Genomic DNA, 114,881 nt, shown 5'->3' with positions numbered 1-114,881 from the left:
TGATGAGATTAATTTGTTGGCTCCCTACTTATCACCTGCAGGCTGAGGCTGCGTACGTTATGAGCTCATTTCCTGATGCATGCACAACGTGCTATTTCAGCCTGGCTCCAGCCAAACATGACAATTTACTGTGGCCAGAAGGGGCCAGAATTACAACTCTATCACGTTATTAAAATACTCTTATAGTTTGTTAAGCCATTTGACCCCCAAGCATTAGCTCTAGCATGGACTTCTGCATGTGAAGGTCTCTTTTTCTTTGGTCTATCTTATGCCTATCTCTTTGGTCCCTTTGACACATTTAATATGAGAAATTCTCAAGTCCTGGTGCAAGATTATCTTGTTTGCACTTATCTGTGTGCTGGGATCTGCTTGACCATATTATGCTCTTCATGAGATCTTAGTGCAATGCACAGTTTGCCTGTGAGAAATAGCTATTATCCAGCACTACATAGTCTCCTCCACATAGGGTCTCCCCTACAGAAAAGCAGCGCAACAAAGACCAGAGCTAGGATGCTCAGCATGGCACAATGGCCACATCCCACAATTTGCTCAATTATTTTCTTGATGATGTGTGAGCTGGACCATGCCAGTGGTTTTAACAGGTATTGTCTATAAAATGCCACCAAAGAATCAAAGCATGCACAGTTTGGAAGTTTCCCTGCTTGACTGTTGGAAATGAAATCTTGTCTGGTATCTACAGTCCTTCCAGTTGCTCTTAAGGCAGGTGCAAAATGGCAATATCTAATTGCAAAGTAAGCTGAACAGCTTATATGCAGTGAGCTACTTAGCATCTGGCTATGTGCTGTGAATATGAGATATTGCTGTAATGACATTTGAGTCAGTGACAAAGCTTGTATTGGCTTCACTATCTGACAGCAGTATTCTCCCACTATCACAAGGGCTTGTTTCTGCGCATTTCTCTGTTCCTGAAACATTCCTCCTTGATATGCATTTAAAATCTAATGGTAAATGGTCTTATCATGAAATCAATAATGAAACTCTCTACAACCAAAATTAACTAAGGATGATTGTACCCTAGGCTTGTGTGAGTGTGTTTTCATTTTACATTACCAAAATAGCTGACCAGCCTGGAAAGCAAGATAAGATCTGAGGCTGTGAACTGTAGGAAGGGCAACACAGGTGACTGACAGCAGCAAGCCCCTGAGACTGATTGAGGCCACTTTAATTTACCCATATAGCGTCCACTTGGAAGGGTCCCCACCTCCTGTCTGGGGGATGATAAATGGCAAGCTGTGGACAGTTATTAATTAGCTGACCAGGCATGGCAGTGCAGGCGCCGCGGAGGGGTGCCCGGCGTGCCCTCTGCCCTATCATGAGAATGAGGCCCCTGTGCCATTCTCTGGCACTCCAGAGGCCAGACCAAAGCATCCACTGTCCTGTGCCGACCAGCTCCCTAGGAACCGGCTGACCGCCAGCCCCATGCACTGCAGCCCTCGCTGGCATGAGCAGCTGTAATTAAGCTGCAGCATTCCTCCGAGGGAAAGGCTGCTCCCGTGCTGTTCCCACCAGTGGCACCACAGCAGCAGTTGCAGCCCTGAGAACTATTAACTGATTATAAAAGGATTTTCTCAACCTGCTTCAACTGCAGATCAAAGACGAAGGTGCCTTTTCCCTGTGAGCTATTAGAATTTAAGGGACAAGACACCAAGCGCACCCAGGATGCACAGCTTTGGTCACCCTGCCAAAACAGACCTGGGCAGTGCACTTGCACCCCAGTTTGGCATCTCTCATCTGATTTGCCTGTATCCCAGCTACTTTTCTCATAAAAAGAAAAGATAATTACCCCACATTTGCCATGTGTTTATCCTGTCTTACTTTATTTTCTTTGTTTCATAGCTATGTTTGTTATATATGTGCTACTTGGAGCATTTTGCATATACTGCTTGATTACTCAGCTTTCTTTTTAGAATGCATTTTGAATTTTAAGGCTTCATTAGGCAAGTCAGATGTTGGCTAATTGGGTGCATATTAGCCTTTATGCTGTATGGGAATGGTCTGCTGAGCTGCCTCAGTTGGCTGCTACAGATTGTGCTGATTTTTGCCTGCATTCCCTGCACATGAGTAGCGAGCACATGATCAGAGCTCTAAGTGCTGGTTAGCCATTATTACTATTAAAATGGATGGACCAGGAACATCCCTCTGAGCTTTATATGTTATTGATTTTGGAGCATCAGAGAAAGCAAGGCAGGGACCTGGGCTCGTCTTGCAACAACACCATTGATTTTAGCCATGGGAGCTGAAGGAAGCACTTTGCATTACCCAAGCTTGCATTTGCGGTGCACAGGTGCCAGCTAGCAGCTGACTTTCAGCCTGGTGCTCATGGAAGCTTGGGGGCCAGTGCCACCAGTGCAGCCACCAGCTTTGATCCTGCATGGCCGCAGGCAGCGCCAGCTTTGCACAGTCCCTGGGAAAGGTTGTCCCTTAGCCAATTTTGATGCTTGAAACATTCTAAAATGGAAGTTTATACACTTAGAATTATTACATAATTCACATAAATAAATCCCTTAGCCAATTTTGATGCTTGAAACATTCTAAAATGGAAGTTTATACACTTAGAATTATTACATAATTCACTTTAGGTTTTCAGAGAACTATGCATTGAACTCAAAACTAACACATATATGCCCTTTTCTCTTATTTTGAAGAACCTATATATAGAATCACAGAATCAAAGAATTAGTAGCTGAAGTCCTTTCCCTAATTCATTAGTTTTACAGAGCATAAAATCTAAAGCTTCTTGGGGTATTACTTAAACTTATTTTTATGTTTGAAAGTATGTTGTCAACCGTTTACTTGTTTATAAGGCCTGACCTTGCTACCACGAATAGCAACCTATGTGAGGAGGGCTCACTGCAAAATGTTGTGATTAGCAGTTTTCATTATGTGAGCCTTGGGGAAGTAAAAAATTTGATAGAAATAAAAGAAAGAAAGAATGGAGAGGTCTGTTCTGAAGGTTCAGTAAAGGAGCTTTTTTTGTTTGCATTTAGCTAGAACACCTCTTTCAAATGCTCTGACAGTAGCACAGACCGAAAACCTCCTCTCTATGGTGTGGCTGCAGTTTCTGGCCTGCATGCGCAGCCACCGCACACTGGTCCTGGGTGGCATGTTGCTCTTAGGCACACTTTCAACAGTGGACCGGGATTTCCAAATACTTATGGCTTCCTTTCCGCTCTTCCTGTGTATTTCCATATAATGTAATTAGGGTACAGGGCAGTATTTACTACAGAGACCTATTTCTAGCATTTGCTAATATTGTAAAAAGTTCATGTCAGCACACCTTTGAGGATATTTGTGCATATGAATGAAGAGGAACCCAACTGTGATGTCAATTTTTTAACCTTTAAAGCCGATAGACTTATTTTGATGTCATTTTACAGATATACTGATGAAAGTACTCTAGCTTTTCCTTGGTGAAATAAAGAAGGGAATCTGGTCCAGGATGCCTAACAGAAAACTTTAAGCAATGATGTAGCTGCAGCAGGTGCATGCCAGCAGAGCAGGTGGCAGCAGCCAGGATAGCGCCCGCTGCAGCACTGCAGCTTGGTACTTGGCCCATTCTTGCTTTCCCTGGTTATGCAGATCATGCTTTTTTGCAATCAGGCACTGTTTTTCCAAATTAACTTTAGTAGATGTGTAAACTTTTTTTTTCCACAAACATATAGCACATATGAGATAAACCACATGCATCCATGCAGTCCGAGTCAGCTGCCAGGAAACACAGGAGGAGCTGTTTGCGGCAAAGCCATGGCAGCTGCCAAGAGGTTTGTGACTGAGCACTTTCAAAGAGTAGCAGTGAGTTCACACCTCAAAATATGCATTTTTAATAAGAAAAGCACAATGTCTGAATAGGAAAGCCTGGGATCAGTCACTACATGAAAAAATAAAATGACATCTATGGCAGATAATGCACAAAAATGTGTGGTGGTGCAGAGACAAGAATGAGAAGAAAGTAGCATCTAAATAATTATTTTCCCAACAGCAGCCTTTCCTAACTTGCCAGGGCACTTTCCCAAGGGAAGAGGGACACAGAAGTACTATTGGCTCTTTAGAAATACACATACGGCTTTACATAATTTTCATTGTTTCTGAAAACATTTTCCAATATTTTTAAAGGCAAAAAAAATAGAAAACAAAAATGTAATAGAAAAAAAAGCAAACCCCCTCTCACTTAATAGAATAGCAAGCAAAAAAATTGATGTTCTTGGAGGGGAGAAAAAAAAGTAGCTGCTCACTGTGTTTTCTCTCCTTCCAGTGATAGTTTTCTGACTCATAACTCACTCTGCAATTAAATCCTGTAAAGCCCTCCAGCTGCTGGTGGCATGAAATGTCCTCGATAAGGGCACTATGTGCCTTTCACAGCCTGAGGCTCTGGTTTTCTTGGAAATGCCAGAATGTTTGACCTGCTTTTCTTTTGTTATTTTATTCAGTTGTTATTTTATTTTTATACTGCACAACTCTAGCTGCCTTCACTGAGCTGAGTGAAGTTCTTAGCCCTATACAAGAAGAACTTGCAGCCTGAAAGTTTTAAAATGTGCCTGCAGACTGTACTGACCGTGTTTTGTGTATCGTATAACTTCCGCATGCAGGATAACTACACAGAAGTGACTGACTTACATAGCTGTTATTTTTCGCAGATGAGTGCTCTGACCTCCATGATTAATAATCCTTAAAATGTCCCAACTAGCTTTAGATCTTTCATATTTGTCTATCTGCCCAGATTTAAAATGAACTTTTAATGGTGGCAACATCTTGATGTCTGTGGCAGAATGAGAAATGAATGCTTTTTTAATATACAGGTAAACCTTACTGCTGTCTTATTCAGTTATTAGAACACATTTATTCCCACACACTCCCATAGGACAATAACAGATTGTGCAGCTTTTGAGTCAAGGCATGACCAGAAAACTCTGCTTTAGAAACAGTCAAGTAAGCCAGGCCAGAAAGGTTGAATTTTTTAAAAATAATTATTTTACTTTTTTGCAGTTAGAAAACTCAGCTCTGTTTTGTGGTTGTTCCTGAACATTTTGACATCCCCACATTCTGTGATTCTTAGTAACAGGCCCAAGAACGTGCTATCAGTTTGTTCCTGCCTTCCCAATCAGAAAAATGTATCTGACATTGGCTGCACTTTTTTTTCCACCAAACAAGACACAAAACACTGCATGTGTGATGGGAGAGAGCTATATTTATTAATTGATAAGACTGAACAAACAAATCTTGCCTGCTACCTGTGTAGCAATATCAGAGTAAATGTATTTCTGGACCATATTGCTGCTTTCTGACACCTCTACAAGTGTAGCCCAAGGGATACGCTTTTCAGGTGCAGTTGGCCTTACCTTCAACCACATCCCAAAACCACACTGGAAATGAACCCAGAGGAGGTCTCCATGTGACGCGAGCAGGGTATGGGCCCCCTGCTGCAGCATGAGATGCCTGTGCAGCAGAGCAGGAGGTGCAGAGGGGCCAAGCAGCCACCTCTTCTCTTCCCAAAATTGTGCCTGGGGTCTGACCTCCTAGTCTAGTGGCCCATTCCAGTCCCCTTTCACAGCCCTGGGGGAAGGAGGCCTTACATGGAAAGTGTCCAGAAAAGATGGTCAGGATTTAAGGACACAGAACTGAAAATGTGATTCCCTACTCCAATTCTGTGTGGAAGGGAGCCCCAGTGTGGCGCTGGGGACACAGAGAGAGTCCTCGCTTTGATCACAGTGCAGTAACTGCCTAGCGAGTTCCCCACTGCTGGAACACTTTGCAAGAATTTTTTAATTTTTGCTTTGAGCTCATCAAAGTGATATTGAAGGGATTTTGATGCTGAAGGGACTCAGAAGATGTTTTTTCCAAACCTTTTCAATTTGCAGACACCTAGAAGTCTCCAGTGGAGGTGCACACTCCTGGGTCGTGAAGGTGGTTAGCATGAGCTTGTTTTCTTCCAGTAGCATTTGCGGAGCCCTAGCAGAGCCCCTGGAGTCCCAGATCTGGTAGCACAAGTGCTCAGGAAATGCTTTACAACTTTCTCCTGCCAGGTGGATTTCTGGAATGTTGGATCATTTTGACGCCTGCAGTTAGTGGTGTCCCCCTAGGGGTCAGTAGTGGGTCCAGTCCTGTTTAACTTATTTATCAGTGACCTAGATGAAGGGACAGAGTGCTTCCTCAGCAAGTTTGCTGACAGTACCAAACTGAGTGGCTGATATATCAGAGGACTGTGTTGCCATTCAGAGAGATCTGGACAGACTGGAGAATTGGGTGGAGAGGACCCTCATGAAGTTCAACAACCCTCCCTGCGCCTAGAAAGAAATAACTCAATGTACCAGTACAAGCTGGGGGGGAGGGGGCTGGTCTACTGGAAAGCAGCTCTGTGGAGAAGGACCTGGGAGTCCTGTTGGACAACAACTTAAGCATGTGCCAGCAATGTGCCCTTGTGGCCAAGAAGGCCAATGGTATCCTGGGGTGCATTAGGAAGAGTGTTGCCAGCGGGTCTAGAGAGATGATCCTGTCCCTCGACTCAGCCCTGGTGAGGCCACATTTGGAGTACCGTGTCCAGTTCTGGGCTCTCCAATACAAGAGAGATGAGGAGCTACTGGAGAGAGTCCAGTGTAGGGCTACAAAGACGATTAGGGGACTGGAACACCTCTCTAATGAGAAAAGGCTGAGAGAACTGGGACTCTTTAGCCTGGAGAAGAGAAGACTGAGAGGGGATCTTATCACGGTCTACAAATACCTTAAGGGAGGATGTTGAGAGAATGGGGGCCGGACTCCTTTCAGTTGTGCCAAGTGACAGGACAAGAGGCAGCAGGCACAAACTGAAACACAGCAAGTTTCTGAACTTCTGAACTGAAACATATCTGAATAAAAGGAAAAACTTTTTTCCTGTGAGAGTGACAGAACACTGGAACAGGTTGCCCAGAGAGGTTGTGCAGTCTCCTTCTCTGGAGATACTCAAAACCCACCTGGATGCAATCCTGTGCAACATGCTCTAGGTGACCCTGCTTGAGCAGGAAAGCTGGACTAGATGATCCCCAGAGGTCTAACCTCAGCTATTCTGTGATTCTGTGTGAATTGTGAGGTGCTGCAGAATCACTCCATTATTCCTCTGGTAGATGTGTTTCTCTTTGCTTATTAGTATGGCTTTTTTGGTCTTTCATATACAGAAAGATTTTTTTTTTAACTGCATAAATGTAGTCTGGGCAATGGTCACTTAGTACAGTCTTAGGATCCAGGTGCCAAAAATCAGTACAGCTGCACCGAAGCCTATGTTGGTGGCAGTTTTCTCTTGGACACTATTTTCTTTCAGCCCTAGGTTGGAGGTTTATAATGCACAGGCTTAGGCATACATCATTCCCACCACTCTCAGGACATCTCTGTGCACAGCAGTCTATATACAGTCAGTGCTTTATTTTCATTACTGTTTGCAGAGATAAACAAGCAAATTCAACATCACTGGGTATAACAGCTGTTTGTAACATATACTTAAAAATGATAATGGTGTATTCCAGTAAATACAGGGTGACCATATTGCTAATCAAGACAGAATTGCATGTTTAAGAGATGCATCACTTAAAAGTAAGCCAAACTGGCTAGACATGGACTGAGTTTATTACTCATACATAGACCATCAACTCAGAACATGCTACAAGTCAGTTGCCAACACAGTCAATGGCCACGCTGAGGTCCTAAGCATCCCAAAATCCCAGAAAACTAACTAAAATCCTGAAATTCTATATATACAACTTTCCAGCTAGAAGAAAGGGGCATGTTTGGGGAAATAAGGAAATTCATCTCAAGTGTTGAAATTACAACAGACTTTGCAGTAAGGATTGTTCTTGCCCTGTTCACTAACTCTAGGAGGATCTCCAATAGCTATGATTTAAGGATGAATTTATTCAAACGACCATATTAACTGATGAGTAGACTGAAATTGTACATGCATTTCCTCAATTCACTGGAAGTCTCTGTGTGATAACTTTCCCCCCTAAAAATAATTTTGCTTTTCTTTCTAGCACCCAGAAATTCATGAGTGAAAAGCTTCTGGTTCTGAGCACCACGCTCCCTCTGAAGAACAATTTTAGATTTAAACTGACACTTTTAGAAATAACTTCTGCTGCTAATTTGACAAGGGGAAAAAAAAGGCTCTGCAAATAGCAAACCCCTCCAAATGGGAGAGTAATTACCTTAAATTAAGCTTTATTTCTGGTTAAAAAAAATACCCACCCAATTCTAAAAGCGTGTTGTGCAGACTGGAAGCATTAGAGTTAAATACTGGCCATTTTATAGTGAAAGGGAAGGAAATAGACAGGAGGAAGGAAGGAAGAAGAGATTAGAGAATCTGACAGATGTAAATAGTCTCAGAGGAGCCACTCTGTCCCAAGGCTGCTCCTAAGGGAAGTTTTTAACACCAAAGAATCTGGTAGCCTGAATGAAGAATGACATCACTTATTTATTTAGCCTGAGCTGAGCTGTTTTCTTAAGACATAGAAATAACCTCATGCCACAAGCATTAAATTGTTGGCAAAGTGATAAAGATGTCTATTTAATTTAGGGGCTTGATAACCACTAAGTGCATACGCTTTTATTCCTTGGTTTGAGCGTACATCTTAAATTGCATGGAAGAGCATGAATAAGCTTGAATATGAAAGTTAATCCTACAAACCCAGTGTGATGTGGGAGTCTTCAATGGAGGCATACACACCTTGGGATTTGAAACTGAGTCAAGAAGCTGGGGCTGCTTTGCTTTGAGATGAAGATGATTATGTTACACCTATGGGCACCAAACACAGACTAACGTTCCCATCACCCAGATGCTGCATAAATTCATAAGAAAGGGATACTTTCAATCTAGAGTGCTCAGAGTCTGTGTCATGACAGCCCCAGCTAGACCAGTTAAAATCCCAGGAACCAATAAAAAGTCTTTCACATCACAGACAGCCTCACCTGGGGTGGCTAAAGCCACGGCCTTGGCGCCAGGGTGAACCATGCAGCCCCCATTAACAGCAGGGCTGGGATGGACTGCAGACCTAGACATTAAAGTGTCCAAAATGCAGTAAATTTAAATAAAGGTAATGTAAGATGCTTTTCTCATTCCAGAGCTGTAGATTTCTCTACTTCATCTGCAGTTCCCTAGACAGATTACCTCATCCCACCTATCAGGAGCAAATAAAGGACATTTTCTCTTAAAATGATCAAAACTGTCAAAAGTCACTGGAGCGTTTAGATCCTTCCATTCAAGGACACTTGTATCAGGATACCAACAAGTTTCATGCACTCTGTGCACCCAAGTTGATGGAAACTCATAACTCATCCCAGTTTGACCCAGTCGTTGATAAATCAGGGGAAGAACGGTTAGAGTCACAGCTGGAATAGTAAGGACTTGCAAAGCCCTGATGTGATTGTCAGGAAAAGGCAGCACTGTAGCCTATCATCCTCTGCAGTGTTTCCCTAAGTGGGAGTGTGGTCTGGTAATCTGAGTATGGTACAGTGGAGCAGAAGTAATCTCATAAGCCATCTCTGGCAGCAAGACCATTTGTGACCTTAAGCAGCTCGTTTAACTATTACAATTTTTCCTGTCTGTAAACCCCAAATACTAATTGTAACCTAATTCCTGGAGAGACAGTAGAGAATAATTACTTGTAATGTGCTTTTGTTGTGAGAAATGCTGCAAACATGCTGCATAGTATTGTTCTTCCAAATTAAGCCTTTTTATCCTTCAGCTTCTTATTGTCCTCTCAAATCACTGCAGCACCATAAGAATGAACTTTATGAACAAATTAAAAACAGCTATGCCCTTTCCTAAGGGTATTAGAGTGCATTCTAGACAAATATGGTGATGTGGCAGAGGCAAAATAACATTTTGGGGATTGTCTTTATACTTAAATTTTTATTTCAGAATTAGCAGGGTTTGTGCTGTTGGGCTTCAGATACAGCATGCTTACTATGTTCTAGTGAGACTAAAATTCAATTTGGCATCAAAAAATGCAGAAGAGCAGCAGATTTCCTGTTCAGTGAAAAGACAGAAGAGTGCCATGAGCTGTGTCTGTGTGATACTGTGGCTCTTACATCTCTCCAGCATTCAACCTATAAACCATTCCTATGGGTCCGTGAACAAGACAGGATTGCCCATCATTTTGTGTGTAACTGGAAAGTATACCCTGTACAGGGCAGTTGTCCTATTTTGTGCACCTGGGTAATAACGGATGCATTTGTTGCAAGTTCAGCAACTTGCACAAGCCTTATTTTAAACTGTGGGCTCCATTACTTGCTTATTAACGTGAGTTTCGGTTTATTCAAATTTCAGGTTGCAGTTGCACGGTATGTTCAATCCAAACTCAAGCTACATATAAATATTTTGTATGTTAATTTAAGACTTTTCAGTCTGTTTACTATAGAAAAAATGTTCTGGGCACCCATATACTGCACTAATTTCAGTGCAGCAAGCTAATTATAAGTTGATGTCATATGGCTAAAAAAAATACATGTTTATTCCTTTCTATATTTTGACTTTTTCGGCCACATTTACAGCACTCACACACAATGTATTTGCAGGACTAGAGCCTGACTGGATAAAAGTTATGTTCTTAATTGTGCAATTTGTAATTAAAAAGCTGGATCTCATGCAAGACGTTTGGGATTTTGAGGATATCAGCAGGATATTTGTGCTGCCTATAAGTTTATCTTTCACTGAACAATATAGTCATCAGCAGAGTTGTATTTTTACAAGATAAAGAAATAAAGTAGGCACAGTGACAGTTTACTGTAAGTCAGTATGTGATTGAAAAAGCATCATGGTTCATTGTTTACATGAGCTGGAAAAAAGGGTGTGTGGGGGAATGACAAATAACAGTTCAAAGCTCTTGCAGAAATACACTGAACGCTGTTTGCAAATGCAACTCATTTTTTTTTCTTTTTTCTTCTGTACTGATGATTATGGCAACTGTCCCCTCCAGCCAAATAATGGTAGATTTGTGATATGTTACTGTTTATAGTTCAGTAGCACCTAACGTACCATTGTGCTATTTTATTGCAAAAATGCTGATAGAGAAATTTACTCTTTTCTGAGGAGTCCATAGTTCTGAAGAAAGATTATTTGATGCTCACATAAAAGGAGAGTGCAAGAAGTCTGTACTCCTTACACAGCCCCTCTGGAGCACATGCTACTTGGAAGAACCTGTCCCATGAGTCGGTTATGTTTCCAGTAATATTTCACTTGCTGTAAGGACAAACTAGAAAGGTGCTCTATTTCTAGTTATTTTTTCCTGTGGACATTATCAACCTTTTTCCTTTGGAAATAACTGGAAATGTATAGATTTGGTGTGAAAGACAAACAGAAACATTCTGTAGACTTTGCCAGGAGCAAAGCCACAGTCAGAGATGATGTCTCTTCTGCACACCACATTCCTTAACCCATAAAACAGTACTTTCATCAAACACTGACACAGTTTATTGGCTTAATAAGGCTCCCTAAATTTCTGCCTTGTTCTGGAGCCCTACTGACAGCTATAAGTAATATATACTAATCTGAGGCTAAAATCATACACACCTTGTTATTAAAGAGTAAAAAAATAAAAATAAAATCCCAGATGGTCTGTATGAACAGACCCCATCTGGGGGGGGGAGGGGTCTTCGTCTGGGACTGGGGGTCATTGGAAGGTGTATCAGTCCATCACTGTAAAACTCCTCACATTTAGATTTTTCCAGCTGCTTGCAGAAAAGTTCTATTTCCTTGATAATATAAATTGCAAAAGATGCGGTTGGAGAGGGCTGTGTCAAGTACATGACTGAAGCCAAAGCTACCTGCAAACTGCTTACCTCTACCGCTTTTACCCTGTGGTAAGAAAGCAGTGAGAAGCAGCTGTGAACAGGATGGGAATTGAGAGAAATATAGTCTAAGTGCCTGAGGACACCTTGTCCATTGACTTTCTTGTTAAAGCTTTTATACATGCAAAGAACCAATCATTAAACTGTAAGTCAGTCAACTGCAAGTTGCTGGATAACAGAAAACTTGTGCACTTTTAGTGAGAGATTTGTGTGGGAGTTTTTTTTTTTTTTTTTTTTTTTTTTTTTTTTTTGAAAGAGCAGATCTTTAAGGTGAAAAAATTGGGAGAAATTAATGGCTCACCTGCAGTAAACCCTATGCTTTTAAACTGCCTGGGATCCATCTTAACCAGACAAAGTGGAGTAAGTCTCTTTCTACTGGCTTATCACAGTCAACATTAAAAAAAAAAAAAAAAAAAAAAAAATCTAGTAACTTCAGGTGCCAGTGAGATTGTGGACCAGCTTTTCAGAGGAATTGAACCTCTGCTTTTCTTACTGACTTAAGAAGCCCCTGCAGGTGCTCATCTTGACCTCTGAAAATTAAGTCCCAAATGCCAACTACATAAAATCAAAGATAAGTCTGGAAAAACGCTGTCCCAGGTAGCTGACAAAAGCTTGTATTAGGTTTGTCTATGAGGCTTCAAAGAACAGTAGTGAAAGGACCCTTATCTGCTGACTGCCTTAGAAAAGCTGTTCATCTTTACAGCATTATTTACAGACCTGCACATGACATGCATTCTAGTCTCAGTTTTCCCTGACCTAATGGGAGAATGTCTATGTTTCTTAAAGAAAAGAAGTCTTAGTAGTTCCTGCAAAGGAGGTTCTTTTTTTTTTGGTCTGTTTTGTTTTTTTGTTTTGTTTTTTTTTTCAGTGAGAGAAGATCTGAAGCAATTTGACTGAAAGCTTATGGGTACTTTGATGGTGTTATCAGGCTGTGAACATCTTAATCAGGAAGTGTCACTGGGAGGAGGAGGGAACTAAAATCTGCTGAGTTTTTCTTTCCCAGGGGAAGGAGAAATGAGAATATTGAAATAGCTCTGAGTTCTGCAGCTGCCAAGGATGACTTATTGTGAGAAATCTCATGCACTGGAATGAGCAGTCCGAGGACAGAGTTTCTTTAGAGATGTGTAGGTTATTGATTAAGGTTTAAGGACCGTGATATTCTCTAGCACAGAAATGTAGTTTCCTGGCCAGAGTCAAGCCCCAGACTGTTTTGTGATTCACAGGCTTTTCAGCAAACCAGCTTTATACTTTAGCTGAAAATTAGCGAGTCTTCCTACAATTAATCAATGTTGCTACTTTATTAACAATATAGTTAACATTCAAAGCAACAGACTAATATTTTTAAAGCAGTGCTAATTCTCATCCTCTACAAGGAAAAATATTGCATAAATAATTTCTGAGAAAAAAATAAATACATAATTAATTCTTTAAAACAATAGCTTCTTTCTCTAGACTCTGGTCCCACATAAAATAATTGCAAAATCTATCAACAATGGAAATTTCCACAGTTTACATGATTTTAACATAAATTCTACATAGAAAATAAGAAGAGTGAGGAACCATCTTCATCCCAAATTGTATTTATCTGGTACTAGGCTTAGCATTTCTATAGGATACATACAGCATGTGAATATTTGCTTTCCAATAATATTCTTTTATGTAAAAACATGAACACTAGTCTGAATGTTGAGAAGCTAAGTAAAAGAAAGTTACTGTCAAACTAAATGGTGCATACCAAAGACTTTTCAAGAGGAATTCATGGCTTTCAAATTTGCAGAGGCTCACTTTAATGCAGAACCAGCACTTTACTCCCAGAACTTGGCTTGCTCTGTCTTGGCACTAAAAAGTGTATGGCCAGATGATCCAAACTCTACAGTATGGAAAATGTAAATTGAGATGTCTAAGTTGATGCTAAAGTCAAACTTGTTTGAGGGAATAAAGTTCAATTGGTATCTTTTATGTAAAAATTAATTATGTACATTATTAGCTGTTTACAGATCACATCAATATGGCTATCTGGTTTAAGAGGAGCATCCACTTCATAAATCTGCTCCACTGAGTAGAATTGTCCCTAAAATAAATCTGTTGTTTTAGATGTCAAATGTCAGCCCTGAATCTGCTGATCCTGCAGTATTCTAACTGAAGATATGAAATAGATTTATCACACTTCTGCTTTGAAAACTCAAGAGTCATATTTTTTTGTGTGTTTTTCCTCATTAGAGGAATCAATTGGAGCGTGAGGACATCTGATAGGATGCTAATTTCCCAACAATTTGACTTTATTCACCATTACTCTTCAAATCCCTGCTATCACTAACTTTATTCAACTCATTCAGAGTAGTAACTCTCCTGATGGTTCCCTAATCTCATGCTTGTCCTGCATTGTGGTGCCTAGAAAAGTTGGAAAGGGACATTGGTGTTCCTGTCATGTGAAGTAAGTAAAATTACTTCTAACAAAGCGTTATAATAATTACCATAACACTTCCTCTTTCCTCTGCCTTCCTCAAAGTACAAGCCACATGACCTCATGCAGATCTCCAAGGTGTACCTCTCCTCTCAGACTGAATTTAGGTGTTGCTACCACCAGCTCAGTTTATCTCATTCTCGTATCAGACCACAATGGTTATAATCTGATACATTTTGGACTATGTGAGCCTTTGACCCATCTTAGCAGAAGGAATTGGAACTTCCTGCAGCCAGAAACCCATTCTGCGGCCTGTGAGTGCCATTTGATATCTTGTAAAATATCCAGAGCTGCTGGGCTGTATCACTCAGAGCAACTGTCTAATAAGCATTTTCTAGCTCAGGCTGGTTGGATTTGCTGCTCCTAGTTCTGGAGAGGCGGGGCTTCTTGTTCTTCTGAGGCCTGACAGTTTCCTTGCCAAAGTCCTTGAGCTCAGACTGGTTGTGGTAGCGAGTGTAGCGCTTGCATTTGCAGGCGGTGACAGCTCGGAATTTGTAAGTCCGAGTGTCTTGCTCAGGACATGTCATCTGGATGCGCTGCATGCGAGTGTGAGCAGGAATGCAGCGGTAATCCAGGGCATTCTGACGCCACCATTTCCCTCTTCCAATAGAGTTGGGGAGGAGATGTGAGGGGACACACTGGCCAGAGCAGACCAGTTCCTTGACAGGCTTGACACTGCGGCAAGGCCCCTCAGTGACATAGCGGGTGGTTCGCATTTCTCTGCAGCTAAAGTCAGAAGCATCTGCAAATGAGAAACAAATTAATTACTACTTTCTTTACCATCCTTGCAAAAGCAATTTTTATTTCTGTTGCAGATATCTAGCTCTGAGCTTGAATTACATATTTTGGAAGGAGTATCTGCAAAGACCCATTTTTGTAGCCTCTGAGCTTCTGGCCATTCTAGTTATGCCTTGAATTGCCATGTAGAGAACGGTGAATGAAATCTGTCTCTTGCCACTAGGTAAACCCTGTTTCTGAATGGCTTATGTCAGTGGGCAGTGGAGCTTCTGAATAATAGCCCCAGCACTGGCAGGTGCTTTGAGGGAATTCAGATGTGGTTCTGCTGGCTTCATCTACCTATGAGCAAAGGGTTTTTCCATTTGCTCTGTTTGAATTTTATCACTTTCAGAGATTGACTCCAGATTTACATCCTTTAGCAACAAGGAAAGTGTCCCTTAAGTGATTTATATCTAGCATAAACTGTGTTCCAGGTTAGGGATATTAGTAGACTACAAGAGTGCTAAGGAATTCCCATTCTTCGGGCATTAGGTTTTCCAAGCTTTCTGCTCTCTGAGATAGTCCCACAAGTTCCACGTCTACTTTTTAGACAACTAGAGGCATCTTTTGCCTGATTAGAAACCTTATTGTATTTTCCTCCCTCTTTTTCTTAACAGATAGCAATAGGCTAAACCCTAAATTCTGACCCTGAGTCGTTATCAATAGAACTATATTCATACATGCTTTTTCATTTTTTATTTTTTTTTCTGTGAAGTGTGGAATCATGATTTTTAGTAGTTGAATTTATAAATATCTAAGTACAGCTTTCAGGACATCATGTTTTAAGTTTTATGGACTGCATTAACCAAATCAGCTGAGCTTTGTCACAGTGTTGTGATGAAAATCCTGGCAAGTGAACCCTGTGTAGGCTTAGTCTGATCCTCCCAAACTACCTAAGCATTAGGAAAATTACTTCTTTCTGGGTTGAAAAATAAAAGTCTAAATCAGTGTATTATACCATCACAGTACTTAAGCAGATATGGGTGGATATATGGACCTCAGCCACGTAGATTTCTTTTCTGCACACACATGTCCTGTCCTGTATGTGTGTAGGTTCCACATACTGCAAAATTATTCATGGTCTTGGGCAACCTCATGCATGCCAGGAACATCTGGCAGCTTTTGCACTGTAGTTTTGATTCTTTGTGTTAAAGATGTGAAAACAAGTATGTGAGACCATTGTGTATCTTGAATAACTGTCTAATCCCCTTTTTTCTTGCTCACTTTCTTAAATAAATAAATCCTTTCCATCTCCAAAAATATGCACATTTCAATGGGACAGATTCACCCCCATTACCCCACCCCAAATGATGCCAGAGTAGTTAGAGGCTAGAAAATCAAGGTATTCGGATGTAGTTACAAAATCAGCCTGCTTTGATCTGGTGATTGATGGAGATGCCTGTGAGAAGAAGAGAGATCACGCTTTTACATATTTAAGAACCTCATGATACGGCACACAAAAATATGGCTTCATTTTTTAATTTATTTTAAAATACTGTTAATGCTATGGCTTTTTAAACCCCTAACTGACAGCTGTGGCAGAAGGACACTATTCCCTTCCATTGGTCCACAGGAAAGGAAGTCTAGCTCAGATCTGCAATGCATAGTAGTGGAAACTGTTTGACTTGTTGCTTTGTGCATTTGGCAGGCAAACACATCAGTCTGAAACACTGAGTTTGGCCTATTTGCCAGCAGAACTCCTCCTTTCTTGGTGCTAACCCCCCAGCTCCCAGCTCTCCTCACAAGTTCTTCTGCATTGTAGCTGATGTCAGACATTTGGCTAAATACAGTGATATCATACCAGGAAGTATGTCAGTAGTGTCAAAGTAGTCAAACTGTTCCCATGATCTCTGCAGAACTGTGAGATTCCCAATTCCAACTCATTCACCTCAGAAGTGCTTTAAATGTTCATAACAGCTTTTTCTGGCTACTCAAATGTGGCTGAAGAGTAGGTTACTGTTGGCAAAAGACAGTGACCAGCACACTGCTCTGGTCTAGCTCAGTGTAACCTCCACGTGACTTTTCCGTTGTGTGATCTTAAAGACACCACTAGTACAACTCTTTCTAAATATTTAAGAATTCTTATTAGCTCTACTCTCAAGTCTTCGCCCCATTCTAATCTCAAAGAGGGAAAGAGGACCTATGATATCCAGTACAATGCTCGCAAGCACATTACACAGGGAAATTTAAATCACGGATTACTGCTGCTTGTATTGTATGCTTCAAAGCCAGGTTTTTCCACAGGTTTTATGTCCTGGAGCTGTGTCTGCAGATAGCACCTGGGCAAGACAGGAATGCATATTGTAGCACATAAGGATTGTTCAATATCTAAATCACATCTTTTATCAATCAATCAGCTCTGGCATATCCCTTCTGATGTTTACATGGATAATTCTTCAATAGTAGATGTAATTCCCTATCACTTACAGCATTAGTTCCACATCAAAAGGTTTTAATAAATATCCGTAGATGATAATAAGTATCCTCTCATAAACTACCTATTTGCATTTAAAACAGGAATATAATATAATTTTTCTTACCATTAGGGTCTGGAGAGTGTTGTATGTGTCTTCCCCCATGCTTTGCCTGGTTCATTGTATTGTTGTTGTCGCTGTAAGTCTGTTCCATCGGTGCTTCAGTATTTTCAGTGATCTCAGGAATGATTTCTGTAGCATCATTTTTAAACATTTGCCACCCTTCCACTGATTGAAATGCAATTTGAATGAAGACACAGACAGAGCACACAGCCCAAGAGATCTGCATGGTGGCAGCCCGCAGATTAGCTTTTCAGCACCCTCACAGGCTCGGATCCCAGGCAAAGGCAAATTATTGTCCTTTTTAAAATCCTTTTTAGAACCAAGCCAGCCAATGACTATACAAAGTGGGAAGGGCCAGACAACAACTCATTCATCTAAGCTTTTGTCAGTATGGGTCAGAAATTAAATGAATATGTGGGGGTGGTTTAGCAAAAAAAAAATATTCTATGCGCTTAAAAATTTCTCATATGCTTCATTTTTCTGTCTGGCAACAGTAGTGATTGACAAGACTAGCATCAGCAGCAGCCTGACAAGTCTTTCTGTAAATTTTTGTAACAATGTTATAATTAAAATCTGCTTCTACCTCCATATTTGAAACTTTGATTATTGTCCTTTTCAAGGGCTTTCAGACTCATCTATGGATACTATTTTTCCTATTTTTACTGCTTTTTTTTTCCAAGTATAAGTACAATGTTAGAAACTGTTGCTCAGCAGTTATCCATTTCAGTTTCTGCAGATAAATTATTGTAATTTCATATTATTCTTTCCTTTTCTTTACCAAACAAGGATCTCTGCATTTTGTTTCATAAATGGACTAGAAGAAACAGGAAACAGCTTCTTTTCAAAATGAGAACATACTTTACTTGGTTTCCCTTAAAAATAATAGGAAGCATATTAGTAAAGATTCGGAGCATATTAGTAAAGATTAGCCAGAATGTTGCACATCATGCTTTCTGATGTGCACTTCCACCCTTCCCACCTTGGAGAAGTAAGATAATAGTGGGGACAGTTGCATAAGTTCTGTACCTCAAGACCATAGACATTTCCACACTATTGGCAAATAATGTCAGGTTAAACACACTAATCAGAAAGCATGTCACCTTTTATTTAGAAACTACATTAGTAAAAGATTAGAAACTACAATGAGCACATGATAGCTACTGAAAGCAAAATATTTGCTTAAAGGAGTAAAGCGAAAGCTGTGTGTGTGGCTGCAATGTTTGTCACATACAGTTCATCCCTGAATGTGAAAATATTTTGTGTAGAACAGTAGATGCTAAGTGAATCACTGAGCTGCAGCATTTTTTAACAATTAGCTGGAATGTCAATAACAGCCTCTGTGCTCTGCCTTCTGGTCTACCTGTATGAATACTGCAAGTGAATACCGCTGCAGGACTCATCACCTAAGGCTTGCATTCCATTCTAACAATTGCCCTGACCTGGCATGGAAAACAGGTGTCACCAAATTTAAAGTGAGGGGCACATTCACCCTTGGTATGTATGACACAGATGAAAAATAATATATTCAAACAATGGCAATGATGATTTGAGGATATTCCACCTCTTCTGCCTTCCATGCACAGAGATACACATAGCAGATGCAGCAGTGACAAAGAATTAGATGAGCGTTAGCCTACCTGTTCTGCACAATGGTGCATTCCTAAAATAATAGCATGTGAAATATATTGTGACATGCTTTCTCTCCTACCCTTTCTTTCTTCTCAAAATTACAGAAATTAGCACGTTTCAGAGGGGCCTTTCTTTCCAAATAGTCCAAAGAAGCTCTAAGAGCAAGTGTGTATTATGTTGCATACAACTGTTTGCATGTCTCTCTCCCTCTTCCTGCTTCCCCCCAGCCCACATCTTCCTCATCCTACCATCACAGGAGTTAACTCTGTTTCAATGGAAGAATATAGCACACTATTTTCTTTATACATGACACTTTTTTGTGCAGAATCTGTCAGGAGATCATTCTTTAATAAAGAATGCTGCCACATAATTTACCTGAGGGGTGTTTTTTTCCTTTCTCCTTATAAACAGTAGCACTGATTATCTTTCAATAGTAACTTCCCCTTAAAAGCAAAAGCAATTAATGCTGGTCTGACAAATACAGCAAGCCCAATACTCAACCCTTGCAAAGGTTTCTCCAAGCACAATTTTTCTCACTTATGAATAAATCTATTTTCCATTCAAGATATAGCCCACTAAATAAAAATAAGAGAGATATCAGCTTCAAAAACTGAGGATTCATCTTCCTTGGAGGAATCTTTTTGTAAGAACAAGTTAGATTATCATGATCAGGTTATATTTTCAATTGTATATGATGATCTCTTAAACTTTGCTTTCAGCCCTTAAAATATAGCTATTATTCTTTTCTTCAGAAACAGTGCAATGTGAAGTTCTAATGACCCACAAGGAGAAGTAGTGCATTTTTTTTCTTCAATTTTATCTGAAAAAGTGGGGAAGGATGGCCATGCACTAAGCAAGGATCTTAACGCAGTATTTTCTTTATGTCAGGGCAAGAATACCAGTATTACAGTGACCTTTTCCAAAGCAACCTCGTCTTGAAGAGCTGATAGATCAAATTTCATGGCAGAATGGAGTGCAGATGAAAAGCAGAACAGGAGAGTAGAATAATGTTGAGTACTGGTAATCTCTGAGGGATTGCCACTTATTCATTCCCATATTTAAATGTCTTCAGAATTGTGTATCTCTACTTAACAAAGCTCAGTTTCTGTTCATTTCTTTTCACATCTTGTCTGCAGAGAGATTATATCTAGGTTCATGATATCATTGTCAATGTTAGGCGTACTACAAAGAATCACACTTACAGCTACTATTTTTAGATGAAGCTTAAATTTTTCTTCCATGCAGTTTCACCGTAAGTTTTTAAACAATCCCCACTTTTATCTGTACTAACACTTATCTGTATCAACAACTGGGTGAAATCATGCAAAAATCTAGGCAATCCAAAATTGGAAGCTATATTTAGCCCCTGGTGTAAAACCTCTTGACCACAGTCTAGGAGAGCAGCCTTAGTAGAGGCCAGAAGAAAAGCCAACTACCATTAGACACTCAGTTTCCTTAACTACAAAAACACTCCTTCACTTGCTGTAGTTGGCTGCATAGTCACTCTACTTCTGCAACAAGCAAAGTAGTACTCTGGGCTGCAGCCCCCATGAACAATTCATTCTACACTGTTAATGAAGCACAGGAAAAAAACAAAACCCCATTTGTGATTTATAACATCAAGGATACTTTTGTAATTACTCCCCTTCTTCCCCTTGCCCAGGAAGTTGGAACTGAGTTTGAACCCACTATCCTCAGAACTGGGATGCTATTTTCTGAGCTGAAAGAACCCCATTAGTCCAGCTAAGAAAACATCAGATATACTGGTGGGAGTGGGTACAAGTAGTAAACTGGCATCATATACTTATCTGGAATCCCCTGCTGTTGCTGTCTGGACTCAAACATGTGTCCTACTGAGCTTAAACTGTAACACTGTACTATGAAGGCACACACATGTAAAATGGTTTCTAAAATCAGTTCTGTCATATGTAACTGCTAGTGCTAAATGTACCCCCACAATACCTGGGGCAAGGGTTGTTCTGTTAGATATCCGGGCACTAAGATACATGTACACAGTTTAAAATTTTTGAGGAATTTTTATGATTTTGGAGGGATTTATGAATCATAATTTATACACTGCCTGGGAATTCAGTTTTTGACAAAGATCAGGAAGAGCTTCCCTGCTTCTCAAATCTTTTCCTGAGATACTGCTAAGCCAGCCTTGCCCAAGTGACTTTTATCTGTCTCACAAGAATTCTGCTGAGCCACGTACTGCCTTCTGAATGTATCAGGCTGAATGCTGTGTTGTGAACTCCTCTAAGAAGCCAAAAAGAAATGGAAGCTCAGTTTTCTTCCACCAGAGATGAGCAAATGCACTGATAACACTTTCTGGTGACTTACCTTTTGTGATGATAACAAGAAAATACATTAGAATCATACAACAGCATCATTCAGAGATTAAATTATTACTATCTAGTGAAGAATAATAAGCATACAGCTCCATCTGGTGGGAGTCAGCTAGCTGGCTCCCTTAAGATATCAGAGTTAAAATACAAAGCCGTAATTCAACTACTTATGCAATCTGAGTTTGTAGGGTTTATTTCCAAAACAGAACAAAGGAACAGGTTGTCCAAAGGGTAAGAACTGGAGTCAGTCATTGTCCAATCAAAAATTATAAGCAGAAATTCTTGATTTAGTCACAGATAGAGTTGTATTTAAACTCAAGATAGCCAAATCACATTACTTGCTGTATTTGACAAAGACTCTATCATTTTTCTATTGTGATTCTTACAGCAAAATATACTATCTCCAAAAGGGGGCTGCTCGGACATTAGCTTAACTTTCGGTGCAATTGCAGAAGATTTTAGCATATACATCCCGTATTGTGTTACTGCTGTGTATCAGATATCTAAGCTGATGAAGGATTAATAATGGTGAGATTTTTATTTAGCTAATATTTATGTTAAAGAAATTAGTTCTAAAATAGTGGATGAAATTATTAACTCCATGATCAACTTGGTTCATGAATCTATCTGCAGATATAACCCAAAATATGGTACTATGCACATCTAGTCAAATCCACTAATTACTGGAAAAATGATTTGAGAAGCTGGCAAAATATAAGGAAGGTCTGAAGTTATTAGATGCCACAAACAACATGAGTCAGCAACAACAGCTCTTATTTCCACAAAAAAATACATAATTTTACTGTGAAGAAATTACAGTAACATATACTATGATTAACATATAATAACATTTAAATGTTTGTAAACTGGTTAACAAAAGCAAGTGTTAATTCTTCAGTGTAACAGTTAAAGCCCAATACACAGTAACTTCAGTCACTGGTTTCACTATCAACATAGAATAAATTTTCCATATGCATAGTCAGGTTATTTGTACTTTATGTACCAAGAACATTTGAGCGGCACTGAATTGGTACATCTGAATTTTTTAAATAAAGCAGTACCAGGAGAAAAAATGAGAAAATTAGCTATTTAACACCATGCTAACATTCCTACTAAGATTTTTTTTTCTTTGTTGCTGCATATATTTTTTTCTGATTTCGTATCTACCAGGAGGAGTACTTTGCAATCAAAAGCAGACGTTCAGCTCCAGGTATACCAGAAGTATACATCAGAAAAAGAAGAGGGGTTGTGAAAGGCCTGTGGAACTATCAGTAACTGTGAATGATAAGAAAAATTAAAATTTCTGTAGAGTTAGTACAGACTGGTTTTATCTCTAAGGCCAAATAATTTGATCATTACATAACTCAAGGATTTTAATAATATTTTCAGTAGGGTATTACAGACTTCCAACTCCGATTTTTCCTAAAAAATTACCCCAAACAAAATCAAAAGTCTGGTTCACAATTGCTCATCTGAATTCAGAGCTGCAATGCCATACACAGCATGAGTTATCTAACACAGAATAAGGATACAAAGTCTCAGCTTTGGAAGCTACCTCTGAGGCCTGTCCTATATTCAGTTTACTCATTGGCAGAGTCCAGAAAGTAATTCTAGAAGAAAACGCTATGCTATGCAAAGAGGGAGTCCACTAGATATTCCGTCTATGCTAAGACTATTCTAATAAACCAGCAAAATGGTTTAAAAAGAAGGGGAAAAATATCCTGCTTCCAATTCCAGTATCAGAGATTTAAATATTTCTGGTCAAGAAAAGACATCTAAATGAAAATATTTAAATTATGAAAATAAATATTGCAAATATCAAATCTACTGCTACGGTTCTTTTTTTCAGCATGAGGAACATATATGTGACACAAGCTTGTCTTTTAAGTTAAAGAACATGCAGTGTTATTATACACCATGCTTTTCATTTGTTATTATACACTATGCTTTTCATTTCCAAGGCCTTTTATGAAGTTTGATTAATTCTCACAATACCAAGAGAGATAAGACATGTATACTGATGTTGTCGGAGAAAAATGTGTCCAATATTGACAGAAGCTCAACATCCAAAAATGGAATTGCAATACCATATATACTGGCTGCTAGTTTCACATTCATATGCTGTAAGTCTAATTTTGAAATAGCTTTGCAAAATGCTCACTTGTCAGCAGTGACCTATTGCAACATCCTTCTGTGAAGTATTATCTGGCAGTACCTTTGGTTCCGAGTAGCATGCTAGATGTAACACTTGTTGTCAACAGTATAGTCTTAGCTGCATGGTGAAAGGATGAGGACAGAAAGCACTCAGAAAATGTTATTTTTGCTTTAAGTCTTAAGATAGAAACTCTTCCCCTGTTATCATATAATGGGTGAAATTTGGTTCAGCGTGAGGTACAAGGTCAATTTATTTTTATAAATATAATCATTTTAGAAGGATTATTATCTAACCAGACTTTCTTCTTTGTTCCTGGTTATAAAATGCTAATAGCTCCTCCCCCACATCTTTCCTCTTCCTCCGTGGATTTGACAGGCTGGATATCCTTGTTCTGTGACAGGTGCATTTTCTACAGAGACCTCATCCCTTCTCCAAAGCTCTATCTACACAAAATGTATCATGCTGCTGTTCATGATAAACCTATTAATATAAGTCCAGACTACACCATTTTAGCTATAATACAAAGGTTTAAACACCAAATGTAATGTTTCTACTTGCCCATTTATTTTTAAAAATATCTTACCTAACTAGCATGCTTGTAAGGAACACCTCATCGCAACAGCAGCTACATGGTAATTTCAGAACAAAAAGGCATACTACTTCTGATATTCTGCCAATGTCATATTTTAATGCTAAAAGGTCTCACTGCTCTTTTTATACAATCTTGCCTTCCACAGTCAGAAAGAGACACTAGCATATAATTATAGATTAGAAGAATATAAGCTCTTCTTGGTTCACTAAAATAGGCAGAATAATTAGCAACATTCTAGTACTTAAATAGAAAAAGAGGCTGTGTACAATCCATTAATGGAGCAGTGGTGTGACATCCTAACTATTTTTAGCCTGTTCTAAAGGCAAAGCTAGAAATGGCTTAATTAAAGTCACCTATCAGTAACTCCAATTAGGATATGCTATCTCAGAGCTCGGTTTAATTAATTTATGAGTGTCTTACTTATTCCTCTGCCCCTCACATTAAAACACATTTGTTAATTAAATTTTGTTGTTTTGAGACAAATTGGCCACAGCATCACTGAAGTTACCACTAGAGTGGAGCAGTGTCCTATGAATTAAAAGAACACCTTGAACACATGAACATATACTTATGTTTCTTGATTTGTCTGTATTTTTAGACAGTTCATTGTGGATCACTAGAACTATACAAAAGCTTCACCATTTAAAAATATTTTATCACATTCTAACAAACCATTTATTTTTTAATCTGACAACTACTAGCATTTTTATACTCTTTGAGACAGTAACAAAAATCTAATACCAAATAGTTTGTTTAGTCATTTATTGGACTGGAATTTTTGAGTTCTAAGTGACAAATCATAAATCAAAGCTAAGTGCATGCATGTGCATCTCTGCTTGACCTTTTTATTTGTTTGTTTTTTCATGTACTGTGGATAAGTCTTATGAATACATAGTGTGGGTAGAGACAAAAAAAAATCTATGCCCATATTAAAAATTTTAAGTGTGATTTGTAATTAGGATTGCCATATGAAAAAGGCAGTATTGTAGAAAAGAGAAGGCCAGTATTCCTATTCCCTAGATGGCATAATACGAAAGAAGTAACCTGGAATTTTGAAAAAAGCCATTCATTTAGATCTGATAAAATGGGAGACACTGAACAGGTGTGCAATCATCCTAAGACACTCTCTACTGCCAGGTGCTACTGAATTCTACTTTAGAGCAAGCACTAAATATTGACTGACTCTAGGGAGGTGAAGGGAAACACCTGCTACACAATGTTCCCCAACTGTCCCTTTAGAGGCCACAAAAGACAATGCACTATATGTTAGCAATTCCCATCCTATGCAAGGAAACTGAAATAAACCTTGTCTTCAGGGGGAGAACTGGAGAGGTGCCTTAGGACTGGAAGAAAGCCAATGTCACTCCAGTCTTCAAAAAGGGCAGGAAAGAGGACCCAGGCAACTCAGCCTCACCTCCACTCCTGGAAAAGTGATGGAACAGCTCATTCTGGATGTCATCTCCAGACATATGGAGGAAAAGAAGGTGATCAGGAGTAGCTAGCATGGATTCACCAAGGAGAAATCATACTTAACCAATCTCGTAGCTTCCTACGATGGAATGACTGGCTGGGTAGATGAGGGGAGAGCAGTGGACATTGCGTACCTTGACTTCAGCAAGGCTTTCGACACTGTCTCCCTTGACATCCTCCTAGATAAGCTCAGGAAGTGTGGGTTAGACGAGTGGACAGTGAGGTGGATTGAGAACTGGCTGAAAGGCAGAGCTCAGAGGATCGTCATCAGTGGCATGGATTCCAGTTGGAGGCCTGTGGCTAGTGGAGTTCTCCAGGGCTTGGTATTGGGTCCCATCCTATTCAACCTATTCATCAACGACCTTCTTGAAGGGACAGAGTGTCTCCTCAGCAAGTTTACTGATGATACCAAGCTGGGAGGAGCGGCTGATACACCTGAGGGCTGTGCTGCCATTCGGAGAGACCTGAACAGGCTGGAGAGCTGGGCACAGAGGAACTCATGAGGTTCAACAAGGGCAAGTGTACAGTCCTGCACCTAGGGAAAAATAACCCTAGGCACCAGTACAAGCTGGGGGCTGACCTGCTGGAGAGCAGCTCTGCAGGGAAGGACCTGGGAGTGCTGGTGGATGACAAATTGACCATGAGCAAGAAATGTGACCTTGTGGAAGGCCAATGGTATCCTTGGGTGCATTAGGAAGAGTGTTGCCAGCAGGTTGAGGGAGGTGATCCTGCCCCTCTACTAAGCCCTGGGGAGGCCTCATCTCGAGTCCTGTGTCCAGTTCTGGGCTCCGCAGTACAAGAGAGACATGGAGCCGCTGGAGAGAGTCCAGCGTAGGGCTATGAAGATTATCAGAGGGCTGGAGCATCTGCCCTATGAGGAATGGCTGTGAGAGCTGGGTCTTTTAGCCTGGAGAAGAGAGGACTGAGGGGGGATCTTATCAATAAGTACCTGAAAGGAGAGTGTCAAAGGGACAGGGGGGGTTGAACTCTTTTCAGTTGTCCTGTGTGAAAGGACAAGAGGCAATGGGCACAAACTGAACCACAGGAAGTTCCGCCTGTATGTGAGGAGGAATTTCTTTGCTGTGAGAGTGGCAGAGCACTGGAACAGGTTGCCCAGAGAGGTTGTGGAGTCTCCTTCTCTGGAGATATTCCAAGCCTGCCTGGATGCAACCCTGTCTAACATGCTCTAGGTGACCCTGCTGAGCAGGGGAGGGTTGGACTAGATAATCTCCAGAGGTCCCTTCCAACCTTACTGATTCGGTGATTCTGTGATTCTGTGATTCAACCAGAATACGTCTGGAGTTTAATTTCAAGAAAGTTATCTGATTAAACTGAAAAAAAACAAGTGGAAGTAAAATAACCTATGTCCTCTGTGATTTGTGGAACTGGGGTTATATGCATTACTAATACAAAAGTGCTCCTTGTTAAATAGTGTTAGATTTTAAATCTGTATCTACATTAAAACACACATAAAAACTGAGCATAAACATCTCAGAGTTCTATTAGTTTAACCAACAGCTCTGAGTTTTCTGTGGGAGACCCTTTGTATTAGTACAGCACTATCCTAACTCAGTCACACATTTCCACACTAAGTCAGGCATACCATAAACAAAGCCTCCTCTCCCAACAATGCAATGACTCATTTCATCTGCAGGTCAGACAGAACCACAACTTAATTTATTTTATTAGAAAGGAAATGTTTGATAGTCCATGTGATACTTAACAGTTCTCACTTCTATTTAATGGAACCATGCAAGCAATTCAACAAGTCAGAGTGTACTTCTACAAACTGCTTTTCAAGCACCTGTGTGCTGCCCTACTGGAAGCAATCTATATATGTACTGGTTCAGATCAAGCTTTCAAGTTTAAAAAACAGTGAAGGGAAGCACTATAATTCAATACAAACCTCAGGAGCCATTCTCTTCTGCTATTTAGGACTTTATCCTACACCTGATACAAGCATTACTCCATACAGATATTCTTTCTTCCCTGCTAAAGTTTTTTCTTCAACATTTGCTCTTCACAATTTTTTCTAGTATGATTTTAAAATAAAAATAAAACAATTAATATCAGATTATTTCAACCACAACAGCAAAAGATACAAATATTCCTGGAAATACAGTGTATATTAAGACAAGGCTCTGAATGTCTTTATTACCACTCTTGAATCCTCTGTGTGTATTGCACATACCCACACTAAATACAAAGTTGTATACACTTCACTTTACATGAGAGTGCATCTGTGCATTTGCATATATACTTCTACATTCCAAGAAGCTCCTGCACTCAGATTTTAGGCACCTGTGTGTGTGTGGAAGAGAAACTTTAGAAGATACAGTACTTCAATTAAGAGTGAGTGGAGAGAGATGTGTTGGGGCTCTCAGAAAATGGTGTTCTGGTGGGATACAAGACAAAGCTTAAATAAATCACCCTCGAGGTCAATGCAAAGCACATACATGTGAAAACAGCTGTTATCATCAGAGTTAACCCTCTAAAGACACTTCCTCATTGCAACAGCTCTGAGAAGTGACAGAATTTTGCGCCATTTTAAAAGACCAGAATTTGCAAAAGATACTTTTACTAGACAAGAGCAGGAATTCTGTCTCCCTCATATTACATGATCTAGCTTAGTAGTTGGAGTTTGGGTATCTAAACCACCTAACACATATTCTTTGACAGTTTGAGAAACTTCCCAAAATACTACAGTGCTCTGTTTTAGGGCTTCAGTTTCCCCTCCCTCACTAACTGCTCATTGAGCTGGCAAAGCTGCCTTAGAAAGCCATCATTGGGGCCAATCTCTCGCTTCTGACGGACAGTACTCAATGCAGATTTGACATCCATGTTCTGGCGAAGCATGAGGTAGGCGATGACCAATGTAGGAGAACGGCTGTAGCCCTCGCGGCAATGCACAAACACTTGGCCTGCAGGGAAGACAGGTCATAACTTGGGTTATGAGCTTATCTAGGACAGAAGATAAGCGTGAATTAGCTAGGATCTAAAAGATAGTATTAGTCCTCTAGCAACTTGGAACTCTAAATTCTGAATGCTACAGAAGACTTAGAGAACCTGGAAGATAGATGCTACTGCTCTCTTAGTAGCAACACAATCTGTCACCAAGAAAAATGCAGAAAAAAGTGGTTGTATATCACAGACAATCACACTGCGATGTATTTGCTGCTACATTGCAAAAATTCAAGCTGTGCCTAATTTACTACACTTCTCCACTCTCTGTGTTTTGGAATAAGCCTTGCCTCTCAGGATGTCCAGTACTGGCAATCAAAAATAAATGGCGCACAGTTTAAAATACACTAAACTATAGACAGAGGGTACAGAGAAATGTGCTATCTGTAATGTACTACACCTCTTAAAAGATACTTAGCCTTTACTGCATTGCTGTATGCTAACCCTATGCCGGATGACACCTGGCTACTTCCCTGGCCATTTATGAAGTCACATAAACACTTAAGTAAATGAAATTTTCTGACTATTCAGCAACAAGAACAGGAAGCATCTAATCACACTCATGCCAGCACCAACAACATGCTTCCAGCTAACTGACTGGGGAAATCATTCCACATATTTGTTGGGGCATTCAACAATAATAAAACAGGCCACTTATCCCTGTGAGAAATCTGACTTAATTTGATTCCTTCTCAGCTGCTTCCTCTTTGACCTGCTTTTCCAAACATAAAAATGTTCCTCTCCTCAAAGGCAGGGAGAGATGTGGCCCCAGACTAGTCTCCAGAGTAAATTTTTTTTCTGAGACAAGAGAACAAATGAACCATATGCATATATTTTCATGATCTCCAGATTGCTCTGAACTACACCAACAGAAAGCCCAGTACCGCATTTGCCTTAAAATGAAGTCTTGACTAAGACTTCATTAAGTCTTAATGACTTAGTTGCAAGTTAAACAACAAAACAAAAACCAATTCATTCTTAACATTTCCTGAGACCCCATAGCCATAACTTTACAAAATCTAAATATTCATAAGTAGATATGTGGAAGAGAATTCACTTCCCCTCTGCAAATGTTCTAAAACAAAAGGGTTTCTAGCCTTCCTCCATGAGAAGCAGTGAGCTTTATAGCTGCCTTTAGTAAACCAAATCTGCCTTCATTTACCTGCCTTCCAGAACTTCATGCAATTACAATGATAAAATGAAACTGCAGAAGAAGATACTGCTGCACTCCTCTTAATTGTCCTTACTCAGCCTTCAGTAGTTAACAAAGACTGTAAAATTTCAGTAGTGCACTAATCTGAGAACTGGCTCCAACCTGACAAGCTCTTTGTCTGCCATGGTAAGAGAACAATGGCAGGCCTGGTGGACAGCTACTAAGACTGAAAGAATCCTACCAAACAGAATTGTTACTGCAAATTCAGAGTAATTCTGTGACTGCTCGGATTACTATGAGGTATTATTAGTCACACTCAGTTGGGAGAGTCACAGCACAGCTAGCACTGTTAAACTCTTCCTCCTACCATAACCTGTTTTAGTGGGCCACAAAGCTAACTGGAAGAGCTGCATTTTAATTTTTAGACTTTTTCACACTGTACCAAATTTAAGCTGTAATTTCTTTCCATTATGAAAAGCAAACTACAGCTTTAGTCCATCTTTTTGCCCATTTCAGAGAAAGAACTTCTAAAATTATGGGAGTTCCTCCTCTTTGATGTTCCATCATGAAGTGAGAAAGAAATTAAACATAAGCAGAAACAAATGGCATACTGTCTGTCAAACAACAAGAAGCACTGTCTGGCCCACTGCACTATGCCCTAGGATTTCTGCTCTGAGGAAATATATTGTAGAGAAATGTGGCAATCAGCAACACTGCAAATATGATCTCCTGCCTTCCTGTAATCCTAAGGAATAGTGAAGTAATTGTCATAAAAAACCTTAACAACTTAATGCAATAAGAATTACAGGGCCACAGTCTCTAAACTTTTTGTACACTTGGAGACACTTAGAAAAAAAACATAGCAGGTTGTATGAGTATTCTTCAGCTATGCAGTACCTATATCAATCCTTCCTCTAATTTATACTTTCTAGCGTCCCAAAACAACTTTTAGACCCTACATTTATTTTTTTGATTTTTCATATGATTCGCTACATCTCTAAAGAAAAGTAAGAACACATCCGCCTAGAAAGGATATAATAGCTGTTTCACTTTCCAAAGTAATTCTTGCAATGATAGACTTCCATTTGTCATATACTGGAGACTCACATTTATAGACAGCAGATTAAGACACTTTATTGTGTATTCAGGCACCTTTGATCCTGAGTCTTGATCTGAATTCCTGACTTGGTTGTTCAGCCAAAAATCTGAACAAAGAACCATTTTAAACAGTGAAATAAATGACCACGAAATGTATACAATGCACTGAAAAAAGTCAGAAAGTTATTTCAGTTTGCCTTACCATCCTTCTGGGAAAGTGCTTTCTCAATAAAATCAGCTGCCTCCTCAAAATAGCGACTGAGGTTAAATTCTTGCGTATCGTTAGCTTTAATGCCATGGTATCTGATGCCTGTGCCTTCATAGAACTCTGCATTAGTGTTCACATGCATGAATGACTTCCCCTCTGCTGCATTCAGAACATGGGTTATTCCCAGACGCTGCAGCCTTGTAATGTTCTTGGCTATGAACCTGCATGATAAAAAGTGTCAAGAAAACAATTAGGACTCAGTGAATTCTGTCGGTATTTATGAAGTCCCCAGAAGCTATTGATAACTAAAACCTTTGATTTTCCTGTAAACAGATGCCAAATATATTTTGCTCAGAACTAAATTAACTACATATTACATACTCTCAGAAATATTTAGAGCCATGATGGTGTATGAAAATGCCACTTTCTTAGGTGACAACTGAGCAGAGAACACTTGAAACTTCATGGCTAGGAAAGCAGTACTTGCTACTCTAGTAAAAAGTCCAAACAGAAAGACTTTTATCTGAACTTAGGCTTTCCTCACAGCATCCAAGACTGACAGTTGGATAGCCCTGTCCCTCCTCCAAAAAACTGCATATGGAGGGAAACTGAAAACAAGGTGAAACAATAGGGGTTCCTTCTCACAGAAACATAGAATGTAATCAAAAGTAACTGTTCCTGTATCTTCAAAGGTCTCATCTGAGGACTCCTGCGAGGTTTAGTCCTCTGTCCCTATGGTATTCAGCATCCTTGAAGCCATGGACAGATCTGGCAAGACTATCCAAAGGCCAGGAGTATAGAGATATAACTCAGTCTTTGCCATTCAGTGTTCTCATTAAAAGTGTTCCTTCAATGTTTAGTGTTCCAGTTGAAATCAATCTCTGAATGGAGAAGAATCCAGTTGAGTGATGTTTAGCATGAAAGAACTGCATACTTTTAAGTAGCTAAATCCTTTGCAACTCCTTAGTTCTATCAAATACCTAAATAATTGTAGCAAAAAAACCCTCTGCTTCCATCTTTAAGAGGCTAAGACAGTGCCCTATCCTGTCAGTAAAGAATTTGGCAGGATGACATATAACAATGACGGCTTTCAGGCTAGATGATAACAATTAGATCCAGAAATAACGCCTGATAAGAGCTGATAAGAGCTCCAGTAGGTACAATGGCAAACAATTAATCTACTTAGTAACACAACTGACTATGAATAAATCTCTACTTCTGCACTGGAACACAATCTGCAAGGACCATTAACTCATTGTGGTAAACCACTACTTTTCATCCTGAGTTTGAATACTCCCTTTTATGTCAGTCCCAACATTAGCCTCACTTTCTTAGAGAGAGAGAGAAAATATATATATATATATATATATATATATATATTTAATTATGCCTTGTGTCTCCCCCCCAGAATCTAAGATCACGAATCAACATTAGTAGTGTGCGATGGAAGACATTAGTCTGAAAGATAATTCAGTTCCTGCACATTTTGTGAAAAGAGGCAGCCTAAAAAACATTTTTTGTTTTGTTTTTAAAGGCAGCTTTCACTATGTGTCTAACTGAATGTGGAAACAGAAATCTTTTAGAAAATCTCCTTAAGGCTCCAGCCCTAAATTGCAAATACAAGGAGTCTTAACATTAAGCAGAGCTCCAGACGAGCATCTGTGTAGTATCCTTTTAGATAAGTTTATAAGAGATTGCAAGCTACCTAAGAGTTTTGGCTGTACACTTAGCTACTCTAAAGAAAAAATAAAATAAATATCTGAATTAGTTAGGTTATATCTACACGCATCTCTGAGTCCTGTTCATTGACTCACCATTTTCATGTAATTCAAGGTTATATGAACATCTACAGCATTCATTTTCTCCTAATGACAGTTCACTCTAAATTGTACTGTAAGCAGATGAATTCTTATGTAGGAGTGAAGCTTCTGCATTTTCTGCTGCTTGTGCCCAGCAACTACGGCACTGAGACAAATATTTGTAAAGATTTCATTAGCCAAACAAATGTTGACACATTTTCCATCTGGCAGGACATCATCTGTGCCAGCGGACAAGCACCAGTGCCAGGGGAATTCTGCTTGCAATAAAAAAGTAAATCCTGCAGAATGAGGGCAAAACAAAAAGTATTAATTCAGCAGCAAGTTTCCATGCTTAGTGTGGTGAGTATATGGTATAAGTAACAGAACACACAGCTGATATTGGTTGGAATCGATAGGAACTTCTGTGCTGGAATCACGGCTGCATCTGACAACACAAACTAGCTCAGCTGGAGGCAAACTCCCTCTCAGTAAAAGATTTCCACAGATTTATAGCTAATTTTCTCCACTCAGCTACAGCTGAAAAATCTATATACCATTTTCTCCCATTCCAAACAGTCCTAGGATCCCTCCTGTCCTTGACATTTCAGTCCAACTGCATCATGTTCAAATGCTAGCTCCTCTGAATAGTGAAGAGAAGCTACCATCAGCTTCTATTTCCCTAAGAAAATTCATGGGATCTTGTCAGTTCTGAATATGGAGATTTCCTGGCCCTGGTCCTGTAATCTGAGTATAGCAGTAAGAAGTTTATCTTTTCAGCATGGACTTACTAGCCACAAAATACTCATGTCTTAGAGATCCATGTATCAGGTAATTAAAGGTACATGAGGCTACACAGGATTGCCATATGGCATTATTCATGCACCTGGCCGCCTCAGCAAATAAACCGAGGCCTTAATGTGGAGCAAGAAAATGTCAATGACTAGGTAACTCTGTCTCAGTCTTGTAACACATTTAATTGTTATAATTGTTATGTCTATAGTTATGTTCATGCCAAACTGTTTCCTCATCACTTCTTCCTTTATAGATCTTGAATTTAATGTTAATTTCAGAAGAACACCTTTCATATTTATCATATGAACTTCTAGCACGTTAAGAACAAAGAATTGCTTCATAGGTTACATACACATATTCAAGCAGCCACAAAATTCAGACTGGGCATTCATAACTAGAACCCTTTTAGTAAATACAGTCCTGGACATGTGGCTTGAATTGTTACAGGCATCCAATAGTCTGTGAAAAAACAACATAATTCCTTATCAAGCAGTTCACAAAGCTAAGATGTTCATAAATGAAGATATGCTTGCTTCCTGGCAAAACACTGATTTTGACAGTACATGGTCCCTCTGAATAACAACCCTACCCTCCAGTACGTTGACTGCTTTCCCAATTTTTGTTTTATCTGCAACCTTTATGAAGATGCATTCTGTTCCACTGTCCTGGTCATTAAGATGTTTTATTCAAGCACCTATTCAATTGTACATTGAATACATTGAATTGTACTTCGTGTATTCTGAATTGCTTTAATGTGTTATTGCCTGAAAAATACATAATCATGCTAAGCTGTCATGTATATAATAATTCCTGTTTTGACTCTTGTCTTCAGGAACATGGTACTCTTTGAGAGGTTATAATTCTCTACTGTAGCACACAAAAACATTCATTTCAAAATATTTTGTTTTATCTTTATACCTTTGTGTTTTCATTAGTTATTCTCTTCATGTATTGCATGGAAGATCTACTTTGGCTCTGTCTATTACTTGAAGTTATCCAACAGATTAATTGTTATCCTACGCTATGTCACAATTTAATCTCATCCACCTGTATGCCTCAGCATGCTTATTTTTACCTAAAGATGAATCATTCATAAGGGAGAAGCAACCTTATGCAAAATACTCAAAGGATTTCAAACAGAAGTTCCTGAATTGTACTCAGATGTTTTCATTTCTTTCTGCACTAGCCTGTTCAAATCCCACTACTCTTATGTCAGGTATTGGGATTCCAAGCTCTCCATGTTAAAACTCTATACAGATAATACTCTATATTACTCTGTAATACTCTATACAGAAGACTACTCTATGAAGTCTTACTGTTTTAAAATTACTGCCACTTGTAGTCTTCATATTAGTAAATATAGCTCTACATTGCAGGAAAGGTTTGACGTATCCAAGACATAGCAGCGATCTGAATGCCAGAGCAAATATCAGATCACTTTGTTTTCCTGCTATACTGCTCTCCAAGACTTCCTTGTAGCTCAGTGCAAAGTGCTTCTGATAAGTCCTCAGAGATTCAGAGAGATCTGTGCAACAAAGGGCAAAGCCAAAATATGCATGTCTCAAGCCACCTGTTCATATAGTCTATCTGTGAATCACAATTTTAGCTAGATTTCTTTGTAATTCAGCACAAATGAAGATTCAAGTTTTTCTGCTGTGTTACGAGTTAGGAATCTCACTTCAGTATGCATTCTTAGAACAATAGCTGGGTAATAGAACATTTTACAGGAGATATTTTGTGAGAACTACTGTGATTAACTTTCTAGTCTAATGTCTCTTGAATTTACTTTGTAGCAAGATTTTATCATATTAATTGGATACTTGACCTTTCATTTTCACAATCAGAATAAGTAACTGCTTAGAATTTGTGGCATTCAAACACATCTGACATTCCATACCAACACAAAATGGTAATATAAAAATCATGCTGTATGTGTTTCTGCAAAAAAAAACATGCATACAATTATAACAGCATTATCCTCTGTAGTCAAAGTCCAACAGGGACAGAAGAGATGTCTGGAGATTCTTAACTGCAAAAGAATGTTTTGCTTGCAAAGCGTCTGTGGATGAAGAACAATATCCACTTTGTGAGTGGACAGGGAAGAGGGTGTCACTATGCTAAAGTTGTGACATCACTACAGATCGCTGGAAGGTATCACTGAACCTCATACACAGTACTGCAGGTTTTTAAACAAAAAGCCCTGTTTAGATGGGGAATAGTTTCAGATCTTAACCTTTCTTATGACAAGCTATGCTGTCCAGAGTTCAAACTGTGTATTTCTACTCAAAGCACATTCCTACTAGGAAGAGCAACACGCTTTACAATATAACCTAAAGAATAATTAAATATATTAAAAAATGAAAGTGATTTTTAACAAATGACAGATGTACCAGGTGGAGTATCATCTGCTGGAGTGGGTCTGTTCATTTAATATCCATGCAGCTGTTCTCTCTTCACAGTCACTTGGGGAGGTGAATGCTAGTCAGACACATACTGTACCAAGACAGCTTCAAATATACTCCAGGTTCTATGTGAATGCTTGAGCAGAACAAGACAGGCTAATGAACTGCAAATACAGGGCCCAAACAAGCCTATGTTTATTCTTGCACACAGTAGTAAAATGTATTGTACACTGTTGGACCTATATCTGCACAAAGGCCTGGAGGCTGTGCGTGAAAAAGTTTCACTCCTCCAGGAGTTCATAGTGGAAGGAGTCAAGCGGGAGATCAAGATCTTCTCTCTTAAGCCTTAACTTAATGTGAGCAGAGTACAAAAAGGAGGAAAAAAAAGAGAGTACACAAGAGAACTGATGCAAGAGATACAGAAGGGGAAACTGAATTAATAAGAGATAACAGGAATTGAATGCATAACTGAAATCATAATCTTCGTGCAACAAATAAACAAAATAGTTGAGTTTGGGAGGGACCTCTGGAGATCATCTGGTCCAACCCTGCTGCTCAAGTAGGGTCAGCTAGAGGGGGTTGCCCAGGATGGTGTTCAGTTGGGTTTTGAAAATCTCAAAAAATGGAGACTCCACAACCTCTCTGAGCAGCCTGTTCCAGAGTTCAACCATCCTCACAGTGAAAAAAGTGTTTTCTTACGTCCAAACAAAACATACCTGAGGAAGAAAAAAAGAGATACTGCTGAATCTTAACTTTCTTTCCTACTTCTAAAGGCTTTTATCACAGCCATATTTGTATCCCTCTGGCTCCCATCATGTGCATGACTATTAGGATGAAGTTTTGCAGAGCACAGAATGCACAAAGATTCATTTGACAATCACAGAGAGAGGGAAATGATTCCTATTAAAGTCTTGCTTCCTGTAAGTACTTTTGCCCATGGTCTAATATCCCTGTTGCTACTATACCCTTCTTGCTCGTCTCCAACTCTTCTGACATGTGCTTATTGCACAAGTGGTGCAATGTGACTTCAGCAGACGATCCTGTACATATACCTCACGGTATCTTGTCTTTACTTCCCTTCTGTACAGACAACCAATGCTGATGACCACTGCTAATTAGCAAGACTACAAAATACTATGGAGGGAAAAAGAAAAGCCTAGTGCTAACACAATACAGATCTATTTCATGCTGAGTTTTGGGAGCGGGTTAGCTTGTTTTTATCTTATTTCAGTCCTGTTTTCAGTTAGATTTGAGACTTCAGGAGGCTGGCAAACTTTTTGCAGGTGTTGTTGATGAGCTGCGCTCGGTTCGGTGAGACGCCGGCCGCCAGGAGGAGCCTCCAGCGCCTCTTCCCAGGCAGACAGCCCCGTGCCCTGGCGGCCCGGCCACGCAGCTCGGCCGCCCAGGGCCGCACGGGTCTGGCAGGCCTGGCCTCCCGCCCCGCCGCCGCGCCTCCCGGCTCAACGCCCTTGCAGGAAGCTGCTCAGTCAGCCTCCCGGGTCCTGAGTCCCAGGCGGCCCCGCACTCCACCTGCTCCGAGCAGCCGGGCACGGGGCTGGAGATGCGCCCCCGCCGCCCGGCCCAGCCCGCCGCCGCGGGCACTCACGCGTTCCCCACGTGGATGCGCGGCACCACCTCGTTGCTGTGCGCGCTCGGCAGGCTGTAGCAACCACTGCCGTTAGCCAGCAGGTCGTTCAGCTCCTCCACGGAGATGCGGTAGTCGGACATGGCCAGGCCCGCTCCCTGCCGGCCAGGCACAGCACCCCACGGCTCCGCAACTGGGGCTGGCGCCGGGGCTGGGGCCAGGCCCGCTCCCGTCCCGCCCCACCGGGCACTGGGCACCTCCCAGGAGGCGGAGTCGCCTCAGCTGGTTCCGGCGGCAGCGGCCGACTGGCTGCGACAGTTTCCTCGCGGTGCTGGGGGCTACGTGGTGTCCTTCGGCTGCGGGCTGGGCAGACTCGGCCCCGGGCCCGGCGGGGCATGGACGCAGCGACCCTCACCCTGAAACTGCTCCTGATCGGGGACAGCGCTGTGGGGAAGTCCAGGTGCGGCAGCGCGGGCGGCGCGGGCGGGGCGCGCTGCGCACCAGGCTGAGGGCTGCTATCTTCTCCCACAGCCTCCTACTGAGGTTCACCGAGGGCGCCTTTGAGCCGTGCCAGAAGCCCACTATCGGTAAGTGCAGCCGCGCGGTCCCGAACTGGGGGCTTCGGCTTGCTCTTGCTTGGGTCCCGTAGGCGAGAGAGCAGCGGAGCGGGGAGCCGGGGTCGGTCCAGTGCTTGGCAAGAGCAGGCCGTGAGGGGAGCGGCGGGCAGGCGAGCAGTGAGGGGATCGGCGGATGTCAAGGCAATCCCTTGGCGTGCTCGTTGTGATACTTCTTCCCTTCTTCTCGTGTCATAGGTGTTGATTTTAAAGTGAAGAAAATGGTGGTAGATGGCCACACAGTACAGCTTGCAATATGGGTAGGTTTAGTTCTGTAGAGAGAGTTTGGGGGAGGACTGGGACTAGGAAAATTCCTTTAATTCTCCCAAATGAAAGGAAAGAGACTGAACCTCAGAAGGAAGAGTTTTTATGCATGTGGCCCTCGGTATCTGAGAAAGAACACAGTATTCTGAAGTCAGTAATTAGATTATTAGAAAGAATGCACAAATGTGTCTTAGGCTGATATTAATGCAAGCAACATAAATGCCAAAACTTGTATTATTTTCTTGTTTCTCATCTGACATGTACAGAATGCAGAGCAAGGATGATAAAGTCACAGTTGCTGTAGTTAACATACATATTGCTTGTATTCTGAACAAACTGCATGCAAAGCAGAAGCTCTGCAAAGAGTAATGAACAAATTTTTGGTCTAATAATCATACAGGGTGTGTCTCCTTGCTATGAAATCAAAAGCAAGACCAGAACCTGCACAAGTTGAATAGCTGGAAAAGGCACTTCTGCTGTTGTCTCTAACAGCTTCAGGAGATAGTGCTAATTAGGATTTAAAAAACTAATATAATTGCACTATGTGAAATAAAAACTTAAATGCATATACAGAGTGTCAAGGTGAAAGAGAGGCTTCTACTTATTATTCTAGTGTGTCTGTGTGTACCTAAGAGTACAGTCTGTTTAGTAAGAATTACATGAATTAAATATGTGTATTTCTAATTCTATTTTTTTTAAACAAAGATAGAGGGAATAAATGATAACATAGCTGTTAGTCTCTCTATTGTAATCTGTGCCTGTATTTAAATAAAGAGAGGTTTTTTTGTAACAATGATCTTTGCGTAATTCCTTTGTCTCTTTCTTGTTCAATCTGGGGGATTTTGAATTTCACATTGTACTCTAGGAGCTATTTGGAAGCTTCATGAGAGTGAATATGACATTGCAGTAATAATTGAACAAAATTACTGATTTTAAATTTCTCATCTTCTTGGCATCTCAGCAGCCTTGAAATACTTCTTACTAACTAGAGTCTCTTTTCCTGCTGTGGATGAGTAATGGTAGATTTTAGAACCACTGTCTCTCTCCTTTCTTGCAGTGTCTGTCATTGGGAAAACCCTGGTTCCTCACCTTTTTCGGTTCGTCTGACTGCTAACTCACTAAATGCAGTTGCTTGGCTTTCAGCAAGCGTTTTTTTTTTTTTTTTTTTTTTTTTTTTTTTTTTTTTTTTTTCCCTGAGTCCTTTTGACTTAGGTTTCTTACTCCTGGTACAGAAGTCTGTGCCTATTGCTTTATTGCTTTATCTTCTAATGAAGTTCTCTACATGCTTTTCTGCCCCTTTTATCCATTTTCTGTTGTGCTGCTGCTAATGTTTTGTGGCTGCTTCCCTCACTCTGTCTTATGCTTTTACAAGTCCTTACTAATGAGAAAAATGTTGGTTTTTTAGCTTATGTCATGTAATTTAAAATACCTTTTTTGTTCTAAGTGTCTTTGGTTTTTTCTCTGTAGGACACAGCAGGACAAGAGCGCTTTAGAACACTGACTCCCAGTTATTACCGAGGAGCTCAAGGGGTTGTTTTAGGTAGGAGGTATATAGAAGAGAAACATGGTTACAAAAACCGTGAAGTCTTTATTACTAAGTAAATATAAATCTCCTCTCAAAAGAGATTGAGAAAATCAGAGGAACAATTACTATGTTTTTTACAACGCTTCTTCATCATTAGCTCAAGCATTAATTGTACAGAATTTATTGGCAGGACATAGTGTGTCTTCAAAATATTTTAAATTTAAAAATATGTGGATGTCACACTGCAAACCATTGAATAGAAGAATTATTGGCTTTATTCTAATTACTTTGGCAAGATTCTGGTAGTAAGCCAAACTGATCTTCAGATTTGTTTCCCCCGCCGCCCCATTTTTACTTTTCAGAAACAATATTGATGCAGTTCCTATGAAACATCAGGTTTGTAGCACAAATAATGGATGGCTAGTCCCATTCTGTGCAATAGCATCAATCAGTCAAAAAAAAAAAGGGATTCTTATTCTCAGGGCATGGTAAAGGCCAAATAATCTGCTAGACAAAGTATTCTTTCTGACCATGATGCAGCCGGTAGCTTTATTTAACCTTAGTGATTATGTGAATGCAGTTATGAAGTTACTAGTGACAAAAAGTCACTTTTTACTGATATTAGGAATCCCTGTTTTTTAACAGTAGTGCATACATGTATTTATGCTTTAAATGAGATTGATTAAATGAGTAGTTTCAAAACACTTTGTGGCCCTATCCATATCTAGTGGTACAGATAAGATCTCAGCTGTTAAGTTGGTTTTCCCATCACAGGTGCTCATGTTCTGTAATCCCTAATGACTTCATGTGAGTGCAGCTGATGTGTTCCAACTCTGGAAAGACCATATAGTTGATGCAACTATCTATTGTTCCCTAATACTGCTTTTCATTTGAGGCAATACTTAAAGTAGTAGGAACTAAGTTCTGCCATAATGAAGTAAATGTTGATCAAGACTTCACAGCTGTTAAGCTGCTTTTCTTTTGTCACCAGTGTATGATGTTACAAGAAAAGACACTTTCACAGGACTAGAGAGCTGGCTGAATGAGCTGGAAATGTACACCACCAGAAGCAACATTGTGAAGATGTTAGTTGGCAATAAGACTGATAAGGTCAGTTTGGAAATGCATTATCTTACATGCTTCCACTGAATACTCAGTGATGACAGAGTATAAACGTGAGATAAGCTCTGGAAGTTACACATCTGTTATATAGGGAGATGATATGTTCTGTAACTGAGGAAGCCAGGTGGAGCAGTTTCATCTTTTTCATTTACTACCTCACTTTAGAAGCAGATCTTGTTAAGAATTTCATAAAAACTATCCTAGAAAGATGCAATTAATGAGAAAGAAATTGTCTTAAAATAAGATAGCAAAATGTTCTGTCTAAGCTGCTGATGAGAAATGCCAGTGAAGTTAACTGCAGTGCAACAGCATAACTTCTATCTTTTTCAACAGACAGGGGAAGGGGGAGAAGATTTCTGCTCTTGCCTTAAGATGGCTATTAGTGTGTGTCTGTATGGATGCTAAATACATTGTTCTCTGAGTGTTTCTGGGATGGCTTGAAGCATTCGATATGCCTGTTTATGGTGAGATGTATTTCATTCTTGGTTGACTACAAGAGGCTTCCAGCATGGCTGTCCCAAACCAGCTGAATTGGTGTTTACCTGCAGCACATACATATCAAGTAATTGGTACTACTTTTGTCTTGAGATTTTGGTAGTATTTTCCTTTTCTGTCCTTTTTCAAATATGTCACTTCTCAGACATCTTTAATGTACATCTTGAGCCATCTGACTATGGCAGCCTCCTTCTTGGCATGCACCTTGCTCCCCTCCAGTTGGTTTAGAAGGCAGCAGTGCATTCCTGGTGCTTCAGTGTTGCTACTGTTCACTTTGATTCTCTCCACTGGTTCCAACACCAACAACTGACTATAGTGCACAAAGCAAAAATCCTGTCAGTGACTGACTACCACATGGTTTGATAGATTTTTCTTTTTATTTATTTTTTTTCCTTGTTTTCCCCACCCTCTCCTCCCTCCCCCACTTCCCCCTGCAAAACTTCAGGTTTGCAGTGCTGCTTTTCCAGGGAGTTTCCAACTGGCAAGTATAGCTTATTTTAGTGATGTTCTTCATTCATCCTTGCAGCCTGATCGTGAAGTAGACAGAAGAGAAGGACTTCAGTTTGCTAGGAAACGCTCACTGCTTTTCATAGGTATGTTACTGTTTGCCAAAAATGTGTATATTTATATATTTATTTTGGTATTTCTGAGCATGAAGTAATTGCATTTCTTTCTTTTCCCCCCCTCCTTTTTTTCTTTTCCCCCCCTCCTTTTTTTCTTTTCCCCCCCTCCTTTTTTTCTTTTCCCCCCCTCCTTTTTTTCTTTTCCCCCCCTCCTTTTTTTCTTTTCCCCCCCTCCTTTTTTTCTTTTCCCCCCCTCCTTTTTTTCTTTTCCCCCCCTCCTTTTTTTCTTTTCCCCCCCTCCTTTTTTTCTTTTCCCCCCCTCCTTTTTTTCTTTTCCCCCCCTCCTTTTTTTCTTTTCCCCCCCTCCTTTTTTTCTTTCCCCCCCCTCCTTTTTTCTTTCCCCCCCCCCTTTTTTCTTTTCCCCCCCCCTTTTTTCTTTCCCCCCCCCCTTTTTTCTTTCCCCCCCCCTTTTTTTCTTTCCCCCCCCCTTTTTTTCTTTCCCCCCCCCCTTTTTTCTTTCCCCCCCCCCTTTTTTTCTTTCCCCCCCCCTTTTTTTCTTTCCCCCCCCCTTTTTTTCTTTTCCCCCCCCCTTTTTTTCTTTTCCCCCCCCCTTTTTTTCTTTTCCCCCCCCCTTTTTTTCTTTTCCCCCCCCCTTTTTTCTTTTCCCCCCCCCCTTTTTTCTTTTCCCCCCCCCCTTTTTTCTTTTCCCCCCCCCCCCTTTTTTTCTTTTCCCCCCCCCCCTTTTTTCTTTTCCCCCCCCCCTTTTTTTCTTTTCCCCCCCCCCTTTTTTTCTTTTCCCCCCCCCCTTTTTTCTTTTCCCCCCCCCCTTTTTTCTTTTCCCCCCCCCCTTTTTTTCTTTCCCCCCCCCCTTTTTTTCTTTCCCCCCCCCCTTTTTTTCTTTCCCCCCCCCCCTTTTTTTCTTTCCCCCCCCCCTTTTTTCTTTTCCCCCCCCCCTTTTTTTCTTTTCCCCCCCCCCTTTTTTTCTTTTCCCCCCCCCCCTTTTTTTCTTTTCCCCCCCCCCTTTTTTTCTTTTCCCCCCCCCCTTTTTTTCTTTTCCCCCCCCCCCTTTTTTTCTTTCCCCCCCCCCCTTTTTTTCTTTCCCCCCCCCCCTTTTTTTCTTTCCCCCCCCCCCTTTTTTTCTTTCCCCCCCCCCCTTTTTTTCTTTTCCCCCCCCCCTTTTTTTCTTTTCCCCCCCCCCTTTTTTCTTTTCCCCCCCCCCTTTTTTTCTTTTCCCCCCCCCTTTTTTTCTTTTCCCCCCCCCTTTTTTTCTTTTCCCCCCCCCCTTTTTTTCTTTTCCCCCCCCCCTTTTTTTCTTTTCCCCCCCCCCTTTTTTTCTTTTCCCCCCCCCCTTTTTTTCTTTTCCCCCCCCCCTTTTTTTCTTTTCCCCCCCCCCCTTTTTTTCTTTTCCCCCCCCCCCTTTTTTTCTTTTCCCCCCCCCCCTTTTTTTCTTTTCCCCCCCCCTTTTTTTCTTTTCCCCCCCCCCCTTTTTTTCTTTCCCCCCCCCCTTTTTTTCTTTCCCCCCCCCCCCTTTTTTTCTTTTCCCCCCCCCCTTTTTTTCTTTTCCCCCCCCCTTTTTTTCTTTCCCCCCCCCCCCTTTTTTTCTTTCCCCCCCCCCCTTTTTTTCTTTCCCCCCCCCCTTTTTTTCTTTCCCCCCCCCCCTTTTTTTCTTTCCCCCCCCCCCTTTTTTTCTTTCCCCCCCCCCCTTTTTTTCTTTCCCCCCCCCCCCTTTTTTTCTTTCCCCCCCCCCCCTTTTTTTCTTTCCCCCCCCCCCTTTTTTTCTTTCCCCCCCCCCCCTTTTTTTCTTTTCCCCCCCCCCCTTTTTTTCTTTTCCCCCCCCCCCTTTTTTTCTTTTCCCCCCCCCCCTTTTTTTCTTTTCCCCCCCCCCCTTTTTTTCTTTTCCCCCCCCCCCTTTTTTTCTTTTCCCCCCCCTCCTTTTTTTCTTTTCCCCCCCCTCCTTTTTTTCTTTTCCCCCCCCTCCTTTTTTTCTTTTCCCCCCCCTCCTTTTTTTCTTTTCCCCCCCCTCCTTTTTTTCTTTTCCCCCCCCTCCTTTTTTTCTTTTCCCCCCCCTCCTTTTTTTCTTTTCCCCCCCCTCCTTTTTTTCTTTTCCCCCCCCTCCTTTTTTTCTTTTCCCCCCCCTCCTTTTTTTCTTTTCCCCCCCCTCCTTTTTTTCTTTTCCCCCCCCTCCTTTTTTTCTTTTCCCCCCCCTCCTTTTTTTCTTTTCCCCCCCCTCCTTTTTTTCTTTTCCCCCCCCTCCTTTTTTTCTTTTCCCCCCCCTCCTTTTTTTCTTTTCCCCCCCCTCCTTTTTTTCTTTTCCCCCCCCTCCTTTTTTTCTTTTCCCCCCCCTCCTTTTTTTCTTTTCCCCCCCCTCCTTTTTTTCTTTTCCCCCCCCTCCTTTTTTTCTTTTCCCCCCCCTCCTTTTTTTCTTTTCCCCCCCCTCCTTTTTTTCTTTTCCCCCCCCTCCTTTTTTTCTTTTCCCCCCCCTCCTTTTTTTCTTTTCCCCCCCCTCCTTTTTTTCTTTTCCCCCCCCTCCTTTTTTTCTTTTCCCCCCCCTCCTTTTTTTCTTTTCCCCCCCCTCCTTTTTTTCTTTTCCCCCCCCTCCTTTTTTTCTTTTCCCCCCCCTCCTTTTTTTCTTTTCCCCCCCCTCCTTTTTTTCTTTTCCCCCCCCTCCTTTTTTTCTTTTCCCCCCCCTCCTTTTTTTCTTTTCCCCCCCCTCCTTTTTTTCTTTTCCCCCCCCTCCTTTTTTTCTTTTCCCCCCCCTCCTTTTTTTCTTTTCCCCCCCCTCCTTTTTTTCTTTTCCCCCCCCTCCTTTTTTTCTTTTCCCCCCCCTCCTTTTTTTCTTTTCCCCCCCCTCCTTTTTTTCTTTTCCCCCCCCTCCTTTTTTTCTTTTCCCCCCCCTCCTTTTTTTCTTTTCCCCCCCCTCCTTTTTTTTTCTTTTGAACATGGATTCCTGTTGCTACATCAGTTCCATATGCATGGACACAGATCTTAATTTTTTTTCAAATATACTGTGCACTGACTGCAATTGGGAATACTTTTTTTCTGAAAGTGAGATTTATTGCATGTACTGTATAGGCATGGATTTTTTTTTTGACATTATGAGTCTTGCTAGGGCTTTTTTAATTCAGAGCACTGAGGAGTAGAATCTTCCTCCTGATTGATATCAGTGAGGACTTTGGGTAATCTTTTTCCCTCCTGGGTTTCTGTTGCAGCTACATTTAAAAAAAAAATTATGTATACATAATGATACGTACAATGATAAAATGTACAATGTGAAGACAAAGCCAACAAAGATGGAAAAAAACGTGTTAAAAATAAGAGTACCTCTAAGTGAAGCCTCTTGATGAGATTTGGAGAAGGAACTGGAATGAACACATATATTCTACATTCTTTGTTTTCTGACTTATTTGTGGAGTAATTATCTTGTAAATTTGTTATCACAACCTGAGAAAAATTTATTTACTACTCTAGAGAGAAAAGGGGACAGTAGAATTTTTCTAGATGGAAAAAGGAGATACTTCAGACTGATGGGAAGTGTTTGTTAGTTATTGCAATTAACTTAGACGGGCCTCTAAGGGAGAAAGGAAATGAGGTATAATTGTTTATATGTTACAGTATCTTCCATCTGTTTCCCAAAATGGCTTGTTACGAAGAGGAATACTCTCTGCAAGTAAAACAAAACATAGACTTTTCGTTCCTCTCCTCTCTGTAGAAACTAGTGCCAAGACACAGGATGGAGTCCAACATGCCTTTGAGGAGCTTGTCATAAAGATTCTGCAGACACCTGGTCTTTGGGATAAAAGCGCAGAGAAGCGAGTACAGCTGATGGAGTCTTCAACACAACAGGAGAAAAAGTTATGTGGTGCATACTGTCCACTTGCTTAAACCTACAGTTGCCTGTTCTGTCTGAATGGCATGGACTTCTAAAAACATACCAACAGATTCAAGGCTGAAACACAGTTTTGGTTTTGGATCTACACAATTTGTCAAAAACATTCATCAACAATACATTTTTCATTCATTAACAAAATGCAGTTTATCCTTCCCTTGTGCAAAACTGGTATCTTCAGATATCAGTATAATGATTTTCTGGTAACTATCAAATTTTTTCCAAGAAAGCACTATGATTTAGAGTGAGAGTTAATGCTTTTGCTGTTTGACGTTTAACATACGCTTGTTCTGAAATTCCCACCTTAGCACAGAATAAGGCCATGTTCCACTCTGGAACTTTATTGAAAAGTTTCTCTTTCCCAGAATGGCATGGGAGGCTCCTAGGCAGCCAAGTTTTTGTGAATATAATTGTCAGGAATTGTGAGCAATGATGCTCTTTCCCCATTTCAGATGCTTTTAAGCAGTGAAAATTGCTATTTGTCCCCAGAGACAGAGAGAGTTACTACATAATTTCAGAGTTCTAGTGAATATACCTATTATTCTTACATTCTGCAGGGGAAAAAACAGACTTGCCAGTGAAGGATGTAGATTTATCCCTTGCTCCTCTTAAATAACTCTACTGAGGATTGTTGATGATTTGGAGTAATCACTTTAGGACAGTTTACAGTGTGGGTCCTTGCTGCCATTAACAGAGCTCTCCAAACTCATGTTCCTGCCCTCATTCAGCAATTGCAAGACTAAAACCAGGGTTAAATAAAGCAAACTGGTGATGGAAGATTTTTCCACAAGAGATTCTTAATTGCCTATTTGATTATGAAGTTTTGATAACTAGCTGTCTCTCTTTCCTTTTTTTCCCACTAAACTCTGCCTTTTCTTGAAAATAGACTTTGAGTCATGGAAAATGCTATCCTAGAGTGAGATCTAGGCAATAATGCTTCTAGAAGACTTCTGATTGGCTGCTTGTAATACTATAAAAATATCTGAATTTTGGGAACAATGTTTAAAAACAAACTCAAGTGCTTATAAACAAGGAACAGATGCAAAGACACTCTGTCATTACAGGGCATAGACTAATTTCTTTGTTATGACTTGCTGATGATTCATAGCTATTAAAATAATTTAAACTAGTATTAAGAGTGCTTTTCTGAATAACACCAGTGACTTGTCGTGAATGCTGCCACAAAACAGAAAGTCTAAAACAAGAGTATAAACTCTTACCTCATTTTGGAGGTATTCTGGCTTGTTTTCCATAAATGTGTTCTTTTTGGATCTGCTTTCATCAGTGAAGTGTGTTCTTTAGCAGCTGCCATGGAAACTTACCTACCTACAGTCTACAGAAAGACTCTCCTTACACTCCATCTTGGATTCAGTATATAAAGTGTCCCTTTGGAGTAATATTAACTCATATAGCTTATCAGAGAATAAACAAGAAAGTAGTTTCTGCTGGTATGACCTGCAACAGCTGGATAGGCACACTGCATACAGCTCACAGAGGGTATGGAGTTTTAAGCTACTGAGCATTCATATGCAAAATGTAAGCATGTCATAATACAAGATTGTCTGGAGTCTCCAGGTATAAATGTGAAAAATAGAGAGCCTGGTCTCCAGGCTGGAGGCTGGATTCCGGGTAAATAAAACTAGGAAGTCAAATTTGGAAGCTGGTAAGCTGGTAATTTGGACCATGGTCTTGGTGCATTCTCTGCTCTTTGCTTGTACTTTGTTCTCATGACATATGTGACTTCTGCACCGATATTGTCACTAAGGCAGTGATCTCTCTGTGCGTCTGCTGCAGATAAGGAGGAGACTGAAAAGACGACTGCGTGTTCTGTTGTCTGTTTAATGTGGGCAAAACTGGTCTTTACTGCAGCAGGTAGTTCCCTGCCTTAGGAGGGCAGTATGGCCTCATTTTTAAGAGTGGCTTTTTTTTTGAATATTGAACAGTTGGCTGCCCCTTTAAAAGGAACATCATTTTCCTTCATATTGTGCTTCAGTTTGCTGTGAATGCACCTCTACTAAATGGATGCTCCCTCTGATTGTATTTGTGGAAAAAAAACCACAAAAATTAGTTTATGGATTTGTTTTGTTTCTAGTGATGAACATAATGATTTCTGAGGGGAAACAAGCTAAGTCAATGGGTCTTTCATTCAGTTCTGAACACGGCCAGGTCTGAAAGTAGTAAAGTAATACATTCACAATCATTCCTGTTAGTAACTACAAGAAACACTTTTAGAGTTCCAGATTTACAAAATAGAATGTGAAACTGAGCATTTCTATTCCTGTTGAAGGATACTTTTATGCAATGGAAAAGGTACCTTCTGATGGTCTAATTTTGCCAGAGCAGTCTGTTCGTGCTCACAGGACTTTCTCTGTGGCCTTCTGATGTCATAGCAGTGGTATCTGTGGTAACTTTCAGTGATCTTGGCAGTCAGATTTATAATAGGGCTCATCTTCCTTAACAGTGGAGGTTAGAAAGGCAAAGATGGGCTGTGTGCAATAGATATTCTATCCTATCATAGTTGCCAGTTGCGAGCTGTGTGCTGCTATTTACCTCACAAGTTTGAATTTATGTTTTTTTAATTATATCACTCCTACATTTCAGTTAACAGAGGTTTTTTAAACATCAAGCTCACATTTTTTTACTGAAAAACTACTAGATGAGCATATTTGTAAATTAAACAAAAGTAGAAAAAGAGGAGCTGAAATCATAATGAAACATTTGTAGACATCCTGCTGGGAAATACAAATCCTCCTCACAATTAGATGAAGACCATATGCTAATTAATGTCAGTAAGCAGACTTGTGGAATGCTGTACATTTTCAAATGAATTTGACTTCTTGATGAAGTATGAGCCAAAACTGATACAGGAGGTGAAGGGAAGATTTTGGTTCAGGTCTGTGCTTTTGTGGACAGAAAACCCTTAAACCACACTGCAGTTCACTTATGGTCAGTTTAGGCATAGTATGACTTGGTTGGCATGTAAATAAGAAAATGTTACTGAAAAGTAGGATCCTCTTCTGTAGTGTTGAAATAAGTACTCACCTTACTGTCACTGCATGCCTGAAACATTGTTTCTGTTTCCACTGCATCCAGGAAGCAATGCAGACCTGTAGTGCTTTTCCTCAGCAAAAGCTGTTTCATGGTATGTGGGGGATGCTGACAAAGGAAAAGCTGGGTGAAGGGATGTGGGATGTGGGGCTCAATAACTTCATACAACCTTTTCCACATAAGGCCCCCCCCCCCTTTTTTTTTCTTTAAGCAAGATCTCGTGTGGATACTAAGCCTCTGCATGCACAGATGCACCAACATTTTAACTTGAGCAAGATTCAGGTATTCGATAACTTTTAACTGTGCGGTATTCTCCCACCCTTGCCCCTAATAATATGCCTCAAGTAGCAGGAGTGTTTTCAAGTAAATGTAGTGTGCGTGTGTGTGGGGAGCTTTCTTGAACCTTTGAGAATCAGAAAATGAACAAGAAAGGCTAAGGACAGAAAGTTTTTTTTTTTTTTTTTTTTTTGAATGCAATCCTGCTGTCATATCTTTAGTTTGTTTATGTACCTAGATAAATGGAGAGCAGTGGGAGAAGAAAAACAAAACAGTGATAAAACAAGAACAGAATGATTTTGGATACGGTTGAGAGTGGAAGTAATGGGATTTTAAAAATTTTTATATAAATATACATAGGCAGTGAATATGGGCAGCAATGCAGCTGTGAGGGCCAGCCCTGTACAGATTTTCATGAGGAAAAATACAAAGCACATCATTACAAAATTGTTCTCTCTGGCACAGGAGCATCAAAAGCGAATTGGCCAAATTGAAAGAGATAATAAGAAGCTCTTGGAGAGGCTAGCTGAGATACACCGAGGGACAGGGAAAGTGGACTGCTGGAATGAGCACTTTCGGAAGAGGTAGCTGGTGCTACCATTTGTTCCAGGAACATGCAGTGCTGCAGTACTTGTGCGTGTGTGCATCTACGTAGGAAGGGTACTGTGCAATTTTAGAGGAGGGACTCACAGCTTACAAAAAGCAGAACTACAGCTGCCAGCCTTTAATTTCCCCTCTTAATTGTTCTTCAAGGCTGCACTGCCCCAAAAATTATACTCCCAGAAGAGCCCCTGGAGAAGGTGAAATATTTTTGCTTGAAATTGAGTTATTTATAACAGGGAAGCTAAATTACCACTTATCAGTTGGTAGTACCTTCCTACTCCATCTGCTCAAGAGTTAAATCCCTTTTAAGTGAGTGTGTCTACTCTCTGCTGTTACTTTGAAATCCAATTGCATTTTCATCCTCAAGCTCTCTGTAGCCCTGTGCGCCACAGGATCCTACAGAGTTCTGCCCTTAGTCTGTTCTTTTGTACAAAGGTGACCGTTTGGTCTGTCTGTCCATCTCACACACACATACCTCCATGCAACGCACACTCAGTGAACCACAAAATGCCTCTGCTAAGATGCTTTTGTGTTGCACTCTTCTTCACAAGCTTCCTCCTGCCACTGTCATTTTTCACAAATTCATGTTTCCCATATTCCTGTACTATCCAGACACAGTACCATTCCTTGGTAGGGATTTCACTAGCTTTCCTTCTCTTTTTCTGCCAGCCTCACTTTTCCTAGCTTTTCCAAACTGAATGCATGGATTGCAGCCAAACGTCATCATTGCAGTTCCTTCCCATGTGCACACTCAATACATTTCTACAACAGCCATCTAGGGCAAATCAGTGAGGCTGTTTCTGCTTTCTATCTGTGTACATGGACATATACTTGCACTGAAGGAATCTGCACATATGGTACATATTCTAAATAGTAAAGTATTATCGTTGTCTTCATTTGCCTGTTCCTAGCAACTGTTCTGTTGCTGCTTTCTTGCCACATAGAGCTATTCTTTTAGATCTTTGTGAGATTACTTTACCTATTCGGAGATGCCTGCAGTTTTGAATGCTGTAATACAGTAACTGAAATTATGCAGATTTAAGTCTGGATTAAGAGAGAACTGTGCAGGGACAGGGTATGACAATGAGCCCCAATAAAAATTCAGTCGTTATCCTATTCTTACAGAAATGTTGACCAAAGCCAACCTCTGCAAGATTCACTGAAAAGCACTGTTTTGGGTATGGGGGGTGTTGCTAGGAGGGGAGGAGTAAGTTTGTTGCACTTGTGTATATGCCTTACAAATGTCATTGCATTAACAAGAAAGTACTGAAAATTGATTTTTCTCCTGAAGAAAAATTATTTTCATTCTTTTTGTTTTTAGCTCAAATAGAGACAAGCAGAACAGGGAAATAGTGAAAATCACAGTGGAAAACCAAGGTATTCTGAAGAGGCTTGTTGACCGTAAGCCAACTTACAATCATAAGAAGTCCAAGACTGGTTGGCAGGCATGTACATTAATTTTTGTTTAGTATATTATTCCTTTTTCTCTTCAAACCAAGCAAAATGTATGGGAAGAGTTTAATACTATGGAGATGTTCTGAAAACAGCAGCTACTTAGCTATCTCTATTACTGAACTAGAAAGAAATTGCACCTTAATAAATCAGAAAATAATCAGAAAATTTAGGTAATTAGAAAAGGGAGCATTCTCTAGAACAAAATTATGTTAGCAGTCTGGGTTGAAGGGCTGCCTATTTATAAAAAGTATAGGTCATCTTAGTGATAATGGTTGCCTTGCTGAAGCTGAATTTTATTCTGATATTCTCAATAAATATTGCCAATATTTTAATAGAAAGAAAAATGTGCTCGTCTATTACATTCAAACCTTAATTTTCATGTTGCCTACTCAGATGCATAAGCAAAAATATTAATTTCAGTTACAGCAGATAATAAATGCAAGGTTTTGTCTGTTCATAAAAAGATCATCAAAAGGAGAGACTTGCTTTCACTTTACAGAAATAGAACCTAATTTCTATAATAACTTTATTCAAATATTACTGAAAGTTTGTGAAGCCACTGAAATCTAGGCAGGTTTCTTATTATGCTTCTTCAGCTTGCTAATTAAGCATATGAGCAGCTCACAGATTTTAGTATTTGTAATCTTTTTTCCTGTGAGACAATTTACACTGGGTTCTGCTCAATTAGCAATGACAACTTTAAGGCAAAGCATCTTTAGAGCTACGTACCATATTTCCCACATTCTTCCTCAGGTTCTCTGCAATGAGTTTTTCTATCTTATCTGAAGAAGTTAAACAAATAATTACTATTTTACTGCATTTTTAATACCTAAAATGTGATGTGTCTTGGATAACTTGTTTTAAAAAGCAGCTGAAGATGGGCATTATTTTAACTTAAATATTTCATGTCCCATTCTAGATGAAAACTAACCTGGTTTCAGTGGAAGAAAACTCACACAGTTAATCTTTAATTGTTATAAAAAGTCATGATACCTAAGAACTAAAATATTATGTATCAATAATCTGTATCAATATGATAATCCAGGGCACATTTTCAGGCAGCAGGCAGAAGAACAGCATACAGTTCATGTTAATGAATAGCCTTGTATTTCTCATTCATGCTTCTCTGAAAGTGTATGCTAGTTTTCTATTCTGAAAAGATAACTTTCCTGTAAATAGAACTAAACTCCTCTCACTCACTCTTCAGTTTTAAGTTACAGCTTTACTCTTGCAAGAACAAGCACAGCATCTCAGAAGCAAAAATGCTGAAGACATGCTACTGATTTTTACACAGTAACTATAACTTAGGTTTTTTTTATTTTAAACTTAATTTCTGAGCCTATTTTGGATGATTCAATTACTGGATTTTTTTTTTTTTTTTTTTTTTGGACTGTCAGTGGCTTTATTTGACCTTAGCTGAAGAAGCTGATGTGAACCCTGATGATCAAATGCCTTCAGTGCCTCACACTTCTGTCCTGTGAAGTTTAAATGATTCCACTGGAGTCCAGGATTTGTTCATTTCCCCTAACTACCATAACAGCATTTCAGAATGCCATGAACCTGTGCAGTAGGTTGGGATACTTTTTAAACATTACTTCCTCTGGTTGCTCTGTGGCAGTGACCATGGCCATGCTTGTTCTGTAAGCTATATCATGCTCCAAGTAAGCTTAGGAAAAAAAAAATTAGTTAACTCTGATCACAGTTGATGGCCATAGACTAATCACATTAGCTTGGTGACAAGTTTTAGGCAGGCACAATCTTATTTAAAGGGTAAAGATAGCACTATACTACTAACTCATTCTGCTAGTATATTGGGACTTGGAATCTCTGACAATTAGGATGAAGACACTGTAGCTCACAGTCACAGAAACTGAAATTCCTAAAGCCTATGGCCAACTTGGCACTGCATAATGACTGACTGCTGAATTGAGTAAGTAATCTACTGGAAATTTGACTAAGAACGCTAATCAATCATCGGCATACAAAAAGAAGAGGATACGCAAGAGAAGGCAAAAAAAAGGATGAAAATTAGACAATGTACTTCTATTAATTAGAGTCATAATAGTTTTCTGGTAATGCCTAATTACCATTAAAGACAAAATCCATGGCAATTTTTTCTTTTTTTATGGCAGAACACCAGGCACTTCATACGGAATACGACACGATACCTCATTGCCTCACAAGAGAATTAAGTATGCTGTTTTACCTCAGAAAGTTTAATTTTATAAAGCAATGCACAGGTCATATAAGCTGTTTGAGATATCAGGGATCTAATTTGTACATATCAGACATATGCAAGGTTATCATCTTAATTCTATTGCAACTTTGGCTGGAAAAAATCATTTTTCAAGATCATCTGAATGTATGTTTGGTCTCACTGACTGAAATGCTCCTTGGCTGTACTGTACACACCTTACATTTCAAAAGGAAACAATTTCAGATATGGTCAGTATATAGACAGAAGACTGCGTGAAAAATTTCAGACAGTGTAACTAAGATTCATCCTTAGACACTACCAGTCACAGATAGAAATAGGGAAAACTACATTAATCTGTAAGTGTGAGCAAGGGAGGGAAAGGGGTAAGGGAGAAGAGGTTCAGTTTGCTTAAGTACTATGACGTAGCGCTCTTGAGACTGCTCACAAAGCAGGGCTTTGAATTAGGAGAACATTTGCATTCTGTTTTCCTTTCTCTTCTCACTTTTTTTTCTCCCTCTAATTGCAGGAGAATACACCAACCATGGCTAACACAGCAGGGACTCAAAATCTTGTCAAAATCAGAGTCTTGTTCCGGTAATGTTAGCTATCTGCTGCATAGTCTTTTGCTAGGATTTTAGAATAAATAGGAGCATTGAATGTGTGTTTTTTTTTCTTCCCTACAAGTAATGCTCATCTTAGCTCATCATAAACTTTAGCATTTACCTACCTATCCTCTCACCATTCTTTTCTTTGAACTTAGGAAAAATGCTGCATCTAGAAACAAGACAAACATTTCTGACAGTGCCACAACTTAATACCAAGGTGAATGTACATCCATACACAATTTGCTGCCTGCACACAATTTAGAATATTATTTAACCTGTACTATTCCAGTTCAGTTTTAACAGCAATATTACATGTTAACATCTTAAGTTTTCAGTTACTGTAACTTCAGTTATACCTGTATACTTCATTTGCATTGCTCAATGGTTCCCTTATTAGACTACATCAGATCATAAAACACACAAACTATTTATTTATTGCTAATCCTTTGGAATTTTTTTTAACTGATTGGATAGTAAGCTTGCTTTGAGTGAATTCTGACCCTTAGATAGTATTTTATCTATATCTCCTACAAATGCTTGTGTCTTGCAGACTGTAAAAAGCTGTTTGTAATCTGTAATAGATATCTATGACAATATCAATCAACTTATACAAAGGCATCTCTGTCTATTGGATATTTTCATAAGAACATTTCAAATAAGTAGCCTTAACTTGAAGCAGTTTTTAAAGTATTATTCCCAATTGTACCTTTATCCTATGAACATCTGTCACAAAATTCATTTGGCCAGTGAGTCTCTTTTATAAGCCACGTTACCTTTGATGGCTATGCTGGGCCAAGATAGGAGAGATGTGAAAGCAGAGCAGATAGGCAACCAGCATTTGAAGGAATCCTTGTACGCTTGCTGAGAGGCCACTGGTCTTGCAGTGCATCTGCTCTGAAAAGCCAGAGCAGATCTGTCTGCTTGTGAAAGGTGCTATGGGCACCTCAACACCAATAGTCAGGAAGACATATGAAAGTTGCCAGGGTAGAGCTGTTTGGTGAAGACAGATATGTGTGACTGTCCTACACAACTTTTGGGGCTGATAAGACTTAGTGTAGAGTTAATGACACTGGCATATAACAAATACGCTTTTTTAAATACATAGTGTTGTTAGTTTTGCTGAATGTGCTAGAACAGAAATTACGCTGTATTGTTAAGATGCAAAGAATGGTATTGGTGCATTAGAAGATGTTGAAGGGCATAGTACGTGTGAAAGATTGCAACCCCATAGGCAAAGGAAAACAGCAACTAGTTTTATCTAACATATACCCGTACAATACTCATAAATCTATCAGATAATGAATTTAAAAGCATAGGTACTTTTAGAACTGTATCTCTGCATTTTCTTATTTATACCTACCTAAAAAATCCTGTATATTCAGGTCTCCTGAAATATCAGCAAAATCCTGTAACTGTTAAGATTTCTGCTTCAGAAATTGATGTGGCTTCAGGACTTGATGTACCACACACTCTGGAACCCTTCACCAGAGTTGAAAGAAAGGCATCCATAACCGCTGGAAGGATGAAGATTTGGTGCTGTAGATCAGATACATAGTATGTCAGCCTCCTCATTTTAGTGCCCTCTTTAGAGCTGCTTTGTTGATGTCCATGTAGCATCCTATCAGCTGGCATTTCCAAAGGTGCCTTGTGGATAAGAAGCTTCTTGAAGGCCTATCTCTAATCATATAGAGTAATTTTCATGTAGACAAAAGAATGTCTCCAGTTTATTATGAGATTGATAGTCACACAGGTGTGTTCACATGTTGCTTAATGTTTGGCCAGTGTCAGCAGAAAAAGACCGGGGAAAGTGGCTATAAGCTATGGATGAGCAGACTACTTGTGCAAGACAGCCAGAAGCGCTGGGACATGTGGAATGAAAAAACTGAAAAACAAGCAAACAAACGAAACAAAACAAAACAAAACAAAACAAAAAAAAAAAAAAACAACCCTCTCTAAGCTGCTAAAATATATACAACTCGCATAGCTGACCTAGTTTGGTTCCTAATTGGAAAGTATTTGCAACTAATCATTCTGAGTGAAGGGAAACATGTCTTGCTGACCTGTCAGCCAGCTGAATTTCTAAACAGTTGAGACGGTGTAAGCACTCTCCAAAGGATATACCTCCTACCTAGTTTAAGTAGCTTGTTTTGTAGGCAGATTGGTCCCTGAAAAGTATCCAGTTTGGGAAGCCTTAACTCCAGCCACACAATATTTGGCCAAAGGCTGAGAATTCCAGCCTGTTAATGTTCAGGCACTGCTTAAATGCTTTGAAAGTGTGGGACCTATGAAATTTTACCTTGCAAAATGCAGCATTTACAGTCTAAAAATTGCTCCAATCTTCTACTGATCTCTTTAGACTGAGTGTTCAGCTTTGAATGACAGCTATCACTAAAAATTCTGATTCAGGAAGGCAGTGCCTGCTTCTGATTTGCTTTTTTTAGTTCTTCTGATGCAGTTTTTGTATGCTATTTTCTAGTTAGAATGGCAGCTTTGAAGTGAATTTGACATGTTTCCCTTTTATAATTCACATATTTACAAGACATTGTTATACAGTCCTTCCTTTAATCAGACGATAACTGTCTATGAATAACTGTCTATGACCTAACCCAGTTGACTGGCACCCAAAATGAATCCTTGTTTAGTTTCTCTAGCACAGTTTTCAGCTGATTGCAAGCACTTTGGAGATCTTCTTTTACCAGTATAGTGTCAATTAAATGGCCATACTGCTCTTCAATGAATGCTGCTGAATTAATAATTTCCTGCTGTTCTTCATCCTGCTGAAGACAGGATGAAGACACATGAGAAGACAATACTAAATTTGCAGTACATCTTTTTAATTACTAACTAGCATTTTTGAGTATTATCCTAGCACCCTAAATCACTACTTTGAAAAGAAATGAAACAAAAGCTGCTACCACTGGGAAAGGGTAGTTAAGATCTTACCATTAAGATTAATGAGCTGTATGCTACAGAGGGAAATTGGTGGGTTGTTTGAAGAATAGAAAAGCAGTTAGGAGGCAGAAAAATATTCCAAAAGGGAAATATGATCATGACACCACATTTTATGAAGTCAGATGTCACCTAACATAACATCTGGAAATCATACTCTTCAAAAGTAGAAAAGTAATGTTGGACCTAGTGTCCCCAAGTTCAGTAACGTTTAAGGACTCAAGTGAAAACTTAATAGGAGAACAAAGTTTTGTACGTATAAATTCAAAGTTTAAGTTACCCAAAATAAGGACATTATGCACTCTCAGTATTTCAGTTTACATTTACACATTACCAAATTCCATCTGGCTTAGTTTTGGTCCTTGGAGGATGTGCACATGCTAGTTTTGTATTATCTATTGCATCACAGCTTAAAAACCTGGAGGAGTATCACTATGCAGGCATCAGGAACAGGTGGCTGCCTTGGCTGTTTGATGGAGCTGCTTTTTGCTTATCAACAAAATAAAATGATTATTACTTTATCTGAGTTCATTAGCAGCTTCCTCTGCTGTGCCCTTGAGTGATGCATACAGCTCTACAGGGAAGATGTGCAGCCTAGCTCATGTTACTTATGCAGCTAAGTTTAAGGGGAGTCAATAATCTCATTCTGAAGTTCCAACTGAAAAGCTGGAGGTCCACCCTTACTACCTCACTGTCATGTAAGATTAGCTCTTCCATATGATAGCAATAATATCCCAAGTACTTCTTTCACATCTGAAGAATAGAGATTAAGGTTATGATACTTACAAGGGGGGTTGAGAGTTCTTCTGACACAGGAGATTTTAGAGGATGCTTTTTCTTCTCTGGAATGAGAGGCTTCACAAATATAACATAAGGCTTAAACTCAGGAGTCCTCAGGTGCTTCATTGCCTGTGAACAGATGGGTTTTTTTTGTCATGCCTTGCTTTGTAAATCACTGCATGGAATGTGCCATGATGTGTACAAGCTGGGTTCAACAGTTTCACTTGTGAATGCTCCAGCATGAAGTCCTGTGTACCATATAATACATCTGAGCACAGTAACCTTTTGCTCTTCAAAAGAAAGATTAGTATCAGTTTCCTGACTATTTTACAAGAGTAAAATGAGCTTCCTGGACCACGGTCTAACTGCAACACATCTTGCTTTGCATTGCAATCCTAGGATCAGAGACATGGCAAAGAGCCTGATAAAAGGATAAAGATGTGCCTTGCTAGGCAAGTTACTGTTTGCTCCTCATAAGAGGGCAAACACACAAAAATGCAAACCTGTAATGCATTTTAGGTAGTATTAAAAGTCTTTATGTATCCCATTCACCATATCCAAGTAAAGATTTCAAGATAAATTTATAGTATGGAGGAGGTGAGAGCAAGCATACTGGCACTAGGTACAACTCTAATATTAAACAGTTTTGAAGTGCCAAGAAGAAAAAGGAATGGAAATCCCATCCACATTGTAAACATTCCCTCTGTGCCTTCAGCAGGCCAGGATGGTTATGCACATTTCTCCTACAGCAATGTATAACCCCCTCAGTGACAACGTGTCTTCTCAGGCATCTAGGAATTGTGTACACTGCATTGCTTTTTGGGGAGTCCTATTCTGCTTAGTCAGCAGTGAGGCCACCTATTAGGAAGACATGTTCTGACAGCATCATTGCTCTTGGCAGAGTAAGTACCCACAAATGGTGAACAATATTAGTTATCTAGGCTGAGAGCCCCATAAGCAATATTTGCTTGCCTTAAAATAAGCTACAAAACATTAGAACTTACTTCAGGTACCACATCCACCAAACAAACCTTCTTTTTGGCTATCACGGACCGGATTGCCTCAAGACTTGTGCCATACAGGTTTTCTTTGTATTCTCCATGTTCCACAAATCTAAAATGTTAATACATTCTTAAATACAGTCTACAAAGAAAATTGAACTTGCAACACTTCCCCAAGCCACACTAGTCAAACACAGGGGACAGGAAGGAGGGGAGGGGGAAAGTAAGGAAAGAAACTGTTTCTTTTTCTGATTATTAATTTTTTCTTTCTGCTTCCTTAGTAACAACAGTCTTCTTCATATTATCACTAATAAGTAATCAATACTATTGACAAATAGGGGAAGAAGCTGCATTAATTAAGTTGACTGATGTCCAAACCTAATAGAAGAAAGAGAATGTTTTTCACAGAGAGTAGAACAAAGTTAGCAAGGAAACAGAGTTTGATTCTTCTAGATTGTGGAAGACTAGATTCAACTGAAAAAATCCATACTTTTAGAAAACACATTATATTTTACAGAAAGTCCTTTATATCCCTGGATTCAGTCCACAAGGCACCTTAAGTTGGACTTATGAATTAAACTTTTTAATGTTTCCCATAATATTAGACTGAGAATAAGCTGGCCCAAATAAATCTCTCTTATTTTTGCTAGATTCAATTCTGACAAGTCATACTAGTTACGATATGCAGGGTTGAATTCTAACTTTTCCTCCTCCTATCAGTCCTATGTGGTTTCTAAATTGCTTACTAAATTTCTCAGTTTGCACTAACAGTCCTGGCTGAGTAAAGAGGTTTAATTAGGAAAATTGAATCCTTCTCATATAACTTGTCCAACTTTATGTTTGATTTTGGTATCCATATGATGTAAAATTTAACAAGCAATATTTTTGAAATGCAGTCAATTATGGAGTATTTTAGAATTAACTCACTTGTTTTGTTGCACATCTGTCTCAAATGATTGCTTAGACACAAAATTGTATTCTACTCCTTCTTTCTCATGACTTTTCTTTGACCTGGTTGTATCTAGAAGAGATAGAAGAGATTAGAAGCAACACATGGGAGAAAATCAGCCTTTGAAAACAGCTATATTTTCCCTGTTTAAATCCAGTCACATTTGTCCCCAAACAAAGTAATCACAGAAGTAAATTCAAACCAGCATAAAATATAAATGAAACCTCAAAAGTATTCCCACATTCCTGAGAAACTTACCTAATTATAGCACATTTACCTTTGATGTTGTCATTTCTTTTAGTATTTGTTATCACTGTACCTGAGGCTTTGGTGATTGTTATACAAATCTATCCTTGCCCATAAAAATGTCTGCTCTTTTGTGTGCCTGTTTAAATCCAACTGGAAATTATCCATACAAGTTCTACTGCCAATAGACTGATCTTCTACCTAACAGCCTTTTGTCAAAAGTCTTAAATAACATATCAACAATGCCCTGGTGTTATTTTTTGGATTGCAAAAGTGGCTTGTTGGAGGATACAAATATCAATGGATTTTTATGACTTTAATCATATTTTTAGAAAATAACCCAGCAAAACATTCAATAATTATGACACTAGCTACAAATCCACACAACAGAACCATTAATTTCTGCATCACCGTGACTGGCAGGTAAGAAGATAACACCTATGCTAATAAACAATTCAGAATCTTGTAGAAATTTTGTTTTGATTTATTGCTGCCTGGGTTTTTTTTTTTTTTTTTTTTTTTTTTTTTTTTTTTTTTTTTACTTTAACCAATGTGATATTCTGAAGACAAATAATCCCTTTCAAAATAAATATAATGAAAACTGCATTATTTTGTCTAAATCCTATGATACTTCTTTTTCACACCGGGTTACTCCGAAACTTACAGTCAAATTTTTTTTCTATATTCAGTTTCTCATTTTTTATGGATACTGACAAAATGCAACCTGTTCATTTTGGGAAATGTAATGCAAAAAAATCAATTACATTAATAAAACACTAGATGCATGTGTGTCAAGTTACTTAATCTACTCAACTTTTTAAAGAGGCAAGCACAGTATGTGACAATAAGAAAATAATTTGAACTACTTGTGAAATATGCATATAATCAACAGTGGAAACCCAAACAAATAACTGTTCACCGATGTAGCGAGGACTATACTACGAAACAGATTTTGTGGAATAAAATGGTGATACACAAATGTCAATAAATTTTACTTACGTGGAACTGCAACGCCATACTCCTGTGGATTCTCTGAGACAACCTTCTGCTTGAGCTCATTTAATTTGGCCCCCAAACAACCTAATAAAACAGAATTGACTGACAGGTTTCTGTGGGGACAGAAATACTGTAAACAGAATGAATAAATTAAACTTCACATAAACAATTTATGATATGGGAGTAAGCTTGTAGAAACCTATACAGAGAGACCTCATGGCCTGCCTCATTCCAATTTGAAAAACATCATTAGGAGGAAACTGAATCTAGTTGTTGGACAAACATGTATCAGGCACGATGTCAGAAAATCTGTAATCTTAGCAGTTAATTTTCTGGGACACCCTTAATTTCTGAGGCATCTTGGGAAATGGGCTAAACACAAAGTTGCTAAGCTCACAGAACTAAAACTGCAGAGAGTAATTCTATCTTATATCTACTTTTTCATCTGCTGTTCTTACAGCATAAGTATGCTCATCATTAAGTGAGAACTGAACATCAGTAGAAAATAATTCCGAGAAGTTACAAATGGTCCTGCATCATAATCTTTGGAAAGTTTTTTTTTTTTTTTTTTTTTTTTTTTTTTTTAAGTTTATCAATTAAAAGAAAAGAACAAATGCTGAGCAAAAAAAGAAACATCTTTTTTAAAAACCAGTCAAAGTAAGCCTTGTTGGGTGTGGGTAAGAAAGGGAACAGGGAGATGTGTTACAAATTTCAAAAAAATTCTGTATCTTACCGATCAAAACAACCAGTCTCTGCTGTTCACCACGCTGCTGTTGATACTTAGTAACTTCTTCGTATGTTAAAAACTCTGCTGCGTCTGCCTGCTCTGCTTGCTTTGCCTCATTCTGATTGTTCTCCTTCTCTTTACGACTTAATCTAAAGCTCCTGCGTAAACCAGCTGTAGAGGAAAACATAAGATATATTACACTGTCTCCATTTACCTACACTTTTAAGCTCGGTCAGCTAGAATGGACTCTATCTTTCATTATGAGTTACTCTCAGAGTTCTTTTTTTTTTTCTTTCTTTTAATCAAATCAGTGAACATATGCTAATCTAATCTACAAAAAAAAATGTTGTGGACATTATTTTCATTTGCATATCAGGCAGAAAACGAAGTACCCAATCTATAAAAAAAAGCTAAAGTCATCTTGAATTGCCAAGCATTGGCTATGTCCACTATGCCCTTGCACAGAGATAATCCAGTTTATGAATTTATGTGAAATTAACTCTAATAAAAAGAAACTAAAATTTTTTATGGCAATTTTTTTTTTCTTTTTCTTTTTTTTTTTTTTTTTTAACAGGGAAAAGGAAGTGATTTTGGTTTCTCACCTATATACTGTCCATTCAAATATCCTTCACAGTCACAGTCCTCTGTAAATAAAGAACATGAGAAAGAGAGAGGGAGACAGGAAGAGAAAGAGATGGGTATTTTACATAGTGCCTGCTACAAATATTGACACAAAAAAATTATTTGCTTGGCTAGCGGTTTATATACTTTTTAAAAAAATCAATATTGCATAGTACAATTTTATGTCTCAGTATTTATAGTTTCCAGAATTCATGCTCTTTAGCATCCATTGCTTGCTGTTAAAAAGCATAATTTTCAGACTAAAAAAAAGACTCCTCGATCACAGGGCTCTGTTTTTAATGTATGACTTTACAAGTAGATAGTATTATGTAAGGATATTGCCTGTTCTGACATTCCAATGTCACCTGGGCTTGAAAAAGGAAATCAAAGATGACTGAAATACAAGCTGTAAATGTCTTCATTTTGACTAATTTATATTTTCTAACATTCTTTATTAAAAATGTAAGTGAAAAAGCATCAAATCTTTATCATATTCACGGCTATGTCATAAATTACTAAACAAAGACGTACCAACTTCCCCAAAGTTCCTAGAAGTATGCAAAACAGTACTGAAATCCTGCAGTAAATATTGAGTTCTCATGCTTCCTGAAAGAGCATTACTTGCCTTGTTGCAATTTAGGCACCTGTGCCCTGCAATATCCACAGAACTCTACTCATTTTAAAAGGGAGGTGTATGGTCCTGGGACAAGGCTAGACAAGGCAAAAATATATGCAGCCTAACCCTTTAAATAACAAAATGTACCAATCCAGAAAGAGAGTCTTATTGCATGCAGGTAACTAATACATATTTGGTCTTCTCTTCCATCTATGCTAATGTATAATATTAAAACATCATGCTTACAGTAACAGAAGATAACAGTAGTAATAACTCCTCCTAATCAGAGCTACGATCAGAGCTATTTCTCTTGTTGAAGACAGGCTCATATTCCTGCTTCCTCAGGGTATACCAGTCACAGACAGCTAATTATAGAATACAATTTGTGCTTTCACCCAAGTTGATGCAATACCAATACTTGGAATATTATTTTCTAAAAGTATATGTGTAATGCGAAAAAAATAAACAACATGTAGATTCATTACTACATGCTTGGTATTTGGAAAGATGTGTGGTATCATGACATATAAACTGCACGAGCTTAATAAAGTCAGTCAAAATGAAAATAATGCAGCAAACAGCCCAAATTAACAGTGAAGAAAAATCAGTTAAAATTGATACAGTTACTCCAAAGGCAAAAAGCCAGCATTTCTTTTACAACTACTGCATTTAACTTGCAACTCTATAAATCTCACTCAGGAACTTACAGAAAATGTAAATGCATACAGGAACTGCATATCAGAAGACGCAAACCGTGCATCTTAAATATGGAGTAAGGTGGGAAGTAACTATTGCATAGGTCATCAGTCCAAATTACATTTGTTTAAATAATAACTAAGGAAGAAACTGGTAGGAGCAAGCTATATTTACCATGACTTTTTCTTGGGGGCTTACCAAACATTTATGAAAATGCATTGCTTGTTTACATACAGATAAGGAAACTACCTACCTTTATCAGAAGACTGATCATCTGCAGTTAGCATAAAAGATAGAGTTGATATGATTAAAAGACCAGTAAATGAATGAGTAAAGTTAGAGTGAACAGAATGGAAGGTTCTTCTGGTCTGATTTATTTATCAGGCTTTTAGATCTTAAAAAAAAAAAGCCATGACCAACTGATCGATGCCCTTTTCTTAAAAATTTAGTATTAAAACCAGTTATCTAATTAATTGTCTTCTCTGAGAATGTCTGACTAAAAGTCTAAGTAGAATCCTCATTATATGCCTCCCATCACCAAGGGTAATGGAAACTAATTTGGAAATGCTTCATATAAATCAGTAATGCTATTTTACAATTAGGTTGAACATCATTGTTCCGCTTTGCAGCAAAGAATACCCGTATCATCTTGTGAGATATACAAAGCACATTGGGATCCAGAAATTCACAAAAGTTCACATACCCCACTAAAGTTGAAACAATTCTAGCTTCCTAATCTACAGGCAGTATCTATATTCAACTTGAAGGTGACACTGCTGGCACAAAGTGTGGCTTCACATAGTCATATGACCCTCACACACAGCAATAAAACTGTGCTCAAGTACCCAATAGCAACAGTAACATTACACTCCAGGTCAATACAGAATCTGTCTTCTGCCTTTCATCACTAACAATTACATCCTAAGTAGTAATTTTTTTGTGAATCATTCATTGACAGAGGCTTGGGAGCTGTAAACAGGAATTGCTTTAAAGTCTGCCTAAGTGCAGCTCTGTGACACTAAGAAATGGGACAGTAAAGCTGAATTCTTTCTGTAGCATGAAATGCAGATGATATTGCCAGCTCATGTGATTTTTATCTTCCTTAAAGCTCCCGCTTATTTTCATATAGCTTTAAAACCATTATCATGCACTTACGTAAGAGTTCCAAGATGCGTGCACTGGGTTTCTTTTTCAGCTATAAAGTTTCAAACTGGTGAAAGGTATAAATTATAATACACTGAACACAACTAACAATTTAAAGCCACTAAAAAATGTGTAAGACCTCATGGTCTTGAGCAAGAGGAGAAGGACAGTCATGTTTTTAAACTACTGGGCACTGGCAACACTGGATAGAACTCAAAACCAACTCCTCCTGTGCGAAAGCTTGTATCCAAGCAAAATAATCCACAACAAAATATATTTAAACACATCATTACTGAAAATCACATAAAATTACTGAGAAGCTGTTATCACCTAAGGCATCATTGAAGGAACACAGCAGACTTACAGAGCGGCTTCTTCACAGTGTTGGGATTCTGCAGGGTGCCTACAGTTCTTCTGTAACTCAATCGTCTAAATAGAAAATAATTACATTTGAGCAACGTAAGCTCAAAATTACAAAGCATTTATATATATAGCATTGAAAATGAAGAAACAGTGCTTCTCCTTGAAAAAGTACAATAAATCTCTGATGGAACTAGTACAGTAACAGGTTGTGCATCACACAACTCAGGAGTGAGTGAACAGAAATATATCAGTAGTAGTCAAATTAAACTCAGCCCCAGCTCTGGGAAAGCATGAAAATTAAGATTTTGTGTCCCGCAATTTGAGTCACTTTCAAAGTCAGTCTTGCTCATTTCAATTCTAATTGAATGTGGCCTGGAAAAATCATTGCTCTGCTTATTGCAGATAAGCATTAGAAATTCAAAGAGCATCTCTTAAAATCTGAGCATACCATAGTGGATGCTTGCTCTAGCACTTCTTACCAAGCATTAAGCAGAATCAATGCCTTAACTGAGACATTTCCTGTAAAAAAGAAAATGATTAAGTTTGGACAGGAAACTAGTATTTTTTATTCAGTATTTATGCTGTCCCTAAACTAACAAGTTCCACGCTATTCTTTTTAACATATAGTCATTAATCTCATAAAAACAACTGCTCAGATATTCTCTTTGTGTCCTTGAGCTACTGTGTCATTGGAGCTACTGGAGAGAGTCCAGCGTAGGGCTACGAAGATGATCAGAGGGCTGCAGCACCTGCCCTATGAGGAATGGCTGTGAGGGCTGGGCCTCTTTAGCCTGGGGAAGAGAAGACTGAGGGGGGATCTTATCAATAAGTACCTGAGAGTGTCAAGGCGATGGCGATGGGGACTAAACTCTTTTCAGTTGTCCCATGTGAAAGGACAACAGACAATGGGCAGAAATTGAATCACAGGAAGTTCCACCTGAATGTGAGAAGGAATTTCCTCATAGTGAGAATGACGGAGCACTGGAACAGGCTACCCAGAGAGGTTGTGGAGTCTCCTTCTCTGGAGATATTCAAGGCCTGCCTGGATGCAACCCTGTCTAACATGCTCTAGGTGACCCTGCTTGAGCAGGGAGGTTGGACTAGACGATTTCCAGAGGTCCCTTCCAACCTTACTGGTTCTATGATTCTACGGTTCTGTGACAATTCCAGGTAACATTTTCCCCTTCAGCTGATTACTTGCCCATTTAACAATTTGCTACCATACAAAAAATGGATTTGCCTCGTTTTGTTTTTCATTTGCTCACACTTCTCTGTGGGCTGAAAGTACTATTTCCACATCCTTATTATATATTGGAAATTTGTATTATGAAAAGCAGACTGACAGACAAACTACGTAACTCTGTTCTTCTATACTTAAGTTATGAGCTGTGCTAGCAATTACTAACTTTGCCAAGTTTTACCTCAAGGCTCAGTTTGGAAATAACCAAGAACAGTAAGCAGTAAAAGATCTACCTCTATCAGAGACATGCAACTCTTGGAGGCCATCAACAGGACCAGAGCTGCATAATTCTGAGAGACTATCTCTGGAATGTCTACGATCCAGAGAAGATATACCCAGCAATTTGGACTAAGAAGCATACAATGAATCAATCGGTCAAAATCAAATTCCTTCTTAAATTTAAAGACTTCTAACCTATAAATACAACACTTAGGGAAAATTTTGCTTTAGAATATATGCATATTTTGCTGGGAAAACAGATAAAACTTCTAACTCTAAAAGATATCCAAAAGATGCCCAAGCCAAATAGTCTCTTAGGAGCAAGAAGAAATACCAGATAAGATTTTTTTTACTGCTATTCCATGCATAAATTTAAAATCGTTAGACTAAATTAGTATTTCATCTTACACTACGGAAGTATGACAAGTCTGTGAAATACACTGTCTCTACAAACCAGGAGATCTGAGAGACTGATGTTCAGCATTTAATTTGATACATGCTTATTTACCAAGTGCTTCAGCCCTTATGCTACAAAGCATAAACCAGTGACAAACTATTTGAGGAAAGCAAGGAAGTTTATTATATAATTGGAGAAGATGGAACTTTTTAAGCACTTTCCTGTAAGCATCTGGTATTCACCCTAATATGATCCTGCCTGTCATTTCCTATGTTACTGTCATAAAATTAAAAAAACATTTTTCTGAAGTTGTCATATCATGGATAAGATCATAGATAAACAACAGAGACAAAAAAAAGCAGCATAAAATAAGTGTAACACTATCTAGTAAAAACATCCTGTAAGTTTCACAGACAAACCTTTCTTGGAATTGCTTTGAGGGGATCAAGCCTGCCCTGAGGTTGGTATCTCCAACACGCTTTGCTTGCCACCACGTGGGATCATCTTGGCTTACAACTTCCAGGATTTGTCGTTTCATAAATGGCAGTCCAGCCTCTTGGCAGGGAATGGCTCTGTCTTCTTTGGGATTATAGCAGAAAAGCGCCCTCATAAAAACCTTCAAAAGAAACACATGCTTTCTTCTTGTCCTATTTGGAATTTCAAACTATCTTTAAAAGGCACTTCCCTAATTCTTACATCTCTATCTATAAAAATCATACCTTTTTTGTCTCTCCTCTGTGCTCTGTTACACAAAAAAATACTGAAATCTTGCAAACCCATTCTATATTTTGACTTAACCACTTGTAAAGAAAAATAAACCAACTTTTAAACACCTACTCAGTCATGATGCATTGGTATTGTAGAACATGAAGCTCAAAGACCAAATTCCCAAGTAAATACAGTTCACGTGCTATATAAGTACAAAATGCAACAAATAGAGGAAAATACTGACAGGAACAAGGTAACATTAAAAAGGGATGTATGGCAAAGTTGACTGATTAAACAGTGTCTTTTAGAATGTTCCTTTAACGCATCTATTTTTCACGTTTGGATTTATAGCAAGCAACTTGCCACCACTTAACACACCACAGTAGAACCACTTTTAGAAGTAATTTGATGGACGTCAAAGAAGAATTTGTGAACTGACAGAGAGCAAGCAGGAATCGAGAGTGACAGAAGAATCCTTTAAGGGACTAACAGGACACCAAGTCATTGCTGATCTGAGAGGACAATTCAAGCACTCAGAGAGGTGCACTGATATTTGTGTGGGCTACTGCAGTCTTATGATGAATGTAGGTCTGTTTGAGAGTGGGTGTGTTTTAACAGAAGTGGCAAAATGCCCCGAGATAACAGACTGATGCAGCTGTCATGGTAGGAGGAAACAGGCAGGAACAAGAGTTTTAATTACATATGCTAAAACAAAAGGCTAGAAATACTATGAAAGAACATGTGCCACCATTTAGTAGAAGACAGAATATATCTAAGTCATTATACTGAATAAAGTAACACAACTTTTCTATGTCAAGAAATTGCTCTACTATCTCTTGAATTCAATTACGGGTCTAATTCTGTGAAAATCCTCACAGAATTGACAAGGATCTTGCACTTACAGAGGTGGCAGAACTGTTTAAGCGTACGAAGTGCGTTTCAGTATTTCATCAAGTTGCATACCTTGCTGTCCTTTAGACGATCTTCTTCTTTGATAGCTGGAATTATTTTTAATATTATTGATCCCTGAGACTGAGCCTGGGAAAAAAAGAGAAATGTTTCTTACTTTGAAAGTAGTACAAAGAAGACTGTTACTCCCCACAGATTAGAAGGGAAATCCAGACAATCACCTTAGACTTGAACATTTGTAATTCTCTCTCATAAATAAACTATGAAAGGGAAACTATTATATTGTAGACATTTAAAACTGGACAAAATTAGTAACATCCCAAAGTCCCCACAAATAACAAACTTTATACAATTATCTCAGAAGATGCTTTTGACTTTTTCCCTTAAATTAAAAGCAGTTATTCTCAGTATCTATTCAGTATATGTATTCAGAATAATCTTGATCTAAATTTAAATTGCATGATGGAGTCGATGCCAGATACTTCAGTCTCCTAGTGTTGCCCTTTTTCTTACCGTGTTACTAACTCATCATCATCACACCAAGACAAGAGGGGGCCAAGGACAGCAGAGGAGTCGGAGACAATCGTCTTAACATACCATCTTATATGAATAAACTATTTCTCTTTTAGGAATACACTTTTAATTTACAATTTACTTGCCATAAACAAATCATGAAAGTAAAGTTTTTGATGGAGCTACATGTAACTTTTTCATACACACCTACCTTAGAAATGATTCAGTTTCACAGAACTTTCTAAAATCAAATGGAAGAAACTAAATAATCAACTGGGGGAGTGAAAAGCTCTTAATGCATGCATTCCATCCTTTAATATCATACATATTTTAAACTCATGGTCAAATTTCATCATCGGCTGTAATTAATAGATCATCTGACAAAAAAGTTCTTAAAATAAAAACAGGTGCAGACCAAAATCTGACTAATTTCCTCGGGTCGTTTGTGAAGCACAGCAATACCATTGACTTCTCTTAATTCATCTCCAACATGGACAAGACCTAGAAAGACGATAATTAAAGTAAGTCCACAGGCTGGAAAGTGCCATTCCTATGATGTCCAACATATATTAATAGTATACCCCCAACATAATGGATTCTGTAGTAGAGCCAAGTGCTTCTGTCAGCAGTGTGCTCTGAAGTCTCCTGCCCTTCTTCTATATGGCATGTTTTTCAGCGCACCACAGTCACATAAGTGAACAGTGTGGAGACAGAGAACATGCGGCAAGACATTTTGGAAAATCACTGCCTCTATATTTGGATCACACTAAGAATGCAATACTATAATAGTTTCATAAGGATAATCAAACCTCGTAGAGTGAGGAGGTATGCTGCTGACTATCAATGTAGGAATGACACTGCTGTCAAAAGACAGATCAATACCATACAGGCCCGGACAGACTGCTGGACTCATTTTTTTAAAACAAATCATGCAGAAGCCTTTGTAAGTTTTAGGTTTGTTTACCCAGTTCAATTTTTTTTAAAAAAAAAAAAAAGTTGCACTTGTGTTATAACTGTTGTTTATTGGCCTAAAAGAATTTGTCAGTAAAGCAAACAGGAAACAACTCATGATATAGTGAATATACTAAGTATACAAGATACTAGATTAAAGGTAAAATCCTACTTTGCTTTGCTCTTCTCTTTCTTCTAAAGTTTAGGACTGTTTTTACCTACCCAGTTGGCATTTTCCTAGTAGCTATGTTAGAGCAAAGTAGCTAATCAAAATAATAGATTACCAATGAAATAAAGAAAGGCTAAGCACACTATTTAGATACTTTGCATTATATTTATCAGATCATGCTAGCATGAAAAAATGCTAGCAACGGTCAGAAAGAAAGCTGTAATTAGCTAATATTTTTTCATCACAGAAGTTAATTAGTTTTGTGACTGTATTACTAATATACTAAAAAAGTGCCTAAGGCTTGGATTCTATAAATCATATTTAAGATCAGATAAGTTTATTTAATACAATCTGTATGAGTAGCTTCTAGAAAATGCAAGGTCAAATACCATGTGAACTAACCCTCTAGAATCTGAAAGCATGTAGAATGACAGCATATGCACAGAAGTCTTTCCTGTCACAAGACAACTGAAATTCAGCTGTCAAGTGAGCTTATCAGGTAGGTTCCTCTTATAGGCAATGAGGAGAAAAAAAAAGGCAGTTCCAGCAAGTGACCTGTCCCATGCTAAAACTAGTTGGGATTATTCATCCTCCAGAGATGCCTATCTCCCTCCACTGACTATAGAGGGAGCCTACATCGCATACTACCTCAGACTTGGTATTTAATAGTTGGCTATCGAGAGTCAGATGAGCTGCTTGTTTAGTAGAAAATAGTCTGCATATGTATCAAACACCAGTGTCCAAAGGGCTGGTTTTGTTGATGAATCATCATTAGATTTAGTTACGATTTATTGCTCCAGGTATGTGTATATGATGCATATGTGTGTGCATAATTTTGGAAATTTATGACAGTTTATAAATGCTATTTTAAATCTCCTTTTCTTCAGGAATTTACCACTGCGATCAGCTGCACCACCTCTCATGATTCTTGCTACAATCACAGCCCCTGTATGCTCATCTCTTCTGATGGTAGCTCCCTGAAATAAAACATACCCCCCCCCCCGCAAAGATGTCATCTTAAGAAAGTTGCTTAGAACACACTCACTTAGCAGTGAAATAACATGTAAGCTAGTATGTCCTCTAAACTGTAATTCATTTTTTCTGTAACTTTTGTCTCCCTGCTTGACTATTTTCACCATTACTCAACTTTTGCCCGTGCGTATCATGTGATTGTGGGAAGGTCTGCACATCCTCAGTGTTTAGACTACCTACATAATGCCAATAAGCTATGCTGAATGCTTACACTACCTGCACTATGCTGGTAATCAAAGTCACTCAAGTGTGGAAACCAGAATTTCTTGTAACAAGCCTTCTCTATGTGTCTTCTGAAACCTCATACAATAAAGCCAGCTCTTTTATGTATAAAAGAAAAGAAAACCAAAGAATTCGGTATTTTTTTTCCTCATAGATCTGCCAGCAATATAATACTTTAAGCAGGAATTAAGTCACTATTCTCTTTCACTAGCTACTGTATTGTACAGTTCCAAAACACCTTTTAATACACCTCTTCCCCAAAGCAATTGTTTTTTCCTAGGAAATCAATTCTTCCCTTTCCATTTGTATAAAAATAGTACGACGTCAATATATTGTTCACATATAGATCATAGAATGGTAAGGTTGGAAAGGACCTCTGGAGATCATCTAGTCCAAGCCTCAGCATAGCCCCGTACGCGGGCTGAACCCACGACCTTCGCATCAGCAGCACCATGCTATCAAACATACTCTTACCATATACCACTGACATTCACATAAGAGAAGGTATGCATGCATTCATTATTATACACAGACAATTAATGTGCATAGTAAGTATAATTAATTTAATATACATAGCATCTCAGTGTTCCCCTCAAAGTAGCATTCTGCAACTCACATTTATCAACTGCCTCATGCAAAATGTGAACGTGTATTTACCAAAGTCATCTTTTTTTATGGTATTTAACTAGCTTCCTAACACTCTTACTTTTCGCAGACTATTTGATGACATCTTCAATTACCTCCCCCATACTTACAACAAAGTTTTTGTACCTGAAAATTTTATGACTAGAGATATGGACTATCTAATATGTACCAAAGGTTCTTTATTTTTCACTAGCCGAACAATTTTCACTGATTCTTCATCAAAATCATCAAAGTTATCAGGCAGAGGTGGAAGGACTGGATCAAAGTTCTTCTGTGCTACAGTGTCGTGTACAACAAGCATTGCCTGCATAAAGGAAATATGAAACAGTAACATAACGGAGCAATACTGTCATTTCCAAATGTCATGTTTCAGACAGGACAGCAAATCTTTTTTTTTTTTTTTTTTCTAAACTGATTTTGTGAAAATCCATATAGAAGTTCTGTAATAATAAATGAATAAATGATTTCTTATTGATCTTCTGGCTACAATACCGAAAAGGTTCACATCTAATTTTATACTCTACTCTGCTTTCATTAATGGAAAAAAAGATAATAGCCTACTTTACTTTCAAAGGGCACCAAGAGACAAAGTGAAAGAACATGGATTGTTTCCTTTTCCCATTTCCTTCTCCTGCACTTTTGCAGAGACCAATATTCTTATCACTGACATCATCAGGAACTGGCTCACACACTGACCTGTCCTTTTCATTCATATCAGTCATTTATTCTTTCCATACAGTCTACACATTTGTGCATCTTATTAGAAGAAGAAGAAAAAAGATAAGACAGAGATTCTATTACATATTATTATCTCATCCATCATGTAAACTATATATTGGCATGTGTTGATATATAAAGTAAGCACAGGAATTAACAAAGCCCAACCCAAATACATGTACAGAATGGAGGTGGACTGTGGAAAGCGAAGAGCTAAGAAATGGAGTACTTTTCTGCTCCACGAGGGAGAAGAGGGAACAAATATGGCCCCTTATTTATGAAAAGTCTACACTGTGTCTTCTCACTCCCCTTCACATTCTAAAGCCTGTGGCAGGAAATGAAATAGAACTACAGTCTGTCGGAGGCTTTTACTTTTTGTTACAGACTCCTCATTGTAACTTTTCCTTAACAGAATGTTCTGCTGGAGTTATGCAAAAGAATTTCATTGAGGTCTCTGACGGTTTTTTTACCCTGAGATGTGGCATTGACAACAGCTGAAGTAGCTCTTTTTCTTCATTACTCACTGATGCTGTCTGCAATTCTTCTATTACCTTGAAAATAAAAAACAGCATCTTTTCAATAATTTTTATAATTTTAATTATTTTTATTTTTCATAAAATAAAAGGGGTCCACTGAACAAGGCCATATACTTGCAAGTATATTTTCTGATGAGCGTTTGCTAATTTCTATCACACTTTGAAGAAGCATGTATAGATCAAATACAACTGCAATAAACTGTGCATGAATCCTGAAAGAAATGAAAGCAGGAGTGATCTGCTTTATTTAGATTTTTATTAGATAGTGCAGGAAGATATAATCAGAAATCAGGACCTTAGCCCCTAAACATACCTTTTTAAGAGTGTTCCAGGCAACATAATTTCAGGAATGAGTCCTGAATTTTTTAATTTGTATTTTAAACAGCACTCTTATGTTTAAATTGTGGTAACACAGTTTAATCCTCTTTCTATTATCTGTGTGGATCATGCAATCGAAGTTCCCTTGTTCCTCTGCAAAGCCTGGATACCACTATCGTTCCCGGAGTCCCAGACACCTCACCTCAGACCTCTCACACCTGAATCAGGGCCTAAGTTCTCCTTTTTGCAAAGCCTTTTCAGGAAACATGCACTAAGTACAACTTTGCCTGCATTTTCTATGGCTGATGAAAAGAAATTAACTAGATTTGCAAAAAGTATTTAACTCCAGCCTGCGCAAGTTGGAGAGAATTTGGTATGAAATACTTTGAAAATCTATTTTAAATCTCAAATTTTACACACTGAATAGACATAAAACTCCCATAACCTGCCAAAGGTAAAGTTTTCAATTTTTATAACTGAAGATTCAAAAATTAATTCCAGTCTTTCAATGGCAACAACTGATGACTGAACCAGGAAAAGAGACCATTAGCTTCCCAGATCAGATCAGAAAGTAACATAACCAATCCAATCCTTTACCTGTGACTATTTCCAATATAGCTACTACAACACGAAAATAACTAACACCAGAAACGCATTTTTGCACTAGGCTGCTTTGAGAAGCTTGTAGAGAATCAGAAGCAAGGGAGAGAATCCTTCATGTAGCCAAATTCTCAGACTTTCTGAGATAGTGGAAGAAAAGAGAGAGAAGAGGAGGGAAGGAGGAGAAGGAGGTAAAGGAGGGGAGGAAGAGAACAAAGAAAGAGAAGAGGAAGGAAGAGAGAGAATTCCTTTCCCTGTAAAGGATTCTGGATACAGAAGTTCCATAATCCTACATAAAATTTTTCCTTTGCTATTTAGGAGTTGATGATTTTGTATAGATTTGATTACAGAGGCAGTAGACTATCTGTGGGAAAGAGGGGTGGTAGCATGCCGCAGGGTAAGATGGGGCAGCGGGGTCTCTCGGCTTTGCAAGGGGAGAAATTCTACCTTCCAAACTTTCTAACTGCCCTTTGTTACACTTTTGAAGGAAACAGGCACAAGCCACTTGTGAACAGCTGTCTAAGGCAGTACAAATTTCACTTTTCACATATGTGGCATGTTACAAACAAATTATTGTTCTGTGAATAGCAGTGAAGCCTGGGTTGTAAAGGATTTATGTCCTTAACACTGAGCTCTTATGTAGCTTCTCTGATGTCCAGAAAGGATTGAATGCTTCTTGCAGCTTCCCTCTTAGGAAGGCCATTAATAATATCTCTCTGCTCTCTCCGTCTTTGTCTGTCTTCATTGGAGATATAATTACATGCTATTTCTGTGGTCTTATTTCCTCCATCACTTATGAGAGAAGCTTGCCAATGGATTTCAAAGACAATTAGGGGGTGCGTGAGAAAATCACACATACAGCACAATCGTAAAGCTTTGATTTGTTAGGAGTGCACTTAAAGATGAGGAAAAGGAGACAGAATTCTTACTCACATCTTCGACTAATCCTGCTGCACTATGTAAAACAGGAGTTGGACTCTGTCTTTCAAAATGACGGAGTTTTTCATGAATCTGAAAAAGATTATTCAGGTATATTACTACAGAGATGCAAAACTTCCTAAATATATCCACACTGGAATATTCTTATTTAAGGAGTATAGCTTTCCTGAGATATAACTCTCAGAAACACAATTTCTTTTGGGGTTATTTTAGTTCTGTTTAAGAGTTTTTATTTTTCCTTTTGCTGCTGCTAGTTCCACAGACAGCCAGAAATACACAGTAAGACTTCAGCAATATAAGGCAAAAATAAAGCTATTTCACACTGTTTTTCAATTACTGGGTACTGAATGTGCATTTTTACGATTCACAGTAAACTGTAAGTCTAAAATGTTCTCAGTATCACAAAGCATTAAACAAACCCCAAGAAGGGGCCTTCCACGCTGACTGCTATTTTACAGTTCAGTATGAGCTTCACTCAGCAAAAAGCAGAAATGTATTTTTTGAACAAAATATCTTATTTTTCATGGAATGTTCTTAATGTCTGTGCTTAAATAAATACATACTTTTGTCAGTATAGAACTGTACACAAAATCAAATTAGCTTTGGCAAACTAAATGATCAATGGCACAGAGAATAACCTGTGAAGAAAAAACAGACTCATAAAAGGAACTTTTACCTTCATTAGGTAACTGAGACTCTTTTCACTGAAGACATCCCTAAGGAATCCCATTTCCTCTTTATGATTTGAGTCAGGTCTTAGCTGAGAGGTCAACAGAGCCAAAGTTTCATGTAATCCTATATTTAAAGGCAAAACAGAACAAAAGCTTCGTAGATAACGTGTTTTACATGACTTCTATCATAGACTTAAGTCAGCTACACTTACTCAGGTACCATCTCGGTGATTATTAAGTTTACACAGAGATCTGTGGTTATCTTCCACTCATTTTTTTAATGGCTCCCTTCCTCAGCAGCCAATACAGCTTGAGATACAATATAGGCCATGGTAAGGCAAAGGCTACCAAAATACTATGTTTTTCAAAGCCATTACTTTTAAAATTTTCCTCTTTGTGACAATTCTCCTTTGTTCCTCTAACAGCTGGCCCTCTAACACACCTTGCCTTATGAGAGCGCCACAGGAGACTTGCAAGGTAGCTGAACTATTTCCTTTGCTGCGCAGTTACTAGCTCTACTTCCCAAGCAACTTTGCTTACCTGTGTTATCCCATCCCTCTACCTCTGAAGCACCTGTTAAGAAGTAAGTTTGATCAGAGAAGGGTAAGAGAATGCAGGAACTCAAATACACTTGTTCAGAACACTGCACTGGAAGCAAAGATTGTGACTAGTTTTCTAAAAAGTACTTCATCCGTTAGCATCCTATTTTTCCAAAAAGCAGGGTCAAACAGACAGTTATGAGGTTTTTCCCTGGTAGACCATGGCTGATTAAAAAAATAAATAAATAAAAATTAAAAAAAAAAGGAAAGAAAAGGTCAGACACAGATTAAATAAACCTTCTGTTCCACTGCCTATTCTATCTGTGACCTTCAGAATGCATTTGAAGCCGGAAGATTCAAACTTGCTTCTCCTGCTGTAACATCAGGTACCATCCAACACTTATACAGAAAATATTAACAAGTGACACAGCACGCACCAGAGATGCAAATAGTGACGTTTAATAAGCATGCACGAAAGCCAGTATTACACTGAGAGGCCTGAGATCGTCCACAAGAGCCTGGCTACCAGCTTACATTCACGGGCTCTAAGGTTCTTATGAAACTAGGGGTTCCCTGAAATCTAACTTTATTCAGTTCCATCTTTTATAAGCCACCTTCCTTTTATTCTTTTAAGTAACTGCTAAGAAATTTAGTTGAGCAATCTTCATTCTATTTTATTTAATTACAAGTTGAATTCATTTCCTGTGTGAAAAACATGTAGTAAGTTTCCAGTCACATGTTTAAAGCATGCAGGTAAGTTACCTGAGTCTTCTGAAAGCACGGGCATGGTGTTTTCTTAATCTTAGAGACAAATGTTCAACTTAAATCAAAATGATCATTTCTTCTTTCTGGACTGCGATTCAGAGGCAGTCCTGAAATGATGAAAGATACTTTTGCTGAAGCAGTTGAGACAAATTACGTAAAAATAGTAAATTCTTAGTATGTCTTTCTTTGAAGTCTTCAGTTTAACCTGAATTAGGCAGACTCCTATAGTTATTCTGCTATGCAAACAGTAACATGTAACATGTCAAGTATATAACATCTCTGACAAAGCTGATGCTAAAGAAAACAGAAGTTAGCCACAGTTTTTGGAGACCTAAATAACTGGCTGAGAAGATAGAAATGAAAAAGCATGCAGCAGCATAGCTGTCCAAAAGCAGTGTTACAACCATACACACAGGAATTGAGAGAGCAAGCAGGAAGATGCCACCATGACCAGATGTTCTGGGGCTTCCTAGAAATACATCTCAAAGCAATTTGCATGTTTGGCATTCTGATGCAAACCCTAACACAAGTAGATGCAACTCATTAAAGCGGGAATATCACTCCATTGACCTTGGTCATGGGTATGAAGATGCTACAAAAAATAAGGCTGCCTCCATCACTCTAAAAATCCCGTTGGATGCTTTTATTGCTGTATTTTCCTTGCTACTTATTGCAAATAACTTTGGAGTAATTTCAAAGAGCAAACCTGAATCTGCATTTAAAAATCACTGGTCCAAGATGAAACACTGTGTTCCAGAGCATTAAAATCTTGCTCATGCTTGTAAAATTCATCAAACTAACACTTGCAGGAAGAAAAACAGCTATAATATCACACAAAAAGTATTAGAAAGGAATTTGTGATCCTTCACTCTTTGCTAAATTTCAGAATGCTAATTTCAGAAGTGATTCCACTACACATCACTTAAAATAACATATTTTACCTTTTCCCCCCAATTCTGCATATAAGAAGAAACGTATAAACAATTTAGTCAACCTCCATTGTATTTAAAATGTTGTCCAATTAGCAGGAAAGGGAACTTAAACTGTGCGTTCTGTTTTTGTGAGAATGCATGCTTCCTCCGATTGAACCTATTTAGCATTAGAAAACAACAAGAAAATTGAGTTCTCTTCCAGGCATTTACAGAAGAAGCATCCTGTACGGGAATCCACAGCTTGCATGCATTAGCATCTCAGAAACCTGACAGCAAACACAGGAAGGGGCACTAGAGTTTAGAGAAGTTTGAAACAGCAACCAAAATGGAAGTTTCCCTCAGAAGCATTTCCAATGATGTTTCAGAAGAAAGAAAAGTGTTTCATGCCCAAGAACCGATGAGTGGAAGCTCTGCTGGTGAGCACTCTCCATGTCAATATTCAGGGCTGCCTTCAAGGCACTAAATTCAGTCCCAGACATGTGAAACTTTGAAGGAGCACTCAGCAATATGATTATGTCCTTTCAGTGCAGTAGTGCAGATCTACTCACCACTCCTTTCCTTTCCAGCTATCCACTCTAAGCCATAATTTACTTTTCAAGCATATCTTTGCTCAGCTATTCCCAAGACAGAGTATTTGAACCACCATCATTGCCTTGGAAGACCGTTGATAGTGGAAAAGGGCCAAACAAACAGAATTCATATTGTACGTTAGGTCAAAGAGATTAAATAGAAATGAAATATGCTTTGGTGTTTCCTCACTGCCTTTGAAAATAAACCTAATGTGCTTCACAGTCTACAAATAGCATGAAGCGTCATTAACTCAGATGTATTTTCCAAAGTGGGTAAAAGTAGTTTGTGTTTTAGCATCTTTTCAGGAGAAGATCATCTAGTGGTCAGTTCAGAAAAGGCATATGCACCCCAAGAGTCAAAGTAAGCAGCTCTGACACAGGATTTCTTCTCACCTTCTTTCTGTCTACAAGCAGTGTCACAGCACAGCAGAGCTAATCTGTCACTACATTGTACTGGCTCTAGCACTAAAAATGGTCGTTGCTCTGATGGCTAGGGAAGCAGCGAGGAAATGGCGCGGCGTCAGCTGCGGCCAAGGCAGGCCGGCTCCGCCGGTACCAGCTGCACCGCAGCCGGCCCAGGCACCGCGGGGCGAGGCGAGCCCAGCCTGGCGCGGCCTTCTCACGGCGCAGCGAGCAGCAGCACGGCCGCGCCCCGCACCAGCTGCGTCGCCATGAGGAGACCCCTTACGGCGACAACCCCTCCCCGACCGCCTGGCTTCGGCCCAGACTGCCGCGCACCCCCAGCGGCCCCACAGGCCCCCGCCTCGCCAGGCTCGCGCCTCGCGGGCGGCGCTACAGCCCGAGCCGGCTCCGCCTGGCCGCGAAATGGCGTCGCCCCGCCCGCGCGGGGAGCCGAGGCACAGAGCTGCCGCGGGCAAAGCCCTACCTGTGGCCGTGGGCTGGGCCCCCGAGATGCGGCACACTTCCCCCGCGGGCCACCCAGCAGCTCCGCGCCGCCCAGTAGCCGGCTCCGCGCCGCGCTCATGCGCCCTTAGAGCCGCTCTACGCACCGCCCCCTCCCCCCCTCCCCCCGCCCCCGCCCCAAGCTGCTGGGGGCGGACAGGCGTCGCGGAGCGTGGCTGCGGAGCACCCGACTTGCTGGGCCCAGCTGGGGATGTGCCGCGAAACGCGGGCCAGGAGCCGCGGCGGCAGCGCCCTGCCGAGCCTGGCGGCTGCGGGCCCCGGCGAGAGGCGTCACCCCGGCGGCGGCGGCGCGGGGCCGCCGCGGCGGCGCGAGGGGCCCGGGCAGCTCGCGAGGCCTCAGGGGCGGCCTCCCGGGCCGCCTCACTCCACGCCGCCCGGGCTCTGGAGCCCCTGTGCCGCAGTCATTCGGGATGAGCCGGGGGTGGTGACCCGCCGGGCAGCTGCTGCCAGGCGGGGCATTGTTTCATATAGGGGTGTGAAGCAGGACACTGCAGCAGCTCTAGGGCATTTTTTGCAGGCAGTTCATCACAGGAGGAGGGGACGTGGACACAAAAATACTTCAGGATGATTCATGCTGGTGGATACAAAGGTAAAAGCAAAGAGCTGTGCTTGATGTGGTAAGCATGCAGGCACTGGAGAGACACACAGGGAAGGTCACTGACAGTGGCAGAGGATGGATCTGCTAGGATGATGCTCTGTAGAGGCAGCACTTGTTACCAGAACAGCTGGTGTTTATGGGTGATGCAGAGGCCAGGTATAGACGAGTTTGTTTGCAGAGTCTTCTCGCTAGGTCTTCAGATGGTTTTCCGTGACATGGACAGTTGGTTAAAGCGAAAGATAGATGTCTGCTCTCCCAGGTTGTGTCCCCAGCCTGATGACTACCCTGCCACTCTTACTGTGACTTTGCAGGGATGAGCAGGATGGCTAAAGCAGAGGAAAAAGTTCGGTTACATTCAGAAAATTGCCGCAGTTAAGAAGTGAGGGAGCAAGTCAAATGCGAGAGCCTGAGTACTTTTTTGTGTTGGAGAATCCAGTTTAGCATGAAGTGAGGAGAGGCTTGTACACAAGCTTGTGCATGCATGTACCTTGCACAGTTGGTACATAGGCTGAGAAGTCCCATGATATGAATCCCATAAGGAGGGTGTAGGGTCACCGTCTGCTGGCACTCTGACGTGCCTCATGCCCAGAGATGATTAGTCAGAGTCAAGAGGCCCATTGGCTTTATAATCTCTATAAAATACCACACTTGCCTGCAAGACCTGGCACAAATCTCAAACAGTAGTTTGAGATTGCTTACAGACCTCGAGAGTAGAGATAGGGTAATATATCAGTCACTTATCAGCTGCAGAAGTAACACTTCAGGAGTACAGGTGCTTTGGTTAGTCAGACTTCTAGAATCAAGAACATCCTGCTTAAATATATTTTTATGCATATATCTGAAGGACGGGAAGGCCAGTCTGCAGCACACAGTGTTATTCTGGAAAGAAGTAGTAAGTTAGTTGCTAAGCATGAATGATAATTTTATGCTTTATAAAATTTAATATATAATTAAATGCTAATTTCTTCAAAGTTGTTTATTAATTGTATGTTACTACTGTGATAAATGGCATTAATTAAAGACAAAATAGAAATGTTTCCTAGTATCTTCCTAGGATCCTATGCTAAGGCTTACCTGAACAAAGAATAATGCCAAAGAAAATAAATCTTTCAAGGTAGGTTGCAAACATCAGTGCTTCCATCTGCCTTGTCTTGGGAAATAAGTTCACTGCTGTTACTGTGAAAGATAGGAAAACTTTTAAAATTTATCAAAATACAGAGAAAAAGGTACAGGATACCTTGCCAGCATACTGCTTTGGTCATTGTTATATGAATTTCCATTTAATTTGTAAAAATGCATAAAGGAATAGTATCTTTGGACAGGTAGTTGTTTGACAAGAAGTTGTCAGATCTGTTATACCTCTTTACTAATACCTGTTCTTGACTGCATTTGGCTTAAGGATTTACTCAATGTGGTTTTATAAATGTTATGATCGCAGCAGAGTTACTAAATGCATATGGGAACAGTTGGTTCAACTTTAGGTTAATCATTACATGAATAATATTACCAGTCTGCTACAGTTCCAAGAAAAGAGAATCAAATGTATTGTTGTTTCTTTTATCCCCAGGATACAATGACTTGAAAATCAAGCATATACTGTACAATGGATTGCACTGCATGAACTGAAACTAGCAAAGTCTAAATTGAGTCCAGAGTAGAAAACACTGTAAATACATTAATGTGGTACTACACAGACTAATAAACCCCACTGAGAGCCAGCAAGCTGCAAATCTGTGTGGTACTGGACTTGCCAGGATGAAAACCTCATGTAAACTCTGTGTTTTTTCCATCTTGCTGCTTTACACAATATGGATATGCATGACATCACATGAGAAAAGCTATCAATTCGTGGTAAGTCTTGGCATCATCCACTTGACCTAGAAAAATGACGGAGTGTGGAATTACCAAATGTGGATTTTTTTTGTCCTGAACAGCTAGCTAATCTAATTTCTTTTCACTGAGTGTTAGATAGTAAACCTCCCTCCAAAAAACACAATATATGCTTTTAAAAATTAATGTAGAATCAGAAGATAAACTCTTTCTTCTGCTATTGTCTCCCCCTTCTGAGTATTAAGAAACTGCTCAACTAGGTGGCACATGCCTGAAGAGAGATAAAAATGTTTTCCATTAGACTGTTAAAAAAAAAAAGAAAAAGAAGGAGAGCTTTCTCAACATCTGGGATGATGTCTTCTTAGTAACTGCACTACTGTAGTCTGTCTTTTGCAAAAAATGCCAAAAAATAATATTTTTTTAATGGTACTTGGGGAGAAGGAAATATTTTGATGAAATTGCTCTAGCTGAAGAGTGTAATTAATCTCAAGTTGATTAGTTCATCTGATCCTTACTTTTCTGTATTTACCATGAAAATGAAGTGCATGATTTGGGAGGAAGTTAAAAGGAAGAAAGCTATGATCCACCAACGTCTAGAAAATAGGCCCCAGATATACCACAAAGCACCTACTAGAAGCTAAGCATAAGCCTTCTTGGAAAGTATTAACGAAGTGATGTCAAGACTGACAGTGTGAACATCTTAAAAATATTTGGTTATGCTTTAGTATATGGTAACAATATTGAAATTAAACTTCAGACTAATAGTTCCTTTAATTCCCACTCTAGAGCTAAAGCAAAACAGTCACCAGCTGCTACAAACTAGTTTTAAAAATGTCAGGAACTGAATGAATGCAGGCTATAATTCTGTAATGATTTGCTGACAATTAGTTTTTGAAATGACTCATCTGAATAGAAATAACGTTTCTATGTACCTGTGAATTAATTTCAAATACCACTGATTTTTGAGAAGTAACATTAAAAGTAACAATGTGGCCAAAAAAGTCACTACCTGAGCCTTACTTAAAGCTACAAGTGCATTTAGAAATTGTTGTTTCTGATCTCAGATCTTTCTGTCCATCAAAAACAGGAGAGCTGCAATGAAATCACTTCAGGTTCTAGACGACTGCATTTCAAACAGCCTTTCTGCTAGTTCCGCCTTAAAAAGGAACGCACGAGTTGTTGAAGTGATTATGATTTAATTCTGATGGACTGGACCTTGTTCACTTGGAATACTTATTTCATTTTAAATGCAGGCTGAGGATTCACATGCTCACATCTCTTTGTTTAAGACCTGAGCTATCTCACGAGTTACTTTTAAAATCCTTGATGCTGCTGGCAACACCAGCTCCCAGCGGATGACTCAGTGCTGCTCACATTATTATTCTAATCTCTGTCAGCCAGAACATCGCTAGCGGGGTGTTACAGTGAGACTGCGCACAGGCAGTGGGGCCCCGCGGTGCACACAGAGAGGCTGTGCACCTAGCAGCATGTCAGCAGTGCGCAGGAAGTTTGGGGATGTGTACCAGGCAGTGGACCTGGCCCACTGCAGTACCCGCAGGCAGCGGCAGCGCTTTGTGGACAAGAACGGGCGCTGCAACGTGCAGCACGGAAACCTGGGTGGTGAGAGCAGCCGCTATCTCTCTGACCTCTTCACTACACTGGTGGACCTCAAGTGGCGCTGGAACCTGCTCATCTTCCTGCTGACCTACACGGTGGCCTGGCTGGTCATGGCCTCCATGTGGTGGGGCATCGCCTACCTGCGAGGTGACCTGCACCAGGCACATGATGAGACCTACAGCCCGTGCGTGGCTAACGTGTACAACTTTCCCTCCGCCTTCCTCTTCTTCATCGAGACCGAGGCCACCATTGGCTATGGGCACCGCTACATAACTGAGCGCTGCCCTGAGGGCATCGTGCTCTTCCTCTTCCAGTCGCTGCTTGGCTCCATTGTTGACGCGTTCCTCATCGGCTGCATGTTTATCAAGATGTCGCAGCCCAAGAAGCGAGCCGAGACCCTTGTGTTCAGCCACGCTGCAGTGGTCTCGCAGCGGGACAGTAAACTGTGCCTCATGTTCCGTGTGGGCAACCTCCGCAACAGCCACATGGTGTCTGCCCAGATCCGCTGCAAGCTGATCAAGGTGAGGCCTGAGATGCAGGATTGCCATAGGGAGAGGTACTGTTGCATGCCCCTTAGCAGGTGGTAGTTGGGAATAAGAAATTGATTATACCAGTTTTGTGGTGAGCTGGAGTCGGTCCTAGTGCTCACCAAGGACAAAGGCCAGCTGTGACCCCTTCTTTCCCTTGAGTGTAGGTCTGCGGGGAGTTTTACCTTCAGGTTCCTTCCCCCATGGTTCCTGCCAAGGGGTTTTCAGCATTTCAGCGGGACCCTCTGAAAGCTTTTGTGGAAAAATCATTTAATTGTCACCAGTATCCATTTATTAAGCACTGGCAATGTTCAGCAGAATTCAGAATACAAGGAAGAATGACGCAAAGAGATCAAAGGAAATCGTAACCAACGAATAAAGAAACCTTCAGGAGACAGTGTAGTTTGGCAGGCACAGATACGCTGGGCGAGAATAGAATGGAAGGCAGATACTGTGTGCGGCTTGTGGAGAGGAAGGCAGCTGTGTCATGTCGCTGCAGTGTGCTTGATTGGGAGCATCAGAAGCTGAATGCCAGCAATGATTTTGATTTCGCAATATCATACATGAGTGTCATAACTGTTCTATATTCTCGGTTCTCCAAAAGAGGATGTGAATTCTCTTTTTGGAGCAATGGGCAGTTTTAATAATCTGCAGAAACAAGCCTGACGTGATAGGTGACTGGACAACAGTAAATACAAAAGGCTGGGTTTTATTTGTTATGCAGAAGGCTCAACTTAAATGATATTCTTTGACAATAGTTAAAAAGGATATACTACTATTCAAAAAGAGGTTGGATATGTGTATTGAGACAAACTGTCATGAACTATAATGGAGCAATTCTTGTAAGATTCTGAAAGCCAAATGTTCCATGATTTGCATTGATCTCTTAACTATTGAAAAATAGCAGAAAGCCTTTTCTGAAGTATTTAATTCTGGCCATCCTCCAAGATGGAATGCAAGTCAAAGTGGAATAGGAGCAGTGTAACAGTTGTGATTTTACGATGCTACTGTAAATTGTTTTTGAAATAAGACAATGAATGCACAACCTCATGTGCTGTTTCCTAATAATCCTGTTGCTACACAATACTGGTATGAAGATGACTGGCACAGAAAACATGAGGCCAATTGACAGATCTGCTTGACTATCCTTTAATCCTATGGTAAAAGTGAGGTAACTCACAATATACCTTTAGTGAGATCTGCCATTTTGTTGTTTGTACTCTGAGTTGTGCTTTGTCCAGTGCTGCTGACAGCTGATCTTGCTACACTTCCTCTGTACCTGATTAGAAAGATTTTTTTACTTCTGCCACAGTGAAGCAATGTGAAGAAATGTGTCTTATCACATTTTTATACTTCAGATTGGAGCCATATTTAGCAGTGAACACAGTGTTTCAGCGGGACCAGTGGAGCCCAGAGGATTTACCTTTGTAAAGAAAGTACACTAATCTAAGTCTGTCTGAAAGGCATTTTCTGGAAGTGTGATGTATGCCCCAGGATACTTGGTAGATTAAATTGGTGCCATCATAGAGTACTGGCTCTTTTTTGGTCTGCAGGCTGACTACCAACATGGTGTAGTGATGCCAGAGAGAAGTCTGGGGTTCTCTTTGAAGTGAATAGTGGAAAGTTTAGAGAATGGCATTACAAGGCCAAGCGTGTTTGTTTCAGCTGAAACTTCTTCAGAAACCTGAGTCATTCTAATTTACATTGAGCACTCTAGAAGCAGGAAAAAGCAAACCGTTGGAGCAAAGAACAGAAAGAAGCTAGTTGGAATTCACTGCTAGAAATGTGCAGTTCCAGGTCCCAGTGCAGTTATAGCTACAACAGTGTGTTCAGTTAAAAAAAAAAGATATATGTGAACAACAGAATTTAGAAAAGAGATCCAAGAATGAATAAAGGGTAGGAGTGAAGGTTCAAAGGGCATAAAATGTTTGGCCAGACACAAAAACAAGCTAAGACATGATGCGATTACATTCTATTTATATGTACTAGGAAATGTAGTAACTGCTTTGTAGTAATTGCTTTAGCTCTTCAATCGAGTAATAAGAGATAAAACAAAGATGAAGGGGCAAGAAGCTGAAGATAGAAAAATCCAGACACCTAAGGATTTTTTTTTTCTTTCTTATCTGCAAGGCAACTAACCTTTGGAGCAACTTTTCCACACCTTTGAATTTTCCATGCCTGGCCACATTAAAAAATGAAAGCTGGAGCATTTCTAAATAATTGTGCCTTTGTTCAAGCACATATTAATCTGTGAAAGTTATTAGTTTGTGCTATGTGGGATGTCAAAATACAGAATCATTAGTGATCTTCCAAACAAACTGCTGACATTTTATAGTCCTGTGCCTTCCACTGTATTTCTGTGCTCCTTGAAGTAAAATTATATGCAACAAAGCTCTCTAGCTAGGAGTCTTAACAGCCTATGGCTATGGATTGCCTTCAGTTGCATGCAATGATTACTTTTTACTTAAGAAATATATTTCTTTTTAAAATTCTCTGTGCCCCGTGTAAATCAGCCCTGTATGTAGATGCTGCTGAATACCTCATACAATTTTTTGCTTTCTCCCAGATCACCTGTTATATCTGATCAACCTCATTGGATTTGTTTACTATTGAATGCATTTAATAGAATCATAGAATGGATAAGGTTGGAAGGGACTTCTGGAGATCGTCTAATCCAACCTCCCTGCTTAAGCAGGGTCACCTACAGCATGTTAGACAGGGTTGCATCCAGGCGAGTTTTGAATATCTCCAGAGAAAGAGATTCCACAACCTCTCTGGGCAACCTGTTCCAGTGCTAAATCCCTGCAAAGAGAAAAGTGGCTTGTAGACAAAGAGTTCTGAAGTTTCAGGCAGTGATTTGTGCAAACATGCATATCTTTGGCTGTGTAATTGTTTTTGTTGAAAGTTAGGATTAAGGAAAATTTGAGGTTGGAATGTGGGTTCATACTGCTCACACTGAGTATTGTTACCTTGGATCAAAGATCATACATTGTCAGCCAATCTATGCACCCACTGGAAGAACAGTAGCCAGGTAACAAAAGCAGTGACATAGTCTGCAGCTAGTTTGACAGGTTCCCTCAGCAAAAGAGAAGGGATGTTCTGCAGTAGTTTGAGCCTTTGCATGTAACAGACACTGTAATGATTGCTATGTAATAGTGGTTTTGATCGCTTTTATTTTCCAGTGCTGTAAATCTTTCAAAGCACAAAGGTTCTGTGAGAACAGAACAAGCAATCAGCTGGCCTCATTGGTAGTGGGGAAACTGAATCTTGTCTAAGGGGAAACTTGGTAGTTCAGATGGGAAAAAAACATTTTTCTCGGCAGAAAAACAGATATATAGCACTTAATTAAAACAGTGCATTTTATTTTATAAACGGCAGTGCCCTACCAGCTACGAAACTAGTTATGTGACCACCAGTAGATACCAGGCAGTTGGATATTCCAGAATTTTTAAGATACAAGTGGAGAGACAATTTGAAAGTACATTAGTTGCTAAAGGATATTTTTAAAAGGTAGAATACCAGTCTGGTCTAAGTCAACAGCAAAGCTGCTACCTTTACTGGGCTAGGATCTTATACAGAGAACAAGCTCAGATTGTTTCGTAAGGTTAACGAATGGAGTTTCCAAGCAAAGAAGCCAATACATTTGTCAATACTAAAGCACACAGAGCTGTTTAGTAACTGTGTAATAACTTACTATTTATAATCAGTAAACCAGCTTCTCTGCAAAGAGCTATGTGCTTTCTAATCAAGCAATAAGCAGAAAAGATTTTAAATATGCTTTGCAAATCTTTCATTTTAACAGGTTATTTCCAGCAGATACCGTTAAAGCAATTAGCTGAGGAGCTATCTGGCCAGCTGACGTGCATTTTCAGTTATACTTTGACTACTAGGCTAACTTTGGAGGACCAGGAAAAAAAAAAGCTAACATATCAGTATTTTTAATTGATCAGTAAAATGACCTGAATAAAAATGGGGCACCTAGCCTAATAACGATCATGAGGAATATCATAAAATAGGTGGTGCATGCTAACTGGCAAGGGGTGATAGTATATTTGATATAAATTCAGGTGGTTTTGTGGAAATAAGACTTACCAGACATACTTTACAATTACTGTGATGCTTATCTTTAAGGCCTTTGATTTAATACAGGACAGTGTATGACAAATAAAAAGTAGTAATGTATGAAAGTAGTATAACATGAATTCAGACAGTGGTGCCTGCTTTGTAGATTTTGAGATGTAGTCATGAATGGGAACTTTTGTAGCACGATGTTCATAGTGAGTACCTATTATAAGGCATACGGTACCTGATATTTTTGTCAGTGATTTGTAAAATAGGTATATATCATAATAAAGTTTGTAGGTTATGATGAGGTCTAGTGGCATGGTAAGAAATGTCAAAATTGGTTATATGTAGTAGCTTTGTAATATCCAGCATTACTTATATCTCCATATGATGATCCCAGAACTAATACGTAGATAACAATGTCATGAAATAGAACAATGTCATGAAATAGGCATGTTCAGATCTGATTGTATTACTTCTTGTGTTTTGCTTCCTGTGGGGATCACTAAACTATCTTTTTATCTTTAGTCCCGACAGACACCAGAGGGAGAATTTCTGCCACTAGACCAGTGTGAACTGGATGTCGGATTTGGAACTGGAGCTGACCAGCTGTTTTTAGTTTCCCCATTAACTATCTGTCATGAAATTAACTCCAAGAGCCCCTTTTTTTGTCTCTCACAAAGATCATTAAGAAGTGAGCAGTTTGAAATAGTTGTTATCCTTGAAGGAATCGTTGAGACTACAGGTAACAGTTAGAATAATACGCATGCTCTAATTTTGACTCTTTATCTTAAATCCTGATGCTCATAGCAAGGCAGTTGTTACTCCCTGCAGGTTCCTGAATGCTCCAGGATATCCTTCCATATGCTACAGAGCCTCAATGGCCTCTACCAGCCAATAGAAGACCTCCCTTTCTTGGAGGGCTCAGCATTACTGACACCCAAAATGGCCAATACATCCAAAACGAGATGCACCTTGTCAGTCTTTGAGTATGGCGTGTAGAGCAGTGCAGCACACTTCCTCTGTTTTAAGGACAACCACTACAAAAGAATGTAAAGCTTTAATATTTTCCAATGTTGCAAGATCACCATGAACCTAGTTTGCATTAAAATTAACACAAAATAACAAATACAGTTATATAATTAAATACAGACCACAGTTGCAAAGACTGTAGGAACAAGCAAAATGAGCAGGCGAGTAATGCTAGGGCATTTTTTTTTCTTCTTTAACTTTGGTTTATTTGAGAAGAATTTCTGACATTGCATTGTCCAGGTGTCAGCTTACTTCGTCACTTTGCATTTTGAGGACTTAATTGTTCTACAAATCCAGTGACTGAATGCTATGGTCACATAAGAAGCTCTTCATTGAGAATTCATGAGTACTGTTAGAGACTAAATGATTCTAGTGGGTTCATTTACATACAGATCTTCCTCTCCCTCTTCTAGGGATATTTGTTAAACTTTGATTCATCAAGGGGCATTTTCATCCTTTGTTCAACAAGATTATCAATTGACTGACTCCTGCCTTAGAAATAGTAATGTCCTTTGGGCGCAGCCAAGTGCAATTCTCTCATGTTAGAAAGGGCACAGACCTGACTGATTACTATCTAGGTGATGGACTGAGCCCTAAACAAACAGTCCACTGGGGCAGAGCACTCTTTCACATCAGGTAGGGCAGTCTTCAGATCCCCTCTGAAGCCTCTTCTCATCCCACCACTGAACAGTGCATCTTAAAAAATAAACTTGATAACCACACGTAATGTAATTTCCTAACTGGGTATCTGTGGGAAGCATATCTCATGTACTGTCTGAGAAAGGATTTAAGAGTAATTGGCTAATTGGATATAAATCAGAGTTTTGGATTACTGACTGGTAACTCTGCCCCTGAAGAATACGATTGTTGTTGCTTGTGAGAGATTATTGTCTTCATTTTAGGTTTTGCTTTGTTCAAAAAGCATTGCTTGGTGTGAACCTGCAATATTTATTCCAATGTTTGTGTAAAAAAAACTAGTCACCAGAGGTACTCTGTTGACTGTTGGAAGATTGTCTAGGAGCATAGCTCCATTCTATAACCCATAAGTTGGTTAGCTTGCAGAATAGATTGATCCTACATTATATTTTTTTGTTATGTATGCTGGTCTAGTTGCTCATGTTACAATGTCAGTGTTCCTATCTCTGGCTTTTTGTAGGAATGACATGTCAAGCTAGGACGTCGTATACAGAAGATGAAGTTCTTTGGGGTCACAGATTTGTCCCAGTAATGTCCTTGGAAGATGGCTTTTTCCACGTTGATTACTCTCAGTTTCATGCTACGTTTGAAGTCGCCACTCCTCCTTACAGCGTTAAAGAACAAGAAGAAAACCTGTGTCTGTCATCATCTCTTATGAACAGTCCTATTAGCAACAACAAAAGCAGAAGAGAACAGTTTTTTTCACTTGACTGCACTGATGTTGCAGGAGAGAAAAACAAGCTTCCTAGTAAATTTCAGAAGATTAGCTCAAGAAAGGAAGACCTTCCAAGAAAGGCCTTGAGAATGAGTTCCAGCAATGTAGAGAAGACTTGCAGTACCGGAGATCTCTTGAAAATTCAACAGATAAATCCCATCTCCAACAGCAAAGATTGTGATGAAGAGATACAACTGAAAGCCTTAAAAATCAAAGCAGAGTCTTTGACTCTGTCTACTGCACATCTTGAATTCCAAAAGAAGTCTCCAAACGTGTGCACTCTAGAGATGAAATTGGAAGATAATTTGCCTGCCAAACTTCAAAAAATGAAGTCTGATCACCTTTCTTAAGAGCAGAAGCAACAGGAGTTGATACTGATAAATTACATTCAAGATTGCTGACCTAAAGAGTTGTCTTATACTAATGTAATAATTTGGTTTTGCTACTTTTCAAGAATTAGTTTTTGTATCATTGTTCCATACAGGTGCAATCTAAGTAGTGTATTAGGAGCTTGAGGGACAATAAGTTTAGGCTGTTGTGCTAAAGATGTTGCTGGCCTAATGATGTTTATTGGCACGCTCATGACAAATCAACATTGTCTTCCGTATATGTAGATACTTTCTAGTGAAGCAAGGACCAGATCCTTGCTTGCAGAGTGAAATGTTTGGAGATTAGGCGAAAAAGAATGTGTAAAACTAGCTAAAACACAAATTTGTGCTGCTTAGATCTTGGGCTATGTGTAATGCACAGAACACAAGAACACAAAAAGAATCTGCAATGCTGCACTGTTGTACTCCATTTTTTTTCCTTTATGACGCTACTGGAAGGCAGCCACTTTACATAGCCTAATGGTACACATCCTCTTTCTCAGCAACTGTTGTGGCATGCCAGCTCCACCCTCCCAGAGTCTTGTTCATTGTCATTCTGATTAAGGGAGAGGCTTGCAATAGCAATCTGTGTGGTTTGACTCATATAAGCTCTCATAATAGAGATAGGATAGATGAGGCGCATCTATCCTGGTCAAAATTAGACCCCAGCATTGGATGAGATAGGGCTCATGCCCTAAATGCGGTTGAATTTTAACTGTATCACTGCTCAGTTTGACGGGAACATGAAGTGAGTAGCTCAGATGTAGACATCTCAAATCAGTGGTATATTTCATACCTCAGCTTCATAAAATACTAGTTTGGAGACTCCTGGTAAGTAAATAAAAACAAAGCTCTAGAGAATTTTCCGTCATTACATGAATGAACAATTATATATATATATATATATATATATATATACACACCTCAGGAGTTTTACTAATGGATACTAAGGGTCTTCAATGTTGTGCATTTGTTTTTGTTACATTTGCCTACCCTGCTTACCTATGATTTTCAGTCTTTTTTTTTTTTTTTTTTTTTTAGATTTGAAATTTGTAATAGTATGCAGTTCGTTTCAAGTTAGAACTCTACATAAACATCAGTATTTTCAGATACTGAAAGAAAGGACAGCATAGTATCTATAAGGTCTCTTACAGATTTCTCTATGTGACTGGCCTGAACAAGAGGGCAAATGTTCTTTTCAGTTTTCTTTTTTAATCTTGCCTGAAACGATGTTTTGTCATACTGAGCATCAGGAACTGATGAGAATTAAATTTGAGCTTTCTTAGATTTCCTGTGGTGCCATACTTCATAGTAATCACATTTCTGTGTTAATATTCTGCTGTCCATATTAGTCTGCAAAAGCTTTTTGGGGGGAGAGGGCAGTAGTGAGCAAGGATAGTCAGAACTCACTATTTTGTAAAATATGATGTTCAGTAGCTCAGAATATTGGGAGCTTATCATTAGCAGAGCATTACACAGTAGAAGAGTCAAATTCTGCTCTTGTTACATGCTAGAATTCAGTCAAATTAAAAGGGGTTGCTGTGGGCATATCAATCAGCAATGCATGCCTTCGTAACTAAAACAGAGGTAAAGTGATTTATCCAAGCCAAGCATAGAACATGTGTTCTTGCTTTTGATCTCTTACCTAGAGCATGAAACTGGTATTTTGCACAGGTTGGTTTGTTTCTTTTCCTGAATATAAACCTCAACATCATATATACATTTAAGCCTGTGTTTTCATACACAAAATGTACTAGTGTGGGATATTTGGATGACTATGAAGTCTTGATAACTCTTGATGACTTGATGACTCTTCCCATTCTTCAGAAGTCATTAATATAAAATAAAATTACATACACCGTGGGTCTCAAGCATTCCTGTAAGTCAGTAAACTCATAGCGCATTTCAAATAAACACAAAAGCACTGAGTAAATGCACTGTGTCTTTACACTTTTTCGCATAGCTATGCGAAAGGTTGTTCTGTAAATATTATGCAGCTGTCAGGCATGTAAGGCATTATTCTACATAGTGTCTTCTGGAGGGTGGTCCTAAGCTATTTGTATTTTTCCAAGTTCTTAGGTGCTCACACAGCATCGGGGTAGATTTAGAAAAAGCCTCCCAGGACTTTCCTGTAGACCAGTCTCAGTGTTGCAGAGGATCCACTCTCCAGAGATAATACAGGAGAGTTTGCAAGCTGTGTTGTAGTTTTCTGTGCTCCCTTTTGTGACAAAAAATAATTGCCCAAATACTTCTAGAAACTCTTTAAGCCAGTCTGTGCCTGCTGTGTAAAGTGTAAGGTGTCTTGCATGTGTGGTGCCAGGACTAACGGTTCTAGTGTATGTCTCATAGGCTATTACAAGGAGCGCATTTGCTCTGGAAAATGGGATGGACGCAACAGAAAATCAACTCGTAAAGTAAAGCAAGACCACGGGGAGCCTGGAGATCCAGGCTGGCTGGGAGGAAGCTCAGAGAGGAGAGCTGCGTGGCCCCAGGGATGCACCAAGGAGCTAGGATTAGAGCCATTTAGGGTTAGGGTTAGGATTGGGTTAGGGTTTAGGGTTAGGGGTTAGGGTTAGAGGTTAGGTTAGGGTTAAGGGTTAGGGTTAGGGTTTAGGGTTAGGGTTTAGGGTTAGGGTCAGGGTTAGGGTTAGGGGTCAGGGTTAGGGTTAGGGGGTTAGGGTTAGGGTTAGGGTTAGGATTGAGAGAACAAGAAAGGCAGCGCGCGCCATTGTTATGAATGTGGATAGAGGGTGCCCAAAGAAGGTGTTGGCAGCCAAGAGAGCTGAGCTCTAAAAGGGGACATCTTGAAGAGAAGTGGCTACAGGTATCGAACTAGCTATTTTGTGATCACCCATGAGGCAAGCATCTGAGCGTAAGAGGAATCTGGGAGCTGAATCGAAAAGGTGATCGGTCAGAAACAGAGACACGCACATCAAGTGCTGTCCTTCTTCCGTGTAGTTAAAGACCGAGGGAATTGTTGGTTAAGCGGGTGCGTGCGAAGGTTTGAGAAAGGGTACGGGACAGTAACGATAGTACTGAAGCAGGATAAAAACAAGGCTTCATGGAAGATGGCGTAGGTAAGCATTAGGTGATGCGCCTGCCTGTCTAATAACCTAGCCCTAATTGCTGTACGGAATGTTTCCAAACAGTTTAGCCTGTAACGTATGATGTAAAGTGCTGTATTGAGACCTTTCCTTTAAGAAAGGAGGGGAGAGGAGAAGAAAAAAAAAGTATAAAAAGGGGGAAGAACACGGGAAAGAGAAAAAAAGAACATGCGTAAATGCTTTCGGTGCCTTTCATTGAGAGTAAAATGCCAGCTTCTCTCTTTGTTACAGAGCTAGAACCAACGATAGTAAATGCTGACGGAGAGGAAAGCCGGACAGGCGGTCTTTTTGTGATTAATACCTAAGGAACGAAGTGAATGAAACGAGGAAGCAAAAATGCAGTAGACCCCTGATACCCCCAGCAACTGCTGCAGAAGGAGGTGTTCTGCCACCGGCAAGTAAGGCGACTGCTGGTAACGACTGTTTGTTATTTCGGCCTCCCAGAGGCAGTACTGAAGGCTAAGCAACCCTTTCCTGCCCTGTGGATACCGTTAACTGCATCCACCTTAGTTTTGCTTTGGCTGTTTGTGTTTTGTCTTGTTATCCTACGTGTGCAGATAGAAAGGGAAGGATACAACACTTACACTTTCAGACGAATTGCCACGGCCGAAGTTGAAGAGATCAGAAAAACCATAAGCAAGCTGAGGTGCGAAAACCACGTGGAACCAGCCAAGAGCCGTCTCCGTCTCCCGCAAACAAAAGCCCGTCCTTCCTGACTAGGAAGGCTCACTGTTAGTAGCGATCGAAATAATAGATCACAGATGTATAACGAAGGTCTGTCCGCCTTACAGCAAGTACGCTACGTACGTGTGTTTCTGTGCGTGTGACTTCACATGTTTGTGAAAGATCCTAGTTTAAAAGCTATGAGACTGCAAATTATTATCTTAGGGGAATGATACTGAAGTGGCCAAAGTTTCTGAAGAAGGAGAGGGAGAAAGAGAGAGAGGGAGAAAGTGCACGAACTGTAAAATTAAGAGATGGTTTTCAGAGGGATCAATTAGTGCAACCCCCCGGTGGTATTTGGGGAAAGAGGAAGGCAGTGGATAGAGGAAACGTTAAAGCCTCGTGGAATTGAGTAACATCTCCTGCCCTCAAATTCCCACGACAAGGCAAGCCTTTCTCAGCAATGCTTTCCACATTTGCTGACTCTGTGGGAGCAGCACCGTTAGAAAACAGCGGTAAGCGAAAGCAGGCGCCAGCAGCAAGATCCTCGCATCCCCTTTGAGGCCGGAACACAAACTCTCTGGGTGTGAGAAAGGCCACTTAGCAGCAATCTGGGCTGTAACGGTCTTTGAGACTTCTAACTTTGATAGGACAGAGGCAATCCAACACGCTCAGGTTCCTCTGTAGAAGTAACGCCTGGCATACGACTAGACAGCAGGGGATCATCTCTCCAAGTGGCTCAGCGGGCGCTCATCTTACCCAGCCGGGGAGGGGGAGGGGGGCTTACTGTGCAAGTGTTGCAAGCAGTGAGTCTTCCTGCTTGTGTCTGAATTGACTGAGGGGCAGAGCACGGTTGTGCCAAAACCAGGATGCAGAAGGTTTCTGACAGATTAATCTCTAGCGGCTACTTAGTCTAACTTCCCTTTCACGGCAAACCCGAGCGTCCTCACTCCTTCCAAAACAGGAGTGGAGGAAGTGGTATTTGTAGCCTGCGTATTCCCCGTTTACCTTGCTTTGTGTGTGTGTGTGTGTGTTAGAGCTGTTTTTGTGCTCGTAAACAGCTTTGCATTCTCACGATTTTCTGCAGAGCTTTGTTTTTTGATTTTTCTTTTTCTTTCTTTTTTTTTTTTTTTTTTTGCGGTTTGTGGGGGGGTGGTTTATGCTTGGTGTTTTGTTTGGGGGGGGGTTTGTTTTGCTTTGCTCTGTACTTTTGTAAGGTGATGGATTTTACTATGCCTCCATCAACATGTGCTGGCTGACAAAGTTATAATGTCCCAAGGGAGACTCTTAGGCATGACAGAGGAGTTCAGATAGACAGCCTGCTAGAAAAACATCCCCCAAGAGGGGTTGCCAGCTCCCTCTTGAGCTCTAGCTGCTGATGCATCTGGATTGTCCTGTCGGACACAAAGACGTTTTCTTTGGTTGCAGACATTTCAGCTTGTCTTTACACCTTATAGTGGTGGTATTTATAAACTGCGTTAATCCTAGGTGTTCATAACGTTGGGGAACAACTGCACACTGCCATGAAGAATTACAGGTCCCACCCTCAGACCTCTGCAAGTTATCACATTTCAGGAGCAGCCAGGAGGATCCAAATGCCAGCGGAAAGGTTTGCCTACCAGTCCCGACAAGAAGCCTTCAGTCATAGGAAGGTCGGCTGTGTCCTTACTTGTGAGTAATAAGCCACAATTCACTGACGGGCAAAGGAAGCAGGGAACAGCGATGGGTGGCCCAATCAGTGTGGCCCTGCTGTTGCTGGCAGGGCCAGCAGGTCTGCGTGAAGCCTCAGCTGCCTGCTTGGAGCTGTATTTTGCTCTGTTTACCTGGAAGAAGCGGCGAGACCTTAAAATAAGAATTTTTGTGGCGAGACGAGTAAGCCGGAACCCCACCTGCATTTTGCCTTCCTTTGCTGCTTCATGTCATAACAGCAACTTGGGATCCCAGGATGAAAACTGTTACAGTGCTGGGGCGGGGGGAGCACTGCATCTGCCCAGGTTAGGGAACCATCGTTAAAGCTTTGGGAGAGAAAAAGCTCTAAAACGAGAATCTCCCGGGTGGTTTGATTCACGTTGAGGGTCAGTGTCAGAGCCTAGTACTCTCTTGACAGGGTTCTTCTAGATATTCCACACATACGGAGAGCATAATGTTTAATACAGTGGTTTAATTTAAAGGTATGTGATGTTACATGAGATTTTTGATTTAGAGGAGTGATACAGTAATAAACTGAAATCACAGTACAAGTGTAATTGTTCTTACTGGTCTCTATAATACATTCACCCTCATGACGTCCGCACTCGCTGGGAATACGTGGGTTGAAGCCAGCTCCAGCCCGTCGCTCTCTCCAAAAATTCCTTTGTTGGTTGTTCAGGCTTTATACTCTGTGTTGGGCTGAGCCACATATGCGCTTACACCATTCCTGAGCTTCAGGGGCATCTTGCCTGCGTCCATCTCCTCTGAGCTTTCTTTCCTTACAGGGGTTATTGGTCGCTTACAGTCAGTCGTAATTGTGGACTAGGGAGTAGCTCTAGGAGGGCCATGCGGTTCCCTGGCCTCTCGGTAGCTGTTCCGGCCTCTTTGCAGGTGCTAAGCGTAGTCTGGCCGTCGAAAGAGCGTTGCCGTCGCTGGGAGCTCTCCGCAGAGATCTGCATCTGGCCGCCGAAGACGAGCGGAAGGCGAGCCCAGGCTTGCGACGTGGACGCAGCTAAGTCCTGGGGCTGCGTTGCGTGTGAGCAGGGCTGGGACGTGGCAGTGGTTTTGCCCTTGGCGGTTACGGGCGTCACTGGCCGTGGATGGTTGCCTGCGGAGCCGAGAGGAGCAAAACTATCAACGGTCTGTGGGGGAGACGCATTAGCATTTGCGGCGTTTCAGGTGCGTTCAGTGGTCGCGCAGCCTGGCGCGATCCAGCGGCACGATTTGTGCATGTGCTTATGCTTTAGTGGCGGCTAAGCCCAAGCCTTTAAACAGCAACTGTAACAGGATTGTGGTGCACGCCTTCCTGTTCTGCTGCCCTTCTAAGGGGAAAGTTCCCCTTAGAAAGTGCCCTTCCCCCCCTTTCTAAGGGGAAAGTTCCTAAGCTGTGGGCAAAACTCTTTGGCCGCTTCTTACTGTTCTCATGCTCGTGGGTGCTGTGGCGTTCCTTGCTTAAAGCTAAGGGTTTGGACTTTTTCACTTGAGGTTTATGTAGTTTGTTGCTGAGGGTCTCTCATGCCGCAGTTGTGGTTTCTCACTTTATTTTGTGGGGCTCAGTCTTTATCAGGCACAGTTCACAGGTCCCTCATTTAGCGATCAGGGTGCAGGATTGAAAATGCAACCTCATCCCGAGACTTTACAGCCTCAGAAACCATTTGGGTGCCAAGATGTGCAGTTCGTCACTTCAGGTTCAGGGCTTAGGGCTTCCTGATGAGGGAAAAATCCGTAAATAATAAACTGTAAGCCCTGAAGCCCGAGCAGCGGGCTGCAAGCCCTCCTTCGCTGTTTGCCATCTTCCCCTGTGCTAGCGCTCCGCTCTGTGCGCCGAGCTGAGGCCTGGGCTTGATACGGTGCAGGCCCACCACGCAGACACTGGCGACGTGCGGCGGGCGAGCCGAGAGCCATGCGAGCGTTCTGCGGGGCTCTGGTCTGGGGTAGAGCGGAAGCGCAGGCAGGCGAGCTCAGGCGTTGTCCTCTCCAATTCTCAGAGCTGAATCCTATCCCCGAAGGAAAAAGCAGAAGGGGCAGGCTGTCGGCTACGCAGACACCTGCCGCCTCGGGGGCTGCGGCGGGAGCTGACCCTTCCCCGACGGACGGATGGACGGACGGACGGTCGGACAGACGAACGCTGGCGTGGCGATGACTCTTCAGGTGTCACGGGGTAAGGGGAAGCGTGCCGGCACCGAGCTCCGTGGCAGGCTCGCTCCCAGGTGGTGTTTCTGTGCAGTAAAACAATAAACAGCCGCTTTATTCTTTGCGGTCGTGTCTGTGGTTCCGGATGCACCCCTGCCTGAAGATGACGCCCAGGGGAGAAGGTTTCACGTTGCGCGCCTGGGGCCGGGAGCCGGTGCCCAAGCCCCTTGCGCTTTGGAGTGCCTGCGGTTCCCAGGGGACTCGGTGCTGTTCCCGGGGCTGTGGGGAGTTGCCCTTGCGTGGCCTGGACCCTCGGGGCTCTTGGGGGTGGTTCCCATCGTCGTGAGGGCAGGTGGGGCCCCCCCTCCAGGGCCGTGTGAGGGCACCGGCCTGCTCCCTGGCCTGTCTGGGGCCAGGGCCCGTGTGCCTGGAGCTGGGAGAGCTGCGGGGGGCCGCGGAGAGCCTGCAGGCGCCGGTGCCGTCACAGAGTCACAGAACGGTAAGGTTGGAAGGGACCTCTGGGGATCGCCTAGTCCAACCTCCCTGCTCAAGCAGGGTCACCTAGAGCACGTTAGACAGGATCGCACCCAGGCGGGTTTTGAATATCTCCGGAGAAGGAGACTCCATCACCTCTCTGGGCAACCCGTTCCAGTGCTCAGTCACTCTCACGGGAAAGAAATCCTTCCTCGTATTCAGGCGCAACTTCCTGTGGTTCGGCTTGTGCCCGTTGCCTCTAGTCCTTTCGCGTGGGACAACTGGAAAGAGTTTAGCCCCATCCCCTTGCCACCCTGCCTTCAGATACTGATAGATTTTGATAAGATCCCCCCTCAGTCTTCCCCAGGCTAAGAGCCTCTTGTCGAGGCTAAGTCAGCCGCGCTGAGCCCTGCGACGTGCCTTACGGCCCCTTTGGTGTGCCCCGAGGCCCTTTGTCTGTGTTTTGGTTTGCCCCGGAGCCCTGCGTTTGCCCTCTGATGCCCTCAGGAGCCTTCAGTTCACATTTTGGCTCGCCCCCACGGCCGCCGTGCGCCTCGGAGCCCCGCGCTCGCTCTGCAGCGTGCGACAAAGTTCTCTGTTTTGTCGCAGAGCTTTCTGGGTGTGCCCCAGGGCCCTCCTTTTACCTTTTGGTGCTCCCAGAATCACCCTGTTTGCTCTGTCTTTGCATTGTAATATACATAAACATATACATAAAATATGTGTGTGTACACACACACACACCCCGTTTGTTTCCTTGTGCCCTGAATGTCCCCTTTTGCTCCCTGTGCACTCCAGGGCTCCCTGTTGAGCTTTCAGGAAGCTGCTCTCAGAAGCCAGGGGGGCCTCTGCTGCCCTGGCAGTCCCAGCTGTCCCTGATGGCCTGCAGCTCTGGGCACTGTGGGTGGGACAAGTCCCAGGTGGGGCCTGTTTGGCTGATTGCAAGGCTAGGAAGTGGGTACATGCTGCGAGCTGGGTCTGCATTTGGAAGTTCACGTCAGTGTTGGTCCAGGACAATGAAGCTGCTGCCACACACTGCCTGTTGGGACTAGAATGTTGGCTGCACTGCAGAGGAGGTGAGCAGGGCTGACGGGGGGCTGGCCGACGGGTCATGCACGTGCTGCCGGTCTTAGCGGATGGAGCAGAACTGAGGTGGACCGTGCTGGGGCAAAGTGTACTGGGGGTGGGGGGGCCCATGTATTGGGACAGTGGGAGGCAAGGACAGGGTGGGGAAGAGCAGTGCATCAGGGTCATAGAGGGTGGGGAGGAAGGCGGTGCGCTGGGGCTGGAGGTGGAAAGATTAATATATTGCATCAGGGCTGTGGTGGGGTTTAGTGCACATCAGATTAGTGAGGGGGGGTCCAGGGTCAGATTGGGACTGTGTCCTGGAGGGGTAGAAGGGGTCCCAGGGGAAGCACTGGGGAGGATCACATGGGCCTGGGCAGTGTGGGAGCTGACTCGGGGCTACTCGAGAGGGTGTTGGGGAGCCCCGGGCCCGTGCTGGAGATTGCAAGGCTGCAGTCTGGGCTGTGTGGTGGTTTCCGGCCCTCGGGAGCGAGGGGGGAGCAGAGAGGGGGCAGGCCAGAACAGAAGTGCCGTAGGTGCAGACACCACCGAGCGCTGCAGCCCCCCGCCCCACCCCCCCCCAGCATACCGGAAATAGGAGCCGTAGTCTTCCGGCACTGGGCTTCCGGGCGGACATGTTGTTTTGCGCGGCATGCCGGGAGCAGTAGTCTTCCGGCACTGGGCTTCCGGGCGGACATGTTGTTTTGCGCGGCATGCCGGGAGCAGTAGTCTTCCGGCACCGGGCTTCCGGGCGGACATGTTGTTTTGCGCGGCATGCCGGGAGCAGTAGTCTTCCGGCACCGGGCTTCCGGGCGGACATGTTGTTTTGCGCGGCATGCCGGGAGCAGTAGTCTTCCGGCACCGGGCTTCCGGGCGGACATGTTGTTTTGCGCGGCATGCCGGGAGCAGTAGTCTTCCGGCACCGGGCTTCCGGGCGGACATGTTGTTTTGCGCGGCATGCCGGGAGCAGTAGTCTTCCGGCACCGGGCTTCCGGGCGGACATGTTGTTTTGCGCGGCATGCCGGGAGCAGTAGTCTTCCGGCACCGGGCTTCCGGGCGGACATGTTGTTTTGCGCGGCATGCCGGGAGCAGTAGTCTTCCGGCACCGGGCTTCCGGGCGGACATGTTGTTTTGCGCGGCATGCCGGGAGCAGTAGTCTTCCGGCACCGGGCTTCCGGGCGGACATGTTGTTTTGCGCGGCATGCCGGGAGCAGTAGTCTTCCGGTCTTTCGGTCTTTCGGTACCGGGCTTTTGGGAGGCCATTTTTGTCTGCAGCGCATGCTCGAAGTTGTAGTCTTGTTCCTGGAACGCTGCTGTGGAAACCCTGCAAGACTGAAGGACAAGGGAGAGAGGCTATTGTACCACAGTAATGTGAAGGACGAACAGTTCCAGCTGAATAACATCAAGGAAACAACACTTTGAACAATGTGAAGAGTTGGCAAAACAAAGACAGTAGAATAACCCAGTAATCTATAAGTTCATTAATACTTATTAACATATTAAATTACTCCCCTAAATCAATGAGATCAGAATGACATGATAATGATATAGTAATCATGTTACCACCTTCTGAGCTTTTTGTGCTAATTAATAGGAATGTTAAAGTGCAAGCAAGGAGTTAACACATGATATGATAAAACTGTAACTAATAGAAAAACATGTGTAAAGTACTCCCTGAAAAGTGTATATATAAATAAAGAATGAGGAAAGGAGAAGGTGCGCTAGCTTTGTGGATCTACCACTTAGCACCTATCTCTGCACAGAAATATAATAAACAAATATTTCAATCCTGTGTGTCTATCGGTTCCTTGCATACCAGATAACATGATTAAGGGCTCCAGCCCGCTTTAGCAGCCCACTTCTCTGCTTTGCCCTGCTCCTTTGGCCTTTTATTTTCCATCTGCTGAGCTCTGCTGGCCTTCCAGACCCCTTAGCACCCCTCTCGCGCACTTTGCATTACTCTCACAGCCCTCCTTGTGCCTCACAGCTATCTTTTGTCCCTCCAGCAGCTTTAGCACCCCTCTACTCCCTTCAGAGTCCCTCTGCAGGCCTTTATTCTGCCCCAGAGCACTCCTTTGATCCTCTAGACCTCTGTGTGACACTCCTTTCTTCCGGCGCTGACCTCTCTTCTGGCCCCCTACACCCATTAGCACCCCTGCAGTCGCTTCAGAATCCCCCAAGAGATCTTCTTCCTGCCCTAGAGCTTTCTGGTTGCCAGTCCAGTCCCTTTAGCGGCCCGCCGCTCTGCTTTGGCCTGCTCCTTCGGCCTTTTATTTTCCATCTCCTGAGCTCTGCTGGCCCTCTAGACCCCTTAGCTCCGCTCTCGTCCACCTGGACTATCCTTTCAGCCTTTGGCATGCCCCAGAGCTGTCTTCTGGCCTCCCCGCCCAGGCAGTTTAGGAACTCTCTAGTCTCAGAAAGCCTCCTTCTTCTCCAGAGTCATCTTTGCATCCTGTAGCACACTCCAGAATACTCTTTTAGCTTTTCTTCTGCCCCAGAGGTTTGTCTTGGCACCCTGTAGACCCATTAGCCTCCCTCTTGTCCCTTTAGGATCCCCCAGGTGCCCTCCTCCTTGCCCTGCAGCCCTCAGTTGGTGCTCCAGCAGCCTTTAGCAGCCTACTGCCCCGGTTAAGCCTTCTACTTTCCATCTGCTGACCTCTGTGGCCTTCTAGACCCCTTAGCATCCCTCTCGTGCTCTCCGGACTATTCTTGCAGCCTTCCTTGTACCCCACAGCTGTCTTTTCCTCCTCCAGCCTCTCTAGCACACCTTGAGTCCCCTCAGAGCCTCTCTGAAGGCCTTTATTCCAACCCAGAGCACTTCTTTGGTCCTCCACAACCCTGTGTGACGCTGCTCTGCTCCGGACCACTCTTTTGGCCTCTGTGGTGCCCCAGAGTCTTCTCTTGGCCCTCTAGAGCCCCAAGGACCCCTCTCGTGCTCTCTGGACACCTCTTTTGGACAGAATGGGGCTCAAGAGCAGTCTTCTGCCTTTCTGGACCCTTTCAGGACCACCTAGTCTTCTCAAAACCCCTTCAGATTCCCTCCTTGTTCCTGAAAGTCTCTGTTTTGGCCCTCTGGATGGCTTAGGATCTCTATAGTGCACTCTGGACTATTCTTTCAACCTTTCTTCTGCCCTAGAGCTCTCTTCTGGTCCTTTACACCCATTAGCACCTTGCAGTCCCCTCAGAATCCCCTTGGAGCCCTCTGGTTGCCAGCGCAGCCCCTTTAGTAGCACTCTCCTCCGGTTTAGCGACCTCTTTTGGCCTTTTATTTTACACCTGCAGACCTCTGTTGGCCCTCTAGACCCCTTAGCATCCTTCTAGTGTACCCTGGATTACCCTTTCAGCTGTGTGCCCCAGAGTTCTCCCCCGCCCCACCCCAACACTTTGGAACCCTCTAGTCTCCTCAGAACTCCTCCAGCTATCTTCCTTGTTCCCTAGAGTAATTCTTTTTGCCATGTAGATTGCTTAGCACTCCTAGTTTCCTCTGGATGTCTCAGCCTTCCTTGTGGTCTTGATGTGTCTTCTGGCCCTCTGGAATCCCATTAGAAAGCATGTAATTTTCTGATAGCCCATCCAGGTTTCTTCTTTATTCCCTAGAGTCATTTGTTTGGCTATGTAGGCCCCTTTTGAACCGTCGTCGTACCCTTTAGACTAGTTGCTTTCCTTCATTGTTTGCCAGAGCTGTTGTCTGGCCCTCCCCCTCCCCGGATCCCGCAGTCCCCTCAGAATCCCTCTCGAGCGCTCCTGCCGCCCTAGAGCCCTCTTAGCGCTCCAGCTCTTTTAGCAGCCTACCGCTCTGCTTTGGCCTCCTCTTTCGGCCTTTTGTTTCCTGCCCGCAGACCTGCGTTGACTGCGTAGGCTCCCCCTTAGCACCATGCTACTCCCCTGGAAACCCTTCAAAAACTCTTCCCTTTAAAGGCCCTTTTCGTGCCCCAGAGCTGTCTTCTGGCCCTCAAAGTTGCTTAAAACCCCTCCAGTTGTTCAAATGGGCTCCTGAGGCCTTTGGCCCTATATATCTCATAAAACCTCTTCTGTGCCCTTAGAATACCTCTAGAAGTCTCTCTTGTTAGCAAGTTCTTAATTTTTGGCCATCTAGTCCCCTTACGAGCTCTGGTCTGCTCTGGACGCTTCCTGGGATGCTTACTGTGCTCCAGAGATTCTCTCTGACTCTCTAGCCACCTTAGGAATTGTCTAGTCTCCTCAGTAGCCCTCCAGCTATCTTCCTTGTGCCCCAGAGTCATTTTTAGCCATGCAGGTCTGTTAGGAGCTCTCTAGTGCACTGTGGAGTCTTTTGGCCTTCCATCCTCCCTAGAGCTGTCTTTTGGCACTCTAGCTTCTTTAGGATTTCTGCAGTGTTCTCAAAACTGTTCCTGAGCTTTTTCTTATGCCCTAATCCCTTTTTTCTTTTTTTTCATTCAGCTGCCTGAGCCCCCTTTTCTCCTCTGAACCCTTTGGGTGGCCTTGGTTGGACTTTTTGGGGTTTTTTTTAGTTGTTCTCTAGTATCTATAAGAGATGTTTAATGTGCTCTGGATTCTTCTTCAGAGCTTTACTGTGCCACGTGCACCTCTGTTGGCCCTGCAGAGCCCTTAGGAATCCCTTTATTTTAGTCTGGACTATTATTTCAGCCTTCTTTTTGTGCCCAAGTTATGTTTTGGCCTTTTCACCCTTGTAGGACTCCTATAGTCCCTTCAGGACCTCATTCTGAAGCCTTTGTTGCGCCCTAAAGCGCTGTGTTGGTTCTGCAGCCCTGTTAGTACCTTTCTTGTTTTCTGCGAGTCCTCCACTTTGAGATACAGAGCTAGTATTCCCCTGGGGACCTACCTATCCCACCTAGCAACTGCATTTTCTTAATTACTCTAGGTACTACACAGGAAACACCCCTCTTGGGAAGCAGTCACCTTATAGAAGCAGACTTATTCCAAGAGTTTATTGCGGTATCTCGGTTTGCCCTATAGGAAATGGTGTCCTGCCCGAACAGCTGAATTGTATGCAGGTCTGAACCAATTGATTGTGGTATGATATTCCCTTTAAAGGTTACGTGGAATGTTGTCATTTTCTTCCAAAGCATAAGCAGAACCGGTTTCTAGTTTTGAATGCAAAGACTTGTGCTAGTTAGAGTAAAAAGAAGTTTAACAACATACCTCCTGGTATTATAGAAATAGTAGATGAAGTCTCAGTAGCAGAGTAGATAACTCTTTCTGTCAAAATGGTCTGCTGATCCTTTCCATAGTTTGCAGTCTGAGCAGAAGAGAAAGACCTGCTTCTGCCCAGCCCTATGTATTTATGGCTTCCACTGCTTTGCTCCACCCCTTCCAAGGGCTTGTGGGTAGGGCAGTGGGCAGGCCTAGCGTTACATAAAGGCAGGCTCTCAGCCCAGGGAGATCATTCTGGCTTTGCTCTCTCATGGGAGTGATGCTCTGGAATTGCCTTAAAATAACAAATGCTGTAAATAACAGCATTTGAGGAAATAAAACCGCCTGCAAAATTTATTGCTGCATTTAGTATAGCAAGGGTCACGCCTTAACATAAGAGCAACGGGACGGCCGAATGCAGAGACGCAAGTACGACAGAAAACCCCTCGTACCCCGCATTTTTTCTCTCCAGTCAGTGTTTCGGTATGGGGCGTTCAGCGGTGGAAAAGGACTTCCAGGTCTCCAGGTATATCTTCTGTTAAGTGTCATTATTGGGTTCTGGTGTTTCTGTGTTTATTGTGGAAGGGTCCCAACTTCATCACTGGGTTCTTCCCAGATGATGAGACCTGAGAAATTATTTGCTCTTCTCTTGGACTGCGGACAAAAGGAGACAGCAGAGGTTCTCAAAAAGCATTTTCTCCTTCTTTGACAGCCTAGGTGGCGGTGTGTTGTGTAGCATCTCCAGTAATTCAGATCTGTGTGAGCTGTTGCTCTCATCAGCTAGTCTGACAGCTTACTTGCTGGATGTTTTGCTGCTCCTCAGAAATATTGTCAGCCCTGTCAGGGAGATACTGTTTGAGATTTTTGTAGTATGTAGACTTGTAGAAGAGTGTAGACTTTATATGAAGAGAGAAGGAAGCACCCTTCCTCCCTACCACCGTAGTACAATGAGAGATGTAGTCATCTCATTGGAAACACAACCCCCACATATGTAAGCATATGTGCTTCAAGAGCTCAAAAATCAACCTACATATAGCTAATCAACTCCCCTCTTTTCCTACCGAAGCATTAGGGCTGAGCAGGAAGAAACTGCTGGACTTCCCTGGGCGAGCAGCAAGCGATTTGCAGCGTTGCCTTCCAGCGGCTTTCTTACATTTGTGCCCCCGAACGCACTGCCGCGTACAGTTTCGCGGCTCTGCTTCTGACCCTTACTCTGGCTTTAGGGGCCGCCCGCTCTGTTTTTTCAGGTACTGTGCGGCCCTTCCAAGAAATGGCTGAGCATTTCCGGTGAGGCAGAACAGGTGATTGTACCGGTGTTTCAGTTGTTCCGGGGCTGCCTGGCAGCACAGTAAGTTTGTCGCGTTGGTTTTCCAGGTACCGTGGATATCACCGCAGAGAAGTTGCAGGAGCTCGGAATCGGCGTGGCACGGGCGAGCGGCGCACGCACGGCGCTTGGGCGGAGGAAGCTCTCGCGGACGAGGCTGGAGCCGACCGGCACGGGGGCGACCGCTCGTGTTCCGATTTGGCAGGCGATGAAGGTGAATGTGGCGACCGAAGGAAGATCGGAGAGCGTGCGGCTGCCATTGCGGATGTTTCTTCAGTACAGATAGTGACCCCGAGAACTCCAAAAGCTAAGTTGAGGGGCAAAGAGCGTTGGGGTGTCTTGGCTGCCTGTGTGTGCCTGCTGACATTCAATGCAGTGTGGAGGGCTCTTCTGGTGCGCGCTGTGTGTGAGGCAGGTGCGGCGGAGGGTGGATGGGAGGAAGCGAGAGTGAGCTAGTCAGGGCAGCTCCAGCCTATGTCTATGTTCGTGTGTAGTTTGTGTTGTGTGTTTTAGCTCTGCTACCTTTTGTTCAGGTCTTGATGTTGCTTTTGTCCTTTGCGCTCAAGGAGCATGATCCACACTGCGCAGCAGTAGCGCGGTAGGCATCCGTCATCTTTTGCCTGGTGTGACTCATCGGCGTCTCGGCGACAGATCGCCTCTCATTCCGTGTGGCCAGCTAAAAGGGGCCGTCCGTCACTCCAGCTTTGCGTCGTAGCCGTTTGCAGCCAATCATCTTTGCCATCGTCGAGGCATCATCGGCCGCTCTTTTTTTGCGTCTTTGTGGCGTCCTTTCAGGGTTTTCTTCCCTGCGTCAACGCCGCATCGGATCTTTCTCGCTGACCTTTCTCGCGTCGATCTTTCTGGCTTTGCCAGAGCTCTCGCCACCAGAAGTGGTGGCACTTGGTTCCTTTCTGGTCTTGTGCAGAGCATCAGAGCTGTGCAATTGTGATGTTGTAGAGCTTTCTAACCCACAGCATCTTACGTGTGGGAGTAGTTCTTTTTGTGTAGGGCTTTCCTGCATGTTTGTGTCTAATGTTTCTTATCTGTCTGTTTAGTGCTGGAGCTGCCTTGCGTGTGGGTGTTAGCAACGGTAGTGTGTAGAGCGTGTCAGTGATGGACCGGAGCGGCAATCGATCGGCCTCCTTGCGCTCTGCTTTGATTTTTTGCAGATATGCGGCAGCTTTCCCAGCGGGCTGAAGAGAGATGGAGGAAGAAAGGGTTGTGCTATAAGAAGATGAGCTAGAGTTGTTTTTGGAAGGAGAGCGGTGTGGTCAACGGTTCCCTTGTTAATTTTTGCTTTGTGCTTGTAGGTGCGGAACAATGTGCAGTGAGGGTCCCTCTCTCCTGGGAGGAGCGTGGCGAGGTGAGCGTCAGTCCGAGAGAGGATGCGGAACCTAGTATAGAGCCGTCGTCTTGTTGGCGCCGTCCCCGTTGCCCACCGCTGTTCTGATTTTACAGGTGTGTGGCATGCCTTGGCATGGCAACCCATAGCCTGGCGGTCAGGATGGGCAAGCGGAGCAGGTAAGTGTTATAGTGAGGTATGGTTGCAGATGGGGTGTGGTTTTTGGCATCACCTCCAGGTCTAGTCTTTTCTCTGGTTTTGCAGGTTTTGCAGGAAGTTGTGGAGAGGAGAACGTGAGCGGCAACAAGAAGGCTGAGCAGGTGAGAGGGGGAACTTGTCAGGCTGGAGTTCCCCTGTCCGGTCGGGTAATGCCAGGCTGCTGGTCAGTAATTTATTTTTTTCTTTTCGAGGTACTGTGTGGGCTTTTCCCAGGAATGTTTGAGTGTTTGAGATTAGGTAGAATGGGTGAGTATAATGGTGTGACAGTTCTAGAGCTAAGTCGATGCCGCCTAGCAGAAGAGTACTTTTGTTGTCTCGGTTTTTCCAGGTGCCATGGGTGTTCTCACAGCCACGATGGAGCGTAGAATTGGTGCGGTGCAGGTGAACAGAGCAATTTTAACTATTGCGGGGAGGGTGCCATCGCAGAAGAGGCCGGAGCCGACCGGCACAGGGGTGACCGCTCGTGCTCCAGTTTGGCAAGAGACGAAGGCGAACGTGGCGACTGAAGGAAGATTGGAGAGGACGCGGCCATTATCGAGGATGACTCGTGAGGACAGACGGTGACTCACAGTACTCCAAAAACGAAATTGAGGGGCAAAGAGTGTGTGGGGGGTGTATATGTGCACACTGACATTCAGTGTAGTGTGGAGGGTTCTTCTGGTGATTCCTGTGTGAGGCAAGTGCAGCAGAGGGTGTACGGGAGAAAGCGAGGGTGCACTAGGCAGGGCAGCTGCAGCTTGTGTCTGTGTTGTGTGTAGCTGTGATACCTTTTTTCTCAGGTCTTGATGTCACTCTTGTTCTTTGTGCTCAAGGAGCACGGCCCACACTGTGCAGCAGTAGAGTGATAGGCATCCATTGTCTTTTGCCTGGCGCGACTCATCAACATCCTGCCAAGGGATCCTGTCTCATTCTGTGCGGCCAACTAAAAGGGGCGGTCAGTCACTCCAGCTTTGCATCCCGGTCATTTGCGGCCAATCATTTCTGCGGTCGTCATCGAGGCCTTGTCAGCTCTCATCTTCTGGGACCGCTCTTGTTTTGCATCTTACTGGCACCCTTTCAGGGTTCTCTTCCCTGTACAGCCACAGCTTGGGGTCTTCCGTGGCTGGCTGCTTTGGCATCAACTCTCCTGCCTTTGTTGGCACCTTTGCATCATGGACGCTGGTATTTGACTCTTTTGTGGACTTGTCCAGAGCATCAGAGCTGCACAGCTGTGGCATTGTAGGACTTTCTGGCTAGCAAAGTTGTGTGTGTGTGTGTGTTTCTTTTTGTGTAGGACTCTGCTTTGTGTTTGTGTCTGTCTGTTTGGGGCTGGAGCTGCCTTGCCTGTGGGTGTTAGGAATGGTAGGATGTAGAGTGTGGCAGGGATGGCTCAGAACATTGATCTGCCAGCCCGTGCGCTCCCCTTTATGCTGTTTTGCAGATATGCTGCAGCGGCCCATGTGCCCAAGGGAGATGAAGGAAGTGAGAGGCATATCCACTCTTAGATTCAGGTGCAGAGCAGCATTCCCAGTGGGCTGAAGGGAGATGGAGGAAGAAAGGGGCATGGTCTTAGAAGGTGATCTAGGGGTTTGTTGTTGGAAATGGGGTGGTGTTGTGCTATGGTTTCTGGATCAATTCTTGCTTTGTACTTGTAGATGAGGAGCGATGCGGAGGCCAGATTCCTTGCACCCAGGCAGAATACAGCAAGGTGAGTGTCGGGCCAAGAGATGAAGCAGAGGCTATATAGGGCTGTTGTCCTGTTGGCGCCATCCGTGTTGCACACCGCCGTTCTCGTTTTACAGACAGGCCTCGACACTGTGACCGTAGCATGGCAGTCAGCAGGGGTTATAGGAGCAGGTAAAGGTGTGGGAGCAAATGCTTGATGCAGGTGGGCTGTGGTCTTGGACACATCACCTCAGTGCATGATTGCTCTGTGCTTGCAGGTTTTGCAGAAAGCTGTGGAGAGAAGTTGAGTGCTGGCAAGAGCCTGAGCAGGTGAGAGCATATCTTGTTTGTGTCAGAATGTTATTGTGTGGTGGGCGGTGTTGGGCTGCCCCTCGATGATGTCTCTTGCTCTGCTTTTTTGCAGGTACCGTGCAGGCCTTTCCAAGGCGTGCCTGCGGATCGCAGGGAAGCAGCTCGGTGCCTGGCATCACGGGGCTGGCGAGCTCCATCTGGGTGAAGAGCAATTTTGTTTTTTTGTTTCTTCCAGATGCTGCGGGTGGCCCATCCAGCCGCAGTGTTGGGGTTTGGAAGTGTTGTAGTGAAGGTGAGCAGAGCATCTGTGGTGCTTTGGGGGAGGGTGTTGTTGGGGATGAGGTAGGAGCTGACTGGCACGGAGGTGACCGCTTGTGCTGTGGTTTGGCAGGTGCCGGAGGCAAACTCGGCGATCGAAGGAAGACCGGAGAGGATGTGGTTGCTGTCGCGGGTGCCTCCTGAGGACAAATGGTGACCTGCAGGCTCTGCACTCTAAAAGCTAAGCTGAAGGGCAAAGGGTGTTGGGGTGTGTTGGCTCAGTGTGTGTGTGTGTGTGTGCGTGCGTGTGCTGACATTCATTGTAGTGTGGAGGGCTCCTCAGGATGAGTGCTGTGTGTGAGGAAGAGATGGTGGGGTGTGTGTGGCAGAAAGTGAGGGTGTGCTAGGCAGGGCAGCTCCACGGTGTCGTCTGTGTTCTGGTGTCGTCTGTGTTCTGGTGTCGTCTGTGTGTTGTGGCTGTGTTCTCTTTTGCTGAGGTCTTGATGTTGCTCTTGTTCTTTGTGCTCAGGGAGCACGGCCCACACTGTGTAGGAGTAGTGTGGCAGGCATCTGTTGTCCTTTGCCTGGCACGAGTCATCGGCATTGTGCCAAGGGAATCTCGTCTCATTCCGTGCGGCCTACTAAAAGGGGCGGTCCGTCGCTCCGGCTTCGCGTCACGGCCGATCGTCTCGGAGGCCACGGTCACGGCCTCGCCGGCCGCTCCTCTTCCGAGGCCGCTCTTGTTCCGCATCTTTGCGGCGCCCTTTCAGGGTTCTCTTCCCTGCATTGTCCCGGGCTCGGGTCTTTCTTGCGAGCCTCTTCTTCCTCGGCGTTCCCGGCTTTGCCGGCTCCTTTCCATCGTGAGCGGTGGCCTTTCCCCCTCTTTTCTGGACTTGTCCAGAGCATCTGAGCTGCACAACTGTGCCATTGCATGGCTTTCTGGCTGACAGTCTTGCGTGTGTGTGTGATTCTTTTTGTGTAGGATTCTGTTTTGTGTCTGTCCATCTGGGGTTGGAGCTTCCTTGCCTGTGGATGTAGCAATGGTAGGATGGAGAGTGTTGCAGTGATGGACTGGGGTGGTGATCATTCAGCCTTTGCCTGCTGTGGTTTATTTCTTGTCAGATGCAGAGCAGCATTCCCAGTGGGCTGAAGGGAGATGGAGGAAGAAAGGGGCATAGTCTTAGACGGTGATCTAGGGGTTTGTTGTTGGAAATGGGGTGGTGTTGTGGTTCCTGGATCAATTCCTGCTTTGTGCTTGTAGATGAGGAGCAATGCAGAGAGCAGATTACTTACGCCCAGGCAGAGCACAGCAAAATGAGCGTCAGTGCAGGAGATGAAGCGGAGCCTATGTAGGGCTGTTGTGTAATTGGTGCTGTTTCTGTTGTGCACTGCTGTTCTGGTTTTACAGGGCTGCGGCAGAGCTCGGCACGGTGGCTGTAGCCTGGTGGTCAGCAGGGGTTATAGGAGCGGGTAAAAGGGTGGGCACAAATGCTTGATGCAGGTGGGCTGTGGTCTTGGACACATCACCTCAGTGCATGATTGCTCTGTGCTTGCAGGTTTTGCAGAAAGCTGTGGAGAGAAGTTGAGTGCTGGCAAGAGCCTGAGCAGGTGAGAGCATATCTTGTTTGTGTCAGAATGTTATTGTGTGGTGGGTGGTGTTGGGCTGCCCCTCGATGATGTCTCTTGCTCTGCTTTTTTGCAGGTACCGTGCAGGCCTTTCCGTGGCACGCCTGGGGTCGCAGGGGAGCGGCTCAGCGTCTGGCATTGTGTGGTCGGCGAGCGCCGTCTGGGTGAAGAGCAATTTTGTTTTTTTGTTTCTTCCAGATGCTGCGGGTGGCCCATCCAGCCGCAGTGTTGGGGTTTGGAAGTGTTGTAGTGAAGGTGAGCAGAGCATCTGTGGTGCTTTGGGGGAGGGTGTTGTTGGGGATGAGGTAGGAGCTGACTGGCACGGAGGTGACCGCTTGTGCTGTGGTTTGGCAGGTGCCGGAGGCAAACTCGGCGATCGAAGGAAGACCGGAGAGGATGCGGCCGCCGTCGCGGGTGCCTCCTGAGGACAAATGGTGACCCGCAGGCTCTGCACTCTAAAAGCTAAGCTGAAGGGCAAAGGGTGTTGGGGTGTGTTGGCTCAGTGTGTGTGTGTGTGTGCGTGTGCATGTGTGCTGACATCATTGTAGTGTGGAGGGCTCCTCAGGATGAGTGCTGTGTGTGAGGAAGAGATGGTGGGGTGTGTGTGGCAGAAAGTGAGGGTGTGCTAGGCAGGGCAGCTCCAGGGTGTCGTCTGTGTTCTGGTGTCGTCTGTGTGTTGTGGCTGTGTTCTCTTTTGCTGAGGTCTTGATGTTGCTCTTGTTCTTTGTGCTCAGGGAGCACAGCCCACACTGTGTAGGAGTAGTGTGGCAGGCATCTGTTGTCCTTTGCCTGGCACGAGTCATTGGCATTGTGCCAAGGGAATCTCATCTCATTCCGTGCGGCCTACTAAAAGGGGCGGTCTGTCGCTCCGGCTTCGCGTCACGGCCGATCAGGCCACGGCCGCTCCTCTTCCGAGGCCCGCTCTTGTTCCGCATCTTTGCGGTGCCCTTTCAGGGTTCTCTTCCCTGCATTGTCCCGGGCTCGGTCTTTCTTGCGAGCCTCTTCTTCCTCGGCGTTCCCGGCTTTGCCGGCTCCTTTCCATCGTGAGCGGTGGCCTTTCCCCCTCTTTTCTGGACTTGTCCAGAGCATCTGAGCTGCACAACTGTAGTGTTATAGGTCTTACTGGCTGGCAACATTGTCTTTGCTGTTCCTTTTTCTGTGCTAAGGTGTGTGTTTGTGTCTGTATGTATGTCTGTGTCTTTGTTTGGAGCTGCCTTGCCTGTGGATGTAGTTATGGTAGTGGGTAGAATATAGTAATGTAGCTATCCTAGTTATTGGGGGGGGGTTAATAAGAGGTAGAGGTATTTATTTATTTACTTATTATTAGTTAGAATTTCCAGTCTGGGGGGCTTTGTGGTCATTCTAATGCAGTGTTACCTTTAAGAAGAATGGTAGCAGATAGTTATGTTAGCTAAGGGGATGGATGGCTATAGTGAGTGTGAATGGGCAGTTGTTTGGTAGTTGGATGGGTCTAATGTTGTATGCTTTTCTTTTTGCCTCTAGGTTGTAGTTAGCATTTTGATTTTTTTTTTTTTTTTTTAAAAAAAAACCCCAGCTGGGGGATTTTTTTTTTTTTCCCCCAGCTGGGTTTTTTTTTCCCCAGTCCCGGCCACTCTGTGAGGCAACTATTGTTGCCTGTGTTGATGTGGAGCTTTGCCTTGGGAGTGGGGTTTTCTATTTTTTTTTTTTTCCCAGCTGGGTTTTTTTTCCCTGGTCCTGGCCACTCTGCGAGGCAGCTATTGTTGCCTGTGTTGATGCGGAGCTTTGCCTTGGGACTGCAGTTTTCTAGGATTTTTTTTTTCTTTTTTCTTCTTGGTAACCCTGTTACTGAGAGCTACCTAAATAGGAGGTGATTGCCTATTACTGCAGGAAGGTAGTGTATGTGCTGGGTGATGTGAGTAGAAGCTGCGAGATTATAGAGATGGATGGCAAGGAGTATGTGGAGCCGCTCTAGCATGTGGAGTTGCTTGTTGAGGTTTTTCTATTGTGATGATTGAAGGCCAAGATATCTTGTTGTGATAAAGAGATTGTTGACTGGTTTTGAGCAATAAAGACAAAGGTGGTTGTGTGTGTCTCTTTATTTGAAATAAAGACAGTTTTGTTTGTTTGTGTCCTCTTAATTAAATTACATTCATCCCCTTGGCTTTCAGTCTGGCTGAAATTGTCCTTTTTTAGAAGGAAGTCATAGATTGCTGCTTGCCAGGCTATAACTCTGATGTTCTTTTGCTCCATTTATTCTTTCATCTTTGCTTTGTTTCTCTCTTTCTCTACTCTGTGCACTTTTAAATCTGTCTGTACTTTTGTTTACCTCTTTGCTCTTTTTTTATTTTTTTGCTTTATTCAGTATTCTGCTGGCTGGGTTGTATGCTTTGCTCTGTAATCTCTGTTCTTTGCTCTGTAGT

General features: G+C 41.8%; 6 protein-coding genes across 13 annotated transcripts; 3 read left to right on the top strand and 3 right to left on the bottom strand.

Annotated features, from left to right (window-relative positions):
* Positions 1–14,610: 14,610 nt before the first annotated feature.
* SOST (sclerostin) lies at positions 14,611–17,830 on the bottom strand. The gene is made up of 2 exons (XM_062595869.1): positions 17,608–17,830; positions 14,611–15,032 (listed from the first exon to the last, which is right to left on the bottom strand). The coding sequence occupies exons 1-2, from the start codon at positions 17,828–17,830 to the stop codon at positions 14,611–14,613; spliced, it is 645 nt and encodes a 214-aa protein (XP_062451853.1).
* A 9,620-nt stretch (positions 17,831–27,450) lies between these two features.
* Positions 27,451–38,036, bottom strand: DUSP3 (dual specificity phosphatase 3). The gene is made up of 3 exons (XM_062595834.1): positions 37,815–38,036; positions 31,210–31,436; positions 27,451–28,716 (listed from the first exon to the last, which is right to left on the bottom strand). The coding sequence occupies exons 1-3, from the start codon at positions 37,934–37,936 to the stop codon at positions 28,511–28,513; spliced, it is 555 nt and encodes a 184-aa protein (XP_062451818.1). The 5' UTR covers positions 37,937–38,036; the 3' UTR covers positions 27,451–28,510.
* A 54-nt stretch (positions 38,037–38,090) lies between these two features.
* On the top strand, positions 38,091–47,394 carry LOC134151271 (ras-related protein Rab-18-B-like). Of its 2 annotated transcripts, none has more exons than XM_062595699.1 (7): positions 38,091–38,253; positions 38,325–38,380; positions 38,606–38,667; positions 40,139–40,211; positions 41,188–41,306; positions 42,340–42,406; positions 46,086–47,394. In XM_062595699.1, the coding sequence occupies exons 1-7, from the start codon at positions 38,189–38,191 to the stop codon at positions 46,256–46,258; spliced, it is 615 nt and encodes a 204-aa protein (XP_062451683.1). In that variant the 5' UTR covers positions 38,091–38,188; the 3' UTR covers positions 46,259–47,394. The 2 variants fall into 2 exon arrangements, with proteins under 2 accessions (XP_062451683.1, XP_062451684.1); XM_062595700.1 differs by lacking the exon at positions 46,086–47,394 and adding an exon at positions 45,339–45,603.
* Positions 47,395–48,956: 1,562 nt separating this feature from the next.
* Positions 48,957–54,574, top strand: CFAP97D1 (CFAP97 domain containing 1). The gene is made up of 6 exons (XM_062595885.1): positions 48,957–49,404; positions 49,522–49,592; positions 50,052–50,170; positions 51,511–51,634; positions 53,777–53,836; positions 54,368–54,574. The coding sequence occupies exons 1-5, from the start codon at positions 49,254–49,256 to the stop codon at positions 53,834–53,836; spliced, it is 525 nt and encodes a 174-aa protein (XP_062451869.1). The 5' UTR covers positions 48,957–49,253; the 3' UTR covers positions 54,368–54,574.
* On the bottom strand, positions 53,691–80,095 carry MPP3 (MAGUK p55 scaffold protein 3). 4 transcript variants are annotated; one of them, XM_062595876.1, is made up of 20 exons: positions 80,011–80,095; positions 77,621–77,730; positions 76,860–76,892; positions 76,325–76,443; positions 75,643–75,720; positions 73,726–73,806; positions 72,708–72,842; positions 71,535–71,616; positions 69,935–70,020; positions 69,061–69,135; positions 67,809–68,005; positions 65,535–65,599; positions 64,281–64,301; positions 62,697–62,738; positions 62,101–62,265; positions 61,371–61,451; positions 60,104–60,197; positions 59,180–59,288; positions 58,182–58,304; positions 53,691–57,223 (listed from the first exon to the last, which is right to left on the bottom strand). In XM_062595876.1, exons 2-20 carry the CDS (start codon positions 77,643–77,645, stop codon positions 57,041–57,043), a joined length of 1,794 nt encoding a protein of 597 aa, XP_062451860.1. In that variant the 5' UTR covers positions 77,646–77,730; positions 80,011–80,095; the 3' UTR covers positions 53,691–57,040. The 4 variants fall into 4 exon arrangements, with proteins under 4 accessions (XP_062451860.1, XP_062451861.1, XP_062451863.1 ...); XM_062595877.1 differs by having other exon boundaries at positions 53,691–57,220; XM_062595879.1 differs by lacking the exon at positions 76,860–76,892.
* Positions 80,096–80,437: 342 nt separating this feature from the next.
* Positions 80,438–99,204, top strand: LOC134151395 (G protein-activated inward rectifier potassium channel 1-like). 4 transcript variants are annotated; one of them, XM_062595882.1, is made up of 10 exons: positions 80,438–80,637; positions 82,214–82,497; positions 83,564–84,614; positions 89,214–89,430; positions 90,874–91,553; positions 94,832–94,998; positions 95,158–95,374; positions 96,752–96,934; positions 97,844–98,131; positions 98,941–99,204. In XM_062595882.1, exons 3-5 carry the CDS (start codon positions 83,964–83,966, stop codon positions 91,476–91,478), a joined length of 1,473 nt encoding a protein of 490 aa, XP_062451866.1. In that variant the 5' UTR covers positions 80,438–80,637; positions 82,214–82,497; positions 83,564–83,963; the 3' UTR covers positions 91,479–91,553; positions 94,832–94,998; positions 95,158–95,374; positions 96,752–96,934; positions 97,844–98,131; positions 98,941–99,204. The 4 variants fall into 4 exon arrangements, with proteins under 4 accessions (XP_062451866.1, XP_062451867.1, XP_062451865.1 ...); XM_062595883.1 differs by having other exon boundaries at positions 94,832–95,013; XM_062595881.1 differs by having other exon boundaries at positions 94,832–95,374.
* The last annotated feature ends 15,677 nt before the right edge of the window (positions 99,205–114,881 follow it).

This window comes from Rhea pennata, chromosome 26 (genome assembly GCF_028389875.1).
Source record: "Rhea pennata isolate bPtePen1 chromosome 26, bPtePen1.pri, whole genome shotgun sequence".
Classification (NCBI taxonomy): domain Eukaryota; kingdom Metazoa; phylum Chordata; class Aves; order Rheiformes; family Rheidae; genus Rhea; species Rhea pennata.
This window is presented reverse-complemented; position numbering and strand designations above follow the sequence as displayed.

Coding starts and splice junctions, on each gene's coding strand:
- CFAP97D1 (XM_062595885.1), top strand. CDS start 49,254: ATGTTACTGAAAAGTAGGATCCTCTTCTGTAGTGTTGAAATAAGTACT. Junction 49,593..50,051: donor TTAACTTGAGCAAGATTCAG/GTATTCGATAAC, acceptor TCTCTGGCACAG/GAGCATCAAAAGCGAATTGG. Junction 50,171..51,510: donor AATGAGCACTTTCGGAAGAG/GTAGCTGGTGCT, acceptor TTTTGTTTTTAG/CTCAAATAGAGACAAGCAGA.
- DUSP3 (XM_062595834.1), bottom strand. CDS start 37,936: ATGTCCGACTACCGCATCTCCGTGGAGGAGCTGAACGACCTGCTGGCT. Junction 31,437..37,814: donor CGCATCCACGTGGGGAACGC/GTGAGTGCCCGC, acceptor TTTATCATGCAG/GTTCATAGCCAAGAACATTA. Junction 28,717..31,209: donor AGCACTTTCCCAGAAGGATG/GTAAGGCAAACT, acceptor TCTTCCCTGCAG/GCCAAGTGTTTGTGCATTGC.
- LOC134151271 (XM_062595699.1), top strand. CDS start 38,189: ATGGACGCAGCGACCCTCACCCTGAAACTGCTCCTGATCGGGGACAGC. Junction 40,212..41,187: donor AGCTCAAGGGGTTGTTTTAG/GTAGGAGGTATA, acceptor TTTTGTCACCAG/TGTATGATGTTACAAGAAAA. Junction 41,307..42,339: donor TTGGCAATAAGACTGATAAG/GTCAGTTTGGAA, acceptor TCATCCTTGCAG/CCTGATCGTGAAGTAGACAG.
- LOC134151395 (XM_062595882.1), top strand. CDS start 83,964: ATGTCAGCAGTGCGCAGGAAGTTTGGGGATGTGTACCAGGCAGTGGAC. Junction 84,615..89,213: donor TCCGCTGCAAGCTGATCAAG/GTGAGGCCTGAG, acceptor TTTTATCTTTAG/TCCCGACAGACACCAGAGGG. Junction 89,431..90,873: donor AGGAATCGTTGAGACTACAG/GTAACAGTTAGA, acceptor GGCTTTTTGTAG/GAATGACATGTCAAGCTAGG.
- MPP3 (XM_062595876.1), bottom strand. CDS start 77,645: ATGCCCGTGCTTTCAGAAGACTCAG. Junction 75,721..76,324: donor GTCTCAGTTACCTAATGAAG/GTAAAAGTTCCT, acceptor AATCTTTTTCAG/ATTCATGAAAAACTCCGTCA. Junction 65,600..67,808: donor TCAAAGCAATTCCAAGAAAG/GTTTGTCTGTGA, acceptor TTTTCTATTTAG/ACGATTGAGTTACAGAAGAA.
- SOST (XM_062595869.1), bottom strand. CDS start 17,830: ATGCAGATCTCTTGGGCTGTGTGCTCTGTCTGTGTCTTCATTCAAATT. Junction 15,033..17,607: donor ACACTCTCCAGACCCTAATG/GTAAGAAAAATT, acceptor TCTCATTTGCAG/ATGCTTCTGACTTTAGCTGC.